We start from the raw sequence: 142,582 nt of genomic DNA, 5'->3' as shown, positions 1-142,582 counted from the left end.
GGGGCGTTTCCAGGGGTTCGTAGTTCTCCGCTCTTTCCCCAGGGCTGATTGACTCATTCAATATTAATTTGCATATCGTACTGGCTTTGGGTTCCGTTCACAGTCACAGGATTCTGCCCCCCAACAGGCACAGGAGAGACCCCCACACTGGGCACTCTGGATTTCTACATGGCTAAGCTGCACAGTGCCATCGAGAGCAACCCAGTCCAACACGAGAGGCTGGTGGTCCGAGTGAAAGAGATCCTGTCCCATATTGCCAGGTGAGCCGAGGGACTTATCCCCGAACGGGGAGATGGGCTTTTGCAAGATAGGCCTCGTGCTGAGTGGGTGGGTTGACATTTGCAGCATTTCTTGCAAGGGACGCTAAAGGAGAAAAAGATTCCCCCTGAAGAAGCTTACGCAAAACACGTTGGGGCTACAGAACTTATTAAAATATTATTTCCCTTGCACCAATTGTTTCTTCACTTTTGTTTGTTTTGGTGCGGCCCCCTCTTTTTCTTCCTTTTGCAAGATAGGCCTCGTACTAGGTGGGCTAGTTGTCCCCATTGTGGGGGGGACGACACACGGTTATGGCTTCGGTGAGGTTATATGATGCACCCCAGTCTCTGGAAGTCCAGCAACATCTTCTGCCCCGGTGGTTCCACCTGGGGATGATAGCAGTTTAACAAAGCTGCTGGGTTGTTGAACTCTGTGGTCACCATGGGGCCGGATTAGGCCAGGGAGTGCTCTTGCACGCATGTGGAGCTCCTTAGGAGGAAGAGAGCCAGTGTGGCCTAGTGGTTAAGAGCGGTGGTTTGGAGCGGTGGGCTCTTGATCTAGAAACTGGGTTGGATTCCCCACTCCTCCACATGAGCGGCGGAGGCTAATCTGGTGAACTGGATTTTTTCCCCCACTCCTACACATGAAGCCACCTGGGTGACCTTGGGCAAGTCACAGCTCGCTCAGCCCCACCTACCTCACAGGGTTTCTGTTGTGGGGAGGGGAAGGGAAGGTGATTGTAAGCCGGTTTGATTCTTCCTTAAGCGGTACAGAAAGTCGGCATATAGAAACCAACTCTTCTTCTTCTGATAACGGAACTGTGGGATGAAAATTAATTTCCTCCAGCCCACCCAAAACCACACCGAAATCACCTTCAGATCTACGAGCAACCCTGCCCTGAGAACTGGTTCTTCAAGGGGAGCGACTCCCTGACCAGAATGGGCTGGATCCCTGATCTGGTAAAAAAATTGACCAGCAGTCTTGTTTGGAACCTCTGGGCACCTCCTCTGGAACATCCCGCGCCTTGCCTGGTGTTGATGAAAGAGAGAACTTGATAGGCTGATGCATCTTGAGCCTGGGGCGTTAGCAGTCCTAGCATGCGAACAAGCAAATGGTTGCGAAAGGGTTTAACTTCTATGTAGTGGTTAAGAGCGATGGTTTGGAGTGGTGGACTCTGATCTGGAGAAGCGGATTCGATTCCCCACTCCTTCTCAACGTGAGCGGTGGAGGCTAATCTGGTGAACTGGGTTGGTTTCCCCACTCCTACACACCAAGCCAGCTGGGTGACCTTGGGCTAGTCACAGCTCTCTCAGCCCCACCTACCTCACAGGGTGTCTGTTGTGGGGAGGGGAAGGGAAGGTGACTGTAAGCCGGTTTGATTCTGCCTTAAGTGGTACACATGAGCACATGAAGCTGCCTTATACTGAATCAGACCCTTGGTCCATCAAAGTCAGTATTGTCTACTCAGTCCGGCAGAGGCTCTCCAGGGTCTCAGGCTGGGGTCTTTCACGTCATCTACCTGCCTAGTCCCTTTAACTGGAGATGCTGGGGATTGAACCTGGGACCTTCTGCATGCCAAGCAGATGCTCTACCACTGAGCCACGGTAGAGAAAGTTGGCATATAAAAACCAGCTCTTCTTCTTCTGTCTCTTTCCTACCCAGCGAGCACTTGTGAGTGGCTACAAATCCTTCGGCACAGCTCGACAGCTTTCGGACTGACCCCCTGTTGCGTTGCTGAACGCCTCTTCACAGCACGGCCGGCTTCAGCCTTTGGAACGTCTCTCTGTGCCTCTTCTCTTCAAGGAGCCTTACAGTCCCACTTCCTGTAACTCCCTTTCCCCTCTCAACCCTCCATCCTCCCCAAACATGCCTGGCAGGCCAGTAGATTTTAGAACAATAGAGCCCAGCATAATGAACTTCCTTGCCTGGGTAAGGTGCTGGATTTGGCATTCAACGGAGTTCTGATTGTTCAAAGCACAATTTGTTGCCGTCGGAGGAAGTGGGGGAGTTTGCAACGGGGAGCTGACACTGCAAACCCGGATTGGTTGTTGGTTGCTCTCAGCCACAGTGGCCCAAATACAGCCTCATTGCGGAGAAGCACTTGGTCATCTTGCTGCCAGAAGAGGGGATCGTGATCTCTGGGGATGTGGCTGGCCTCTGTGGGAATCCTAGGCCCCCATGTTTGAATCCACTAGATCGTATAAGGAGGGTCATGATGCAGAACCTTTTCCTCTAGCCAGCATGGTGTAGTGATTAAGAGTGGTGCTTTGGAGCGGTGGAGTCTGATCTGGAGAACCTGGTTTGATTCCCCACTCCTCCACAGGAGCAGCGGAGGCTAATCTGGTGAACTGGATTTGTTTCCCCACTCCTACACAAGAAGCCAGCTGGGTGACCTTGGGCTAGTCACAGCTCTCTTAGGGCTCTCTCGGGCTGACAGCTCTAAGAGAGCTGGGACTAAGCCAAGGTAACACTTTCCTTACAGGGTGTCTGTTGTGGGGAGAGGAAGGGAAAGGTGATTGTAAGCCGGTTTGATTCTTCCTTAACTGGTAGAGAAAGTTGGCATATAAAAAACAACTCTTCTTCTTCTCCTTCTTCCTCGTCCTCCTTCTTTTTCTCCTTCCTCTTCCTCCTCCTCCTGCCACTCAACTTTGAGTCTCTGCTTCTCTGAGTCTCTGCCTCTTTATCACATCTCTTTCCCCACCCCCCAATGGTTCTCCTATTTGAACTTCTTAGGAGATCTGAGAAACTGCCTTGTAGCGAGTTGGACTCTTGGCTGACTCTAGCTGTAGTGCCTCCTCCGACGGGTGGTTTCTCTCCAAGGTCTTGTGCAGAGAAAGGCCTTATCAAAGAGCCTTACCCGGGATGCCAAGGATTGAACCTGGGCCTTCTTGCATGCTAGCCTTGTGTTCTAGCATGCCAGCATGGTGTAGTGGTTAAGAGTGGTGGTTTGGAGAGGTGGAGTCTGATCTGGAGAATTGGGTTTGATTCCCCATTCCTCCACATGAACGGCGGAGGCTAATCTGGTGAACTGGATTTGTTTCCTCATTCCTATACATGAAGCCAGCTGGGTGACCTTGGGCTAATCACACTCTCTCAGCCCCACCTAGCTCACAGGGTGTCTGTTGTGGGGAGGGGAAGGGAAGGAGATTGTAAGCTGTTTTGATTCTTCCTGAAGTGGTAGAGAAAGTCGGCATATAAAAACCAACTCTTCTTCTCCTTCTTCCTCGTCCTGCTTTTTCTCCTTCTTCCTCCTCCTCCTTCTTCTGCCACTCAACTTTGAGCCCCTTGGCTAAAAGCAGAAGAGCCAAAGTGTAGATTTTGGTTCACCAAGCTGCCTTGTGCATAATCAGAGCGTTAGTCCCTCTGGTTAAGAATTGCCTTTTCTGGCTGGCTGTGTCTCTCTGGCAGAGAAAGGTTCCTCCCAAAACCTTCTACATGAACTCTTAAAAAAAAAAAAAAAAAGCTGGAGATGTCAGGGATTGAACCAGGTACCTTCTGCATGCAAAGAACGGTGCTTGGAGCTAGGTGTACCCCCCTGGCGCTTTTGAGGGTTAATTGAAGCCTGCCCGCCCTTTACTATCTTGTCAGAAGTCATTCTGCATGTGCTTGGGGTCCTACCTTCCATGTCTCCCCAACAGCGGTGTGTGATTGACTGGTCTTGACAGTTGATGTCACAAGAAGCGCGCCTCTCTTCTTCAAAAATAAAAGTTTCCGGGCCACACGGCTGCAACTGAATGCCCAGGCAGCGGTTAGAATTCAGAGACAGAAGGACGAGTGGGACTTCTCGCGAGGAGAGAAGAGGGCCATGGGGGGCTTCACGGAGTGACCCCGTTTCTCATCCCTCCTCAGGTCTAGGAAGGGCAATAAAAATGCATATATTTGAGCAATACTTTGCATAGTTATATCTAGTTGCAGGGACCGGTTTGCCAGCAGAGACTTATTTTGGCATAAAATTGGGATGTAAATATTTATTTTTAGCAACAAAAAAAAACACCCTTTCTTCTGTAGCTTATGGAGAAAAAAACCAGTCTCTTCTTTCCTTCTTGTCTCTTGGCGAATTAATTCCAGTGCTATATATACATATTCTTAGAATCTCTTATTTTCTTAGTTTTGTGTACTGAACCAAAAAAAAAGTAGGCTATTTTACTGATTATGGAAGTTGTTATAGACACAGGAACTGTTTGTGAACATAAAATAAAATATTTTTTAAAAACCCACAAATAAGTTTGTAGAAATTGACTACCTTCACACACACGCACTGCTTCAAGAATATTACCTGTTGTGGGAAGGCAACTGGGGAAACAGTGCTGGGTTGAAGGATAAAATGATTTTGTTTGGGTAGGAAAACATACACTTGGTATTTTAAAAATACTAATTCTGTAGCACATTTCAATCACTGAAAAGTCTTCAGAATAATGATCAGACGAGGCAATTCTAAAGCTGTTAAGCTTTAAACATTTCTAGTTTTGCATGGTATTTCTGGAATTCCAGATGTGCCCCACAGTCTCAAAAAGGTTGGGGACCCCTGGATTACTGGGATAGGCTGGCTTTAAAGCTGGATTTGGCAGTTCATGGTTCATCAATGTCTATTAGCCACGATGGCTAAATGGAACCTCCATGCTCAGAGGCAGTGTACCTCTGAATGCTAATTGCTGGGGGGGGAGCAGAAGGGGAAAACTTTGCCCTTTGTAACCCTTGAAATATCTGGATTAGCTTCCTTAATCTAATCAGATTTGAGCCTGGATAAACCGTTTTAAATTGTATGATGGAAGAAATTCAAGATTCAAATATAACCAAAAAATTAAAAACAGTGAGGCTGGAGATTTAATTTTATGATATTCCCAAAGTTTTCCCTTTTGATTTGATAAATAGAGCTAGGGAAAGGAATCATTCTCTATCAGGGTTGGGTGCCAGGCCAGGAAGACTTCCTAAGAGTTTAAAAAGAGAAATGCTGCATTTAATAAACTGCACGCAACTATAAAACACCATTCTGGAAGGTGCTGAGTATTTTTTTTAAAGTAACAGAATAATATATAGCACCTTCAAGAGTTCAAAGAACTACTTTGCAATGGTTACAACAGCCTTGTAAAGTAGGCCAGTATTGTTGCAAAAGGAGGGACAGAACTGAAGACAGAAGGGCTTACTTAATGACAAGTACATGGCAGAGGTGAGATTGAAACGGAAGGTTTCCCAATCCATAGTTCGGTCTCTTTGTAACAACAGTGTGTTGCTGTTTTTAACGGTCCTTTTTCGTTTTATAAAAAGGTGCCAGTATTCATATACAAGGGTGCACCGATTTCTACCAGTTTTCCCTGAGAGAAGGCGGATGGAGAGAGGACACGTAGCAACATGTTTGCGCTCTCTTCATCTTTACTCTTAAGTGGTCCTAACCGACTTCAATGGGGCTTTATTCCCTACTAAGGCAAGCCATCCTTAGGAAAAGGATCCTTAGGAAAAGCCATGCTAGGAAAAGTTGAGGGCAGCAGGAAAAGAGGAAGACCCAACAAGAGATGGATTGACTCAATAAAGGAAGCCACAGCCTTCAATTTGCAAGATCTGAGCAAGGCTGTCAAAGGCAGGACATTTTGGAGGACTTTCATTCATAGGGTCGCCATGAGTCGGAAGTGACTTGATGACACTTAACACACAACACAAAGCAAGCCATCCTACACTTGCTTGCTTTAGTGCCATAGTGTGATTTTCTTCTGTATAAAAGATGTTGAGGTTTGTGCTGGAAATGTGTTTAGAATTGCAGCAATCCTGTGACTATATGCATAGGAGGCAGTAATCACCATTCAGTTCAGTGGGATTTACGCCTGGAATAGTTTATGTGTAGGGTTGCCAAACTCCAGGTACTGCTGGAAAAATAGACACCACTGTGCATATATCACAGAGATTATCCTGTGCTGATTTCCAAACCTCCAGGTACTAGCTGGAGATCTCCCGCTATTACAACTGATCTCCAGCCGATAGAGATCGGTTCCTGGAGAAAAGGGAATTGGACTCTGGCCTTGAAGTCCCTCCCCTCCCCAAACCCCGCCTTCCTCAGGCTCCACCCCAAAAACCTCCCGCCAATGGCGAAGAGGGACCTGGCAACCCTATTTATGTGTTGGCTTAGGGTTGCCAGCCTCAGGTTGGGAATAGGGTTTCCAGGTCCCTCTTCGCCACCGGCGGGAGGTTTTCGGGGTGGAGCCTGAGGAGGGGCGGGGTTTGGGGAGGGGAGGGACTTCAATGCCATAGAGTCCAATTGCCAAAGCGGCAATTTTTCTCCAGGTGAACCGATCTCAATCGCTTGGAGATCAGTTGTAATAGTGGGAGATCTCCAGCTACCACCTGGAGGTTGGCAAGCCTAGTTGGGAAATACCTGGCGATTTGGGGGAGCGGAGCCTGAGGAGGGCAGGATTTGGGGAGGGACTTCAATGCCATAGAGTCCAATGGCCAAAGCGGCCCTTTTCTCCAGGGGAACCGATCTCTATCGGCTGGAGATCCGTTGTAATAGCGGGAGATCTCCAGCTACCACCTGGAGGTTGGCCATTCTAGTTGTGTTCCCTAGGTTTCTTGCTGGTTCCTCTCCCATCCTTGTTTCCTGTTAGAATATAGTATATATATTTTTAAAAACTCCTTTCCAAAATGTTGCATAGGTATTCATTTAAAAATGCAACATGCAAATCAGAAAAATCATCCTTATCCACGGATTTATTAATTCATTACCATCTTTTTTGGGGCTTGCCCGGCCCTGCATTTCAACAAGCAATAGGCAAATAAGCAACACATCCCATTTTTTTTAAAAGACAATTCTTTCTGCGTTCTCTCTCCCCCCCCCCCATTTATTTTTCCTTCCTTCCTTTCTTTTACATTTATTTGTTTCGTTCTCTTTAGGTTTGAAATGGGGGGGGGGCAAGAGAGTCAGGTTCCACCGAGCGCAGTTAGGCCTCGGGCGTTGCCAGGGCAACGGCCACGCTCGCCTCCTTGTATTGATTCGAACGGGGCGAATCAGAGGGCGCGGGGGGCGGGGCCGGCCGCCCTTCTTCCCGTGGTGCCCCGCGCGGCGGCCCGGTCGGAGTGGGCGGGGCCGCGGCCGGGTAGGGGAGGGCAGAGAGCAAGAGCGACGCCATATTGGACGGCCCTGAGGAAGGAGGGTTTCCTGGGCAGGTGAGAGGGCGGCGTTGGTCGACCCCCCCCGGGAGGGGGGGTCATTGCTCCTTCCCCTGTGAAGATTTGGGGCGGGGCTTCCTTGGGGTGGGGGTTGGAAGGAGCCCCCCCTTACAAATATTGGGGGGAAGCTGGGAGGCTTTTGTTATGGGGGGGGTTGCATATGTAAAGGGAGCTTTGCAGGAATGCAGTAGGAGGAATTATTGCGGTGGTGCTGCGCGGGGAGGGGGGATATGCACGGCATATTTGGAAGAAGGGTGTTGCTTTCTTTAAAAAATGGGGTTATATTGAATCTGGTAGCTGATCAATGGGTGTGTGTGGATGAATTATTGGTTCTTGGGTGGGGTGGTGGAATATGGAGTGAGTGGTTGCACAGGGCGGGGCGGGCTGCCAGCATTGCAAGAGATGTATTGGGGGGGTCGGTGTTAAATGAGGGGGGTTTAAAACCTGGTTTTGGGGGTTGGGGGTATCAATGCAGGGGGGTGCATTTAAATAGAGCTGCCGTATGGCCTGTGGGATGAGCCTAAGCTACAGGGCTGGCCAGTTTTGGCTGGGTGGGGGGAAGGTTTAATTGGGGCAGGTGGATTTGGGGGGAGGGGAGAGATAATGGGCGCCAGATGTGTCACAATGTTCCTGTTTAGTTGGGGGGCGGATGGGGGAGAGAAGAAGCCATTTATGGGGCAAGGTGGGTTTTTTTAAAGGGTGGTTTTATGCAGGATGGTTTGTTGGTTCCATGGGGACGGTGGTGGGGAATTGTGCATTATAATGAGAAAGTGCTGTTGCCAAATAAAAGGGGTTTGGGTTTTTTTTGTGGGTGGCAGCTACAAGTAAATATCTAGGAGACAGGTAAGTACTGGGGGACAGATTGTGTTAGGGGACTTTGTGCCTATCTCTTCTAAGAAGTTCAGGTAATTCACAGTGGGTAGCCGTGTTAGTCTGTTTGCAGTAGTCAAAAAGGGCAAGAGTCCAGTAGCACCTTAAAGACTAACAAAAATATTTTCTGTTCAGGGTATGGTACATCCCAACCTCCCTCTGTTTTATCTTCACAACAGCCCTGCAAAGTAGACTAGGTTGAGAATGACTGATCTAAGGTTATCCAGTGAGGTTCATGGAACAGTGTGGATATGAACATGGGTTTCCGCCTTTATTGTCTGTTTCAAGGATGTCAGTTTGCGGGGAGGGAGGTGTCTTCATTTTTAGAGGTGTATCCGTTAGATCATCTTTGGGCCCTTACAGGGGCTTTTGAGAGCTGCTCAAGCATCATATTTGGAGCGCAGAGCTATGGGTTCAAATCACATTACTCACTCAGCACCCTTAGGCTGCTGGTTGCCTTCTGGCCTAACATGCCACTGAGGGTTGTTGTGAAAGTAAAATGAAGGTGCGTGCAAACCATCTTGAAAGAAGGGTTGATATAAAAATGTGATTATGAGGGTGCCTGTGTGTTATTGTGTGGCTGGCTATTGGGGGCGTTGTTAAAGGTTTTAGGTGGGAGGAATTACCAATTAGGGGACATGCATAGAGATGTGAGAGGTGGAGGTCATGGGGGTTCTGGTGCTGTAGCAGAGTGCTTGCATTACTAGCCGCAGTGGGCCTGGTTAGGGGGTTCGGTGGAGTTTCTATGCACTTGATGAATCTTTGTCGATGAGGCTTCTGGGAACACTGAGGCATTGTGGGAAGCTTTTGTGTGAATATGTTTGTCCTGCTATGCTAGGTGATATGAATTTTAACTGGATAGCTGCAAAATGGGTGTAGGGGTTTTTTTTTGGGAGGGGGGAGGCATTGCTGCAACCGGAAAGGGGGGTTCTCAGAAGAGGTAAATGGGTGTAAGGGGGTGTAGCACGTTGAAAGCATGACTTGCTGCAGGTAGTGATGTGGGTTTTCCAGGGGAACAAATCTGGATGCCCTGAACAGAACATGCTCCAATTCAGCATGTTTCCCCCCACTTATATTCCGTACACAGAATTTAAAAAGTACTCTGTTAATTTTATGTCCCAATAGCAGGTGGGGGTTTAAATGTTCATACAAATTCAAATTTACATGAACATCATTTTTATTGGAGTGTGTGTTGTGTGTGTGTGTAAACTGCTGTCAAGTCGTTTCCAACCCTATGAATCAACTTACTCCAAAACGTCCTATCATTAACAGCCTTGCTCAGGTCTTGCAAACTGAGGGCCCTGGCTTCCTGTATAGAGTCCATCAATCTCATCTTGTGTCTTCCTCTTTTCCTGCTGCCTTTGGCTTTTCCTAGCATGATTGTCTTTTCCAGTGACTCTTGTCTTCTCCTAATCTGACCAAAGTACAATAGTCTCAGTTTAGTCATTTTAGCTTCTAGAGATAGTTCAGCCTTGATTTGATCTAGAATAGCTATTGGAATAGTACTTACAAAAATTTCAAGATGGTATGACAAGTACTTCACTCGCATCGTTTATAGAAAAAAATCAAAGGAACTGAAAACTGTCAGCACTGATTTTACTACCCTCAAGAAACTGTGCATGGTATGCCCTGGACGTGGCTGTTGGTTTATCTGGTTCAACAGAACCGTGTTCTCATAATACCAGGACGCAGGGTCATCTGCTGAAGCTGGAGGGTGAGAGATTCAAAACAGATAAAAGGAAGTATTTCTTCACACAACACATAGTTAAATAGTGGAACTCCCTGCCCCAGGAAGTGGTGATGGCTGCCAACTTGGAAGCCTTTAAGAGGGGAGTGGACATGTTCATGGCTATTAGTCAAAATGAATACTAGTCATGATGCATACCTATTCTCTCCAATGTCAGTTGAGCACGCCTATTGTATTAGGTGCTGTGGAACACAGGCAGGATAATGCTGCTGCAGTTGTCTTGCTTGTGGCCTTCCTAAAGGCACCTGGTTGGCCGCTGTGTGAACAGACTGCTGGACATGATGGGCCTTGGTCTGATCCAGCATGGTTTTCCTTATGTTCTTACGAGGTCACTGGAGCACCTCATCACTGGTATAACTTGTTGGTTCCATATCAGATTGGTGATGTCTCCTCCTATGTGGTGGAAGGAATATAGGAGTCATCTGAATAAGAATGTGATTAAGACATACTTTTGAAATGCTACTGCCAGAGGACAGTCTGCACTTTTGGCAGGTGTAGTAGAGAAGTGGCAGAATGCAAGTTAACGTAATAATGCTCACATGCTCCATATTTTGATTATATGGTTTTGAAAATGTTTATCGGTCGATGGTTGTTAACATTAAAACAGAATAAAATGAATTTGTAAGAGATAGCATTATTTTATGGAGAAGCTGACTGTTTCTGGCAACTTTTTTCTGTTCAAACAAACTGCAATTGGTTCCTCTTGATTTGAAGATGGGAATATTTTGACAGGTCAGGAAATTGTGCGTTACTACTTCTAGCCAGCTGTAAAATCCAATCATGTCACAATACTGCTTTCAACAATACATTTGAGATTGGTTTAGAAATCAGACCTTATTATGTGGAACTATGTCAACAAAAGGGAAAACTATTTTGAAAAGTTATTTTTTTTACCAACCAAGAAATCAGAAAGATTGAGACTGGGAAGGGCAACCATGAAGGAGCTAGAAAAGATTCTTATGTGTAAGGATGCTGGCAATCAGGATTGAGATAATTCATAGTATTCCCCATTACTATATATGGGTTGGACAATGAAGAAAGCTGACAGGAAGAAAGTTGATCCATTTGAAATGTTGTGTTGGAGGAGAGTTTTATTGATGCCATGGACCACCAAAAAGACAAAGGGGTTGGTTCTAAATCAAATCAAGCCTGAACTCCCCCTAGACCCGTGTTGGCGAACCTACGGCACGCGTGCCGGACTTGGCACGCCGAGCCCTCTCTGTGGGCACGCGCGGGTAAGTTGAGCAGGCGTCACCAAAGCCCCCCCATCCCTGGACTGCCCGCCGCCCAGCTGGGCGGCGGGGGCTTTGAACTGCTCAGTGCAGCGCGGAGCAGTTCAAAGCCCCCCCTTCCCTGGACTACCTGCCTCCCAGCTGGGTGGCGGGGGCTTTGAACTGATCCGCGCAGCGCCCGGCGGGCCAGGATGCTGAAGGAGAAAGGGACAATGCGGTGCCGCAGCTGGCCGTCGAGGGGCCGCTGAAGGCATGCTGGGGTGGAGGCAGGGGGTGGGCCGGGCCGCTGGGCGGGCTCGCTGGGACCTTGCCGGGGACGGGATGGGGGTCTTCCTCGGGAAGAACCTGCCTTCCCTGCTGGCGCTCTTTAAGAAGAAAAGTGAGTGAGGGGGCGGGAAAGGGCGCGTGGCCCAGCCCACCTGACCTTTGCTGTCCGCGCCGACCCGGGACGGGGGGGGGGGGTACTCGGGTTGCAGCTGGGCTCCGTGCACGTTTAGCCGGGAGTTGCTGGGGACCTGACTCCTGGTGCCACTTGCTCTTCTAGCTCCGGCTTTGGGTTCTGGGCTGGGCTGGGGGGCAGCGCCTCGGTGCGGGTCTGGCCCGGAACAGTGCGTGCCTGGGGGGGGGGGGTCTTTGGATCCGGCTCTGTCCCCCCTCCTGGTTCGGTGCGGGCGGCGCTGTGCCTGGGAGCGTCTCCCGCTTTTCCCGGGCTCAGCAGAGGCAGGATTCCGCCTATTGTTGTCCCGCGCCCTCCGCCCTCCCCGGTCTTGCTGAAGCCAGCACGAAAGCTGCCCCCCCGCCCGCCTTTCGGTCTGGGGCACGGGGGGGGGGGAGAGAGATGGGTGGCCGGGGCGGTTCTCGAGATCAGGGGTTCCTCCCTGGGCTCCCTTCTGCAGCGCTTCTGCAGCCTCGCTCGGCCTCCTGGTCCCCTCTCCCAAGACCCCCTTCCCTGGACTGCCCGCCGCCCAGCTGTTGGCACTTTGCGATAAATAAGTGGGTTTTGGGTTGCAGTTTGGACACTCGGTCTCTAAAAGGTTCGCCATCACTGCCCTAGAAGCTATGATGACTAAAGTGACGCTATCATACTTTGGCCACAATATGAGAAGACAAGAGTCGCTGGAAAAGACAATAATGCTAGGAAAAGCTGAAGGCAGCAGGAAAAGAGGAAAACCCAATATGAGATGGATCGACTCAATCAAGGAAGCCACGGCTTTTGAGTTTGCAAGGCATCACTATCAATCATTCCTTTATTGGCATAAAACCTGAGCAAGGCAGTTAACAACAGGATGTTTTGGGGCTCATTAATTCATATTCTTGCCATAAGTTGGCACTTAACACACACACAACTTAGACACGTTATAATATACTATATAATATAGAATATATTGTCCTAACCTGAACGGCCCAGGCTAGCCTGATCTCATCAGATCTCAGAAACTAAGCAGGGTCAACCCTGGTTAGTACTTGGATGGGGGACCACGAAGGAATATCAGGGTCGTTGTGCAGAGGAAGGCAATGGCAAACCACCCCTGTTAGTCTCACACCTTGAAAACCCTACTGGATTGCCATAAGCTGCGATTTGGCAGCATTTTACACATGCATAACGTACTGTTTAGTGTAGGGACCTCTCTTCTCTTATTTCTACACAAAGGAAACTGCAGCATCTCTGTCATGAAATAAGTATTGAATGCTCACTTTACATGAAGACAGCAAAAATAGTCAACTGAAGAAAATGATCAAGCCACGATGTTCAAGAAAGCAACAATAAGCAATTCACTGAACATTGTAGGCCACTTGAGGGCCTTAACCTGAAGCCAATTGATGTATTCTATGTCTATGTAAAACAGAATTCAGACTTTGCACTGACATATCAGTGGTCTAAGTCTGTACCTTAACAGCTGGCACAAACTCATTGGTAAAATGTGTGTGTTTATAATGGCGCTGAACAAAAAGAATGGGCAAAAATAGGACCATGGGAAGCTGTTTGGGGTCCAAAGAAATAGATTCAGGGTGGCGCTCAGAGTCAACCTGACTCAGTCTGAGACTGATTTAAGAGCACCCAGTAGCTGCAGTACAAGACAGTTACACAATTGCATGTAACCCTGCAAATTATCCACTGGAATAGAACGTTCCTGCAAGTACTACATTTACCTTCTATACAAGGTTAAGCATACAGTTGAGTATCCCTTATCAGGACTGCTTGGGACTAGAAGTGGTCCATATTTCGGATCATTCCGTGTTTTGGAATATTTTGGAATTTTTGCATATACATAATGAGATATCTTGGGGATGGGACCCAAGTTTAAACACAAAATTCATTTATGTTTTATATGTTGTTTATATATACGTCATACACATGGCCTGAATGTGTATGAAGTGTGTGTGTGTGAATATATATATATATATATATATATATATATCCTTTATACAGATAGCCTGAATGTAATCAAGATTAGTATTCATCCTTTGTCTGTTGCTGTCACTATATCGTGTCTTATCCTTGTTGCCATAAAACAAAATTTTGTAGCAAGTTGAGTGACTTTCGCATCTTTATCTTGGAGAAGATACCTAACATAAAATTCCTCTGCTGACCAGGTAGCTTTCTTTATAGCAGTTGGATCAGCTGTCTTCGGATGTTGCAATAAAACAAGCAGAAAAACAGAACGTGACCAATTGTTTCAATCTGCTAATTACACATTCTGGGACCCAGAAAGTTCCAGCCCCATTTCCCCCCCTTTTTTCTATGCAGACAGGCAGGTGAGTGCTTCTGTGGAAAGCTGCCTGGGGAACTACCTTTTGAAGAAGGCTTTTCAGAGGACGATTTTTAATATGCTATGGCTGGATGTCAAGCTTCATGCTGAGTTCCTTCCATGGCTATCGTCAGTTGCAGGAGAAAAATATGAAGGTTATTGAAAAGTGTGTTTCACAATGGGAATTAGAGCTGTGCATTCTCACGCACAAGGACCCTCACACCAGAAGAACCTGAAAATTAAATTGAGTCAACAGTGTGCTTTGGTTCGCAACCAAGTACAAGTTCGGATAGTGAAAGCGCAAGAGGAGGGAGCACAAACCAGTATGGCTGCCGATGTAATCGAAGACTGGTAGGACAGCACAGTGCCTATGGACTTTACAATTAGCGATGAGGATGTCACTTTTGCAACCCCATCAACGAGTTATGCAAGCACATCTTCTCTGCCAGGGAGCCCAACAGTTTCATCCTGGAAAAACAAAAAGCAGTATATGTTGTAGTTCTTGGCTTGACACCATACTTCTCTGACCTTCTACCGAAACAACAAACAGTGCCGGACATTTGTTATCTGTTTTGATGAAGCTTTGAGTAAGGTGATTCTAAAAGGTAAGATGGATTTAGTGGTTCGTTTTTGGCATGAATGCCGCCACAAAATTTCCGCACAGTACCTGACCAGTGTTTTTCTTCAAACTATTCTTGCTGAAGACCTTCTTTAGAAGTTTCAAGAAGGTATGTCTTCTCCGACCTCTGAAACATCCTATTGTTAACAGCCTTGCTGAGGTTTTGCAAACTCAAAAGCCATGGCTTCCTTGATTGAGTCGATCTATCTCTTGTTGTGTTTTCCCCTTTTCCTAGCATTGTCTTTTCCAGTGATTCAGTAACCAGTTTACTACAGGTATCTATGAATGGGCCAAATGTAAGCCACCTTTTCCTGAAATTATTACAGGTATCTATGGATGGTAAATGAAAGCCAACCATGACTGGAAAGGAGAAGAAAACAAATCAAGAGCGTGTAGTATTCACGTTGTTCATGGGTTTTTAAAAACAGGATTGAAATGGGACCTTGATTCAGTCTTTCGCAACATGTGTTATCCATTCAAAGATTTTCTAGCTAGGCGGGCATCGTACACTGCTGTAACAGGAAGCACACAATTTCCCCAGAAGGTTTCTCCAGTAGGTGGTTGAAGATTGTTACGGGTCCAGTGTCTTGATAGGGCAATTACTGCTTTTTTTTACAATGTCAAGAAGTATGTGGAAGAATCAAAGCTTCCTAACAGTAAACCTGCAAGCTGCTTAAAATCTGCAAATCAGGTTCCACTCATTAAGTACAAAATGGCATTAATGAAGACAATGCTGGAGATTGTGAGCAATTTCTACAAAGGTTTCAAAAGCCAACAATCTTTGGCACCTTTTTTGTGTGAAGAGCTTCACAAGCTAATCGGGAAGCAAATGTCTCGTTCTTAAAGACGGAAAATCTGCAAAAAATGTAACCTGGTTCACAATTGTCATCTGCTAACAATCGACATGAAATTGTCTGAGAATTTGCTTGGCAGAAGCAAAAGTCAAAATTGGCTTTGCAGCAAAGGTGCTCTTAAAAGAAACTAGAAGGAGAAGAGCTGGTTTTTATATGCCGACTTTCTCTACCTTTTTAGGAGATTCAAAGCGGCTTCCAGGCTCTTTCCCTTCCTCTCCCCACAGCAGACACCTTGAGGGATAGGTGGGGCTGAAAGAGTTCAGAGAGAACTGTGACTAGCCCAAGGTCACCCAGCTGGCTTCATGTGTAGGAGTGGCGAAACCAACCCAGTTCACCAGATTAGCGTCCACCACTCATGTGGAGGAGTGGGGGAATCAAACCCGGTTCTCCAGATTAGAGTACACCACTCTTAACCACTACACCACGCTGGCTGTGAATATCAAGTGGCCAGGTTTTACCTACAATGACAAAACTTGGTAGTAGCAGATTGAAAAGTTGATTAAGAGAGTCCTTTGAAGTTAAAGATGGTTCCTGGCTTATCAGCATTAGATTCTACAATCATTGTATACAGACAAAAGTTTGGAATCACCAGAGTAGCGGCTGAACTTTAACGCAGCAAATTGAATCAGTGACGCAGCTGAAAAATCAAAGCAACAATACGTGACTTTAACCGGTGCTCTCCACAATGAATTCAAGGTTCAGTTTCAAGTATACATAGTAAAATGAGGACGACGTTGGACTTGGGTACATTGTACAGCGGTATTTTGATGGCCAAAAAGAATTTCTCAGACCTGTGGAATGTTGTCAAGATGTGCCTTCACCTGTCTTAGGGGAATGCTTCAGTTGAAAGTGGAGTTTCAGTTAATAAGTCAGCGTGGTTAGAGAACTTACCCAAAGAAACTGTTGTCTGTCAACGGCAGGTTAAATGATGCTGTCCTGAGTGAGTTCTGGAGCACTTGAATCTATTGTAATTGATAGGAGTATGTTGCAGTTGGTCAGGCACGGAAGAGAGGGCTATCCATGGCTACTGGTAAAAATGGATACTGGTCATGATGCATACCTATTCTCTTCAGGATCAGAGGAGCAGGCCAAATATATTAGGTACTTTGGAATGCAGGCAAGATAATCCTTCTGCAGTCTCCTTGTTTGTGGGCTTCCTGGAGGCATCTGGTTGGCCACTGTGTGGACGGAGTACTGGACTTGATGGACCTTGGTTTGATCCAGCATGGCCTTTCTTATGTTCATGCTCGCATACAACACACAGAGTACTTAGAGCAGTGGTGGCGAACCTATGGCACGCGTGCCAGAGGGGGCACTCAGAGCCCTCTCTGTGGGCACGTGCGCTGTCGCCCCAGCACAGAGTTTGCCTGAGTTCATTACTAGAAAGCCAGAGGGACCTGGGGCCGGGCTGCTCCCCTCCTCCTCTCCACGCGCGCCTGAGGGCATTTCTCACATCACCCGCCCCTCTGCCCAGCAGCCCAATGGGAGCGTTTCCTCCCTCCCCTGTCACATGCGGCGTGAGGGTGCGGCACGGACGGCAGCCTGTTGAGTCTGTGGTGGTGATTCCCGTGGTGGGGTTGGAGGGGAGCATAGCTCACAGTGTGGCATAGCTGGAGGGGAGCAGAGTGCTCGGGCCACAGCATGGGCTGTGCGGCGCCTCCCACCTTTCAGTTAAATCCCCTACTAGAAGAGGAACACCCACATACCCAGCATGTAACTAACCTGTGGAACTCCTTGCCACAGGATGTGGTGATGGCATCTAGCCTAGATGCCTTTAAGAGGGGATTGGACAAATTAATGTCATTAATTAATTAATGTATGAGTTGTTTTTTCTAAACTAAAACCTCAGTATTCAGGTTAAATTGCTGTGTTAGCACTTTGCGATAAATAAGTGGGTTTTGGGTTGCAGTTTGGGCACTCGGTCTATAAAAGGTTCGCCATCACTGACTTAGAGGCTAAACACCATAAGCAGCAGGAAGAAAGAAACTCTGAAGAAAAAAGGAAGGAACTTGAGGGAGAAATTAAACACCTTGAAAATGCTTTAAAAAAAAAAAGCCAAAATGAAAAAAAAAAAGTGATCAGAATCAAAGGGAGCCAAAAAGCAAAAAGAGAAAACTGAAGAAACGATAGCTGTATATTGTTATTTAATCTTTTTAAGAAGAATATTTGTACTCTGAATTTCTAAGTTGATTTTTTAATTGCAATTTCACAACTAGTTTCCTATTGTGGCTTCCGTTAAGCTGCTTTTACAAAGAATGTTCATTGAAATTTATTTTATATAATTTTTAGCGTAGCTTCAAAAATGTTCTGTAATTTGTTAATGCTTATGCATTTTGTGTATTGGAGTTCCATCTTTGTGTAATTTGTAGTTCATTTTCAAAACAGGTGTGTTCAGTTAACAATCAGTGTTTAGTGAAGATTGTACTGAGGCTCTTCTTTTAGCAAATGTTTTTGCATTTCAGTATTTGTGTAGTTTTAAACTGTTTATTTAGTGTAGTAACCTAGGCATTTTTTAAACTTGGGGCTGTTTTTTGAATGGTGGGTTTGGGAAATGGCAAATAAAATTTTAGGGACAACCCTGATGTGGCAATGGTCATAGAATTCAGCCTCCGTAGTGCCTCGGTCTTGCATTGCAATAAGAGAAAGTCAAGCTGTTAGACCTTTGGCTTCCTGAAGAAGACTGCTGGTGGTTGGTGTGGGGGGAACATACCCCTCCTCCCTGTGACCGATGGAAGCAGACTAACAGCGCAATCCTATGTCGAGTTACTCCAGTCTATGGCCATTGAAATAAGCGGGCTTAGACTGAAGTAACTCACATTACGATCACCATTCTAGTTTGGGTAATTTTACATCGGGCTGTAGGATCCTGCTCTTCTTGGTGCAGAATGTTCATAATCCGTTGGCCTCCATTTTGTATTTTGCAGGCGGGGGCAGGATGCAGGGTCCTGTATTCTTAGACATTTGGGCTTCTGAGTTCTTCACGGCACTGATCTGGTAGAAAATTGCCTTTTGGCCTTTGCCTAAATCTGCTTCCTTCACCTCATGGTTAAGAGCTGGAAACGTTTGGCTGCCCGGTTTGCCTAACCCTTGCTCAAACTGTTATTTTTTGGTAGCAGCTGGTTACATCCGGAGCTCCATGTACACAAGGTGGTGAGGCTGTGGTAAGGTGTCTCGGCTCTCCCCTCCGTCCTTCTCCACCATGGACCAAGACTACGAAAGACGCCTCCTTCGCCAGATCAACATCCAGAATGAGAACATGATGCCTTGCGTGAGTCATAAATTATCGCTCAGTGCGCACATGGGGTTGTGTATGGACAACATGGTTCCTTCTTACAGTGGTTTGAAGTGTTAACAGGCACAGTGGCACACAAGGAAGGAAGGATGCGGAAGAAGAAAATGGGGAAACTCAGAAAACAGGATAACTTCCATAAGCGACCAGGTGGAATGGCTACTGCGGGGAGGGCGGGGGAATAGTGGCTGTGATGATAATTCCTAATAATAAAGTGGTCACTGTACAGATAATGAAAGCAGCGCCCGAGGGTGGGCGGAGGCAGCCACAAATGAGCTTGAGGTCTCTGCTCTCCAGATGTGGAGAAAAGATGTCTGTGTAGATTATCCAAAGAGGGGGTAGAGCAGCCTAATGATGACTGAGCGTGCCACAGAAGGCATGGATTGTTCACACAGGTTCACTGGTTCAAATTTATTGCGTATGGCCAAAGGCCATTACAAAATTAATCTAAAAACATAATAAGTCTGAGTAACAAGCATTAATAATAACTGAAAGAAGCATGCTTCTCAGAACCACCAAAATTTGTAAAATACTATGCAAAGAACACTTAAAGGTTATTCAGAATGATCTAGAATCTGACAAACTAACTAGAATTTGACTAACACTCTTTATAATAATCAGCAAAACTAAAGAGAAACTGAAATTAAGATTTTGTGGTATGAACCTCCTGTCCGTGGGATTTGCAGTTCAATGTTTACTACATTGGGCCAACTTGGCCCAAATTTTCTTTGCTACTAGAGCAAGAAAGGGTGACTTTGTAAGAGACAGCTGGCTCCATGTCTGCAAGGAGAAATAGCACTTTCTTGATCACAGTACTTTGATCTAAGTTGGCCAGAATTGTCCCTAAAGATCTTTGCATTGGAACTAGATATAATAAATGGTTTTGTGGAGAGCGACTGAGAGTCAGACAAGGAAAAAGGGAAATTAGTCTGTTCAAATTTCTGAAAGGTTATAGGATCCTGGGAAGAAGAGAGTTGGGTGGAAGATACATGGATTTTCCAAATTGTTTCCCCTCTCATTCTTGGTCACAAACTATGCTTCACTTACTTCTTTTGGATAAAGCATTCATGTCTGTGGACCGGGCTATAATTTTTCTCTCCCTTCTTGTCAAAATTAAGATTGTTATCTCCTCAGGGAAAGATCAGCCTTGTGTTACTTTTTTAATTGCCATGTTGGTCGATGACACAAAATAATACAACAATTTTATGCAGATGTACTGAATTTCCGTAATTTATACTGGACATGGAAAGAGCTTTCCTTGTCTAGCTGTGAAATGTACACAAGGTTCTCTTTATCCCATATTAATCTGTCTAATTAATCTATACAATTTTTATTCTTTTTCACACAATGTTGGATGTAGGTTTGAGGGGAAAAAATACAGTAACGTGGAAATAACCCTAATGTTTTTCTCCCTGGTATTTCACTGTACACGTGTGGTTTTTCCTTCACTTTTCAGGTAGCAGACATGAGGAGGACCCTGACCCCTTCCAATTCTCCCGTCTCCTCCCCTAGTAAGCACGGCGACCGGTTCATTCCCTCCAGAGCTGGGGCCAACTGGAGCATCAGCTTCCACAGGATAAATGTGAGCACCGTTGAACGGCTGCGGGGAGAAGGAGTGTGCCCGGGAAGCAAGAAGGAGCGGCTGGAGAGTTTGGGGGAAAGACGTTGCCTTCGCAGGAAGCTTGGCGGCGTTGCTGTAGTCGAAGAAAAAAAGGAGGGGAATAAAACCCAACCTAAAAACAGAAGCTGGGTACCCAAGGTTGGGTGAAAAGAAAATATATATAAGTCTATGTATAAATACTGAAAGTATAATTTATTAGAAGCGCTATGTAAAAGTTAAAATTATTTAAAAGCATTAAAATAGCACAATGGCATTTCCTGAGTTTGATAACTGTAACCAAATGCGTTTTGGCCTATGGGGCCTTCATCAGTGGTTAATTAAAACCCTTTGTTAAGCCTGCACGCATTTACAGAAATACATTAATGAATACAAATACAAACAGTTCAAACCCAACCAGGCATGTGTATATGTTGTAAATTCTATTCCCAGTTACTCAAACATCTGGTATAATAGGTTCTTGTTGTAATACTGGTTAGTATAAGTCTCCTAAATACTATGTGTGCAGGTATCAACCTAGTAATGTTTGAGTAATTGGGAATAGAATTTACAACATATACACATGCCTGGTTGGGTATTTCAGTATTTATACAAAGACTTATATATATTTTCTTTTCACTCGGCATTGCTGTAGTCTCCAGTTCTTGGCCACCTCTTGTCCTGCGTCTCTTCTCCTTGCTTTTGGTTCCCTTTGCCATCACTTAATGCAGTGTAGCCCGTGAGACCCCTTGCTCTTAGGAGAGTGGGTTAATTTTACCCATAGCTGAAGTGGTTGGTCAGCGAAGTAGCTTCCAGAGTACAGTCCAGAGCCAGCACATTGTATTGGTGAGGAGCGGTGGACTCCAATCTGGAGAACCAGGTTTGATTTCCCCACTCCCCATGAGCGGCAGACTCTCATCTGGTGAAACGGGTTGGTTTCCCCACTCCAACACATGAAACCAGCTGGGTGACCTTGGGTTAGTCACAGTGTTTCTTTTGTGGGGAGGGGAAGGGAAGATGATAGAAAGCCGGTTTGATTCTTCCTTAAGTGGTAGAGAAAGTCGGCATATAAAAAAAACCTCTTCCTCCTCTTCTTCCTCCTTAAGCTTTTTGGAAGTTTAATGGTGGCTTCTCAGTGAGAAGATGAGAAACAGAAGGTTAGTTTTATTCTCTAAAAGAGCCTGCTCCTTAACACTGATATTTTTTTCCACCTGCAAAGCTCACCCATTTGCAGCAAATGGGTGTGCTCTCCGTTGCAGTCTTGGTTCCAGAACAGGCATGGACAGTGTGGCATGGGTATGCATTCCAGGAAGTGCCCCACATCTTCAGCAGGGTGCTGGGTTTCTGTGGCAGGCGCGTAGGTGTTCATCAGTGGACAAACGAGGTGCGATCAGGATTCCCTGCAGGCTGAAGGTTTTTTGGAAACTACTGGGTTACTGTTAATCTCTCTGCTCCTCCAGGAAAATGAGAAGTCTCCGAGTCAGAACAGGAAAGCAAAAGATGCCACGTCAGACAATGGCAAAGGTAGCTGTCTTTTGCTCATGCATGTCTGTAAGCGTCGAGAGGTGGAGTTGACCCAGGGGATTAGTCCATGGCAAGTTGGGTTTGGGGAAGATGCCACCTCGGACCTGCATCTTTGCCGCTCGAGACCCCATTCAGATACTTAATGCCAAACAATGAAACATTTTCCAAGAAGCTTTCAAGATTTTGTTTCCCCCCTCTCCTGTCTTTGCAGATGGCCTTGCCTATTCCGCGTTGCTGAAGAACGAGCTCCTTGGAGCTGGCATTGAGAAAGTGCAGGACCCCCAGACAGAGGACCGGCGGCTGCAGCCCTCCACGCCCGAGAAAAAGAGTCTTTTCACGGTAGGGAGGATGAATAAGGAGGTGTCTACAGGGGAAATGGGCCTTGGGCTGAGGAATCTGCTTGCTTGGTCTGGCGCAGCTATGGGGTCTCCTTTTCTGGCCCGTTCTGTGGGGTGAGTGGAGACCATGATGTGCTAAGAAGAGGGAGGGGGGCAGGTTGTACGTGCAGGTGTCCATTCTCTCCTGGGAAGTGATGGGAAGTTGCCGAGGGGGCGCTCGGTCTTATCGATACGCTCGGATGTGGCTCTCCTTGCCTGCTCTTTTATAAGGGGCGTAGGCAATAGAAAGCCGCTCCCTGGGCTTGGCGGCCTCGCCTGCCCCTTGTGACCCGTGACACTCTCGGTCATCTGCTTGTTCCAGAAGATTCCATGCAAACCTTTTTTCACACACATGCCCTCCCTTCTTGTCCTCTAGTACTCTCTGACCACAAAGCGCTCAAGCCCAGACGACGGAAACGAGGTCTCGCCATACTCGCTCTCCCCCGTCAGCAACAAAAGGTTAGGCTACCAACCCGGGGCGGGGGGGATTAATACAGTGTGAGGCTGGGGGGGGGGCTATTTCCTCAAGGACCTTGTATCCAAGTTTCCCTCCCCAGCTAGGTCACTTCTATATGGTGATTGATTATGGGTGGGGTGGGGGTGCTGGTCCCAAATCTGGCGCCGTAAGGGATGCTATCCTGCCCCATCTTCCATTTAGTCGGTGCTACGATAACCAAAACACTGACTACCATTGGTTGCCCTGAGAAAAGCCATTAATCTCTTTCTGTAAGAAGCATCAGTACATGTTGACCCACAGATATTAAAATAAACCAGTTTTCTTTGTATTAGTGGAAAGTGGAAGCATACTGTCATACTCTGGAGTTTTGTAGGGATAACCGTGGGGGGACTGAATATTATGTGTCTGCATGAGTTTCTGTTTCAGAGACTCATCCAGAGGCATGCACAAAGAACAGTGCCTCATGGGTAAAAACGGGGGGGGGGCTTTTTTAAAGGAGAGTGATACTGACACTCATCCCCCTTGGCATCTCTTCCTCATCCCTAGCCAAAAGTTGCTAAGGTCCCCTCGAAAGCCTACCCGGAAGATCTCAAAGATTCCATTCAAGGTCCTGGATGCTCCAGAGCTGCAGGATGACTTCTACTTAAACCTGGTGGACTGGTCGTCCCTCAATGTCCTCAGCGTTGGCCTCGGGACATGTGTCTACCTCTGGAGTGCCTGTACCAGCCAGGTGAGACTCCTCCTCCCTCTCCTCCAAGCAGTTTGCAAGACCCAGTAGCTTTCCTCCTCTGAGATCTATCCTCTGGCTCTGTTATGCTGTTTTTTAAAATTCACTATTTTTTTTCACCCCTTTGTGAACTTGTGGCAGTGTGTATACCTCTCGTCTGACGACAACCCTGTGAAATAGATTGGGTCAGCTGTGGGGCTCTGAGGTTAGCCACGCAGCATGTGGAGTGCAGTTGTATGAATTTTCTCCACCATAGTGTGTTTTATTTACTTACTTATTTTATAAAAATGTACCCAGCCTTTCTGCCCTTATTAAGGGCCACTGAGGTGGCTAACCGATTAAAACGCATAATAGCGTCACGTGGTAAAAACCATTAAAACCGGCCTAAAATCGCACATCATTAAGACCAGATTAAAAAAAAAACAGTTAAAACATTAAGCAGGAAGGGGTTCAGTGAGGGAATGCCAGACAGAAGGAAAAAGTCTTCACCCACCGGTGGAAGATGGCAACCGACGGAGACAAGCGAATATCTCTGGGGAGAGAGTTCCAGAATTTTGGTGGCACTTCTGAGAAGACCCTCTCTTGGGTTGCCACCAGCAGGTCCTCCAGAGATGACTGTAGTGGCCACGTACGTTCATCAGAGGTGGTCCTTTAGATGCCAACGTGGTGTAGTGGTTAAAGAGTGCCAGACTCTTATTCTGGAGAACTGGGTTTGATTCTCCACTCTTCCACATGAGTGGCGGACTCTGATCTGGAGAACCGGGTTTGATTCCCCGCTGCTCCACATGAAGCCTGCTGGGTGACCTTGGGTTAGTCACAGTTCTCTCCGAACACACTCAGCCCCACCTACCTCACGAGGTGTCTTGTGGGGAGGGAAGGTGATTGTAAGCCGCTTTGAGACTCCTTAAATGTAGAGGAACAGCGGGATATAAAAGCCAACTCTTCTTCTTCAACTCTTCTCATTATGAAAGTTGGCAGCAGGTACCTGCCAGTGCATTCGAGAGGAATGCTCAGAGCACTCGAGTCTGAATTCAAAAGCCCTCTGAGAGCCTTCATGTACGGCAGAGCAGCAGTCAGCAAATGACTTTCCCAAAGCATCTAACGGATAAAGATGCCCCTTTCGTGGCGAATTCATGTTGGAGGAATGGTCCTTGCTCGCGCCTTGCATTTTTGAATAACGAATATAAATGTAGGCCACCTTGAGCAGGATTCTGAAGAGGTGGCCTAAAAATGTCCCAAATAAAAAATACCGTATATACTCGGGTATAAGCTGACCCGAGTATAAGCCGAGGTGCCTAATTTCACCCCAAAAATGGGGAAAAATTAGGCACCCATGTATAAGCCAAGGGGGAAAAACACCCCCCCCCCCGCAGGCGTACCTGACCGGGCTCCAGGCGCGCAGGTGGCGGTGGCGCGCAGGAGGCCCCGCAGGGTCAGCTGGCAAGCGGGAGGACCGGCCCGGGTGAGGTGGGGGGGGGGGAAGAAACCGCTGCCGCCCAGCAGAAGGCGAGGTGGGGTGGGGTGCGGAGTGAAGAAACCGCCGCGCAGAAGGCGCAATCGTGCAAATCGCGCAAAAGGTGGGGTGGGGTGGGGGGAGAAGGCGGGACAGCCCGCCCATCAGCTGGCTGGCGGGAGCGCGCTGGGAGAGGGCCCGGCAGGCGAATTACCGTATTGACCCGAGTATAAGCCGAGGTGAGTTTTTTAAGCCAAAAATCATGGCTAAAAACTCGGCTTATACTCGAGTATATACGGTACATACCCAGTTCCTCCCTCTGGTGTTTTGTCCTCACACCGATGTTATGGATGAGAGAACAACTGGCCAAAGGTCACTGGACTTCCAAGGGCTTCCTTTTTTACATACAGTCTTCAGTACAGCATTCCTCGCACGCTGCCCTGGGAAAAGCTCGGAATGTGTTAACACATGTAATAATTTATCATAAAAAAACGATTGAGACCATAGTTGTCCTTCCAATACATCTTCCTGCATTTATTGGGGAGAGTTATTATTGAGTCAATAAACAGATACTGCAAACAAAGATTGCAATATTTCTTTAATACATCTTAGAACATAAGAAAGGCTATGCTGGATCAGAGCAAGGCCCATCAAGTCCAGCAGTCTGTTCACGCAGTGGCCGACCAGGTGCCTCTAGGAACCCCACAAACAAGATGACGACAACAGCATTATCCTGCCTGTGTTCCTCAGCACCTAGTATAACGGATGCTCCCCTAATACTGGAGAGAATAGGGATGCATCATGGCTATTATCCAATTTGACTAGTAGCCATGGATAGCCCCATCCTCCATGAACATGTCCACTCCTCTCTTCAAGCCTTCCAAGACTCATATTGAATCTGAGCTTCTGTATTTACTGTGCCGTTTGAATGGATTCAGATGCCTTTCTGCACTGACGAGCCTTCCAAAGTGAAAAATTTAGGGTGGAGTTTGAAATGCGCGAGCACTGTTTTTAATATAAAGTCTTTGCAATTTAATTTTAATTGCCTCCTAACTGGGGTAGTTATTCGTAATAGGAAAATGGTATATTGAGTTTTTTGGAAATAAAAGTCTGCCTCTTCGTTCTCTTCCTCTTGAGGTGACCCGGCTGTGTGACCTGTCCGTGGAAGGAGATTCTGTGACCTCCGTTGGGTGGTCGGAGCGGGTCAGTATGCTGCTTTTAGGGGGCATAGAGCTAAGAGCTAGAGGCCCAGAGCCTGCTGGGTAATTAGCCTTTGGGGAGTCTCTCTGCTGATTTCTATAAAACGGGTCCCTGACCTTTTTGGGTCTCTGGCATCTTTGGGATTTTGAGAGGGGTTGCTGAGCACCGCTCTAGCATGGCTACCATGGAAGGCGGAGCCAATTGCACCTCCCTCCTCTCTTCGCTAAAGGATTGCAAATCGTGAGATGGAAGGAGTGCCTGAGGAGAAGGACTGGGCGATGGGCAATTGCCCTAGAGGCTCATGGGACAGAGGAGTGGGCCTGTGAAGCAGTCTGCCATAGTGTGATGGGAGGGGTGCTGGGGGAAGAAGTGGAGCCCCAGCTCCTTCAAATGCCTTTCAGACCCATCATCAATGGTGCTAAAAGGAGCAGGAGAGAGTCATGCTCCATTATGCTGTTGTGTGGGGCGGGTACACTGCCCAAGGACCCAAGGCTTATGGCCAACCCCATATGCCCAAACTTGGGAAAACTAGATAAAGGTATGCGTAGAAGTTTTCTTAAATGCCTTAAAAGGGAGCGGAAGGCTGCACTTGGAGCCAAGATGGTTTTCACATCTTCTCAAGTGCCCTTGAGGCTCAGCAGATCATACCTGTGAATTTCTCACTTCCTTCCTAGGGCAACTTGGTGGCTGTCGGGACTCACAAGGGCTTTGTACAGATCTGGGACGCTGCAGCAGGGAAGAAGCTCTCCATGTTGGAAGGACACACAGCTCGAGTGGGTAAGGAAGGTGGGCGGAGCAACCCGTTGGCTGTCCCTGAGGCACCCCCAAAAGGAGAAGCAAACACTGGCAGAAGGAAGTAGAACCCCCAAGAAACTCAGTTGCTTGTACAATTGATGAAAGTCTGAAAAAAATTACTTTCAATTGCTGAGTGAATTATGTGGGGCTGAAAGAATTCTCTGTGTGGTTGCATTAAGTGGGTCAGTGGAGTTTTTATGTTGAATGCAACCCTATTTGGAATTATTTTAGGCTATTCAGTTTTGATTCCCCCTTCATATTTCCATGGTTATCCCATGAGATCTGAGAAGTGCAGAATCCAGGCCATCCTTGTGGGTCCTGAAGAAAGTGGATTCCACCAGGAGGCTGATCTAATAATCACTTTTGGTTCCACACGTGAACACACATGAAGCTGCCTCATACTGAATTTGGTCCATCAAAGTTAGTATTGTCTACTCAGACCAGCAGCGGCTCTCCAGGGTCTCAGGCAGAGGTCTTTCACATCACCTACTTGCCTGGTCCCTTTAACTGAAGATGTTGGGGATCAAACCTGGGACCTTCAGCATGTCATGCAGATGCTCTACCACTGAGCCACGGCCCCTTCCCATAAGACACAGAAACAAAAATCAGTTATCCCAATGCAGTTCATCTGCTAATCTCCTGGGGCTTAATTTTATTAACGAATAGGTAAATCCTGCTGTAATGGTAGGGAGTCCTTCTAGATTTCCCAAAAAACGGGGCAGGGGAGAAACCAATTTTGTCCTAACAGAACACTCTCTGAAGCTCTGTCTGAATTCTGTTGTATGGTATCAATTCCCCTCCACACACCCAAATCTTGCCCAGTCAAAGTGACACCCCTTTGTGTGATTTCTCAGCAGTTTGCAACATTCTGCAGCCGGCAGTTTGCCTTTCCATTGTTTTGACGTTTGTGAGCACCTCTCTGACCTCACAGCAACTCAACCAATGGCGTCGGGCTGAGGGGAGAGGTTGTACCAATGGCTGGCTAGCCCTTCCTGCTCATCGGTTTATATTTCTGTTGGCGCCCGCCCGCTAACACAGAAGTGGGAAGTTCACTTTGGCTCTCTTGCCGTTCCCAGGAGCCTTGGCTTGGAACGCGGACCAGCTTTCCTCAGGCAGCCGGGACAGGATGATCCTCCAGCGAGACATCAGAACGCCCCCCTTGCAATCCGAGCGGCGCCTCCAGGGTCACAGGCAGGAAGTGTGCGGCCTGAAGTGGTCCACAGACCATCAGTTGCTGGCATCTGGCGGCAACGACAATAAGGTGCGGCGACGAAAGCAGAACGCGGTTCCAAGTGTGCTGGGGGGGGTGTAGGCCTTGTGTTTCACCCCTTCCCCAATTTCTCATGTATTTGTTCATGTAGAATCGGGAAAGAGGGGCCAAGTGAGGACTGACCCTCATGACAGTGAGAGGGGGGAACCTCCTTGAAAAGGGTGTTTGTGTCCCTGGCAATTTGGGAGGGGTGCCGCTCCTGGAATGGCTTTGGGCAGGGGCAGTACTTCGATGAGTGGTGAGCAGGCCAGTTAAGGAGAAGAGAAGATGAACAGAGATCCTGTTCCAGTCCTGGTCTCCCACTTAATTATTGTTTTGGGGGTGCCGCTGAGAGGCCTCGGTTGTGCTTTTATTGACTTTCCAGGTTGGTTGAAGTTTAAAAAAAAAAAAGTATTTCCTCCAGGATCTGATCTGGGATGAGAAAGCTAAGGTTACTGGATGAGAGAGCCATTGCCCTATAGCAGCCAGGATGTCAGCCTAGGATCTGGGAGACCCAGGTTCGAATCCCCGCTCTGCCATGGAAGCTCATTGAAGAAGAAGAGTTGGTTTTTGTATGCCGACTTTCTCTACCACTTGAGGAAGACTCAAAACCAGCTTACAATCACCTTCCCTTCCCCTCCCCACAACAGACACCCTGTGAGGTAGGTGGAGCTGAGAGAGCTCTAAGAGAGCTGTGACTAGCCCAAGGTCACCCAGCTGGCTTCATTTGGAGGAGTGGGGAAACCAAGCCAGTCCGCCAGATTAGCGTCCGCCACTCAAGTGGAGGAGTGGGGGAATCAAACCTGGTTTTCCAGATCAGAGTCCACCGCTCTTAACCACTACACCATGTTGGTTCCCACAATTGGGCGATTGTGGGCCAGTCACATGCTCTCACCTTAACCTTTTCTTTAATAAAAAATTATTTTTAAAAAGCCACTGCTGCCTCCCAAGTGGCTCCAGTCCAGGGCTCCTTTTCTTCTTTGGTGAGGAGGCATCTCTCATCGTTAGGACAGCGGAGGCTGTGTTGCTCCCCCCAAGCCCCAGGGCTCCAAGCCCGAGAGGTGTTCACCGGGCCGCACGTTTCTTTTCCCACCCCCCCAGCTCCTCGTCTGGAACCACTCCAGCCTGAGCCCCGTCCAGCAGTACACGGAGCACCTGGCGGCCGTCAAAGCCATCGCCTGGTCCCCCCACCAGCACGGGCTGCTGGCCTCGGGGGGCGGGACGGCCGACCGCTGCATACGCTTCTGGAACACGCTGACGGGGCAGCCGCTGCAGTGCATAGACACCGGGTCGCAAGTCTGCAACCTCGCCTGGTCCAAGCATGCCAACGAGCTGGTACGGGGGGGGGGGGGTACTAACCCGGGGGCGGGGGGGCGGGTGCTGCCAGTTAGATTGTCCTGGAAGAGGGAGGGGAGCCTCCAGCCTGCCTCCTCTTGAGCAAGGGAGGCCATGTGGCACAACCCAGGGGGTTTAGACCGGGGTCCAAACTTTGGCTCCCTGTGAGTGCGGTGGAGGAAAACTGTAATTAATGTAAAGGGAAGAGCCAGTCTGATACAGTGCCAAACCAGTGGTCAGCTTATTTGGCTGGCAGTGGCTCTCCGGGATCTTGAGCGCAGAGTTGGGGAGGGGAGGGGGGGTCTCTGCTTTGCACTAGGGGTCCCCAGCCTTATTGAGCCTGCAGGCACCTTTGGGATTCTGCCATAGGGTGGTGGGCTCAGCTAAAAAATGGCTGCCGTAGCTTTAACCTCAGTCCCACAGCCAGGATCCTTGTGCTGGGGCAGCCGCTGCCGCCAAAGCTACATTTTTAAAAATCTACACAGCCAGTCAGAATCTCTGCTGGGCAAAAGCCCCACCTGACCCTGCCCACTTTCTAAAAAACACTTGGCAGGCGCCAGGAAAGGTGTTGGCCAGCGGCCTGGCCCTCACAGGTAGCATGGTGGAGACTCCTGCTCTACGCTCAGAGAATGAAGGCGAAGATAGAATTGGTGCAAGGGAAATGCTACTTTAATACGTTTTGTAACTCCCAAAGCATTTCGCGTTGAGCTTCTTCAGGGGGAATCTTTCTGATTCTGCTTCTTCGTCCTTGGCACTGTGGTATTGTTACATTTAGGGGGGGATCCTGACTTAGAGGCGTTCAGTCATAATCCCGCAGATGGTAGCTTCGCCCCTTTGGCTCCTCAGCCAAGCACATGCACCAAATGCCTGAACCCACAGTTCCTCTTGTATTGAGCGGGATTACTGAGGCAACTACACATCACCACTAGGGTAGAACTCACCTGTCTCACGATGTTCGCATCCATTTTCCTTGGCAGGTGAGCACCCATGGCTACTCACAGAACCAAATCCTCGTCTGGAAATACCCGTCCTTGACTCAGGTGGCAAAGCTGACCGGGCACTCGTACAGAGTCCTCTACCTGGTAAGAATCTTACCTCCTCTCCCACTCCAGTTCTGTGTCTCAAGAGCTCCCTCCTTCCCCAGCAGGGACATCCCGAGAGAAGAGATGGAGTCCTCCTTTCAGAGGGGAGATGCCCTATGGGGGAACCCTTTGGGGACTAAGTAGCTCTCCACATATTTTACTAAAGAGACAAAACCTTTTACGTTAAGGTTATTAAACCATCTTGCATTAGCTGAGTGCGTTGAATTCGGCTCTACTTCGGGAGCCAGATTGGGGCTGCAAAGCAAGGTGTGTGTGTATTAAGTGCCGTCAAGTCATTTCCGACTCATGGCGACCCTATGAATCAATGTCCTCCAAAATGTCCAATCCTTAACAGCCTTTCTCAGATCCTGCAAATTGAGGGCCGTTGCTTCCTTTATAGAGTCCATCCATCTCTTGTTGAGCCTTCCTCTTTTCCTGCTGCCTTCAACTTTTCCTAGCATGACTGTCTTTTCCAGTGACTCTTGTCTTCTCATAATGTGACCAAGTACAACAGCCTCAGTTTAGTCATTTTAGCTTCTAGGGTCAGTTCAGGCTTGATTTTTTTTTGGCAGTCCATGGTATCTGTAACACACTTCTCCAACACCACATTTCAAAGGAATCTACTTTCTTCCTATCAGCTTTCTCCATTGTCCAGCTTTCACACCCGTACATAGTAATAGGGAATACGATGGCATGAATTAACTTGATCTTGGTTGCCAGTGACACATTCTTACACTTAAGAATCTTTTCTAGCTCCTTCATGGCCACCCTTCTCAGTCTCCTCTGATTTCCTGGCTGCAGTCTCCCTTTGGGTTGATTATGGAGCCAAGGAATAGAAAGTCTTAAACAATTTCAATTTCCTCATTGTCAACCTTAAAGTTGAGTCATTCCCCTTTAGTCATTATTTTTGTCTTCTTGAAGTTCAGATGTAATCCTGCTTTGGCACTTTCTCCTTTAACTTTCAACAGTAAAAAAACAAGGTAAAATTTAGTAAGTGCTCCCTTCACCTCTCTCCCCACCTCGGCTTCTGTTCATGTCTTTCCTCTCCGGCCTCTTCTTCTCTTCTAGGCGATGTCACCCGACGGAGAGGCCATTGTAACAGGCGCTGGGGATGAGACGCTGAGGTTTTGGAACGTCTTCAGCAAAACCCGCTCAACCAAGGTAAAACGCGCCTGTCAAGTATCGTGCTACATGCACAAACTCTTAAAAATTCCAGTACCTTCTAGAGTCAAGTAAATTTTGCGTTGTCTCTGCGCTGATGTGGCTGATCCAGTCGCACCCAGTGCAGAAAACCTGTTGGAGGAGGTCATTTGCCGTGTCTCTGTATGAGTTGCTGTAAGACAGTGGTTCCCAAAGTGGGTAGTACCACCCCCTGGGATTACCTAAGGGTGCACTCAGAGGCAAGGGGGCAGCAGGGGGGGGGTGCTAGAGGTGGGCCCCTTCAACTGTGTTGTTGGATAGGGTAGGGGGTGCTGGTGATGAGTTTGTGGAACCAAGGGGGTGGTGGCCTGAAAAGTTTGGGACCACACCTATAGTACAAACAATGGACGTAGAAGAAGAGTTGGTTTTTATATGCTGACTTTCTCTACTACTTAAGGGAGACTCAAACCGGCTTACAATCACCTTCCCCTCCCCACATCAGACACCCTGTGAGGTAGGTGGGGCTGAGAGAGCTCTAAGAGAGCTGTGACTAGCCCAAGTTCACCCAGCTGGCTTCATGTGTAGGAGTGGGGAAACCAATCCAGTTCACCAGATTAGCCTCCGCCGCTCACGTGGAGGAGTGGGGAATCCAACCTGGTTCTCCAGTATCAGAGTCCACCGCTCCAAACCACCGCTCTTAACCACTACACCACTCTGGCTGTCCAGCGAGTGGGTGACCTTGGAGAATGAATGAATGAATGATCCTCCTTTTACAGTCTACAACTAAACAAACACTTCTGCTTGAAACTTAGCCTGGCATTATAACACAGTGTGCCATAGAAGCTGTGCCCAAATGCCTTCCTACTCAGAGCGAGAGGAAATGTGCCTCGGCTTTTAATTCAGAAGGCCCGGAAGGCTGAGAGAGAAGGGTGCCGGTCTGGAGACAGGTGGGCACAGAACGCGCCCTAGACGAGTCGCTTGGCAGGGGGTGAAAGGGCTTCGGGTTGTCTTCTCCGGATGCTGCTTAGCTGCCTGTCCAGGAAGGCCAGTCTGCCCTGAACTCCAGATGCGGCCTGTCCAATGCAGTGCACACCTGGAGTATTGTGTGCAGATCTGGAGGCCTCGCTCCAAAAAGGGTGTGGACAGAATGGAGCGGGTGCAGAGGAGAGCGGCGAGGACGGTCAGGGGCCTGAAGACCAAGCCCTACAAGGAAAGGCTGAGGGACTTGGGAATGTTCAGTCTGGAGAAGAGGAGGTTGAGAGGGGACATGATTGCTCTCTTTAAGTATTTGAAGGGCTGTCGCTTAGAGAAGGGCAGGGAGCTGTTGGCAGCAGAGGATAGGATTCACAATAAGGGGTTTAAATTGAGGGTGGAAAGGTACCGGCTGGATATTAGGAAAATATACAGTCACCTTCCCTTCCCCTCTCCACAACAGACACCTGGTGAGGTAGGTGAGGCTGAGAGCTCTAAGAGAACTGTGACTAGCCCAAGGTCCCCCAGCTGGCTTCATGTGGAGGGGTGGGGAAACCAACCCGGTTCACCAGATCAGCCTCCGCCGCCCATGTGGAGGAGTGGGGAATCAAACCGGGTTCTCCAGATCAGAGTCCACTGCTCCAAACCACTGCTCTTAACTACTACACCACGCTGGCTAGGGTGGTCGATCTCATGAAGGTTGAAGAGTGTAGTGTGAAGCTGCCAAGGGTCGAACTTCCTTTTCTGCCCTCCCTCTGCTTCTGGCTTCTTGATTCAAGGGCTAATCGCATGGAGGCTGCAGGCCTGGTGGGCGGAAACAGGTGTCTCACAGCTTTCTTCTCTTTTTCTCCCGATCCTAGGAGTCTGTTTCAGTCCTTAACCTCTTCACCCGGATACGGTAAAGCCCACCGAGAGACTCTGTTGGGGGGGGCGGGGGGGGAGAAAACCACTAACTCAATGTGCATGGAGCCTGAGGTCGTCGTCTGGGGGAGGGTTGGGGGGGGGGAACGCTATGTCAGTCTGTTCAGAAGACCTTGGAGATGCTTATTAAAACACCTGAATGTGAACGTTAGCGGACGTTATTTGGGGGAGGCGGGACAGGAAAACTGCCAAACATTTTTTTTTTAAAGTCTCGTTCCAGTGAGGGGGTTGTAAAGTGGTAAACCTCGTCCAGTTCTCCCGTCTACACAAGCAGCGGGAGCCCCTGGCTTCAAACAGAGAACAGTGTTAACATTACATATTCATGTGTGTGTGTACACACACTGGGCTGTTGTTGTGTTGTTGTTTTTTAAGAAACCAAGATTCAGCATGTTTGCTCGTCCTGATTGAGGAGCATGAAAAATTATCTTCGCTTTTGTGGGGTGCCAAGAGAGAAAAAGCCAGGTTTTACCTTTAAAAAAAAATTAGGAAAGCAATGAGTGTTTGAGAGAGAGTGAAGACAGACGGAAGACGCCAGGGACATCTCTTTGGTACTGCACCAGTGAGCGACAGCTGAGGAAGATCCGGTTCACTGGTGATCAGCAGGGGCACTGCATCTCTGCCTGTGTTGGTAGCACTGAAAGGGGAAAACTCCTCTTCCAGCCCTCTGGGCACAAGGGAGGTAACATTACTGGGGTTGCTTGTCCGGAAAGGACCGGCTCTCGGCCTTTTGAGCCTTGGCATGTTTCTGGAGAGAAAATTCCTGTGGACTTTTTAACGTTGCTTGTCTCCAAGTAATCATGCATAGGCTCCTAGCCCACAAAGAGAAAAATGCTGTCAGGTGTTCAGTCTTGCTTGAAGATTGGAGGGGAAGAAGGGGAAGTTAGATTTTGGTGGGGGAGTGGAGGACGCCCCTTAAGATGAGCGTAAATACATATGGTTTTGTTTGTTTCTCAAAGCAGAGGAACCAAACATCTATTGTTTCAGACACTAACAACAGTGTAATTTGGGTGTTCACGATCTCTTTAATGCTGGTCCAAAGTTTGTTTTTCATTTGTTTTTCTTGGAAGTGAGCAAACTCTCTGTTGAATGGAGTGCATGCTTGAGCGAGAGAAAAACACTTTTGTGTTCTTGTACGTTGCTTTGAATCCAAAGCTCTTTCAGCAACCCACCGGTCCGGTCTGCATGCCAATTAGATCCCAAGCTGTATTTTTTTTTGGAGGGGGGGGCGCTCTCTTCTTGCCGCTTGTGGTGTGCTTGGGGCAGCAAACGCTGCTTTTGTGTGCAGGGTATGTGTGCGTGCAGAAAATAGAGCTTGGTACTGTTTGATGTAATGTGCAGCAGCACGACTTCCTGGTGTCTGTGCGAGGGACGCAATGAAGTGTGTGTGTGCTTGCGCGCAGTGGCAGAAGAAGCCGAACCTCATCCGGTTCTCCCACCTACGCAAACGGGAGCGCCGTCCCAGAACTTTCCCCCCAGCTCAGAACTGGGTTTGCTCACCGTTTGTCGGGGAGGAGAGGGAGAGAGGGGGTGCCATCAGATGAGCCACCAAAATGCACACCTCTGGACCGCCCACATCCTGACAAAAGAGGCCACGCAGCACTTAAGGGGCGCATCGATGAGCCGTTTATAAAACCAACATCCTTTCGAAATGGCTTCTCTCCTGTCGACGCTCACAAGACCTGGAAGGTGAAGAACACATCTCTGGACTACTGCGTCCCTGCAAATGAAACAAGTTTTGGGTGTCCCCTTCCTGCCATCTGCTGGGCAGTTGATGCGGGGGGGGGGGATCTGAGGAAAGAGAAAGCTGCCACCGCTCCTGTTTGTGTCAGAATTCTCCTGGGGGTGGCAGGAAAAGAAGAAATATCTGTGTTTAAAAAAAAGTATGGGGGGTGGATTGGAGGGGCAAATTGTAAACTTGTATTATAGTATGTGTTTTTCTTTCTGGCCAGAATTCATGGGGTGGGGGGATTCCGATGGCATTTCTTCCCCTCTGGTATTTGTTACATATACGATCTGTCAAAAAGGAGATGGAAAACCCTCTTGTCACTCAAAATATCAAGTTTAATCTACCTGGCATTAAAGGGAATTTCGGATGTCCTTTGCATAAAGTGCGGTGTTTGTCGAGGCTTGGTGCAAAGATTTAGGAGCCAGCACTGATTTATTCTCTTTCCCCACCCCCAGTATGTCTCACATCAATGACCACAGCTGCTGGAACGACCCCGTCCTCTGGGTGCCCTTGGAGAAAGTTTGCCCTTTGGGCAGAACAAATAGCAAAATTATACCCAGGGCAACACAGGAATTGAACAGGAATTATATACCCAGAATGACACATTAGCCCTGACATGGATGGCCCGGGCTAGCCTAATCTCATTAGAAATCTATGGCGAGACCACCTTTGGAATACTGTGTACAGTTCTGGTCACCACACATAGAATGGGCATTAAAATGGCAAATGAGATTCAGTGTGAGCAAGTTTAAAGTGATGCATATTGGGGCAAAAAATCCCAACTTCACATATACACTGATGGGATCTCTGCTGGCAGCGACAGACCAAGAAAAGGGATCTTGGGATGGTAGTGGATCGCTCGAGGAAGAGGTCAACCCAATGTGCGGCTGCTGTGAAAAAGGCAAAATCCTTGCTGGCCACAATTAGATGAGGAATAGAGAATAAAACTGCTGTTATCATACTGCCCTTGTACAAATCTATGGTGAAACCATACTTGGAATAATGTGTACAGTTCTGGTCAACCACACCTCAAAAAGGATATTGCAGAGCTTGAGAAGGTGCAGAAAAGAACAACCAAAACGATCGGGACCAGAGCAACGGCCCTATGGGGAGCAGTTAAAACCCTTAGGGCTGTTTAGCTTGGAAAGATGGCGGTTAAGGAGAGACATGATAGAGGTCTATAAGATAACACATGGTGTGGAGAGAGTGGGCAGGGAGATGCTTTTCTCCCTCTCGTAATACCAGAATGTGGGATCATCTGCTGAAGCTGGAGGGCAAGAGATTCAGAACAGTATTTCTTCACACAACACGACAAATTGTGGAACTCCCTGCCCCAGGATGTGGTGATGGCTGCCAACATGAAAGGCTTTAAGAGGGGGGTGGCCTTATTCATGGAAGAGAGGGCTATTCATGGAGACTAGTCATGATGCATACCTATCCTCTCCAGGATCAGAGGAGCAGGCCTATTGTGTTAGGTGCTGTGGAACACAGGCAGGATGCTGCTGCTGCAGTCGTCTTGTTTGTGGGCTTCCTAGAGGCACCTGGTGGGCCGCTGTATGAACAGACTGCTGGACTTGGTGAGCCTTGGTCTGATCCAGCAGGGTCTTTCTTAGGTGGTTCTGCTAGATCTCAGAGGTTAAGCAGGGTCGTCCTGGGTTAGCGCTTGGGTGGGGGAGCACCCGTGAGGCCCAGCATTGCTACCCACAGCCAGGCAAGGACAACCCACCTCTCTTCATCTCTTGCCTTGAAAAACCCAAAGTCACCATGTGCCGGCTGCGGCCTGAGGGCGCTTTCACTGTGCCCATCTGGTAATGCCACATGAGCCCCTGGTTCAGGAGTTGCCTTCCTATACATCTCTTGGGGTTGCATCCTGCAGTTTTCTATCTCTGTGTCTTATAAAAGGGACGGCAAAGAAATGAGCGTGGCAGGCGAGGTGAGGAAGGGGGTAGCTTAACATGGGGGAATGAGCATCTGCTTTGTTCCGTTTTTTGGCACCTCCAGTTCAACGGTCAAGGGTAAAAAAAAAACTTTCTCTGCCAGAGAGACTGGAGAGCTATCAATTGTTGGAGAAGACTGTGCAGAGGTTAGAGGAGGGGTCCAGGCCTACCTTGCTATAAGGCTGCTTTGGCTACTTATGAGCCAAAACCTGCATTCTTATGTTCTATGCTAGAGGGCTCAGGAGCAGAGCATATATGTTGCATGCAAGAAGGTTCAATACGTGGCAATTCCAGTTAAAAGGATTTCTGGTATCTGCTCTGGGAGAGTGTTTCTCTCCCTGGGATCCACTGAAGAGGAGGAGTTCATTTTTATATGCAGACTTTCTCTGCCTTTTTTTAAATAATTTATTATTTTCCAAAATTATTAATCAAAAAAGGTTAACAATAACATATATAGAATAAAAAATTTGACTTCCCCTGCTTCTCCCTCCATCCTACAATAGACTTGTAATCTCTTGCATAAATTTCTAATCCTAATATTAATATTCATTAATCACTTAACTATTATATTTTCTATAACAGAACTAAAGAAAAAGAAAAAAAGGATTTAATTAATAACATCACATAAAAAGGGAAAAAAATAAGAGATAAAAAAGGAAAGAAATATTAAATCTCCCTACTAAAAGATGGATTAGTATAGTAAAAAGCATATAATTATTTCTATTGAAAATTAATTAATTTGTAAATCCTCCATTTCTCCCTAACACTCATTTAATGGAAAACATTTCTAATAGATTAATATTTTATGTAATTCCATCTCCATTATAGCCAATCCTTTTAATCAGTTACTTGTCAATCTTAACCAGCAGAAAAACCAGACTCTCTTAAATTAGTCCCTTTATCCTGAATTTCCAGCATTTCTGTCTTTTCCACATTTGGAGTAATTGACGGAGGGCATCCTTTGAGATTGTTGGTGAATTCTTTTCTGCAGATGGAGCGTAGTAAAACCATGTTGCATTATCTTCCATCCCAAATTCAAAAAAGGAGATCCTGACTGACCCAGTTTTTCTATTCCTCAAATCCTCCAAACAGCTGTTGTAAAATCCATCAGACATTTCCAGGTAGCACAAGTCAAAATCAGTCACTTTGAAAAGATCATCTGACAAATCCAGAAGGTAAAAATCAAAATCAGTCCCTTTCCAGTCCATTATTATCCAATGAATTGCTGCAGGTTGCTTTGTAAGATTCCCCATGTCTTTTGCAAGATCCCTTTGTTTGTCTCTCTTATCAGCCAGAAAGCCTTTTGGTGCCTCTTCTGATCTCATTGAGGTGAATAAGGCTTTTATTTCTTTAGTTTCTTCTAAGACAATGTCCAGTTTCTGAATAAGACCTTGAAATGAAGTGCTCATCAAATCCATAAATTGTTCCATCTGTTTAATCATATTTGCCATGAATGCCATGATTACACCTCCAAAGTTTCCTGTTAACGCTCAGTTAGTGAAATCCAGGCAGATTCGAGATGAGTAACAAGGAGGTAGGGCAGGAGACTTACTCTGCCTTTTAAGGAGAACCACACCGGCTTACAATCTCCTTCCCTTCCTCTCCCCGCAGCCAACACCTTGTGAGGTAGGTGGGGCTGAGAGAGCTCAGAGAAGAGTTTATTTTTGTATGCCGACTTTCGCTGCCTTTTAAGGGGAATCACATCGGCTTACAATCACCTTCCCTTCCTCTCCCCATAAAAGACACCCTGTGAGGTAGGTGGGGCTGAGAAAGTTCGGAGCTAAGAGAGCTGTGACTAGCCCAAGGTTCCCCAGCTGGCTTCATGTGGAGGAGTGGCGAATTAAACCCGGTTCTCCAGATTAGAGTCCACCGCTGCAAACCACAGCTCTTAACCACTACACCATACTGTGACTGGCCCAAGGTCACCCAGCCGGCTTCATGTAAAGGAGGGGAATCGAACTCAGTTCTCCATGTTAGAGTCCACCTCTCTTAACCACTACACCATGCTAGCTTGCCACTGCCCCAGATTAGAGTCCACCGCTCTACTACCACTTGTAGTTCGAGTAGGCAAGCCTGGAACGTGCGCCATCTCAGATGTTTTTTAGAGCCGTTCCTATGAAGGTTGCCAACACCGGCTTGGGAAATTCCTGGAGATTTGGGAACCATGCCTGGGGAGGGACCTCCATGAAGATATGGTTCCATAGAGTCCACCTTGTCAAGTTGCTTTTCCTCAAAGGAAATGTTCCTGTCGTCAGGAGATCAAGTGTGGTTCTGGGAGATTCTAGGGCCCCCGCTTGAGGTTGGCAACCATAGATGTCTTAAGAGTCAGACCTGACCTGTGTTCGCTATCTGATATTTTAAGTAATTACTTGTCCAGTGTTGGGAGATATTTATTTAATTTTTTTAAAAAAAATAATTTAATCAACCTGTTTTTTTCTAATGCTAATGCACCTTTAAAAAAAAAAACCTGTAAAACACCCAAATGGGAAAAAAAAAACCTGAAGAAGAAGAAGAGTTGGTTTTTATATGCCAACTTTCTCTACCACTTAAGGGAGAATCAAACCAGCTTACAATCACTTTCCCTTACCCTCCCCTTGACAGACACCCTGTGAGGTAGGTGGGGCTGAGAGAGAGAGACTAGCCCAAGGACACCCAGCTGGCTTGATGTGTGGAGGAGGGGAAACAAATCCAGTTCACCAGATTAGCCCAGATGTGTCACTGGCCACTAAGACTAGATTAATTCATGCCATCGAATTCCCTGTACTATGTATGGGTGTGAAAGCTGGACAGTGAAGAAAGCTGATAGGAAGAAAATAGATTCCTTTGAAATGTGGTGTTGGAGGAGAGTATTACGGATTCTGTGGACTGCCAAAAAAAATCAGTGGGTTCTAGATCAAATCAAGCCTGAACGGACCCTAGGAGCTAAAATGACTAAACTGAGGCTGTCGTATTTTGGTCACGTCATGAGACAAGAGTCACTGGAAAAGACAGTCAGGCTAGGAAAAGTTGAAGGCAGCAGGAAAAGAGGAAGACCCAACAAGAGATGGATTGACTCAATAAAGAAAGCCACAGCCTTCAATTTGCAAGATCTGAGCAAGGCTATAAAAGATAGGGCATTTTGGAGGACTTTCATTCATAGGGTCGCCATGAGTCGGAAGCGACTTGACGGCACTTAACACACACAGATTAGCCCTCCGCTTACATAGAGGAGTGGGGGAATCAAACCTGGTTCTCCACATCAGAGTCCACCGCTACGAACCACTGCTCTTAACCACTACACTACGCTGGCTGTCTTTAAAAAGGATTTCAAACCAATTCATTTGCTGATAAAGTACTAGTGGAAGCATTGTGCAGAACAATCTCCCTCTCCCCCCCCCCTCTTTGGCTTGTAGTTTCAGAGATGAAGGATCTTTTCTTTGCTGCAGTCCTCCCATTCTCCCAATTTGTGGGGAGGGTCCCTGAAATCACCCCTAAGTTGCCTGCTGTTTCCCTTAGGCTGGTTGCCCCTGTTGCTAAGGGGATGGTTGCCATGAGGTGTATACAGCAAACAATGATCTTTCTTTTCTCACCTGCTTGCAAAAGGGAAGCTCTCTTGGGTTGAGCTGGGCGGGGTGGGGTATTGCAGTCTGACCATGGATTTCCGTGGCTTGGCTTACAGAGATCTGGTGTTAGATCGGCCGTATGTCCCCCAGAGCACTCTGGAGTCTGATTTCCCCACTCCGCTGTACAGGTGAGTATCTTCAGTTCCCTCACCCATGCACTGGGTTGGCTTCCATCTCAAAGACCACTTCCCATGATCTGGGGGGGAGTGTAGAAGAAGAAGAGTTGGTTTTTATATGCCGACTTTCTCTACCACTTAAGGGAGAATCAAACTGGCTTACAATCACCTTCCCTTCCCCACAACAGGCACCCTGTGAGGTAGATGAAGCTGAGAGAGCTGGGACTAGCTCAAGGTCACCCGGCAGGCTTCATGTGGAGGAGTGGGGAAACAAATCCAGTTCACCAGATTAGCCTGCGCTGCTCATGTGGAAGAGTGGGGAATCAAACCTGGTTCTCTAGATCAGATTCCACTGCTCCAAACCATCGCTCTTAACCACTGTGCCATGTTGGCATGGCATATGGTTAGGGTTAAAACAACAAAAGAGGTGGGGGGAATCCTGATGGAACTCAACCAAAATACTGATTGCAAACCAAAGGGGTTGAGCTGAAAAATGCTAAAATTATAAATATATAAATTTTAATAAGGTGCACATGTAGATTAAAAGCATAAAACTCCTAGTAAAGGCAAAAACGTACACATGCAGTATATACAAACAAACAATTGCAATGTACAATCTTTCTTTGACCAATATAACGTTTTGGATCTCATTATTGGTCAAAGAAAGATTGTACATCGCAGTTGTTTATGTTTGTATATACTGAATGTGTACGTTTTTTGCCTCTACTAGGAGTTTTATGCTTTTAATCTACATGTGCACCTTATTAAAATTTATATATTTTTAATTTTAGCATTTTTCAGCTCAACCAATATGGTTAGGGTTGTCAACCTCCAGGTACTAGCTGGAGATCTCCTGCTATTACAACTGATATCCAGCCGAAAGAGATCAGTTCACCTGAAGAACATGGCCTCTTTGGCAATTGAACTCTACGGCATTGAAGTCCCTCCCCTTCCCAAATCCCACCCTCCTCAGGCTCTGCCCCAAAAATCTCCTGCCGGTGGCAAAGAGGGACCTGCCAACCCTACATAGGGTATCCCATCTCCTGCCCCCTGAACTAATGGTATCTGAAATGAGGCTCGCATTCATGTTTTGCTAACAGCTGTGTAATTGCAACCAACTCTGTTTGCAAAGAGCAGCCTAAAAATTTTTTTCCCCCAGGGTTGTGGGTCTTTGTGCAGGAAGTCATGGTTCCTAGTGGGGCCCCCTAGTCAAGGGGCACCAGGCCGCATCTGCCATTCCTGTGTCTTTTAGGGTGACCAGCTCTGGGTTGGGAAAGACCTGGATATTTTAGGGGTGGAGCCTGAGGAGGGGGGGTTTGGAGAAGGGAGGGACTTCAGAGGGGTAAAATGCCATACAGCCCGCCTTCCAAAATAGCCATTTTCTCCAGGTGAGCTGACCTCTGTCACCTGGAGATTAGTTTTAATAGCAGATCTCCAGCCACCACCTGGAGGTTGGCAACCCTGTGTGTCTTGGGATTATATATATTTGTTTACATGCAGGATACTTAACCTTCCATTTTAAATTTTATTAAAAGCAATTTAAGTAATTCATACAAATAATAATTTTAAATGAAATTTTGTAATTTCTTTCATTTTGCCAAACCAACCCACTGCTTCAGTTTGCAAAATGAATGTGAGTTTCTCAAGAACAGAAGCTAGGACAGAATATTGGATGGGAAATGGGGAGGGGCTGTGGCTCAGTGGTAGGTCCTCTGCTTGGCTTGCAGAAGGTCCCAGGTTCGATCTCCAGCATGCAAGTAGGTGATGGGAAAGACCTCAGGCTGAGACCCTGTGGAATCACCTAGGGAGGTGGTGACCCCCCCCCAGGCAGTCTTTAAGCAGAGGCTGGACAAGCCCTTGTCAGGGATGCTCTAGGCTGATCCTGCATTGAGCAGGGGTTGGACTAGATGTCCTCTATGGCCCCTTCCAACTCTATGATTCACTCATTCAACAGCTGCTTTGCGTGAAGAAGGGGCCTGGTTGAAGTTCCAGCAGCAGTTCTTGGGGGCGATAATTTATCTCCCAGTCATATTGGAACTGATGCCAGTCAGGTAGTGGTGCTCAGCTATGCCTGCCTACTTTTAGGAAAACAATATCCATTTAAGCTGGGCCTAGTTGTGTCAAGCCTTGTCTCTTGTTCTGCTCACAACAACCTTGCAAGGTAGGGTAAGAGTTTGAGCTGACTGGGAATTGGAACTAGGGTTGCCAGCTCCGGGTTGGGAAATACCAGATTTTGGGGGCGGAGCCTGAGGAAGGTGGGGTTTGGAGAGGGGAGGGACTTCAGTGCCACAGAGTCCAATTGCCAAAGCGGCCATTTTCTCCAGGTGAGCTGATCTCTATCGGCTGGAGATCAGTTGTAATAGCAGGAGATCTCCAGCTACAACCTGGAGGTTGGCAACCCTAGCTCCATCTCTCCCCCCGCCCCAAACTCTCCAGGAATTTCCCAGTCTGCAACTGGCAACCCTAATGGATAATGGGTAGGGTTGCCAGGTCCCTCTTTGCCACCGGTGGGGGGTTTTGGGGGCGGAAAATTGCCAAAGCAGCCATTTTTCTCCGGGTGAACTGATCTCTATCGGCTGGAGATCAGTTGTAATAGCAGGAGATCTCCAGCTAGTACCTGGAGGTTGGCAACTTTATGCGACACCCTACTGCCTCTTATAGAGTCCGGCACTTCCCCCCCCTATCCGCAGCGATGAGTACCTATCCTTGAGGGGCCCCCGCAATGCGCCCATCATCAAGGAGGCCGTGCGCTGGAAGTACACCCCCATGGGGTGGGATGCTATCCCTCAGACCTGGTACACGGGCCTCACCAACTGCCCCAACCGCGAGGCCTGGTATACCCTCACCGACGGCATTGGCAGGGAGGCCTACCACCGCTGGCACAAGTCCCACGCCAAACGGGAGAAGACTCTGCCGGCTGGTAAGGAAGCACCTGATTTTGTTTGAATCCTTTCCTTGGAAGAAAAAGAAAAATCCACCAACACCTGCGTTCCCTGCCAGTCTCTTTAAGTCTGGTGTAACAAGGAGTTTTGTCAATTCTGGCATTGGCACAGTCCGCATTGGAAACAGCTGCTTTTTCCTTTGGTCTGTTTGCATCGTTCGTACACAAACACACCATTACCAGCTAGAGCGGTTCCTCAGTGGAACAGGCTTCCTCGGGAGGTGGTGAGCTCTCCTTCCCTGGAGGTTTTTAAGCAGAGGCTACATGGCCATCTGTCAGCAATGCTGATTCTATGACCTTACACAGATGATGAGAGGGAGGGCATCTTGGCCATCTTGAGGGCATGAAGTATGGGTCACTGGGGCTGGGGTGGGGGAGGTAGTTGTCAATTTCCTGCATTGTTCAGGGGGCTGGACTAGATGACCCTGGTGGTCCCTTCCAACTCTATGATTCTATTATTCTACTACTATGCATGCACACGTTGCTTAGGGACAATATTTTTCAAAGCACATCAATGTACTGGTACCTTGGTCAAAAACATTTTGTTGGACCCCATCAGCTGAAGCAAGGGTGTTTTGGTGGGGGGGGGGTTTCAAGAAGAAGAAGTGTTGGTTTATCGATGCCAACTTTCTCTACCACTTAAGGAAGAATTCAAACCAACTTACAATCTCCTTCACTTCCTCTCCCCACAACAGACACCCTGTGAGGTAGGTGGGGTTGAGAGCTGTGACTAGCCCAAGGTCACCCAGCTGGCTTCATGTGGAGGAGTGGGGAAACAAACCCGGTTCTCCAGATTAGAGTCCACCGCTCTTAACCACTACACCACGCTGGCTCTCCAAAGCTGTACGATTGTATCGGTAGTACATAAGAGGTAACGGGCCAAGAAATGACCAAATGTGCCAGAGGGGCAACTCATACATGCGCGCCCGCGCAACGCGCCCACATCACTTCCGAATTTACCCGGAAGCGACACGGACACTCTAGCAACTTCTGCGGAAACTCTATGGAAATTCTATGGAATTTCTGCAGAGATTGATAGAGCATCCGTGTCGCTTCCGAGCTTGCGCACCATGCAGTACAGAAAGGCTCCCGCCGGTGGAGCCATGGCACCTGGTAAGCCTAAGTGGGTCCCCTTAAACATTAGACAATATATTTAAAATAAATATTAATAAAAATTAAAATGATAGCCTTATAGTTGTCTCCTGGCAACCAATATTTTTAGACCCAGTTCACCCCTGGGAATGATGCCCAAAGATGGCGTTGGCCTTACACCACCAGGGATGGGTGAATAACTTGTCTTCTTGTCACGCTGGGTTTCTTTGCAGCTTATGACCAGCATTTGCGGGACAGCAGCTGGTACGACCCGATGGTCCCTGCTCAGTATTTGAATCCTTCTACCCGTTGGGGTGCCTTTCTCTGGCAAGACAAGCCGGTTCCTGGAAAGGAATATGGTAAGGGTATGGGGTGGATCTTTTGAATGTTGCCTGAAGTGCTGGTGGAAAACCACCCCCCACCTTGCCACTAGGGTTGCCGGCTCCAGGTTGGGAAATACCTGGGGATTTTGGGGGTGGAGTCTGAGGAGGGCGGGGTTTAGAGAGGGGAGGGACTTCAATGCCATAGAGTCCAGTTGCTGGAGGATGACGGTGGTGGCAATGACATCAGTGCATGTTTCCTCTCCCCCACCCCATCTTTTCCAACAAAATAGGGATGCCAGGTCCCTCTTGGCAACTGGCAGGAGGTTTCTGGGGCGGAGCCAGAGGAGGGTGGGGTTTGGAGAAGGGAGGGACTTCAATGCCATGGAGTCCAATTGCCAAAGTGGCCATCAAGTTAATTGATCCCTATTTCCTAGAGATCAGTTGTAACCCCAGGAGATATCCAGACACCACCTGGAGCTTGGCAACCCTCTTCCACACTCTGGGCCCAACCCTGCCTTTCAGGGTTGGTGTGCAGACAAAATGGAAAGAGGGAGAGATGCTGTACGCTAACCTGAGTTCCTTCGAGGAAAGGTGGGATTGAAAGAGATGAGAGGTGAGCTCCCTTATTGGGGCCTTGGCCAGGAGATGGAACGCCCTCTGTCCCCCAAAAGCCACGGGGCTCCTTGGCCTGCAGTCTACTCTCCCCCCGCCCAATTCTGCCTTCCTTTTCTCCAGTTGTCAACCGCAATCGCTGTGCCAAAGACCTGCCAGGGAAGCCTGGCTATGTCCCGTATCTGTCTCTGCACACGCCTGTCTTCACGGCCAAGGACTATCGCACCTGGAGGATGTTCAGCCACCAACCCTCCACCAACAACCAATAAAACCTTTGCTGGAAATGCCTCGACAGCAGCGCTAAATATGGTTGCCAAGTTTGGCTTGGAATATTCCTGGAGATTTGGGGGGGGCGGAGGCGGGAGTGGGGAACAGCTCATTAGGGCTATGATGTCACATCCAAATCGCAAGATGTCCTAGTTCTGCTGTACGCTGCATTGGTCGCGCTGCACCTGGAGTCTTGCGTGCAGTTCTGGAGGCCTCACTTCAAAAAGGATGTGGACAGAATCGAGTGGGGTGCAGAGGAGAGCGACAAGGATGACCAGTCGTACATTTGACACCGCTGTGACCAGTGTCTGAGGATTACTGCCCACTATACAATTCAGTATGAGTCTCTATGGCTGCTCTCACATATCTGTCTCCACTTCCCCACTCATACCAAAGAAACCAGCAATTACAGTTTTGTCGTCACAAAGTTAGGAGGATCACCCTCCTCCGTGGAGTCGAAATCCCCCCCATCCTGCCTTTTCTAAATCCATGGAGATCCAGTTGCCCTTACCAGACTCTTTCAGTTAGGATCCAGCTTCTTCCCCCTCAAGCTATCAGCCGCCTTTTTCTGTTTATAGCAAGGAAAATTTGCCTCTGTTCCAGGTGGCGTAACAAAGCAGATGTTCTGTTTTGCAACATAAAGGGCTAGATTTTAATCTTCCCAGACAGGGCTGGGCAGCTGGATTTAACACTGCCGAACACTTTCAATCCACTCCCCAACCTCTGGCTGCCAAGGAGAGCAAACCCCGTCCTCCCATGCTTCAAAACATTGTTCCTCTTCAATAGAGTTTGGCACGGCAAAAATAGGCCTGGTTGCTGCGTCACAAAAGGCCAAAGAGGCAACCACCGCAATCTCCACAAGGACAGGGCACCAGCATGGTCTGAAGGTGCCAGCCTCCCCCTGCTTGTTCCCAGTGGTAGACTGCCTCTGAACACAGAGGCTCCACTCTTAGCTCGTATGGGTATCTTAATAAAACTGATCCTATTGCCACATTTGGGAGGACTGAATGTGCCAGCTTCCCTCTGCTTGTTCCCAGTGTAGGCTGCCTCTGAACATAGAGGATCTGCTCTTAGCCCTTATGGGTATCTTAATTAAACTGATCCTATTGCCACATTTGGGAGGCCTGAAGGTGCCAGCCTCCCCCTCCTTGTTCCCAGTCGTAGACTGCCTCTGAACACAGAGGCTCCACTCTTAGCTCGTATGGGTATCTTAATAAAACTGATCCTATTGCCACATTTGGGAGGACTGAATGTGCCAGCTTCCCTCTGCTTGTTCCCAGTGTAGGCTGCCTCTGAACATAGAGGCTCCACTCTTAGCCCTTACGGGTATCTTAATAAAACTGATCCTATTGCAACCTTGGCAGAGTGTGTGATCGCTTTGGGAACAATTCCTTCCAAACTATTGGGGCTCAGGAAAAATTTCAGATGCTTAATAATAATAAAAAGATTTCCTTCACAAAAAGGAGGAACCTTCGTACTAGCCAGAAAAGTGACGTTGCAGCCAATTTCAAAATCTGTTAAGTTTTTCCAGATGGGCAAATAGCTGTTTAAGGTCAGTAAACACCATGGGGTTCGGAAAAGTGAACATCTGCCTTCTTCGATCCTAATCCTCCACCAGTCTGCTGATTAACCAAAAAATTTCATTTGAGACCTCCTTGCTCCTTCCTTGGTAGGTGAGGAGGTAGCCCAAATTCAGCCCTGCTAGCCATACAAAAAAGACTTTGGAGAGCCAGTGAGTTTTGAAGGTGTCCCTTGAGTGCGTCTCAAAAGAAAACATTGGCCTTGTTTCACTGGGATGTTAAAATTCGGCTTCTAACAAAAACCTGTGGAGTTTCTGGCACGAGCTGAGATTTTTGGGGATGGAGCACACGAACTCTTCTGTTAAAGATCTGACCAGCAGGAAAGCCATGGAAAGTTCATGCAGGGCCCCCGGTAGGGGCCGGATCCAGCCTGCCTCAGCTTGCTTTGTACCTGTCAATAAAGAAAAGATACAAGGCTTAGCAAAGTCAAGTGACCAATTGCATTTTTACCCTGTCCTTTTATAAGGGGCTCAGCAGGACATGTGTGATTCTCCCTTCTGTTATATACTCACAACCACCCTGTCAGGTAGGCTACGCGAAGAGCGACTGGCCCAAAGTCACCCAGCAGTCCTCAGCAGGACATGTGTGAGTCTCCCTTCCATTATATACCCACAACCACCCTGTGAGATAGGCGAGGCCAAGAGTGACCGGCCCCAAACAATCCAACGAGCTCTCTAACCACTATACCAGACAGCCTCTCAAGGGCCAAGGGAAACCTGGCCAGTGAAAGGTAAAGCCTGGATGAGTCACCAAGACAGTGATCAAATAGTTTAAAAAATAAATAAATAAATAACCAAAGCAGCAGGGGGGGAAGTCCTTGGGGAGTTCTGACTTGCATTGACTTTGACAGGATAGTTGCACAGTGAAAAGAGAAGGTCTGTTATGGCAGAAGAGACTTGGAGGCTCAATTATATCAGCATTGGTAATGGGGCGAGGTCTGCCAGCGGCCCCATGCATGGGTGGGGGCTGGAAAGGAAGCGGCTGGAAACGAGATCAGAGATCTGAGCCGGAGCTTTGGAGCCGCCAGGCATGAAGGGTGGGGCAATCATGGACATGGCACAGCCAGGACGGAATTTGGAGAAGGGAGTCAGTTTCCTGTCCCAGCAGGGAGCCATGAATCATTTTAATTTTTTTTTAAGCTGTTTTAAAAATGGTTCAAGTGTAAAAGCCCTGCTCCAACATTTGCGAGCTGATTTAAAGAAAGGCAATGCACTGGAGAATTCTCCCCCTACCTTCCCTCTATTTATTTATTGAGCTCCTCATAGCCCAGTGAGCATTTGGAGCGACCTTATATCGAATGAGACCCTTGGTCCACCAAGGTCAGTACTGTGTACTCAGACCGGCAGCGGCTCCCCAGATTCTCAGGCAGAGGTCTTTCACATCACCTACTGCCTGGTCCTTTTAACTGAGGGTGCCGGGGAATTGAACCTGGGACCTTCTGCATGCCAAAAGGATGCTCTTCCACTGGGCCGCCGCCGCTCCAAAGGCAAGCTTGATTTACTATTTATGAACATACAAAGCTGCCTTAAATGACAGCAGCAAACACAACAAAGCGATTTGCAAAGGCTGTTTCCACACCATTCTCTGTGGCTCAGAGGTAGAGCATCTGCTTGGTATGCAGAAGGTCCCAGGTTCAATCCCCAGCGTCTTCAGTTAAAGGGACTAGGCAAGTAGTTGATGTGAGAGACCTCTGCCCGAGACCCTGGAGAGCCGCTGCCGGTTTGAGTAGACAATACTGACTTTGATGGACCGATGGTCTGATTCAGTATAAGGCAGCATCGTGTGTTCAGGTGTTCAATTGGTAGTTGCCAGTTTCGGCAGGGGTGGTGTCTGATCTGGGCCCTCCTTGGCAAGAGCGTGCCCCTGGATCTCTTTCGTGGATCCACGGAGAAGTGTTTTCTCTCCTCGCCTTTTCCCCAAGCTAGCTTAAGTGTGCAGCATCGGAGTAGCTGGAATGAGCCCAAATGTAGAGAATGCACAAAAGTTACTGCAGTTTAACATACAAAGGCCTATGCAAAACAAGAACAGAAGGAAGCTAAGGGTTACAGCATCCACCCCCGGCATTCTTGTGCTGTGATGCTCCCTTGAATAAGCTGAGAGTCAGCCTTGAAGCTATGAGAGGAGAGAAGAAGAAGAAAAAGAAAAAGAAGAGTTTGTTTTATATGCCGACTTTCTCTACCACTTAAGGAAGAATCAAACCAGCTTACAATCTTCTTCCCTTCCCCTCCCCACAACAGATACCCTGTAAGGTAGGTGGGGCTGAGAGAGCTCGGAGAGAACTGTAACTAGCCCAAGGTCACCCAGCTGGCTTCATGTGGAGGAGTGGGGAAACCAACCCAGTTCTCCAGATTAGAGTCCACCGCTCCAAACCACCGCTCTTCACCACTACACCACGCTGGAGAGTTATGCCTATGGAGAACTTCTTACAATCAAATAATGGGTGTGTGTTTGCAGAACGGGGTTCCTTGGTGAATCGATACTTCGAAAAACATTCCCAGCCTGGGATAATGGAATTTCTCTGTGGGGCGTGGCGTTCTTTGCCTTTTGGCTGTGATCTCCTCCTCTCTGGCAGCCTTCAAGCAGCAGCTGGATGGACACATGTTAGGGAGGCACTAGGCTGATCTTGCCTTGAGCAGGGGTTTGGACTAGATGGCCTCGATGGCCCCTTCCAATTTTCTGGTTTTATGATTCTGCGCTCTAGGTTATGGGCAGAATCCAGACCATCCTTGTGGGTCTGATTCAGTATAAGGCAGCTTCATGTGTTCATGTGGTTCTGAAGAAAGTGGATTCCACTGGGAGGCTGATCTAATAATCACTTTTGGTTTCACACATGAAGCTGCCTTATACTGAATCAGACCCTTGGTCCATCAAAGTCAGTATTGTCTACTCAGGCCGGCAGCAGCTCTCCAGGGTCTCAGGCAGAGAAAGGTCTTTCACATCACCTACCTGCCTAGTCCCTTTAACTGGAGATGCTGGGGATTGAACCTGGGACCTTCTGCATGCCAAGCAGATGCTCTACCACTGAGCCACAGCCCCTCCCCAAGAGAGAACTACAAGGTTGGGGGTGCTGGGGAACATTTCCTTAATTCCTTGCAATGAGGGTCAGTAGTAGAGCATCTGCTTGGCATGCCGAAGGGCCAAGGTTCAATCCCTGGAAACTCCAGTTGAAAAGACCAGATAGAAGGTGATGGGAAAGACCTCTGCCTGGGACTCTGGAGAGCGGCTGCCAGCCTGAGTAGATAATTATGATTTTGATGGACTGAGGGTCTGATTCAGTATAAGGCAACTTCACATGTTCATGGGAAAATATCAGCTTGTAACAAAATTCTGGGTGTAGTCTTCGTTTCTTGCAAGTTCCTCTCTCTCTCCCTCTCGTGGAGATATTTTTAACATACGTCAGCTTTTAGTTGCATTCCAGATTCCGGTGCTCTCTTTGCTAAAAAAAAAAGCTGCAACTTGAAACGGGGGGGGGGGGGAGAAGAGTCTGTAACCAGATTGTGGGGAGACTCACTGTTGCTGCAGGTCCACTTCCGGCCAGGCCCCCATCAAGGTCAGCTGCTGTTCCAGTTGGACAATACGCAGACCAATGTATCCCGAGGAGAGAAGCAGGACCACCACTCTGAGCAAAAGAGGAGGCAGTTATTTACTTATTTATTACATTTCTATCCCGCTCTCCCCAGCCAAAGGCCGGGCTCAGGGCGGCTCACAAGAATACCACATACGATAAAAACATTAAAACTATGTTTAGAATAGCCCAATACAATCTAATAAATAAGGGCAAAGATGCCCAATGGTGCCAAAGAACGAATATCTGGCTGCAGCTGGCCAAGCAGATGGACAAATCCCAAGATGGTCTAAAACAAGAGGGGGAGATCAGCAGTGGTGGGAGGTTAGGGAGACCAGTATTTATATGGAGAACTGTAGCTGGCCTCAACCATAAGCCCAGCGGAATAGTTCCGTCTCGCACAAAACCAACTTCGGGAAGGTACTAAGTCTTGCAAACTGCTCTAGGAGCCTCTGAGCATGTACAGAGTTCCGTGCCAAGCAGTCTTGTGGGTCCTCACAGGGGCTCCTCCCTACTACAGCCACCATGCAGAGAGCAGATGTCAAGTGAATGTCTGAGCAGTTGTTTCTGGCTCCTCTGCCCTTTCTTTCTCTCTGGCTGGCGGCTGTTTCCAGTGATCATCAGTGCCCACTTGGGCAAGGGACATCATAGTGGCATGTGGCAGGTGCTCCTCACTAACTGGCAGAGGAGGAGGGGAGGGAGATAAGCCAGCCCTGCCCTTGTGACGCCAGGATGCATGCCAAGAAAGAGAAGGGGATCTGCAGGCCCAATCCCACCGCTGCCACCAAGTAGAGTCTATGATCATGGCCACTGCACAGTGGCAGATTCTCCAAAGGCCACAGGTCCTAGCAGCTGCTGACCCTCAACTTCCACCCTACTTGACCCCATAACTAGTGCATTGAGAACTGTGCTTCTCATTTCTACAAACCACTCACAACTTAGCCTGCTTGAGAAGCAATCACAGTTTCCCCAATGAAGCACTTTAAAAAATATTTATTTATTTACTTACTTCATTTATATCCCACCTTTGCTTATTAGAAAAAGAGCTGGGTTTTTATACCCCACTTTTCTCTACCTTTAAAGAATCTCAAAGCGGCTTACAATCACCTTCCCTTCACCTCCCCACAGCAGACACCTTGTGAGGTAGGTGAGGCTGAGAGAGTTTGGAGATAACTGTGACTAGCCCAAGGTCACCCAGCAGGCTTCATGTGGCGGAGTGGGGAAACAAACCCAGTTCCCCAGATTAGAGTCTGCCACTCTTAACCACTATGCCACACTAAGCATCATTTTAATCTGTACCTTTCTCCAAATAGCACAAGGTGCTGTTTTATCTTCAAACCAACACTGTGAGGTTGGCTGGACTGAGAGAACACTAACTGGGCCAAAGTTTCCTTCCCCTCCAGAGAACTTCATGGAAGGATTTGAATCCGGGTCTTCCTGCGTTGGGTCCAGGTAAAGCTCAAGCTCCCCCTCCCACCCCTCCACAAGACATACACCCAACTCACAAGAAGAGGTAGATAAGGATGACCATGTTGAGGAAGCTCAGGTGAGTCCACCAGGTCTTCAACGAGTTTTTCGGCTGTCCCCTTCCTGCAAAGAGAGAGGGGGGGAGTATTGAGGCTGTGAAAGATGGGCTCAAATTCATCAGCTGAAAAATCCACATGCCCTCTTGTAGAATTCATCCATATACAGCCCGCCTTTCTCACTGGGACTCAACGCGGATTAAACACAGTAAGGAAATACAATCTTTAAATGTGTTTTTTAAAAAAAAAAAAAAACAATCAAGTACTCTTTTTGCTAGTGGACCATGCTTTGTAAAGCTATTTGCTTACTAATGGTCAGAAATGGTTGGCTAACGGTTGGGAGGAGGCGGCCCTTCAAGTACCAGAACCAACGGGTTGAAATTAAATCAAAAGAGTTTCCGTCTAGACATTAGGAAGAATTTTCTAACAGAGCGGTTCCTCAGTGGAACAGGCTTCCTCGGGAGGTGGTGAGCTCTCCTTCCCTGGAGGTTTTTAAGAAGAGGTTAGATGGCCATCTGTCAGCAATGCTGATTCTGTGACCTTAGGCAGATGATGAGAGGGAGGGCATCTTGGCTATCTTCTGGTCACTAGGGGTGTGGAGGGGGGAGGTAGTTGTGAATGTCCTGCATTGTTCAGGGGGTTGGACTTGATGGCCCTCGTGGTCCCTTCCAACTCTATGATTCTATGATTCTACCCTGGCCCCAGGTACACATGAAGCTGCCTCATACTGAATCAGACCATCGGTCCATCAAGGTCAGTATTGTCTACTCAGACCAGCAGCAGCTCTCCAGGGTCTCAGGCAGGGGTCTTTCACATCACCCACTACCTGGTCCTTTTAACTGGATATGCTGGGGATTGAACCTGGGACCTTCTGCTCTAGCACTGAGCCACCAACCCTCCCCATCACCAGGAGCCAGCAAAGATTCCTCCAATAGCCGTGAATCTCCCTTGAATTGTTGCTAACGGCAGCAAACCATCTGCTGATAGCTGGGAATCTTCCTACACCTTTTGGAACGTGAAAAGCAGCAGACCAGGTGGGGGAAAGGAAAAGGATTAAAAAAAACCAGGCAGGAGGTAGCTCAACCAGAATGCAGAGGTAGACTGCCTCTGAAAATGGAGGTTCCACTCAACCATCCCGTTGCAATTCCAAAGCTATGGGGGAAGCGTCCGCTGGAGCTATCCCACTGTTTAGGATGCTGATCAAGCAGTGGCCGCAGGGGAGGCCCTGGAACTGTCTCCTAGTGGGTGGAGCAGTAAAGAATGGGTTCATCCGATTCAGCCAACTTGGGAAGGCCAGACCTGACTCACCTCTGCTTGTGACTGCCAGCATCTGCTCGTCAGGTGTTCCCGAGGGCTTCTGTGGTTCACTCAGTCCATCTACAAAGAAGATCTTCCAGTCACTATGGCAGGCAGGCATAGAAGAGGTTGAAAAAAATGTGGTTCGAAGGGTGTTCAGGTAATCTACATGTTCCCCCATAACAAGCAGAGGAAAATACTATTCTTTTCTAGAGTGACCAGCATTATAGGGAGAGGTAACATCTCCCATCCTTCTATGGGATACCAGCATGGTGTAGTGGTTAAGAGTGGTGGACTCTAATTTGGAGAAACGGGTTTGATTCCCCGCTCCTCCATATGAGCGACAGACTCTAATCTGGAGAACTGCAATCTGCCACTATTAACCACTACACCACTCTGGTGGAAGGACGCCTGGACAGGCCCCAAGGTGTTAGTGTGGGAGGTGAGGAAGGCAGATATCAAAGGAGACTTCTCTTAAAATAATCTTCACAGTGGAAAACTGTCCATTAAAACCACCACTGTGATCTGGGCTGAGAAGCACATCAGTGCTTCCAGTCCATTCCCCAAATGTGCTATTGCACGTTGGGCTAACTGTAGCCTCTCCATATTCTTCAGGGGAAGCCCTGCATAGACCGCATGACAAGAAACCAGTCTGGGTTGTTACTAGGGCTTTGTCGGTGACAGGCTGTTTACGATCCTTTAAGAAAGAGCGCCGCTGGTGTGCTAGTTGGCACTCTTGGATATTGGCATGTGTGTGTGTGTGCAGGGGGAGGGATGCTCAATGTGGAAAATGTGCAGTCAAACGACATGTGCAGCACAAGCATCTCTCACCATCCTCCTCCAGAAACATTTCATCCTCCACCGGGTTGTGGTCCAGCTGTCCTGAGGTCTATAAGGATAGAAGAGCGAGGGTGAAAACAAAGGCGAGCAGAAGAATCTGAAACTCTTCAGGACTTCCTCATCAGGAAGATGTTCCAATCTCATTTAGGTTCCCCCTTTCTGCACCATGTCCAGCTGGGTAACATCCTTTTTAAGAGGGGAATAACCAGAATCATACAGGATCCCAAAGGTGGTGGCCCCATAGATGAAGAAGGAGGAGGAGAAGAGTTGGAGAATCAAACCGGCTTACAATCACCTTCCCTTCCCCTCCCCACAACAGACACCCTGTGAGGTAGGTGGGGCTGAGAGAGCTCTAAGAGAGCTGTGACCAGCCCAAGGTCACCCAGCTGGCCTTATGTGTAGGAGAGGGGAAACCAACTCGGTTTGCCAGATTAGCGTCCACCGCTCATGTGGAGGAATGGGGAATCAAACCCGGTTCTCCAGATGAGTGTCCACCACTCCAAACCACCACTTGTGAGGGGGGAGGCATTCTTGTGAGGGGGTTAAGGAACACATACATGCAGCTGCCTTATACTGAATCAGACCTGCCAGCCTGAGCTTGGTGAAGAAGAAGAGGAAGAGGAAGGAGGAGGAATTGGATTTTATATGCCGACTTTCTCTAGTACTTAAGGGAGAATCAAACCGGCTTACAGTCACCTTCCCTCCCCCCCCCCACAACAGACACCCTGTGAGGTAGGTGGGGCTGAGAGTGAGACTAGCCCAAGGTCACCCAGCTGGCTTCATGTGGAGGAGCAGGGAAACAAATCCAGTTCACCAGATTAGCCTCCGCCGCTCATGTGGAGGAGTGGGGAATCCAACCCGGTTCTCCAGATCCGAATCCGCTGCTCCAAACCACCGCTCTTAACCACCACCCCACGCTGGCTCTCATAGAAACTGTGGCTCAACGGCAGACCACCCTGCTTTGCGTGCAAACGGTGGGAGTTCCAGTCCCCCGCATCACTATCAGCAGGTGTTGGGAAAGAGGCCCCAAAACTTGCCCCTCAGAAGAGGCACTTCGGACTGGCCGCACCAACCATCTATCTTATCACCAGTCACTTTCGTACAAAACGTGGGATTTAGGGTTGCTTCATATTCCAGATCCGGCCACTTTGTTTGCCAGCCCTTTCCGAATTAATTCCCAAATATAACATTCATGGCCACGGGGGCTCTTTTGCTGCCACCCCCAGCGCATGCATGCTGCCTCTTACCAGAGATATCTTAAGGAGATGCTCTGGGCTGTTGTGAGATGCTGTTGGACTGGGGTTCCGGCTGCCGTCCTTGGAGAAGGGGAAGGAGAAGAGGCGTTAGTTCCCCCGAGACACCCAGAGAACTCTGCGGGACAGTGTTGCCGACTTATGGCCCCAAACTGTACATTACCCTGGAGTCCAGGGGAAGAGGATGGGGCAAAGGGATTAGCCAAAGTACGGGCCGAACCAGGACAGTTACCTGCAGATGTTTACAAACAGAACGCAGCAGCTGGTAAGTGGTTTCTCGTGAACGCAATGATCCGAACACAAACTATGGACCGGAAAGAAAAAGAGGAAGAAAAAATGCATCACCGTATTCCCCAGAACAGAGATGAATGAATCTTCCCCATTTCATTCCTTTTTTATGTGCACTTCTATCTGGCGGAACAAATTTAGTGTCACTTTATGTTTTCCTCAGCAGTTTCAGTTCTCTGCTTTTGGGGGCTGATTCTGAAGACTGGTTTTTGTGATCTACAAACGCTGTATTGTTTTTAGGTGCCATTCAGACCATTTTAAATACATAGGGCATTCAAACTACAACAATTCTGGCCTAGGTAGCCCAAAGTGCCCGTCAAGACCAGCTTAGTTCTGAGACTGCAAATTTCAATACCTTTGTTCCTTCCCAGGACAAAAAGAAAAAATGATGAAAAAGAAACGAAGAAGAAGAAGAGCTGGTTTTTATATGATGACTTTCTCTACCACTTAAGAAAGAATCAAACTGGCTTAACAATCACCTTCCCTCCCCCTCCCCACAAGACCCTGAGAGGTAGGTGGGGCTGAGCGAGCTGTAAGAAAACTGTGACTAGCCCAAGGTCACCCAGCAGGCTTCATGTGCAGAGGTGGGGAAACCAACCTGGTTCACCAGATTAGTGTTTGCCACTCATGTGTAGGAGTTGGGAAACCAACCTGGTTCTCCAGATTAGCGTCCGCCACTCATGTGGAGGAGTGGGGAATCAAACCTGGTTTTGCAGATTAGAGTTCACCACTCCAAACCACCGCTCTTAACCACTACACCACGCTGGTTATTAAAAGATGAGTCTGAAGCCAGCAGCTACTGGAAATCTTGGCCAACTCTTTCCCCCACTTCTATTCCTATTCCCCATGGCATTCAGTGGTTTATACACTTTCAAACATAACCTTGGCAGCCTTAAGGACTAGCAGCTTAGAGACCTTTTTTTAAAAGCACAAGAGATTCTCAGATTGCTAGAGATTTCCAAGGAGAGACGCCTCTCCTCCTCCTCTCTCATTTCAAAGCTGCTTACCTTCTCCCCCTCTTCTGTTCGGATGCTGATGGCGTTGGGTACCAACAGAGCCGTGTTGGCTTTCTTGAGGACGCTGACGGTTGCCACTGGAATGATGACCTGGTCCAGGGAAAGGAAGGGAGAACGTCAGAAGGACTGCGGCCCCCTAGTATTCCCAGGCCTTGACCATAATGGCTCAAGCTAGAGCAATCTGGTCAGATCTTGGGAGGCTAAGCAGGGTTGGCCCTGGTTAGTGCTTGGACGGGGGACTACCAAGGAAGCCTAGGCAATGGTAAACCACCTCTGAACCTCTCTAGCCTTGAAGACCCTATAGGGTCACCACCAGTCATCTGCAACTTGATGGCATTTCCCCCCACTGCCCATAGGGTTGCCAACCTCCAGGTGGCGCCTGGGGATCTCCTGCTATTACAATTCATCTCCATCTGACCCAGATCAGTTCCCCTGGAGAAAATGGCTGCTTTGGAAGGTGGAGTCGATGGCATTATACCCTGCTGAGGTCCTCCCCCTCCCTAAACCCCACCCTCCCAAGGCTCCACCCCCAAAATCTCCATGTATTTCCCAACCCAGAGCTGGCAACCCTAACTACCCAGTTATTCCTAGAAGGTTGCTGTGGCCATTCCCAACTCTAGACTTGGGGCTCTCCAGCTCAGGATTCTCAGTTGGTGATCGGAGGCAGCATGAAGGAGGCCAAATGTCCATTATGAGGGTTGACCCTCCTTGACCTGACCCTCCCCACTAGGGTTGCCAACCTCCAGGTACTAGCTGGAGATCTCCTGCTATTGCAACTGATCTCCAGCTGATAGAGGTCAGTTAACCTGGAGAAAATGGCCGCCTTGGCCATTGGACTCTATGGCATTGAAGTCCCTCCCCCTCCCCAAACCCCTCCCTCCTCAGGCTCCGCCCTCAAAACCTCCAGGTATTTCCCAACCCAAAGATGGCAACCCTACTCCAACCCCTTCTGGCTTCTGCAGACTCTAAACGCCTACCTTGACTTCACGCCGCAGCATGCTGCAGTAGAAACAGACGTGGTTGTGGGAAATGTACAGGCGGCCATGGTAGGGCACCTCCCGCAGCCAGGCACATGAGAAGGCTGTGGGAGAAGACCAAGGAAGGAGAGAGTTAGTGGGGAGATCTGGAGAAGGAACGCGCAAGATAGGATCAGGGACCGGGTGGGGGGTGGGGTGCCACATACTGTCTAAGAGCTCCTCCTCTTCAGGAAGATCTTTAAAGGCCCGGTGGAAGTTTGTAGAATGCTTCATCAGCTGGCGACAGGGGGAAAAGGGGGAGATGCGTTAGCGATGGATAGGGTTGCCAACCTCCAGGTTTTATACCCCACTTGAAGTCCCTCCCCTCCCCAAGCCCCTTTAGGGATGACGCCAAACATTCTGTTCCCCTGCCCATGTTGCAAATGGCAGCCAGAGGTTGAGCATGGCTGGCCTACACCATAGAATCATAGAGTTGGAAGGGACCACCAGGGTCATCTAGTCCAACCCCCTGCACAATGCAGGAAATTCACAACTACCTCTCCCCCCACACCCCCAGTGACCCCTACTCCATGCCCAGAAGATGGCCAAGATGACCTCCCTCTCATGAACTGCCTAAGGTCATAGAATCAGCATTGCACCCACCTAAGTAAGTTAATAGCAGATATAAGATTTGAACTGGGGACCTCTCGATGCAAAGCTCAGTCTTAGCTGCTAGGCAACACTCCCTCTCTGGCTCCTAGCACCCAAGGGGGCTTTCTATAAGATCCTTCATTTCACAGAAAACATGACACCTCGCGTCAATGCATTTGTACCCTAAGCTAGATCCAAGATTTATCATGCTGGGGAATCCTGTTAATTTTAATCAAAGGTGGTAGATTATATACAGCCGATTACGGGAATGCAGATGCCCAGGGGATATTGGGCTCAGTCTGTTCAAGGATTGCATATAGGAGGAACACTGTGACCTGATTGGAAATCTCCTGCCAATGGCAGGGATCCAGCCCAATTAGAGTAGTTAATTAAAAAGCCATGGGATATCATGCACATGAGTAAACTGGCATGTGATATCCAAACAAGCCGGGGAAAATTGCAGGAGGAGGTTTGACAAGTGAGATAGGAACAAGTTTCTGGAGCAATTTGAGGCAGGTCAAATAGCCATGAGAGGGAAAACTGCATACACTGGAAGAAGGAGAAAGAGAAGGGAAGGAGAAGGAGAAGAAGAAGAAGAGTTGGTTTTTATATGCCAATTTTCTCTACCTTTTAAGGAGTCTCAAACTGGTTTACGATTGCTTTCCCTTCCTCTTCCCACAACAGGCACCTTGTGATGTAGGTGGGGCTGAGAGAGTTCAGAGAGAACTGTGACTAGCCCAAGGTCACACCCAGCAGGCTTTGTGTGGAAGAGTGGGGAAAACAACCCGAATCTTCGGATTAGAGTCCGCCACTCTTACCCACAACAACAACATGCTGGCTCTCTAGAGGACTGGGATCGTGCCCCACCCCAAATCTCCAGGGATTTTCCAAGCTGGAGTTGGCAACCATGCCTCAAACTAATCTCTAGCTTTCTTAAGATAAAGAGGGACACATTTTTCTGCACAATAAGGAACCTGCATGCTCCCCATCATTGCTGGGGAAGGGGTCCAGCTAATCTTTGGCTTTGATACCCAGGGTAACAAAAGAGGCTTGCTCTAACCTGGATGGCCCAGGCTAGACTCATCTTATCAGATTCTGGAAGCTAAGCAGGGTCGGCCCTCATTAGTACTTCGATGGGAGACCACCCAGGGAGATCAGGGTTGTTATGCTGAGGCAGGCAATGGCAAACCACCCCTGGATGTCTCTTGCCTTGAAAACCCTATGGCAGGAGTGTCAGACATAAGGCCCACGGGCCGGATCCGTCCGCATGAGAGTTCTTATCCAGCCCGTGAGCCAGCCGAGGCAGCCACACACACCCCTCTCTCGATCTGGACTGGGGAGGTATGGCCCGGCCCAACCAAGTGACATTTATAAGAACATAAGAAAGGCCCTGCTGGATCAGACCCAGGCCCATCAAGTCCAGCAGTCAGTTCACACAGTGGCCAACCAGGGGCCTCTAGGAAGCCCACAAGCAAGACAACTGCAGCAGCATTTTCCTGCCTATGTTCCACAGCACCTAATATAACAGGCATGCTCCTCTGATCTTGGAGAGAATAGGTGTGCATCATGACTAATATCCATTTTGACTAGTAGCCATGAACAGCCCTCTCCTCCATGAACATGTCCACTCCCCTCTTAAAGCCTTCCAAGTTGGATGCCATCACCACATCCTGGAGCAGGGAGTTCCACCATTTAACTATGCGTTGTGCGAAGAAATACTTTATCTGTTTTGAATCTCTCACCCTCCAGCTTCAGCAGATGACCCCGCGTTTGGGTATTGTGAGAGAGGGAGAAAAGCTTCTCCCGGTCCACTCTCTCCAAATCATGCATAATTTTATAGACCTCTATGACTCTCCTCAGCCACCTTCTTTCTAAGCTAAACAACCCTAAGCATTTCAGCTGCTCCCCATAAGGCAGTTGCTCTAGTCCCCTGATCATTTTGGTTGCTCTTATCTGCACCTTCTCAAGGTCATAACTGGCCCTTGTAACAATTGAGTTTGACTCCCCTGCACTACGGGCTTGCCATAAATCAGCTGGGAATTGACAGCAAAGAAAGGAGGGGAAATTAGGAGCCCAATTGTTTCCTTTTCTTCTCCAAGTAACTTTCAGTGCATCTAGAAACCTGTTCTGCACTGGTAACCTCCTAATTCAATGAAATCGGCAGCACCTTCTTATCTTCCATTTTAGGATCTGACAGACTGCAGACTAGGAGAATCTCCTTCGTATCCTGAAAAGTCTCTGTTCCCTTCCTTTCTCTTTCCTGCTTCCGACAACCCCTCCAGACAAAGAGCTTGCTGAACTTGTAGTATTTTGGTCAGTTGAAACAAAAAGAAATTACACAACAGTTTGGGGAATTTTGTAGGGTGCTTCTTCCTGCTGATTAGGAAGAATTTGGATTAAACTCATTAAAAAAATATAAGCCATTTATGTTTGGTAATTACTAGCGCGTTCCAGGCTGAAGTGCCCCGCATATTTTTTTTTAGTTTTTCACACTGAACCGTCATTCAGGAAGAGACTGCAAAGCTGGTATGCTCCGGCTTCGCAGTTTCTTCCAGAATGACGGTTCAGCGTGAAAAACTCAAAAAAAAAAAAAATGAGGGGCACTTCTTACGAGCCCCTTTAACGCGACCTTTTGTGTTTGCTCCGCCCCGCCTCGAAGAATCCCCTCAAGGAAGCATGCAAAATCACAGCTTCAGGCGTTAGCTATGCAAACGGCGGTTGCTAATGGCTATGCAAACAAAGGAGTGAAGGAGCAGGCGAGTGGGGGTGGAATTTCTCTTTTTGCATTGGGTCCGTGAATAGGAATTTTAAAGGTCGCATTAAAAAAAAAAGCTTTGAGCATAAAAATTGACCCTGCATAAACGGCCATATTGAAAGTATTTTAGAAGACCTAATGCCCCTCCGCCATTCAATGCCCCCCCCAACCATGTTAACTTACATTGGAGATGGAATTTCTGCGCTGGGAAGAACCAGTTTCCTTTTCTACCTCTTTGGAGAAAGACAGATCGCAGGTTTTGGATCTAGCGTGAGAAAGAGAAACGAACAATGTTTCTGCACCATATTTCAAAATGGGGTCACCCTGTGAAAAAACATTACAGATCTTGCTTTTAAATCCAACATTGAGGTAAATCTTCCTTCATTAGACACCTTCAGGCGGTTCACTCCATCCGATTTCAATCCCACGCTTGGGGTGACGTACACAACAAACCTGTGAGGTAGGCTATGATGAATGAGCTTCACGGCAGAAGGGGGATTTGAACCCAAATCTGCCATGTCCTAGTCTGACTTACGGTTGCCAACCTCCAGGTGGTGGCTGGAGATCTCCGGCTATTACAACTGACTTCCAGGCGACAGAGATCAGTTCCCTGGAGGAAATGGCCGCTTTGGCCATTGGACTCTATGGCATTGAAGTCCCTCCCCTCTGTAAACCCCGCCCTCCTCAGGCCCCACCCCCAACATCTCCAGGTATTTCCCAACCTACACATGAACTAGGGTTGCCAAGTCCCACTTCGCCACCAGAGGGAGGTTTTTGGGTTGGAGTCTGAGGAGGGCAGGGTTTGGGGAGGAGGGGCTTGAACGCCATAGAGTCCCATTGCCAAAGCGGCCATTTTCTCCAGGTGAACTGATCTCTATTGGCTGGAGATCAGTTGTAATAGCGGGAGATCTCCAGCTAGTACCTGGAGGTTCACCACAAGAAAAGAAGGCTCAGTGCTGTAAGGATAATTGGAGCAACCCAAAACAGCACTATAACACTATAAAGCAAATAAGTGAATTTTATAAAGTGCAAAGTGAATAAATATATACAGCATATACAAAGGGAGTACAAACAGATACAAAATTTACACTAACAATCCAATAAATATGACTTATCAAGAGGATGCCAAAGATCCTAATTCAACAGGTAAGTTCAAGTATTCAACCAATTAAGGTATCATTTGATATTAGAATTTTTTTTTTTTTAGTCGTTCAAATTCTTTTTAGGTTGCAGTTATTGGAACAAAGCCACAGGAAAAAGATGTCAGACGTGTCGTCTAGATCGGGACCATGTTTCGCATATGGCTTCTTCGGTGACCTGTATCTGTGTATCACAAATGCATGTATTCAACTAATAAATCAACATTTATAATATACATTAAAACATTATTTAATAATAAAAAGACTATGCAAGCATAAATATTCTTACCAATAATAAATATATGTATAAGTGCCTTAGTAGGTGTTGTCTCATAGGGACCACAAAGATTTGTATCCAGGTCTCCAAAAGGACAGAGTAGTCAAGGAAAGATAAGGATGGAATTTAAAAGTAAAAGGATTTGGCTCTTAAATGATCGCATCTGTAGCAGACAGACTCAGAAAAAAGGGCTCTTAAAGTGATACTATCCTAAAAAACAGGAATAATCTAGTTCATTGTTTAGACCATTGGGAGACAATGTTCCCATAAGGAAAATAAGTTTGGTCTCCATTTGGTGCAGTGTTTTTTGGATATTTTGCGAGTCATAGGGTCGACCACGGAATTGCCATAACACACAAAAGGAGAAATCCCTGTCTCCATGTCCTTTTTCTAAAAAATGGGCCGTAAGCGGGGCTTCAAAATTTCTGGAGCGAATTCTAGAGGAATGTTCAGAGATCCTAGTCCTCACGGGGCGAATGGTGCTGCCAATGTATTTTAAACCACATTTACATTCCACGCAATAAACGACATTTTTTGAAGCACAATTAAAGAAATTTTTTAGAAAGAAATGGCATCCTCTTGATAAGTCATATTTATTGGATTGTTAGTGTAAATTTTGTATCTGTTTGTACTCCCTTTGTATATGCTGTATATATTTATTCACTTTGCACTTTATAAAATTCACTTATTTGCTTTATAGTGTTATAGTGCTGTTTTGGGTTGCTCCAGTACCTGGAGGTTGGCAACCCTAACATGAACACATGAAGCTGCCTTATACTGAATCAGACCCTCGGTCCATCAAAGTCAGTATTGTCTACTCAGGCCGGCAGCGGCTCTCCAGGGTCTCAGGCAGAAAAGGGTCTTTCACATCACCTACTTGCCTGGTCCCTTTAACTGGAGATGCCAGCCCGGGGAATGAACCTGGGACCTTCAGCATGCCAAGCAGAGGCTCTACCACTGAGCCACAGCCCCTCCCCTAACCTGGACCTGGCAACCCTAGTCTGACCTGAAGCTGAGACTCACCTTGACAAGGAGGGATGGGTCCCATTTTGAGGTCCCTCAGCAATTGGTTCCTCCAAGCTCTGGGACTTCTTTTGTTCCCACATCTTCTTTTTCCCCTTCTTGTGCTTCCCGGAGGGGTCAGGCATATAGCTGGGGAGGAGAGAGGCTTGCTGAGTGACATCATATAGCCCGCCCTCACCTTAAGCCACAGGGCAGATGCCAGGGTTTCCTCCAAGACAGTCACCTTTGCAGTAATCACCCATCATTATAATAATGAGGCAACACATTTTCCTAAATCCTATGGTATCAAAGGGCAAATGGCAGCACAAGGAAGAAAGGATATCAGTGGAGCTGGCAAGAAGGAGTTGAGAGGAAGAAGAAGAAGAGGTTTTTCTATGCCGATTTTCTCTGCCACTTAAGGCAGACTCAAACCAGCTCACAATCACCTTCCCTTCCCCTCCCACAACAGACACCCTGTGGGGTAGGTGGGGCTGAGAGAGCTTTAATAGAACTGCGACTAGCCCAAGGTCACTCAGCTGGCTTCTTGTAGAGGAGTGGGGAAACCAATCCAGTTCACCAGATTAGCCTCCGCCGCTCATGTGGAGGAGTGGGGAATCGAACCTGGTTCTCCAGATCAGAGTCCACTGCTCCAAACCACCGCTCTTAACCACTAGACCATGCTGGCTGGTGTTGATTTTTGATGCATCCAAATTTAATTTAAACTGCTGTTTAAAATGAGCATCACATTTTTTTTTAATACCGCCTTTCCTTTATTGAAGTCACGAAGGTTCTCCACACCTCCATTTTATCCTCACAACAACTGTGTGAGGTAGGGACGGCCGAGCCAGCGTGGTGAAGCGGTAAAGAGCGGTGGACACTAATCTGGAGAACTGGGTTTGATTCCCCACTCCTCCACGTGAAGCCTGCTGGGTGACCTTGGGCTAGTCACAGTTCTCTCTGAACTCTCTCAGCCCCACCTACCTCACAGGGTGTCTGTGGTGGGGAGGGGAAGGGAAGGCGATTGTAAGCTGGTTTGAGACTCCTTAAAGGTAGAGAAAACCAGGGTATAAAAACCAACCCTTCTTCTTCTAACAGGTCCAATTAATTTTGTGACCGAACGGAGAATGGATCTCCCTGGTTGTCATTCCCAGGGCCTCTCATTGAGAGCCAGCGTGGTGTAGTGGTTAAGAGCGGTGGTTTGGAGTGGCGGACTCTGATCTGGAGAACCGGGTTTGATTCCCCACTCCTCCGCATGAGTGGTGGAGGCTAATCTGGTGAACCGGGTTGGGTTCCCCACTCCTACACACAAAGCCAGCTGGGTGACCTTGGGCTAGTCACAGCTCTCTCAGCCCCACCTACCTCACAGGGTGTCTGTTGTGGGGAGGGGAAGGGAAGGCGATTGTAAGCCGGTTTGAATCTCCCTTAAGTGGTGGAGAAAGTCGGCATATAAAAACCAACTCTTCTTGTTTTTCTTCTCCTCCTCCGAGGTCAAGAGAGGCCCAGGCCACTTCCATTCTTTTGGACGCCGCCCGTATATTAAAAAATAAAGAAATGTCACTGCCAACAGAGGAAGATATTAACTGACAGCACACGCTATAGGCAGTGTGGCCCAGGAACGGGACACAAGTGTAAATCTGTACGAGGAATGCCTTCTTCTTCCAATCCTGTCAGGGTATCTCTGGCGGCTGTACTTATAACCTCATTTGGAAATAATGTCAAAAGTCGACATTTGAGGCCCTCCGTGAACGTTAGGTCCAGGCTCAACGGCCCTCCCGGCCTCCCCGTGACAGGCACTGCAGGTTTGGGCGGTTACACTACAATTGGTCTTCATCAAGAGTGTAGGCTGGACATCACTGTCTGCTTAATCTTGACGGTTATGGTACACTAACCTTTTGTTACACTGATGTACCACTATGTTGATTAAACATTGAAACTCAGATTCAATCTGCAACTTCTGCCAGCAGAAGAGTCTACGCCAAGTCCTGGAAATTCAATGCAATTCCTGATTTCACAGAATGGATCGTCAAACGTTCCGATTTTGCTTTGATGGCTAAATTAACCCAACCGGTTAATATGAAACCAATAAACAAGTTTGGGTTGAAATGGCAGCCTTTTTATGATCATTTCTTGGGTGGCAAACAAAATGTTTTATCAAACAATGAAACGAATGATTTATTTGATGATAATTTAAAACAACAGACAAGGTGTTTAAATGTTTCCTCTTTCTCTTAGTGAATTTTAGATGTTGTAATATTTAGGTTAAATGTTAGAATTTATGGCAATATTTTTCCTTTGTCCTCTTAAACTTAATATTATGCAAAGGCTCAGAAGACAAAATTTGTACTATTTAATCTCCCCCATCCCCTTTTTTTCCTCCTTTCTGTATCCCTTGTATATAAAATAATAATAATTAAAAAAGAAACTCTGTCAGATTCGTCAGTCCTCTTTTGTCGCCGTCTTCCGCCAGCGGGTGAAGACATTTTTGGTGCCGTTCGTCATTCCCCCAGCAATCCCTCCTTCCTAGCCAAAATTTTTGAACCCAGGAGTATGTTTGTTGGGGGGTGGGTAGGCAATTGTGAACTATGCTTTCTTTCCACCTTCCTCCAGCTCTTGATAATTCCCAGCTCCCGCAGCCTTTCATTAGCAGGGAATTAATGAGGCATTCCATCAATTAGCACCGCTATTAATAAGAAGCCTCTCACCAATATAAGAGTTATTGCTTTATATAACCGCTCAGGCGGAGAGAGGAAAACAGCGCTTGGTGTGACCTTTAGCCCTCAATAAAACAAGCACGGACCCAAAAAGGCGAAATTCTCAGGATGCTAAATTTGCAATGAATACTATTTCTGCAAGTTTCTTTTTTTTCTTTTTTACACTCTTGCACAGAACAGGCACGACAACCCTTCTTATTTGAGGTTCTTGGGCCATTTACGCTGGGCTGTTTCCGTCGCGGTCACCCCGCTGACTGCTCCGGTGCTTTGTGTTGATTATGCACGCCTTTCCCGGCCGTCAGAGGTCGCCTCGCTCTCCCCATGCGTTTCCACGCGTTTTGCCCGTGTTTTCTGGATGCTGTTTTAGTGAGAATCCAGAAAATGTGGGCAAAACGTGCGGAAATGCGTGGGGAGACCAAGGCGACCTCTGAAGGTCGGGAAAGGCGTGCGTAATCAAAACAAAGTGCCGGAAGAATTGGCACTGGAGACGGCGGGGAAACAGCCTTGCATAAATGGCCATATAGATGAACTTGCTGTGCTCTGGAAGTCACTGTCGCCAGATATATCGATTCAATTCCGCTGCAAAGGCCTTTTATGCATGGGTTGTTTCTGTTGCCCTCAACAGAAACATGTTGCATGTATTCTGTTGCATGTATTTTCCGACCTTTAGAAGTCCCCTTGCGATTTCCCTGCGTTTTGTGGATGCTGTTTTACCCCGAGTTTAATGTCTGCCTTGATACCAAATTGAAAGCTGGTCCTGTGCATATCTGTCAATTCAGGGGTTTCTCCCCATGCCCATTCTTGCTTCTCCCTCCCACTTGTCTTTCCCCTTCCTCCAACCCTTCCCCTTGAAGCTGGAACACTAGGAGGCTGCTTATTGGTCAGTTTCACAACTAGTGTGGTCAGTTTCAGATCTCATCCTGATTTAACTGATTTTTTTTGTTTGCGACTAGCGAGTACGCTGAAATAATCACAAGCTACCTATGTGGCTGCTCATTTGGTCAGTTTGACAGCGAGTATTGGTCAGTTTCAGACTTTAGCCTGATCGCACATGTTTTTTTTGGTTTGCAACTAGCCAGAATGCTAAAATAATCACAAAGGACCTATGCGGCTGCATATTTGGTCAGTTTCACAGCGAGGTTTGGTCAGTTTCAGACCCTTGTGCAGAGTGATTTGATAATTCGACTGCAAATACTGCACATCGAGAGAGCGGCATATCCAACAGAAACAAGCCGGGCATAAAAAGCCAAATTAAAGAGGAAATCTGGTTGCGCGGGTTAGATCCAGAAACTGGCTGTCCTGAGTGCTGATTGGCTGGCTGCCTATGAACTCTATCTGCCTGGAGCTGTTTAGCAGATTTAAGAACCGCCCCCAATTTAAGATTTAAGCACCCAATGGATTTTTAAATTTGCAGAAACAGAAAAGCAGTACTGCCGATTGTTATCTGATATCCAGCTCAGGTCCTCTAAACACTGGGTTATTTTTGACAGCAAAATTTGCAACAAAATTTGCAAACGGGAATAGATATTCTCAAGGAAACACAGCCGTTAAAACCGCCACACCACAAAGCCTCCGTCTATGATGCTAAGTAAGTTGGATATCCAGGAAGGAAAGAGTAACGCTTTACTTTAGCTTGGCCCTCCTCCTTGTTGGAAGTTTCGGAGTCGGAAAATCAGCCTCTCCGAACAGGATACAGGCAATGAGTAGATCCAGTCATGCGGCTTCTACATTCCTGGGATTATCCTGGAAGAGGACTCCTGCCCACACAAGAACAGCAGCAACCTCAATGCTTAACAGTATTGCAAAACTGACTCACATATGATCTCCAGCCAAGAAACCTTCCTCTTCCATCAGAGATAGAAAGCCCTTATTGGACTCTCACAAATCGGTTTCTTGCAAATTTCAGTCAACAGATAACCAACCAAGTCCCACTAGCGAACAGCTTCACTGGAAACCAGTATGGATATCTGGAAAAGCCATGGTGATTCCCTGGACCACCAAATTCCTTCAAGTTTCACCTCTACCTACCAGGTTCTGCTCTGCCTCCATAGAAAAGAAGGAAGAAGGAGAAGAAGAAGAAGAAGAAGAAGAAAGAAGAAGAAGAAAGAAGAAGAAGAAAGAAGAAGAAGAAAGAAGAAGAGGAGTAGTAGTTAGTTTTTATATGCCGACTTTCTCTGCCACTTAAGGGAGAATCAAACCCGCTTACAATCACCTTCCCTTCCGCTCCCCACAACAGACACCCTGTGAGGTAGGTGGGGCTGAGAGAGTGTGACTAGCCCAAGATCACCCAGCTGGCTTCATGTGTAGGAGTGGGGCAACAAATCCAGTTCACCGAATTAGCCTCTGCCGCTCATGGGGAGGAGTGGGGAATCGAACCCGATTCTCCAGATCAGAACCCACCACTCCCAACCACCGCTCTTTTTTTTAATTATTATTTTTGCGTTACGACCTGGGTTAGCTTTATTCTGTTCTTCAAGTTTACATCGCGGCACCGGAGAGACCACAGTTACTAAAGTTTTCAAAATGAGTCCTAAAAATTACTACAGCGACTTGATTTTTCTTGCCTGCAAATTCTGGGGAACGCTGTCATGGAAACGGCCTTTGGCTTAAGCAATAAATATCAACCAAGGAGGGGTTGATATCAACCGCTCTCTATGGCAGATGGACGCCCATATAGGCGCTGCTGGGGCTCTCCTTCACCTGTATAGCCTCCCCTTTCCCCTTAGAATATAAGAAAGGCCCTGCTGGATCAGACCCAGGCCCATCAAGTCCTGCAGTCTGTTCACACAGTGGCCAACCAGGTGCCTCCAGGAAGCCCCACAAACAAGACGGCTGCAGCAGCATTATCCTGCCTGTGTTCCTGTGTGACATTGAGCGTCTGGCCACGCATCTGCCTCACCTGGAGGTGGCGGAGGCCGTAGAAATGGGCTTTCTGGATTAGTTGCCGGACTAGGGGATTGACCCTCCCCCCCCCCCCCGCAATCAGCCGCTTTGGACAGGGCCCAAGCGGAGGGCCGAATGGGAGTGATCCCTCTGGACTGCTTTTAAAGGGGAGGGGGGCTTTAGAGCATTTGTAACCCCCTCCCCATCCATTAAAGGTGGCGATGGGTGAGCCTGGGCTGCCCGGTCTGTGGTGTTCGGATGAAATGGGGGTCACGTTGCAGTTTGGGGAGGGGAGGATCGCTTGCCCGGTGCTGAGAGATCCAGCCACCTCAGTCGTCTGAGGCTAGTTGTATTTCCACATGGATTTTCTCTCCATCACCGAAGTCCAGCTGCCCCTCCAAACCACCGCTCTTAACCACAAGAAGAAGAAGGAAGGAGGAAGAAGAAGAATTGGGTCTCATACCCCACTTTTCTCTACCTAAAGGAGTCTCAAAGCGGCTTACAATCACCTTCCCTTCCTCTCCCCACAACAGACACCAGTTAAATCCCCCATGCCTGTATACTCTCCTAAACACATAAACTGGCCCAATGCCAAGTCAGATCCTGGGGCCATCAAGGTCAGTATAGCCTCCTCTGCCAAAGTGGTGTAGTAGTTAAGAGAAGCAGACTCTAATCTGGAGAACAGGGTTGGTTTCCCCACTCCTCCACATGAAGCCAGCTGGGTGACCTTGGGCTAGTCACAGTTCTCTCTGAACTCTCTTGGCCCCACCTACCTCACAAGGTGTCTGTTGTGGGGAGAGGAAGGGATTGTGATTGTAAGCTACCTTGAGAGTCTTTAAGGTAGAGAAAAGCAGGGTATAAAAACCAACCCTTCTTCTTCTCCAGGGCCTCAGGTAGAGGTCTTTCACATCACCTTTTTACCTGTTCCTGTTACCTTTGGATGCCGGGATTTGAACCCGAGACCTTCTGCATGCCAGTCAGATGCTCTGCCCATGGAAATACAGCCTTACTTCCCCTCCCCCCCCATTGGAAGCAGCTCTCTGGGGCCTCAGATGGGGAATGTTCTCTACCTATGCTCGCTATGTAAGATATTTAATTGGAGATTCCTGGGATTAAACCTGGGACCGTCTCCATGCAAGGCAGGTGTTCTGCCCCTGAGCCACAGCCCCACCCACCCGTAACATCTCCTCTCATTCTTTTCCAGAGATTCCCCCCCCCCCTTAAAACCAACGTGTTTTCACTTGCGGATGAACTAGAAAGCACAGCAGTTTTTTTGCTGGTTCCGCCACTCGTAAGTCTGACGGCTCTGATTTCTTGGACATGTATCAGAGGCATCTCATCAGCTCACAGAAGCTAAGAGAGCCAGCGCGGTGTAGTGGTGCAGTGGTTAAGAGCAGTGATTTGGAGCGGTGGACTCTGATCTGGAGCACCAGGTTTGATTCCCCACTCCTCCACGTGAGCGGTGGACGCTAATCTGGCGAACTGGATTTGTTTCCCCACTCCTCCACACGAAGCCAGCTGGGTGACCTTGGCCTAGTCACAGCTTTCTCAGCCCCACCTACCTCACAGGGTGTCTGTTGTGGGGAAGGGAAGGCAATTGTAAGCCAGTTTGAGTCTCCCTTAAGTGGTAGAGAAAGTTGGCATATAAAAACCAACTCTTCTTCTTCTTCTAAGCAGGGTCGGCCCTGGTTGGTACTTGGATGGGAGACCACCAATGACGTTCAGGGTTGCTCCCCAGGGGCGGGCAACAGCAAAACCAACTCTGTTCCTCTTGAGCCTTGAAAACCCTTCAGGGTTGCCATGAGTTGGCTGTGTATTTGACGGCAATTTCAACCACCACCATCCCTGACCTGGATGGCCAGGTTAGCCTGATCTTGTCAGATCACGGAAGCTAAGCAGGGTCAGCCCTGGTTAGTATTTGGATGGGAGACCACCAAGGAATACCAGGGTTGCTGTGCTGAGACAGGCAATGGCAAAACCACCTCTGTTCATCTCTTGCCTTGAAAACCCTAGGGGGGTCTCTGTACATCAGCTGCGACTTGAGGGTCCTTTCCACGACCACAGCTGTATACGTCTGTTGACACAAAAATGGGACAAGGGGCCACTGGGACCTTAAGGACTAACTGGATTTTGTTCTTATGCTGGGATAAAATAATCCTAAAGTGCTTCCAAGGAATACCCGGGTGGTGACACAGAGGCAGGCAACGGCAAACCACCTCTGTTCATCTCTTGCCTTGAAAACCCTGTGGGTACCGGTAAATTGGCAGCCACTTGAAAGCACTTTCCCCTCCATCCGAGGCAACCTCCCCGCTCCAAAAGGACGCAATTCCCAAGTTTATATTCCAGATCTAAAATATATAACAGACCAGACAGGGGTTTCTTTCACCCACGTGAACCAGTGTGGTGTAGTGGTTAAGAGTGATGGACTCTGATCTGGAGAACTGGGTTTGATTCCCCACTCCTCCACATGAGCAGCATACTCTAACCTGGAGAACCGGGTTTGATTCCCCACTCCTCCACATGAAGCCTGCTGGGTGACACTGGGCTAGTCACAGTTCTCTCTGAACTCTCTCAGCCTCACCTACCTCACAAGGTGCCTGTTGTGGGGAGGGAAGTTGAAGGTGATTGCAAGCTGATTTGAGACTCCTTAAAGGTAGAGAAAAAGCAGGGTATAAAAACCAACTCCTTCTTCACAAGGAACAGAAGGACCACAGAAAACTGGATCCAACTCATTCCCAAAAGTATAAGACTTATAAGTCAGGATGATAGTGCTGCGGATTGTGTACCGAGTATGTTTGCCACACCGGTAGCGAGCACATCCCAGGGAAACAGGGTACCAGAGAGCAGAATAAAAATTGGGGGAGAAGGGATGAGGAAGGTTGATTGGGGGGGGGGGGCAGGCTGGGAGCCAGGACATCTGGGTCCCTCCCCGATTCCGAATCTCGAAATGAGCTTCGAATTGGAACGAGAAAGGTGGCTGAAAGCCCCAGAATGTGACCGGAGGGGTGTGTGTGGGGTGTGTGTGTGTGTGTGTGTGTTAAAATGGAAGAGAGTCTGGCTGTGGGTCAGGATCCCCCCCCCCCATGCTTTTGGTTGTGTGTGTGTGTTAAGTGCCCTCAAGTCGCTCCCGACTCAGGGCGACCCTATGAATGAAAGTCCTCCAAAATGCCCTGTCTTTGACAGCCTTGCTCAGATCTTGCAAAGTGAAAGCCGTGGCTTCCTTGATTGAGTCCACCCATCTCTGGTTGGGTCTTCCCTCTTTTCCAATTCTTTCCCATTCAAATTCTTTTGGATAAAGAATTGAAAACTGGAAGGGGAGGTTCTGGCTCGAACCCGGGACGCCTGGGTGCTCTGCTCTGCTTGCGGGAGGGGCTCAAACTGTAGATGGGGGGGGGGGATGCGGACGCGCGGCTTCTCGGGGCTGGGTGGGAGAGGCGGTACCTGCGATTGGCCAGAGCCAGGCCGTCGGGTCCCGCGGCGATGCCCAGGTTCGCCATCCCGGAGGAACGGCGGCAGGTGCGATGTCCGGGTGATGGGCGGGGAGGGAGGGAGGGAAGGAGGGAGGGAGGGAGCCCCGAGGCGCCGCCCTGCCCTCCCCCCCGTCCGGTCTCCTCCCCTTTCCCATCTCCAGCTGGGGATCTCGAACCCCGAACCTCGAAGGCGAAAGTGGATCTCTTGGACCTGGGCTCGAACCTCCGACAAAGGGCGTTCAGAAGGGGTGGGCAGCGGGAGCAGGGTTCGATTCGGAGCCATTGGGAACGAAACCGGCGTGACTCCGGATCAACCGCGGGAGGGAGAAGCCACCTTTGTGCGCAGCGCCCCCTGCCGAATGCTTCGCATGATTGTCAACGTAGCTCTTGAGTCTGACAAGGGTCTTGGGACCGTCCCTTTCTGTTAGGGTTGCCAACCTCCAGGTACTAGCTGGAGCTCTCCTGCTATGACAACTGATCTCCAGCCGTTAGAGATCGGCTCCCCTGGAGAAGAGGGCCGCTTTGGAGAACCACCGGGAGGACCAGGTTTGAGTCACACGTCTGGAGAAGCGGGTTTGGTTCCCCACGCCTCCCCATGAGCGGCGGAGGCTAATCTGGTGAACTGGATCGGGAGGGGAAAGGTGTGTAAGCCGGTTTGAGTCTCCCTTAAGTGGTAGAGAAAAAAAGGGCAAGAGTCCAGTAGCACCTTAAAGACTAACAAAAATATTTTCTGGTAGGGTATGAGCTTTCGTGAGCCACAGCTCACTTCTTCAGATCACTTCTCTTTGATCTGAAGAAGTGAGCTGTGGCTCACGAAAGCTCATACCCTACCAGAAAATATTTTTGTTAGTCTTTAAGGTGCTACTGGACTCTTGCCCTTTTTGACTACTGCAAACAGACTAACACGGCTACCCACTGTGAATTATCTTCGTGGTAGAGAAAGTCGGCCTATTTATTTATTTATTTATTTAAATTTATAACCCGCCCTCATCCCCAGCGAGCCAGGCTTGGGGCGGATAACAATGATTAAAAACAGATTACATCCAGAACACATCTAAAAACATCCTTAAACCATAATCATTGAAACCATTCAAAACCCTACTCAGATGGCCGTAACGACCCTAGGTGCCACAGCGACAAATATTAGCTGGTCGGCCCCCAGATTTCAAAAAGGGGGCGGGATGGGGAGGCCAGTAAAGATGGATCTTCTTCTAGCGGCTGTCCTCAATTATAGGCCCGGCGGAATAGCTCCGTTTTACAGGCCCTGCAGAATTCCCTAAGGTCCCACAGGCCCTGATGTCATCAGGAAGACTATTCCACCAACTCTTCTTCTTTGGCCATTGGACTCTATAGCATTGAAGTCCCTCCCCTCACCAAACCCCACCCTCCTCAGGCTCCACCCCAAAAATCTCCAGGTATTTCCCAACCCGGAGCTGGCAACCCCACTTTCTATGTTTAAAGTGGAGCCGCAGGAAACAGGTGCGTCCCCAGGTTGTAGGCCTCCCAGGCCCCAGGGGCATCTGTTTGGCCATGTTGTGAAACACGATGGTTGACTAGATGGAACATTGGTCTGAGGCAAGCACTGCTAGGACAGTGTTGCAGAGTTAAATGCATTTAAAATGCTTCTGTAATCCTGGCCCTCAAACAGAAACATGTTTTTTTAATGGCAGAAAAGTTTGAGAGAAAAGCAGAATTCAACTTTTACCTTGTTTTTTGTTTGTTTTTCATTCACCAAACCAGCTACTTTGGGGATGGGGAATTGGATGAAAAGGAGGTGGGGAGGAGGAAGAGGAAGAAGAAGAAGAGTTAGTTTTTGTACCCAGCTTTTCTCTACCGAAATGAGTCTCAACCTGTCTTACAATCACCTTCCTCTTCCCACAACAGACACCTTGTGAGGTAGGTGGGGCTGAGAGAGCTCTAAGAGAATTGTGACTGGCCCAAGGTCACCCAGCAGGTTTCATATGGAGGAGTGGGGAATTGAACCCGTTTCTCCAGGTTCGAGTTCGCTGCTCTTAACCGCTACACCACGCTGCAAGCTGAGAGGTGCCTTCCTCTTTGAAAACATAAAAAGCCAACTTTTCCAAATCCACACCAGGAAAGAAAGCGAGAATTGATATCTTTATAGTGAACGTGGTATGGGGAGTTGAAAGCATTTCTTCCGCTTCTTATAAAATACTGCATCACACATGATCACATGAACACATGAAGCTGCCTTCTACTGAATCAGACCCTTGGTCCATCGAAGTCAGCATTGTCTACTCAGACTGGCAGCGGCTCTCCAGGGTCTCAGGCACAGGTCCTTCACATCACCTACATGCCTGGTCCCTTTAACTGGAGATGCCAGGGATTGAACCTGGGACCTTCTGCATCTCCCTCTGCTCTTTCACCTACAGAGAAGAGCCGGCACTTATGGCTTTCCATTAATTCCTCGTTTTCAGCTTCCTGTTTTCTTTTTCTCCTTGGCATCGTTCCGCGTTGCTTTGCGTGCCTTGATCTCCGGGCCACATGATGGAAAGGCTCGCTGCCAACAACCATAAAATGGCATTTTATGGCACAGGAAGGCTGCTCTCAAGGCTAACAAGCAATTTCGTGGCTGAGCCAGGATGGGGACAAAGGGCACTCCCCTCTGTTCAACCTGTCACCTAATCAAAGGAATGTGCAGTTGGATAATTGTATGACTTTTATCTACTTGATTAAACCTGCATCATAGACCCATAGAGCTGGAAGGGACCACCAGGGTCATCTAGTCCAATCCCATGCACAATGCAGGAAATTCATGACTACATCCCCCCCACCCCACACACTCACCCAGTGACCCCTACTCCATGCTCAGAAGATGTCCAAAAAACCCCAAAACCTCCAGGATCCCTGGCCAATCTGGCCCAGAGGAAAATTGCTTCTTGACCCCAAAGTGGCGACCGGCACTACCCTGGGCATGTGAGAAAGGGCCAGGAGAGCCAAGCTCTGATGCAACCCTTCTTGCCTTCCCTCTCATGATTGGCCTAAGTTCACAGAATCAGCACTGCTCAATCAGGTTTGCCTGTGTTTTCAAATTTGAGATAAAACAGGTCTCTGAAAAAGCGGGGAAACGCCAGGAGGGAGAGGGAGGTGACCTCTGACGATCGGAAACGGCATGCATAATCAACACAAAGACCTGAAGTCGTCAAGAGGGGTGAAACACCCATGCATAAAAAACCATAGATTACAACTCCTCCATCCTCGTGGCCGTCTGAAACAAAGCCCATATGTAACTGCAGTATACAAAAAAAAAACACCCTCTATGTACATAAATCCAAGAGCCCCGTGGCGCAGAGTGGTCTGCTGCAGTACTGCAGTCAAAAGCTCTGCTCACGACCTGAGTTCGATCCTGACAGAAGTCGGTTTCAGGTAGCTGGCTCAAGGTTGACTCAGCCTTCCATCCTCCTCCTCCTCCTGTGCAAGCACCAGGTCATTCCTGACCCATGGGGTGACATCACATCCCGACGTTTCCTAGGAAGACTTTGTTTTACGGGGTGGTTTGCCAGTGCCTTCCCCAGTCATCTTCCCTTTACCCCCAGCAAGCTGGGGACTCATTTTACCGACCTCGGAAGGATGGAAGGCTAAGTCAACCTTGAGCCGGCGACCTGAAACTGACTCCCGTCGGGATCGAATTCAGGTCGTGAGCAGAGCTTGGACTGCAGTACTGCAGCTTACCACTCTACGCCATGGAGCTCCTTTATTTATACTTAGGCTTTTAAATATATATATATATATAATTAAAGAGGGGACGCACACACGTACATGAAGCTGCCTTATACAGAATCAGACCCTGAGTCCATCAAAGTCAGTATTGTCTACTCAGACCAGCAGCAGCTCTCCAGGGTCTCAGGCAGAGGTCTTTCCCATCACGTACTTGCCTGGTCCCTTTAACTGGAGATGCTGGGGATTGAACCTGGGACCTTCAGCATGCCAAGCAGATGCTCTACCACTGAGTCACGGCCCCTCCCCAAAATAACTTTGATCGGGCTCACTGCCTTCTTCAGCACAGTTTGATATCTATCTCTGTTCCAAAATTCTCTTCATACAGTTTACTCCCCAGCTTTTGGAGGAGGAGGAGGAGGAAGAGGAAGAGGAAGAAGAGTTGTTTTTTATATGCCGACTTTCTCTACCACTTAAGGGAGAATCAAACCGGCTTACAATCACCTTCCCTTCCCCTCCCCACAACAGACACCCTGTGAGGTAGGTGAGGCTGAGAGAGTGTGACTAGCCCAAGGTCACCCAGCTGGCTTCATGTATAGGAGTGAGGAAATAAATCCAGTTCACCAGATTAGTGTCCGCCGCTCTTGTGGAGGAGTGGGGAATCAAACCAGGTTCTCCAGATCAGAGTCCACCACTCCAAACCACCGCTCTTAACCACTACACCACGCTGGCTCGGTGTGACTTTGGGTCAGTCATGCACTCTCACAAGTGGAAAGCAAGGAGTTTGTGCACTTTTGGTACATCGAGGGGGGGGGAGTTAATAGAATTGTAATTATAAACTAGGCTGTAAATTAAGTTATGGAAGAAGAAATATACTTAGGTGGAAATTCACTCACGGTGCACTCAGCTGTCCCACGGAGGCATCGTTGTGATCCATGGCTGGCGTCTGCTGGCCGCTTTTTGTCTGTTCTTGCAAGTAGCTGGTTTTTTTTATCAATGATCAAGGTCAGAAAAGTCCAAAGTGCACGGCCCGACGGAACTTCTCCTCCTGCAGGGATGCGGCGACTTGAATGAAAGGCCTCTAAGAAAGTAACTGACAGGTACCTCCTTTCCAGCCTCAGTTGCCTGGTGACTCACAGCCCCTTCCCATCGTTTCCACGGCGACTGCAGGTTTACTCCTCTACTCTCAAGGAGGCCGAGTGCAGGCCGCCGATGCCTCCTCCGCGTTACCAACAGAGATGCAGAGCTGCTTAAAATAGCACCTTCCCGCCTCCGCACCACGCAAAAGGTGAATGCAGGTTTGTGCACCCGGCAATGCGCAAGGAGTGGAGGAGGGAAGGAGAAAGTGGGGCCCACGCAGAATCTGTCCTTGCTACTTGCGGGGTCATCTGCTGAAGCTGGAGGGTGAGAGATTCAAAACTGATAAAGCTGATAAAAGGAAGTATTTCTTTCGCACGACGCACGGTTAAACTGTGGAACTCCCTGCCCCAGGATGTGGTGACGGCTGCCAACTTGGAAGGCTTTAAGAGGGGAGTGGATATATTCATGGAGAAAAGGGGTATTCATGGCTATTAGTTAGAATGGATAGTAGTCATGCTGCATACCTATTCTCTCTAGTATCAGAGGAGCATGCCTATTATTTTGGGTGCGGTGGAACACAGGCAGGATAATGCTGCTGCAGTCGTCTTGTTTGTGGCTTCCTAGAGGCACCTGGTTGGCCTCTGTGTGAACAGACTGCTGGACTTCATGGGCCTTGGTCTGATCCAGATGGCCTTTCTTATGTCTTTACGTTCTGTGTCAAAGTTGCCATTCAAGATTTCCCTGCAACTCAGTCGAATGCAAATATCCCCTCTCTCTAGGGAGCTTCACATAAGGCACCATGTTGTGTCAACCTATGCATTCAGCTTGACTACCCCCCCTCAGATCTGTGGGGAGGGCTGGCGGGGAGCGAGCGCATGGTTGCTGCCCGTGTTGTGGTTCGAGGGGGCAGCGAAAACTTTAAGCATGACACCACTGTAAGGCGCGCCTCTGGCCATGCGCGTATCGCCAGCGTGCGTAGAGCAGTGTGATTAAATGTGTTAAAGTGTACTGTTGCAAAAGATTAACAGTGTTCATGGTTTTCAGATTTCATGTAACAATTTGCTGTTATGGGAAACGGCTTTGAGCCTTGACCTGGATGACTCGGGCACGCCTGATCTTGTCAGATCTCGGAAGCTGAGCAGAGTCAGCCCTAGGATTGCCAGGACTGGGTTGGGAAACACTTGGAGATTGGGGGGGGGGGTGGAGCCTGAAGCGGGTGGGGTTTGGGGAGGGGAGGGACTTCAGTGGGGTATCATGCCATAGAGTCCACCTTCCAAAGCAGCCATTTTCTCCAGGGGAACTGATCTCTGTCACCAGGAGATCAGTTGTAATTCCAGGAGATCTCCAGCCACCACCTGGAGGTTCATATATACAGAAAAAATACCACTGTACAACTGAATGTGATAAATGATATAATTTCAAAAAGGTGATTTATAATTCCAAATGTACACTTATAATATTCAAAATACTTATGTCCAAACAATGCAAACTATCCAGACAAGGCTTTGCGATTTCATTCTTAGCGAAAGAGAGACTAATGCCCAAACAGCATGGTCTGCCAATTCAAACAGAATAATCTGCTTGGTAATAGGATTAGAATCAGAGAGACTAAATGAAGCGGTCAAGATTCTCCGGTAAATAGCAAGTTATAAAGCAGGGGTGGGGAACGTCAGGCCAGGGGGCCATTTAAGGCCCGCGAAATCATTTGGTCTGGCCCTTTGTGGGTCCTGTGAGAAGGAAAAGGCAGCACATGGGCTCATAACAAATAAGTCAATGACAATAAACTTTCAAATCTTTACTATTCTATCACTATAATATAGCTAATATATACAATGTTACAATATTCAATTTATATTGAATATAAATTATATTACACTTACAAATTTATAAATCTAAACTTATATTGAATATAAATTATATTACACTTACAAATGTTACAAATCTAAACTAACATCTTGGAAAATTGAAGCAAAAGAGACCGACGACTCACAGAAACCCCGTGTGGGTGAAACATGTAAAGCCGTGGCTGGGTGCAAAGATCCTCAGTAGAGTCACGGTGTGATCCTAAGGAAGCGTCCAAAATCACGGCAAACGCCCGGTGGGCTGTGTGAATCTTCGCCCCATAGGGCGGAGAAGCCGAGGGGCTCCGGTATGATGGGGAAAGGCAGATGGAAAAGGGAACGCTTTTCCTGGAATAAGTTCCTGTGTTTTTGCTATACAGCTTTCGCTATACAGCTTTCGCTATACATGACCCCGACCATGCGGAGCAGGAGCAACTCTGGTGTGTGGCTGGACGGCTACGCCTGGCTGGTGCAACAGACCATCCTGTGCCACCAGGTGGGCGAGTGCGCCACTGGTTGGATGCCTGCCTGCTTGCCCGCGCCGGGGGTGGGGGGTGTCATCTGGGGCAGCTGCCTGCTTGGGGCTCGTGGTTGGCTCATGGCTCGCCCTAGAAGCGCCCACTGCGTGGGAACCGGCGGCAAGCGCCCGGGCGGGCTAGCGGAGAAGCCGGCGCCATTGCTTCTTCAGAGATTGGGAAGGCGGCGCTGAGGCACGGAACACGCTCAAGGTTTACCTTTAACATTTTGAATATATCAAACTAGAGAGTCACGGGGGTGTCTGGTAGTGAATGAAAGAAGGAGAAGCAAACTGGTTTTCTTTTTCTATATCCACTAACGTTTTCAAAACGAAACTTGGCTTTTTGCCAAGCTGTGGCGCAGTTTGAACTTTCTTGCCTAGTTGACTTTGACAGTTTTTTGAAAGATACTGAGCAGATTTGTGGTTGCTGAGCTGGCAATGAATATTGATGGATAATATCTTTCATGCGTCAGTTGCTCTCCAGGATTGATTTTCCTATCTAAATAGCTCCAATGATGAGATTCTCTGAACTGATGGTGTAAGATTGCCATTCCCCCCCCCCCCACTCTCCTCTCTCTCTTGGATTACAAATACAGCTATTGTGAGTGTCTTAATGGGAGACAAAGAAGAAAAAAATAAAAAAGACTCAGAAAAGCACCCCAAAGTACTTATCAAAGATCCTAAGCATCTTCAGACTCAATTATCCATACAATCAAAAAGAAGACCTTCTGTCACTAGCCCAGCTATTTCACCAGATACTTCCCCAGTAACAGGATCAACTCTACTGGCAAAATGACCAAAAAACCTGATGCCACTTTGAACTCTCTGAAAGAACTTTTAACCAAAACATTGCATGAAGTGACATCAGTTAAAACTGAACTGGCTGAAGTTAAAAAAGATGTGGCAGAAGTAAAATCTGAAGTGGTATCAATGAAGCAAGACATGGATTTTGTTAAACAAGGCCTTAACCAGAACACTGCTGCCATTTCAACACTGCAGTTCTCTATCTCAGCCTTAACATTAAAGCAGGATAAGCTGGAGGTGAAACAACAAAAGCAATCAAAGGAAAGTAAAGAAACCAGGCAAAAGGTTGATACTTTGGAACTGTCACTGGAAGCAAGCCAAGAGCGAGAAGAACGACGCGACGACCACGCGGCAATGTTAGAATTGAAAATAAAGGAAAGCTGGATTCGTATACGTAGTCTTAAAGAACGGCTGGAGGGCTCTGATCTGAAAGAATACCTGAAAGTTCTCTTGGCTGATTTTTTACAGGAAGAAGAAACAATAGTGGAAGGCATAATAATCACAGCTTATAGAGTTAACTCTGCTTTTGCAGCCAGAAATAAAGTTCCACGGGACTGTTTGGTACAGTTTTTTTCAAGATCTCACCGGGACCTGATACTGAACAAACACTACAATAACCCTCTAACAATAGAAGGTCTACCAGTGAGACTAATGAAGGAGATCCCAGGGAGACTACTGAGAAAAAGAAAAGATTTTGCAGAGTTTGTGGCAAGGCTGAGACATAATGGAATACAGCATAGATGGGAATATCCTCAAGGAGTTTCATTTATATTCAAAGCGAAGAGGTTCAAATTTACAGATGTGGCTAAAGCTGATCAGTTCTTGCGAAGATATGAAGGAGATCTAAGCAAACCACCACAGCAACCAACCAAAGAACTGGCTGAAAAGAAACCTACAGAGGAAGAAAAGGCAGCAGAAGCTTCAGGAGGAAAATCACTGACGGAAGAAGAGGACACTGACTGATTCAGAATGCTGGGCGAAATATGAGAGGGAGAAGGGGGAACTAGATGGGGGGAGGAGGGGGGGAAGCACCAAAAATTTTTGAGGGGAAATTCTTTTTTTATTAAAATGGTTTATATTAGTTAAAAATTATGAAAATTTTATCATGGAATGTTAACGGTTTGAATTCTCCAAATAAGAGGAGGAAATTTTTTTACCATCTACAGAAATCTAAAGCTAACATTTTTTGTTTACAGGAGACACATATGTTAACAAAGGAAGCTACAAGGTTAGAACAAAATAAACAAAATAAATGAAGTAAACTATTTACTTCATGTAATGAAAAGAAAAAAATCAATAGAATAGCTATGTATGTTCCTTTAATATTTGAACCGAAGATGTTGTATAAAGATACAGAAGGAAGGATTTTGATGGTAGAGGTTCTGTGTGGTTACCAAAAAATAATATTAGTTGCTATATATGCACCTAATAATAATCAGAAATTATTTTATACGGAACACCAATATTGGCTGAACATGCTACTGAAAATATGATATGGATGGGTGATTTTAATGGAGTAATAGAACCTCATTTAGATAGATCAGCGAAGAAAAAACAGGGAAAATCTGAAGGTAAAATACCTGGTATTTTTAATTACTTAACAGATCAATGGGAAATGTTTGATGCATGGAGATTGAAAAATGGTAATAAAAGGGGATACACCTTCTATTCTTCAAGACATAGCTCTCATTCAAGAATAAATATGCTATGGCTATCTAAAGATATTACAGGTAAACTAGATGACCTTGAAATTTTACCTAAAGTATTATCAGATCACAATGCACTGCTGCTGCAAATGAATATGGGAATTAAGAGAAACAATTCTTGGAGCATTAATGAATATTTATTAAAGAATAAGAAGATAGCAAATAAAATAAAATCAGAAATACATTATTATTTTCAGGAAAATACAGATAAAGGAACTCCAGAAGATGTTGTTTGGGATGCGGGGAAGGCAGTAATCAGAGGTATTTTAATACAACAAAATTCGAGGTGGTATAGAGAGAGAGAGTGGAAAAAGAAGAAAATATTGGAGGAAATTAAACAGGCAGAAATACAATTAAGAAAAGTACAAACTAAATTACTTAAACAAGAACAGATTGATAAAATAAAAAATTTGCAACAACAATATGAGATTTTATTAACTGTGGATATAGAAAAAAAATTGTATAACAGGCAAAGATTTTTTGAACATTCAAACAAACCAGGTAAAATGTTAGCATGGCAGCTTAAACGCAAAGAGAGGAGAACACCAATATTGACAATAAGGAAGAATGGTAAAGTTCTAACAGATAAACAAAAAATTATAGAAACTTTTATAGATTATTATTCCAATCTTTATACACAAGGAACAGTTTCAGAAAAAGAAATAGAAAGATATTTAATACAATTTGAATGGGACAAAATATCACAGGAATATAAGGAATTGTTAGATGCTGAAATAACAATAGAGGAATTAAAATCAGAAATAAATAAAAGTAAATTAAATAAAGCACCAGGAGAAGATGGATTTACAGCTTTTTACTACAAAGTTTTTGTAGATCAACTTTCACCATACTTATTGAGAGTGATGAATAATTGTATACAGGGAGGATCGGTAATCAAATACCTGGAAAAAAGCAAATATAGTTTTAATTCCTAAATTAAACTCTGATTCAATGGAAGTAAAAAATTATAGACCAATATCATTATTAAATAATGACTATAAACTGTTTGTAACGATTTTAGCAAATAGATTGAAGAAAGTATTAAGTACTATTATACATGAAGATCAAGCAGGATTCCTTCCAGGGAGGTTGATTAGTCAAAATGTTAGAGTAGTGTTAGATCTTTTAGAATATGCAGAATTTGATACCACACCTTTTGCAATGATATTTTTAGATGCAGAAACAATATAAATTGGAAATTTATGAGAAAAGTGTTAGAATTTATGGGTTTTGGTGAAAAATTTGGTGAAAAATTTCAAAGGGTTATTGGAAATATCTATACTTGTCAAACTGCTAGGTTATTAATTAATGGGGAATTATCCTCACAATTTGAAATACAAAAGGGCACCAGGCAAGGTTGCCCTCTTTCACCTTTGTTGTTTATTATTATATTAGAAGTTTTGATGAGAAAAATTAGAAACAATGTAGAGATTGTAGGTTATAACATAGGGAGAAATCATTATAAAGTAAAGGCATATGCGGATGATTTAGTTTGTTTTTTAACTGACCCTATTACTCAGATTGTTGTTTTTTTTTTAAATAGATTTTATTGGATTTTATACTAAAAATTTTCCATTGCATTAAACAACATCTATGACAATATAAAGTTTCAATTCTAACCTAAAGTTGTTATAATTCCATAACATATAATAAAGAAAAAAAAAGAAAAAAGAAATGGAAAATTTTTGACTTCCCCTTCACCTCTATCTTCCTCTTAATAAAAAGTTCATCTCGTCGTAGTTAATCTAATCTTAATAAACTATCAATATCCTGTATAAAAAAAAAAACCATAATCTGTTAGTAAATATAATTATGCTTATTCATTATAAAAAAACCAAAAATAATCCTCTGGATCAGATTAGAAAATATTCTTCCATTCTTCCCAATTTTAACTCATATTCACAATAATGCATCCACGCCCCCCATTCCCCCAGAAACCGAACGTCATTTTCTTCATTTAGAATAGCTGTGAGTTTTGCCATTTCTGCCACTTCAAACATTTTAACAATCCAGTCTTTTTTCTCAGGAATTTCTAGCCCTTTCCATTTCGCTGCATAAAGCAGTCTCGCAGCTGTTGTGGCATAAATCAAAAAGGTTCTTTGTGTTGATAAGTCGTCTGGAATCATACTCAATAACATCATTTCTGGTGTTTTGGGTATATTCTTTTGTAGTATTAGTCTCAATTCATTATAAATCATGTCCCAAAAGTCTTTAGCTTTGTCACAGGTCCACCACATATGATAAAAGGAACCAATTTCTTTCTCAGATTGTTGAATGGAGTAAAATGATTGAGGTTTATGGAAAGCTAGCAGGTTTTAAAATAAATAAAAATAAAACCAAAATATTGGTTAAAAATATCACATTCTTGCAGCAGCAAGAATTAGCGGGAATCACGGGTTTTGCTATAGAGCATAAAGTAAAATATTTGGGAATATGGATAACTTCCAATAATTTTAACTTATTTAAAAATAACTATGATAAAATATGGCAGCAAATAAATACAGATTTGAAAAATTGGGAAAGAATACCTTTATCGTTATGGGGCAGAATATCGGTAATCAAAATGATGGTATTACCTAAGATGCTTTTTTTATTTCAAAATTTACTGATTATTAAGGGATTTAAAATTTTTAAATCTTGGAAAAAGGATATTTTAAAATTTTTGTGGGGAAAAGGAAAACATAGAATAGCGTATAATAATTTGATTCAATTAAAAGAAACAGGAGGATTAGGATTACCAGATCTGCAACAATACTATGAAGCTTCCTGTTTTCTCTGGTTAAAATCTTGGATTAAGTTAGAAAATTTTGGAGTTTACATTGTTTGGACATAAGTATTTTGAATATGATAAGTGAACATTTGGAATTATAAATCACCCTTTTGAAATTAGATAATTTATCACATTCAGTTGTATAGTGGCACTTTTTCTGTATATATATGTGCTTTGGGTACCACTCCCCTATTGGTATATTTTACCACCTGGAGGTTGGCAACCCTAGCTGGCCCTGACTAGCATTTGAATAGGAGGCTGTTACCACTCTTCCACAAACACATGAACATACATTCAGATTGACAAGGGTAAGGTATAAATTAAACAAACAAACGAGGAATTCACTTGAGTGTTTGTGCCACCGGGATCTTTAACATAAAGAGGTGGATGTGAGTAGCAAGTCTTCAGTAGGAAATAGACAGACCTGATTTTAAATGAATTTCGAGTTTATTGAGGGATTTGGGCTATAGGTTGATCCTGCATTGAGCAGGGGGTGGGACTAGATGGCCTCTATGGTCCCTTCCAACACTATGATTCTAATAATGGGTTGGGGGACTTAATCCCAATGAGACTGCAAGCAAACACACGTGGTACTAAATCAAAGCACACATACATCCCTTATCCCAATTAATATAGCAAACATTCAGCAGAGCCACTCCAGTTTGGAGCAGGAGTTAATCTTTGAGCTAAAGGTGTACACATGGGAAAATGAGGAATAGAAGAAGAGTTTGTTTTATATGCCGACTTTCTCTGCCACTTAAAGAAGAATCAAACCGGTTTACAATCACCTTCCCTTCCTCTCCCCGCAACAGACACCCTGTGAGGTAGGTGGGGCTGAGAGAGCTGTGACTAGCCCAAGGCCACCCAACTGGCTTCATGTGTAGGAGCGGGGAAACAAATCCATTTCATCAGATTAGCCTCCGCCGCTCATGTGGAGGAGTGGGGAATCAAACCTGGTTCTCCAGATCAGAGTCCACCGCTCCAAACCACCGCTCTTAACTACTATACCATGCTGGAGAGAGGAAAAGTGAAAACAGTGGGAGCAGAGGTGTCCAGAGCAGAGAGTACCAAAATGCAGGTTTGGAAAATAAGGAGGGGGGGGTAGATCAAGAGGGAGAGCAAAGATTACCTGTCCTATTCCAGGAAGAAATCAGATGAAAGAAGGAGGGATCCAGTGTGTGTTAGGAGTCTCTTTGTTCGTTGGTATCCAGGATCAGATTCTAATCACTGGCTCTAAAGCCAGGCTGGTAATATTGGTTTTGGCACAAAGCATAAAACAGGGAACAAAAGATGACGGCAGAGGACAAATGAAAACGTAAGAATTGGGCAACTAATCAAGACAAAGCTATAGAACTGACTAAACGCCACCGGGAAACAGGAAGGGAAGTTGTTGATTGAATTGTAATTCAGGATTACAAAACTGGAGACATTACGCTGAGCCATTATTCAGTGGGAGCTTTGGGGACAATGGGAAGATTCGAATCGGAGGTTCCAAACCCTCACAGAAGAAGAAGAAGAGTTGTTTTGTATATGCCGACTTTTTCTACCACTTAAGGGAGAATCAAACCAGCTTACAATCGCCTTCCCCTCCCCACAACAGACGCCCTGTGAGGTAGGTGAGGCTGAGAGAGCGTGACTAGCCCAAGGTCACCCAGCTGGCTTCATGTGTAGGAGTGGGGAAACCAACCCAGTTCACCAGATTAAAACTCCAAACCACTGCTCTTAACCACTATACCAAGCTGGCCCGTAACGTCCCAATTGCGTTAATGGTCAGTGATGACCTATCAGGTAAAAGTCAATACAGGAAGAGGCATCTTGTCTTCTAGCCTTGCATGGCTTTAGGGTTGCCAGGTTGCCTCTGGCCACAGGTGGGGGGATGGGGGGGATGGTTGCCAGATCCAGGTTGGGAAACTCCTGGAGATCTGGGGATGGAGCCTGGGGAGGACAGGGACCTCAGTGGGGTACGATACAATATAGTCCACCCTCCAAAGCATCCATTTTTCTCCAGGGGAACTGATCTCTGTAGTCTAGCCAGCGTGGTGTAGTGGTTAAGAGCGGTGGTTTGGAGTGGTGGACTCTGATCTGGAGAACCGGGTTTGATTCCCCTCTCCTCCACATGAGCGACGGAGGCTAATCTGGTGAACTGGATTTCTTTCCCCGCTCCTACATATGAAGCCTGCTGGGTGACCTTGGGCTAGTCTCAGATCTCTCTGAGCTCTCTCAGATCCTGGAAGGGTAATCTTCTAGGGTTGCCAACCTCCAGGTACAAGCTGGAGATCTCCTGCTATTACAACTGATTTCCAGCCGATAGAGATCAGTTCACCTAGAGAAAATGGCTGCTTTGGCAATTGGACTCTATGGCATTGAAGTCCCTCTCCTCCCTAAACCCCGCCCTCCTCAGGCTCCACCCCAATAACCTCCCGCTGGTGGCAAAGAGGGACCTGGCAGCCCTATCATCTTCCCATCATCTGGGCATGAAATAGGGGTCACTGGGGGGGTGGGGGGGAGGTAGTTGTGAATTTCCTACATTGTGCAGGGGGTTGGACTAGATGACCTTGGTGGTCCCTTCCAACTCTGATTCTAAGGGAAGCAGAGCCACGGGGTATTTGCAACCGCAACTTCTGTGTTGCTCAAAGGTGCCATGTAGTTAGGGTTGCCAGGTCCCTCTTCGCCACCGGCAGGAGATTTTTGGGGTGGAGCCTGAGGAGGGCGGAGTTTGGGGAGGGGAGGGACTTCAATGCCATAGAGTCCAATTGCCAAAGCAGCCATTTTCTCCAGGTGATCTGATCTCTATCGGCTGGAGATCAGTTGTAATAGCAGAAGCTCTCCAGCCAATACCTGGAGGTTGGCAACCCTACATGTAGTTGCTACCTACTTATCACGCTACAAGCAGCTTAATCATTCTCCAGGGCCCCAGTCTTAATGACAGGCCGCCCTTCGCCTCTAAAAACCCGAGTTTTGCTCAGATGGCAAACCTGATTGTTAAAGGCAGGGGCTGCCCTTGAGGTGAACTCTGTTAAAAAATAACCTGCGCACAGCCCGGGTGGAAGTGCTCCTAACTGGTAAAACCTCCTGAACTAGGGTTGCCAACCTCCAGGTACTAGCTGGAGAGCTCCTGATATTACAACTGATCTCCAGCCGATAGAGGTCAGTTCCCCTGGAGAAAACGGCCGCTTTGGCAACTGGACTCTATGGCACTGAAGTCCCTCCCCTCCTCAAACCCCGCCCTCCTCAAGATCCACCCCAAAAACGTCCCGCCAGTGGCGAAGAGGGACCTGGCAACCCTAGTGGCTGGAAATCTTCTGCTATTACAACTGATCTCCAGGTACAGTGCCAACTACCAGCGGGCTAGCTAAGTGACACCTTTGCCCAGGGACCGTATACCAAAACAAGTCCAGATGCCAACTCTGTCCCCAGATTAACTCACGACCCAACACAGGGTTGCCAGCTCTGGGTTGGGAAATACCTGGAGATTTTGGGGACATGGATGCCTTAAGTCAGATGAGACTTGATGGCAAAAAAAATGTTTTTTTAACTGACACCAGAGGGACACATTCTCTCCTTTCTTTGAGCAGTGATATGTTTCAGAGCAAGATGGGTCCATCAAAGCCACCATGGTGAAGCAGAACTTCCATGTTCAGAAGCAGTGTACCTCTGACTACCGACAACCCATTTTCCCTGCTCCGATTATCTTTTGCTGGGGACTTGGCCCAACCCACGCCTCCCCAGCCTTTTGCCAACCATCATCTCTGCCCTGTCGGCTCCTGAAGTGGAAATTTAATCCTGCTCAGGCAGGTCAGGACTGGCTCGAGGCTTCCCGGTAGGACTCAGGATCCCTAGAAAACCACCAAGACTGCCTTTTCACCCGCTGGGGTTTACCTGGCAGGTATGCAACTGCAGGTGAGGCCAGCTGTCTGCGTGACGGAAATGAAACCGCAAAGCCAAGGATTGTAGGAGGCCGACGTTCTTTGTCGCCCGTTTAACAGCTATTGCGTGTTGTTTCCTTCAAGGAGTGACTCACGCCGGAGGGGAAACCCCAGGATAGAGCTTCTGCATCATTTAGACAGCTGGTGTTCAACGCACATACATTCCTTCCTTCCTTCCTTTTCCCCTTCCTTCCTTTCTTTCCCCGTTCTTAGACCCACGTCTTGAACAATAAAACCATAAAACTTAAATACCGTACATACTCGGGTATAAGCCGACCCGAGTATAAGCTGACCCCCCGAAACTTGAGGCCAGAAAAGGGAATTTCTTATTGACCCGCGTATAAGCCGAGGATCAATAAGAAATTCCCTTTACCGGTAATGCTGCGCTGTAAAATGGCGGCCGCCCTTTTAGAGCGCAGGGATGATCTCGCCCCTGCCCCAGGTCGCCCTCCCGCCGGCCTCCCGGGCTCTCCTGACCCACCCCGACCCCAGTGCCATCCAAGGGGGGAGGGGGAAGAGCCCTTGAACCCCCTACTCACCGGGAGAGGCGGCGAATCGGCGGCGCGGCCTTCCCGGGCTTGCAGGAGGCCCCTGCAGGCTGCTGCCGGCTGGCGGAAGCGGTGCGGGACCGCCGGTGACGGCGGTAAGTTCCCCCCTCCCTCCTCTAACGTATTGACCCGCGTATAAACCGAGTTCGGCTTTCTCAGCCCTTTTTTTGGGCTGAAAAACTCAGCTTATACGCGAGTATATACGGTGAGTGACCCCTACTCCTTGCCCAGAAGATGGCCAAGGTGCCCTCCCTCTCATGATCTGCCAAAGGTCATAGAATCAGCATGGCTGACAGATGGCCATCTAGCCTCTGCTTAAAAACCTCTGGGGAAGGAGAGCTCACCACCTCCCAAGGAAGCCCGTTCCACTGAGGAACCGCTCTAACTATTAGAAAATCCTTCCTAATGTCTAGACGGAAACTCTGGATTTAATTTCAACCCGTTGGTTGTGGTCCAACCTTCTGGAGCAACAGAAAACAACTTGGCACCCTCCTCTCAATATGAGGATGTTATTGGACCTCCAGAGGAACTGGTTGGCCACCGTGTGAAACAGGATGCTGGACTAAATGGACCACTGGTCTGATCCAGCAGGCCTCTTCTGATGTTCTTATGTAGGCCTCGGCCTCTATGCCCTCTTGTTGGCTCTCCGGAGGAACAGGTTGGCCACTGTGTGAGACAGGATGCTGGAGTAGATGGACCACTGGTCCGATCCAGCAGGGCTCTTCTTATGTTCTTAAGATGGCTGACCCCCGTCTACACCCCCCCCAAAAAACACCACATATCAAACGCTCTCTTAAAGATCACTGAAGTTATTATTTTTTTAAAAAAAAACTTTATATATATAATTTTTACACAGACAAAAAAGTTTTTTAGGGAAACCCAAAACAAAGTGACCTGTTTATTGTAGGGGAGAAAAGGCAGGAAGGAGACCGAGGGATTTATTCTGGCATAAGGCAAAGTAAACAACTAGTGTTAGGTGTGCAAACCGTGCTCACCTGTGAGCAAGGAGACATTATTGTGCAAAACATGCCGGGGGGGGGGGGGGAGTTGACGGAAAGAACAATCCATGGAAGGAGCAAAGTGGGGGGGGGGTGGAGGAATCCAGATAAAAATCAAGGGTCTTCTGGGCTTCTTGTCTTCCCCGCAGCAGCTCCCTCCTTCAGAGGAAATAGCAGCTCAGTTGACCACACTGGAATCGTCTCCTCCTTCCCAGGGCTCTGGCTCTCTCGGCCTCGATCCGACCAGCCCTGTGATAGAAGCATCATCTGCAGGGAAAAAGGAAAATTAAACAAGCTAAAGGCAAAAGGGCCCCATTAGCTCCAGCAAAGGGTTTTTTTTGCACCTGTGCCAATTCCCAACATTGGAGCCAGTTATTTTTTAAAAGGTCTTCTAAGCAGCGTTTCAAAATTCCTCCACTGCTTCTCATGGATGCTTACTTTTTTCATAGAATCATAGAATTGGAAGGGACCACCAGGGTCATCGAGTCCAACCCCCTGCACAATGCAGGGAATTCACAACTACCTCCCCCCCATACCCCCAGTGACCCCTACTCCATGCCCAGAGGATGGCCAAGGTGCCCTCCCTCTCATGATCTGCTTAAGGTCATAGAATCAGCATTGCTGACAGATGGCCATCTAGCCTCTTCTTAAAAACCTCCAGGCAAGGAGAGCTCCCCACCTCCCGAGGAAGCCTGTTCCATTGAGGAACTGCTCTGTTAGAAAATTCTTCCTAATGTCTAGACGGAAACTCTTTTGATTTAATTTCAACCTGTTGGTTCTGGTCCGACCTTCTGGGGCAACAGAAAACAACTCGGCACCCTCCTCTCTATGACAACCCTTCAAGTACTTGAAGATGGTTATCATATCCCCTCTCAATCTTCTCCTCTTCATCCTAAATAAGTGCTCTCTTTTAAAACTGTCTAGCTCTCATGAGACGCTTCACTAGGGTAAACAACCTCTGGTTTGCAGGAGTCCAGTAACACCTTAAAGACTAATAAAATTTCTGGTAGGGTATGTGCTTTCGTGAGTCATAGCTCACTCCTTCAGATAGCTGTGACTCACGAAAGCTCATACCCTGCCAGAAATTTTGTTACATCTTTAAGGTGCTACTGGACTCTTGTTCTTTTCTACTGCTACAGAATCACACAGCTACCCATTGTGATCAGCCTCCAGGTGGTGCCTGGAGATCTCCTGGGATTATAACTCATCTCCAGACTACAGAGATCAGCTGCCCTGGAGAAAATGGCTGCTTTGAAATCCCTGTGTAAATGACCAGCACACACATAACATTTATTGACCCAAGGACATGAACCAGGATGCTTCTTGTTGATGACTTATTCATATTTCGAATCTGCTGAAAATATTTGGCTTCAGTAGCTATGGGCCTTGTGGACTGATGAAGAAATCCAAACAGGAATGATCAGCAGGCATATTCCTGTCTTTGTATTGAAGAATTATTTGTTTGCATTGAATAATTCTTTGTAATTTGGCTGTGTGACTGTGCTTATATTTGCTAAGGATCATCACTTACTGTTAATTCATTTTTTGATGTATGACTTTGTAAACAGCTGTTGTATTTTTCACACATTAGGTACTGGTGTACTGAGGTATTGTCTGTCATTGGGGGTTACCACACTTGTATTCCCAGCGATGTATTAAGAGTTTGAAAACATTATAAAAAATACTGTTCGCACTTTGTTTGGCCCCTTTAGCTGTGAAGACGTCTTCCAACCATTTATAAGCCGTTGTATCCAAAAACCCTTTTAAAGCGATGTTTTTTATAACATTTTCAAACTCTTAATACATCACTGGGAATACAAAGTGCGGTAACCCCCATATTGTGACAGAAATATATTTATTTTTGTAACATTTATTTTTGCAACATTCTTTTTTCTTGAATTTGTGTTGTTGACCTCTGGTGCTGGGCGCCTTCACTTTTCTGACATTCTGAGGTCTTCCCTTACCCATTTTCTATTTAGTTTGTAGCTCAACCTTTGAAGGTCTCTCTAGCCCCCAAGCTCTCCACCCTACTTACGGAATCGGATCCGGATGGGCCATATCATGATGCAGGCAAGGAAAAGACTGGCCACCACAGCGATGCCGCCGGTGACGGCAACCATCACCCAGTGGTAGAAGGCCACGCAGCCCGGGCAGCACAGTAGAGTCCTGCAGGGTGAACAGACACAAGGAATGAGGAAAGAGCAGAGCAGAATTCCGTTCGCTTATCCAGCCAGAGAGATATGTGTTCATCCCTTGCCCATGTCAAAGGGACTGAAAGGTGCAAGAATTTATTGATTTAATTAATTCATTTGTATCCTGCCTTGATCCCCATTGAGAACCCAAAGCGGCTTATATCCGTTCTCCACACAACAACCCTGCGAGGTAGGTTAGTCTGAGTGTGTCTGACTGGCCCAAGAAAAGGCCTGTTGGAGCAGATAAAGATGGAGCCTATCTAGCCTAGCATTTGGTTTCCAACAGAGGATAGCCAAAATAAGGGATTCCTTCACACATACATAAGTTACTTGTGGAACTCACCACCACAGGATATAGTGATAGCCACTAATTTAAGAGGTTTAAAAAGGGGATTAGACATATTAATGAAGGAGGATAGGTTCATTGTTTGGGTATTAACCAAGATGGTTAAATGGAGCCTCTATGTTCAGAGGCAGTGTACCTCTGAATGAAAGTTGCTGGGGAAGGCTTTGGCTTCTGTGTTCTTGCTTATGGGCCTTGTGGGGTCATCTGGTTGGCCGCTTTGGGGATGTTGAACTAATAGGAGGGGGTGAAGACAAAAGCCCTCCCCTAGCAGCCATATTCAGAGGTAGACCGCCACTGAACATGGAGGTTCCATTCAGTTTTGCCCCTAACAGCAGTTAGGAGTCCCATCTTTTGTGATTGTATCCAGTTCTTTTAAGCAGCCCCATGTGATCGACATCAGTAAATGGCAGGCAGCACTTTCAAAGAAAGCCCACGCAGGCCTTGAAAAGCCCAAAGGCAACCAAGATAAACAGCCAAGTAAGAATAACTTACAGGTGACCATATTTTTTGAAAAGTGGGGTCCCTCCCTCAAACACACACTTCTGGTTAAAGCCAGGGGTAGGGTGCCAAGCAGGCAAGTCAAAATGATTTGTGAACTACTCATTTTCTTGGAATCTTTTGCAAGGCAGGAACCGAGAACTCTCCCATGAGCTAGGCTCGAACTTACGGGCAAGGATGCAGGTTCTGGATAAGCATGACTGCCAGCCCATTGGCGACTTTGTCCGTGAAGCTCATGGCCCCATAAACGAATGCGCCGCTGTGCTGTCAGAGGAGAAACAAGATACCATTTGGCTTCTGAGCAGCGCCAAGCACAAACCAAAGCTTCCTGGCCACATCTGCACAGGTCACAGGTTTTCATTGCCAGTTGTTTCCAATCAGCGTAACCCAGTGGTGGCAGATTACCCATCCCCCAGACCTAGGGCTGCCAGCTCTGGGTTGGGAAATACCTGGAGATTTTGGAGGTGGAGCCTGAGGAAGGCAGGATTTGGGAAGGGGAGGGACTTCAATGGGATGTAATGCCATAGAGCAAGGGTGTCAGACTCATTTGTTATCAGGGCTGGATATGACATAAATGTTACTTGGTTGGGCTGGGCCATGCCTTGCCAGCCCAAATCAGGACTGGGGGGTGGGGGAATGGCTGCCTCGCAGGCCAGATAAGAGTTCTCAAGTGGCCGGGTCCAGCTCGCGGGCCTTATGTTTGACACCTCTGCCATAGAGTACACCTTCCAAAGAGGCCATTTTTCTCCAGAGGAACGAATCTCTGTCACCCGAAGATCAGATATAATAGTGGGAGATCTCCAGCCACAACCTGGAGGTTGGCAAACCTACCCAGGCCCCTGCCCTCCCTATCCATTCTTCCTCCTCCATCATCTTGCGTCTTTTTTTAAAAAAATTCAGTTTATCAAACAATGTACAATAGGAGCAATATTCAACAAAGCACATGTAACAAAAACAACATGGATAAAATGCAATAAGAACTGGCTTTCCAAAAGTAAAGAATGCACTGGAAAAACTGAACCAGAATCACAAAGCTGAAAAGCCATGCAATGAAACAGTACAATCTACAGAATGAGCAGGATAGTTAAACCTGCCTATAGAAGAAGAAAAAGAAGAAGATGCAGAAGAAGTTGGTTTTTATATGCCGACTTTCTCTGCCACTTAAGGGAGACTCAAACCGGCTTACAATCACCTTCCCTTCCCCTCCCCACAACAGACACCTTGTGAGGTGGGTGAGGCAGAGAGAGCATGACTTGCCCAAGGTCACCCAGCTGGCTTCGTGTGTAGGAGTGGGAAACCAACCCAGTTCACCAGATCAGCGTCCTCCGCTCATGTGGAGGAGTGGGGGAATCAAACCCGGTTCTCCAGATCAGACTCCACCGCTCCAAACCACAGCTCTTAATCATTACACCACGCTGGCTGTCTTCTGAACTAACTTGCTTCTTAAATGTCACCAGATACTACCCGTTCTCAGAAGGGCTAGAAACTTGATTTAAAAGATTTGTTTTTTTAAAAAAATCCAGGAGTTTCCGACTGCTGCCCATTGCATCAAGACAACAATTGTGTGAGTGGTAGGACAACACCCCTCCCCGCCTGTACACAGCACTTACCGTATTGGAGCCGATGAGGTCAGCTGTCATGGAGAGGGACGTCACTAGGATGGTGGCTGAGCCGGCCCCGAGTAAGACCGCTGCCCCGTAAACCTCTACGCCCATGTTTCCCGTGAGGGCCACCCAGGAAGCAAATGCCAGGATGATCAGCAAACCCAGGAAGTAGGTGAGCTGGAGCAGGAAGAGAGGAAAACGCATTACGAAACTAGGGGGGTTACCGCACTTTGTATTCCCAGCGATGTATTAAGAGTTTGAAAACGTTATAAAAAACATCGCTTTAAAAGGGTTTTTGGATACCACGGCTTATAAATGGTTGGAAGATGTCTTCACAGCTAAAAGGGTCAAACAAAGTGCGAGCAGTATTTTTTATAACGTTTTCAAACTCTTAATACATCGCTGGGAATACAAGTGCGGTAACCCCCTAAGATCCAGGCTGGATTAATCAGCAGGCTACAATACGACAGAAGGTCGCTAATGTGGTACACGTGGGTTCTGCGGCACCCGCTGACACCTTTCCCAGAACCTGCCATGTGTTTTTAGAAAGTGGGCCGGGCCACGTGGGGTAGGGTTGCCAGGTCCCTCTTCGCCACCAGTGGGAGGTTTCTGGGGGCGGAGCCTGAGGAGGGCGGGGTTTGGGGAGGGGAGGGACTTCAATGCCGTAGAGTCCAATTGCCAAAGCGGCCGTTTTCTCCAGGTGAACTGATCTCTATCGGCTGGAGATCCGTTGTAATAGCAGGAGATCTCCAGCTAGAATGTGTTGGCAATCCTAACGTGGGGCTTTTGCCCAGCAAGGCTTCTACTTGGCCACTGGAGATCTGGATTGGCTGTGCACATGTTTTGACAGCAACTGTTTTGACACATGTTTTGACAGCAACTGCCCCCGCAGCATGGGGATCACCACTGAGTGACTGAAAGGAAACTGCCACGGCTTCCTGTGGAAGCCGTTTTGTGGCTGTGCCCACCACAATGTGTCAGAATTCCAAGGTGCCCACAGGGTCAAAAAGGTTGGGAAGCCCCCGGACCGCAGAGCGACTAAACCGATATGTGCATTCTCCAAAAATAAAAATAAAAAAAGATCTCCCTTAAATGATCTTTTTAAGGATCTTCTAATGAGCCAGAGAGCATTTGTCTACCAAACTCAGTCTTTGTCATTTCTGATTGAGCGCTGCTCTTAAAAGGTAACGATACTCCCCCTGTGCAAGCACCGGGTCATTACTAACCCATGGGGTGACGTCACATCCCAACGTTTACTAGGCAGACTTAGTTTACGGGGTGGTTTGCCAGTGCCTTCCCCAGTCATCTTCCCTTTACCCCCAGCAAGCTGGGGACTCATTTTACCAACCTCGGAAGGATGGAAGGCTGAGTCGACCTTGAGCCTGGGGATCTCATGGCGTTACAACTGATCTCCAGAGATCAGTTTCCCTGGAGAAAATGGCTGCTTTGGAGGGTGGACTCTATGGTGCTATACCCCACAGAGGTGCCTCTCCTCCACAAATCCGGCCCTCCCCATGTCCCACCCCCAAATCTCCAGGAATCTTCCAACCCAGACTTGGCAACCCCAGCAAGATAGCAGGAAAAATATTGGTGGGCCCAGCCAGTACCAGCATCAAAATTTCTGAGACACACAGTGCAACTAGATCATTCTGGAACAAACCAAACCCAGAGTCTCCATATTTCCCAAGGGAGGTGCCCCCACCCGATTCCAAACCCTTCTGAGCCACTCACGTTCCTGCCAACCCGCTTGTTCACAGTTTTCATCAGGAAGGAGGAGAGGAAGCCGCTGATGTACATCACCAAAGGAATGGTAGCGATGAATTTCTGGGAGAAGAGAACAGAGCTGATTTATACCACTTGTTCGGAGAGGGGGTAAGAGATGAGGGCAGCATCACGGTTGCAGGATACGAGCAGAACATTTTTTAAAAAAATGAAGATTAAGCACCCGGGGGGGGGGGGGGGGAGAAGCGAGAAGAAATGTATTACAATTTCTCCTCTTTTGCACATGTTGCAATGTTTTATCATTTTGCAGTATTTGCTTGGGCTGTGCTAGTCCAGGGATTGTATCGACGCTCTACCGCCGGCCCTTTGTGGCAACAGGCTGGCCACTGGGGGAAACAGGCTGCTGGACTCGACGGCCAACTGGTCTGATCCAACAGGACTACCCTTATGCTCTTTTTCTCCTTATGCACCAAATCCTCTCCTCCCCAATGACCAGAAATATTATGCAACCTCTTATCTGGCTTATCTGCCATTATCCTCATAAACACAAGCATCTCTCTGCTTCCATGAGGGCCAGAAGCTTGGTTTAAAAAGCAGTGCCTCAACAGAGTTTTCTGTCGATTAAAGGAAAAGAAGGAGGAGAAGGAGGAGAAAAAGGGGGAGGAGAAGGAGAATTGATTTTTGTATGCCGACTTTCTCTACCACTTAAGGAAGAATCAAACCAGCTTACAATCTCCTTCCCTTCCTCTCCCCCCAACAGACACCTTGTGAGGTAGGTGGGGCTGAGTTAAGAGAGAACTGTGACTAGCCCAAGGTCACCCAGCTGGCTTCATGTGGAGGACTGGGGAATCGAACCCAGTTCTCCAGATTAGAGTCCACCGCCCTTAACCACTACACCACGCTGACGTTCAGAGGCGGGTTGCCATTGCTTGCCTTAGGCCCCTGGTATTCCTTAGTGGTCTCCCATCCAAGTACTCACCAAGGCCAACCTTGCTTAGATTCCAAGATCTGATGAGATCAGGCTAGCCTGGGCCATCCAGGTCAAGGCAAGCGATGAACAGAGGTGGTTTGACATTTGCCTGCTTCTGCATACTGACCCTGGACTTCCTTGGTGGTTTCCCATCCAAGTACTAACCAGGGCTGACCCTGCTTAGCTTCTGACATCTGATGAGATCAGGCCGTAACTGGTTACAAACAGGTCAAGAATGTTCCGAAGTCTACAACCTCCTGCCCCCCACACCCATCGATCCAGATCCAAGAATCCCACTTCCTTGACCCAGAGAACTCTTCTGGAAAGCTCACCTGGGGAGAGGAACCTTCCAGAGCAGACTCACCTTTGGGAGCATCAGGGAGTTGGTGAGGTACATGGCGATGTAGGTTTGAGACAGGTTGACCATTAGCCGGGTGGCCATGTAAAGCATCGCCACCTGTTGGGGGGGGAGGAATGAGAGAAGAGGGTAATATGTGCAGAGGTTTACAGACTGTCTTCCTGAACACTAGCCAGGACTGAGAAGTTCGGAAGAAATCCCTCACTCGGCAGGCCGGCGCTCCAAGGACAGGACAGACTTCAAAGAATAGCACCTTTGGCCAAGTAATGGAAGACATTTTTTTTGAAAAAAACATTTCAACTGATAATTGAACATCAGGAAGGAGAACTGGTTGTAATTGGATATGAATGGCGTTATTAACCCGAAAACCGACAGATCAAAAAATCATAAAGGTGGTCGTTTACCAAAAATAATTATGAAGTACATGGAAATGCTACAACTTCAAGATGCCTGGAGAAGCAAAAATGGACTAAAAAGAGGCTATACATTTTATTCTGACAGACATGACTCATATTCAAGAACAGATATGTGTTGGGTCTCAAAGACACTGCTTAATACCCTGGAGAACGCTGAGGTCCTACCAAGACTACTGTCAGATCACAACCCATTGGAATTAAGTTGGATTTATTTTAGATCTGGAATAAGAAGATGGAGATTGGATGACAACCTTTTACTCAAAGAAGAAGTAAAACTCCAATGCAAAAAAGAGTTGAAAGAGTTCTTTGAGAGTTAAATATCTCTCCAGAAGTACTGTTATCTATGGTATGGGACGCAAGCAAAGCATTCATAAGAGGAAGACTGATTGCAATTAATGCCAAACTTAAAAAACAAAAAAGAGAGCACAGAGACAAATTAACCGAAGAGATTAAAAGGCTAGAGGAAAAATATATAAAATCAAATAAAAAACGCATACTCAGAGATAAAGAATAGCACCTTTGGCGAGTTGCAGAGGTACCCACTGCCACTGGACAAAAAAAAAAGGGGGGGTCCCTTCCGTCTGCCCTGCTTTATGGAAGATTTAATAAGGTCTCATATACGGATTGGGCATGTCCATGCGGGAAGGGCAAAATAGAATCAGTTCCTCGCGTCCTACTTAACTGTTAGTTTTATGCTAGGGGTCATTCTCAATTTATAGACCCGTTTTTTTGTGGTCAGGGAATGGTTACCTGCCCAAATTAAGGTGTCTCTTCTTACGACCGCTCAGGACCCAATAAGAGTTGAATTGGTGGTAAGGTTTCTACAATATGCAGTCAAAGAACATGAGTGCTTGTGTATCAAATAGGGCTGGTTTAGGACTGCGAAATGAAGTAATCCACTTAAATTGATTTTACGGTTAAAATGATGGAGGTCTGATGTGCCTGGTAAATTATGGTCTTAAGTATTTGCTTTTGTGTGCTTTACCTTTTATGCCAATAAAGGCTTCAGATATCCTATCCAAAAGGGGGGAACTCAACTGAGAAAGTACAGGGAGCCTCAAAGATTGAGCTGAAAACTATAAAGCATATAAAGCAAAATAATGATAAAATCATCACTTACAAAAATCTCATACACAGTTGATATACGTTCGTTATAAATGAGCAATAGAGGACCATACATTTCGGCCTGAAAAGCCTTTCCTCAGTGGTCATAAATATACGTTTCGGCCTGAATAGGCTTTCCTCAGTGGTCATAAATATACAGCACGATTATTAAAAACACATCCGAAAGTGAACCTTGTGAGGTATTTTTACATTATATCTTATGTGGCTTGATGCAAGCTCTTAACCCAAACCTCGCGTCTTGCCACATGGAAAATTGCTCACTCACCAATCTGGGATAGAACTATCAATGTTTCTGGATGTGTGTACATCAACCAGCGCAATGCAATTTATCACGGTTGATGTACATAAATCTGGAAACATTGGGTAAATTTCCATGTGGCAAGATAAAAATGGCTTATGGTGACCCCTGGGTTTTCAAGGCAAGAGACATTCGGAGGTGGTTGCCGTTGCCTGCCTCCGCATCACGTTACTTCATTTACACCCCACCTTTCTCCCCAATGGGGGAGACCCAGTGTGGTGTAGTGGTTAAGAGTGGTGGACTCTAATCTGGAGACCCGGGTTTGATTCCCCACTTCTCCACATGAGTGGTGGACTCTAATCTGGTGAACCGGGTTGGTTTCCCCACTCCTCCACATGAAGCCAGACGGGTGACCTCGGGCTAGTCACAGCTCTCTCAGAACTCTCTCAGCCCCACCTACCTCACAAGGTGTCTGTTGTGGAAAGAGGAAGGGAAGGTGATTGTAAGCCGGTTTGATTCTCCTTAAAAGGTGGAGAAAGTCAGCATATAAAAACCAACTCTTCTTCTTCTTCTAAAGTGACTAACATAATTCTCCTCTCAGCCATTTTTCCCTCCCAACAACACTGTGAGTTAGGGTAGGCTAAGAGCAAGTTACTGACCTAAATTCACCCAGCAAGCTTCCATGGCAAAGTGGGGGGATTTGAACCTGGGTCTTCCAGATCCTAGTCTGACACTCGAACCACTACACCACACTGGCTCTTTATGAAGAAATGAGGATCAGAAGAAGAGTTGGTTTTTATATGCTGATTTTCTCTACCACTTAAGGAAGAATCAAACTGGCTTACAATCACCTTCCCTTCCCCTCCACACAACAGACACCCTGTGAGGTAGGTGGGGCTGAGAGAGCTGTGACTAGTCCAAGGTCACCCAGCTGGCTTCATGGGGAGGGGTGGGGAAACCAACCCAGTTCACTAGATTAGCGTCTGCTGCTCATGTGGAGGAGTGGGGAATCAAACCCGGCTCTCCAGATTAAAGTCCAACTGCTCCAAACCATTGCTCTTAACCACTACACCACGCTGGCTCTCAGGTCCGCTCAATGAAGTTACAGTCCCAAAACATGGGAATCAAGCAATGGAGAAGAAGTTTAATAGTTTCAATTAGCTTTGAGAGCCCCCCCCCCCGACGACTCCAGGACAGTATCTTTTGCTCGCTTTGGGATCAGGAGGAAAGGAATGAGTTAGGGACACACCTGGTAGAAGGAAGGTTCCAGAAGCCAGTGTTTCCAGAGAAGGTAGGGTCGAACGGGTCTTTTCTGGCTATCAGAAAGCAGCGGGGTGTGCTCTTCGGGTTCGGGCACCCAGCTGGGCGGGCGAGTCTTCTCCGGGGTGCCGAGATGAAAGAGCAGCGAGAAAACGGCCCCCACAGCCACAACAATCAGGGACAAGTTCTGGAAAGAGGAGGAAGATGGAAAAAAGGCTTGTGGGAAGGTGGGGAAAAAAATAAAGAGGATGTACCAGGAATCTCTAGACAGCCCCCTCTTTTAAAGGACCAGGGTGTGTGAGAGAGGGAAGGTCGCTATTTGACAATCTCTAGCATGGTGGGCAGTTATGACAGGGGTCAGCAGCTTGCGTGGGGGAAAGGGCCCTCAAGGCGCAGCCAACTTAAGATGATCCCGTAGAGTTTTCAAGGCAAGAAACGTTCAGAGGTGGTTTGCCACTGCCTGCCTCTGCGCAGCGACCCTGGACTTCCTTGGTGGTCTCCCACTGCCCCTGCTTAGCTTCCAAGATCTGACGAGATCAAGCTAGCCAGGGCCGTCCCAGGTCACAGCAGCTGATAACAGCTTCCAGCTCCCGTCAACGGGACCTTTTGACAGAGGGGAGAGAGCAGCTAGCTGAGAATTCCCTCCTCGAGACTGTACTGGGCTTCACCTGCCGCTTCACTAATTATAAGATGTGGATTAGCCGGAAAGGGATGAAAGAGGACGCTGTTAATTCACAATAAAGGAACTAGAGTATGTGAATATGCACTAATGGAAGAAGTAGAAGAAGAGTTGGTTTTTATACGCCGAATTTCTCTACTGCTCAAATCGGGTTACAATCTCCTTCTCAGCCCCTCCCCACAACAGTCACCTTGTGATGTAGGTGGGGCTGAGAGAGTTCAGAGAGAGCTGTGACTAGCCCAACGTCACCCAGCAGGCTTCGTGTGGAGGAGTGGGGAAAGCAACCCGGTTCACCAGATCAGCGTGCACAGCTCACATGGAGGAGCGGGGAATCAAACCCGGTTCTCCAGATCAGAGTCCGCAGCTCATGGGGAAGGAGTGGGGAACCAAACCCGGTTCTCCAGATCAGAGACCACTGCTCTTAACCACTACACCATGCTGACTCTCTAAAGCATCGTGATATCTCTTATGTTAATATGATGCTAAACAAGCTTAAAGCATTAAGTTTTAATCAGGCTTTGGTGCGAATTTATTAAGAATTCTCACAAGTAGCATTAACCCCAGTCCTTTTGTATCCGTTTTATTGTACTTTTTTCCTTTTCCCGCATTAATATGTAAAATAAATAAATATAACTATCAAGAAGAAACCAGCGTATGAAATGTCCGTAAATCCATAAACGTCCTAAGCACCCGCCCCGCCCCAACCCCCTCCCCCATTTGCTCACCCGAAAGACAGGGATATCTTGTCGGCCAAGGTTTGGGGCCCCTCTACGGCCCACCTCGAAGTGCAAAAGAAGCCACGCCAGCCCGTACACGGTGATGTTCGCTACGACAGTAAAGGCATACCTAACAAGAACAAGAAAACGGCCAGACATTACCAAGGGCCGCAAGTTTTTCCAAATGAGCATGAAAGATGGCGAGATCTTTCGTACATGCTTCTGGGGTTGGCGCGGTTCTTCAAAACTATTTTCCGAAAAAGGAGGGGGGGAATTACAGAGTGTCCGTTTTATTCACTTCTGTGTGGACTTTTCTTAAATATAAAATGCAAAATGAAATATATATAAGTCCTGGATGAAACATTTCTCCATTTTTCTAAAGGGCTCTTTAGGACCAAATCTGACCCCAAGGTAGCCCAAATTCCAGCCTGAGACGTGCAAAATTTTGCAGCCTGCAAAAAGTACACAAATTAGACACATTTGCTCGGTTATGGTGAAGAAGAAAATTCAGCTTCTGGCAGAGATTTCAGCAAGGATCTCATAAATACAATACAAGTGCTCAAAAACCCTGCAAGGGAGGATGGCATGTGAAAAAGGGTGCGTGCTTGTGATGTTTGGGGGTGGGGAACACAAAGGGAATATCCTCACGGAGGATCTGGATTTGAGTAGGTACCAGTTCACTGGACCTTTCTGGATGGGATTACACTCGACCCCAAACCTTCCAGGAGTAGCCCTAGAAGCTGTCTTCGATCTCACACTATTGTGCTGGAATCAGAAGAGAAACTCCAATCAAAGGTTTGGGGGGAGGAGACAAAGGGTGCTTTCACACATCCCGCATAAATCACTTTCAATGCACTTTAACGATAATTTGCTAGTAGATTTTGCTGTTTCGCACAGTAAAACCCAGCTGCAAAGTGCATTGAACGTGGATTGAAAGTACATTATTTGGCATGTGTAAAAGCACCCAAAGAGCAGCAAATGTGAATGTTGACCAAAGAAAGGCTGCCCTCTCCTGGCCAAAGGTGGATTTGCTCCAAAATGCGGCGTTGCCAAAAATTACCCTTCCTCACCAAAACCTGAAACAAAAAAGGAGCATGTTAGCAAGGTCATCATACAAGACTGCAAGCTGTTCTGTAAAGGAAGATGCAAGACCTAAATATTAAAAAACCCACTCAAATTGGATAAATCTCATGCATTTCTGTAGAATCATCTCATCCACAGCCACAGATTTTGGCCAAATTTTTCAGTGTTTTTTTTCCTTTTAGGGAGAGGGGCTGCATTTGTCATTTACTGATGCCTTTCTTCCTCCCCCCACATCTGTACACCTAGGACACAGACGGGGGGGGGGTGCATTCGTGTGATGTGGGGGTGAGAAGACGAAAGGAATACCCTCACTGAGGGTCTGAGCTTCCGCTGGTTTTTTAAACAAGATAGAGATATCACGTTACCTTAAAGACTCTGTTTTTATTCTCACACTTGTGGACAAAAACAGGGATTGAACCTGGGACCTTGTGGGGCTTGAGGGCTACAGGAAGGGTTGCCAACCTCCAGGTTGTACCTGAAGACCTCCCAGAATTACAACTAGTTCCCAGACGCCAGAGATCACCTGGAGAAAATGGCCGCTTTGGAAGGTATACTCTATGGCAGGGTTTTTTTCCGCCAAGGGCCATTTGGATATTTATAACATCATTTGTGGGCCACACAAAATTATCATCTTAAAAATTAGGCGACCAAGCCCCAAGCAGGCAGCTGCCCCAGATGACCCCCTCTCGCATGCGGGCAAGCAGTGGCGCACATGTCCACCTGGTGGCACAGGGTGGTCTGTTGCACCAGCCGGGCGTAGCTGTCTAGCTGCATGCCAGAGTTGCTCCTGCTCCGCATGGTCAGGGCCGGATTCTACAGCCGGCTCCTGCTACCTCCACCTGCAGGGATGAAATGAGGACACGCTGGCTAAGAACTTGCCCCCCCCCGTGCATTCTGGCCCTGCCCCCTTTAACCCCTCCATTGTCACCACTTCCGCCCCCAGCCCTCTTGTAGTACAGAGGGAATACTTTTCTCCATGGCCCGGGTGGGAAAGGGTTAACACAGTTTCTTCGGCGGTCTTAGCAGCTCCATAGCTAATGACTTTTCTGCAAGGGGGGGGAAAGGTTCTTTTTCTCGGCAAAACAAATTCACATCTGCCTTGAATAGAGGCTATTCCTGTCCGCGGGAGGGGGCGGATCACCAGTCTTAGACACTTCTGAGCTAGAGATCTGCCAGGACCCACAAAGGGCCAGACCAAATGATTTTGCGGGCCTTAAATGGCCCCAGGCCTGACGTTCCCCACCCCTGCTCTATGGCATTATACCCCATTGAAATTTCTCTGCTCTCCAAACCCCACCCTCCTTAGTTTCCACCCACCCCAAATCTCCAGGAATTTCCCAACCCAGAGTCGGCAGCCCTAACCCCAACGGATGACCTCTGCTTGCACTAAGGGGCTTGGGACGGCCACACCTGTGCCCTTCACCTGAAGGCCGTGAGTTCCACTTTCTCGTGGTCGCTGGTGACCAGTTCTGGGATGAGCGAGAGGTGAGAGATCTGGGTAGCCGCCCAGCCAAACTGGAAAATGACCACGAAGGGGATGAAGTAGACGAGGACAGCCCATTCAGGGGTGTTCTCCGAGCAGCCCAGGCAGGGGTTGAAGATGAACGGGAAAGACAGGAGGACGCTGACAGTTCCTGCAAAGACAAACACGGCATATGCTGAGATCATTCCCGAAGAGAGATCTTCTTTGAATCTTGCCTTTCTCAATAAGGGAGAGGGCTGTGGCTCAGTGGTAGAGCACCTGCTCGGCATGCAGAAGGTCCCAGGTTCAGTCCCTGTTATCTCCAGTTAAAGGGACTAGGCAAGTAGGTGATGTGAAAGACCTCTACCCAAGACCCTGGAGAGCAGCTGCCAGTCTGAGTAGATAATACTGACTTTGATGGACCAAGGGTTTGATTCAGTAGAAGGCTGCTTCATGTGTTCATGTGTTCAAAGCCAATTAGATGGTGTATAACAATGCAAATTCACATGATCACGTGTGAAGCTGCCCTTATACTGAATCAGACCCCTGGTCCATCAAGGTCTGTATTGTCCACTCAGACTGGCAGCAGCTTTCAAGGGTCTCAGGTAAAGGGTATTTCACATCACCTCCTACCTGATCCTTTTAACTGGAGATGCCGGGGATTGAACCTGGGACCTTCTGCATTTCAAGCAGTTGCTCTCCCACTGACCAGGCCCCCTCCACAAGGATCAGATAAGAATGGATTACAAAAATTAGAAACTAGGCAAAAAATTTTTTATCAGATGCAACCAGTCAAGCGATACAGAAAATGGAATTATAAAAGTAGAAAACAAAGCAGTAAGAGCAGGATACCCTGACCTGGACAGCCCAGGCTAGCCTGATCTCATCAGATCTTGGAAGCTAAGCAGGGTCAGCCCTGGTTAGTACTTGGATGGGAGACCACCAGGGAAATTTAGGGTGGCTACGCAGAGGCAGGCAATGGCAAACCACCTATGTTAGTGTCTTGCCTTGAAAACCCTGCTGGGTTGCTGTAAGTCGGCTATGACTTGACTGCACTTTTCACCACCAAGAGCAGGTTCATACATACAACAAACAGATACTACACACCATAGAAGAAGAAGTTGGCTTTTATATGCCGACTTTCTCTACCACTTAAGGAAGAATCGAACCGGCTTACACTCACCTTCCTTCCCCTCCCCACAACAAACACCCTGTGAGGTAGGTGGGGCTGAGAGAGCTCTAAGAGAGCTGGGACTAGCCCAAGGTCACCCAGCTGGCTTCGTGGGTAGGAGTGGGGAAACAAATCCAGTTCACCAGATTAGCCTCCACCATTCATGTGGAGGAGTGGGGAATCGAACCCGGATCTCCAGATCAGAGCCCACCACTCCAAACCACCGCTCTTAACCACTACTATACACAGTGGCAGAAGACTACAATCCTATTCTCTATACAAGCGCCTTCTTGAGCCATTCCATTCTCCCAAAGCCTTATTCCTTTTAAAGAACTGCCCTCCTAGACCATTCTGTTTTACATAGTTTGCCGGGTGACAGAAGTGGTATTGTATCATCTTTCAGTTCTCTGTTATCTGCTGGGGAAATTAAAAACCGAAGGAAGCTGGTACCATTTAGAGAAGCCAAAAAGTGCAGATAAGAGTTTTACTCAACACCCTTGGTGCTTTTCAAGACATCCCTGAGAAAAGCTACCAATACATTGAATCATAGAGTTCGAAGAGGTCATACAGGCCATCTAGTCCAACAGGATCAGCCTAGAGCATCTCTGACATGTGCTTGTCCAGCCTCTGCTTAAAGACTGCCAGGGAGGGGGAGATCACCACTTCCCTAGGGAGCTGATTCCACTGTCGAACAACTCTTACAGTAAAAATTATTTTCCGATAAAATAGGCGGTACCTTTCCGCCCGCAATTTAAACCCATTATTGCAAGTCCTGTCCTCTGCTGCCAAGAGGAACAGCTCCCTGCCCTCCTCTAAGCGACAGCCCTTCAAATACTTGGAGAGAGCAATCCTGTCCCCCCTCAACCTCCTCTTCCCCAGACGAAACACTCGTAGGGCCAGGTCTCCAGGCCCCTGACCATCCTCGTCGCTCTCCTCTGCATCATCTTGTCAATAATCTAACCAGAAGAAATGCCAGCCCCGTAGTCGACCCCTCCTGTTGAAACGCGAATGATGTTCTTCATTAAACCCTCGCACCGAAAAAGAAAGCTAACGCCCATTTAAAAAACCAGGAGGGTTTTCTAGACAAGGTGGGCGGCAGTGAGGAGCTGCAGGGCAGGATAAAATCTGGCAATCATCCTCTCCCTGCAAATCTCCCCCCCTCTTGGGTTTCCCAATCTCTCAGAGGGGGGATGATCTAGCCAATGCCCCCTTCCCTCACTCTCGTGGAGCATGCTCAGATCTTACGGGATCATTTCTTGAAGCTGTTTCTTCTTCATCAGAGAAGTAATTTTCCAAAACTGCAATTACCGCCATCAGAACTGTAAGGTTGCCAAGGGCAGGGGCGGGGAACGGGGGGGGGGGGAGGAACAGCTACTTTTAAATGAGATTCTTGGGCTACATGCCTCCTCCTTATTCTTATTATTTTCTTTCCCTAGATTTAACAGTCATTGTCTATTTATCAACCATTCCACACTTTAAAAAGGGGAAATGAAATTCAATTTTTCCTTGATACTAAAAAGAGAAAAGTTGCCACATCTCGCACGCAATTGACTGATCTACTTGACAGCAGATGATGCAGTATCCACTTCTCAGAAAGTGTCTTTAGCTGTTTTATCCAGGGAGTGATATTTATTTTATGCAGTATTATTTTGCGGACATACTAGATTAGATTTTTATCCCACCCTTTCCCTGCCCAAACGGAGCTCGGGGTGGCTTACAACGTAACAAATCGTATAACAATTTAACAAAATATAATACTACAAAATATAAACTTTACTTAAAATATCAAACACAGGAGAATTGCAGGCCGGAACTGTAAGCTGCCGAGAAGCAAGGTGTAACTCTGTGGGGGAAGGATGGGAGAAAAACCCAACAGAAAGAATAGGCGAGCGAGTGAAACTGAATCGCTGTGTAGCCTGTTTACCAACCACTTTGTGAACTTGTAAGCGGCATCTGACCATCAAAAGACCGACTATCTGGGTCGACACAGTAATGCCGGTCCCATGTCCTCGCCCCACACGGTTTCCAGAGATAAGTGCTGCCTTTCGCCTAATCTAACCCCATCCTCAAGATCTTTTTCTCAGTCCTGTGTTGACACAAGACGGCAACATGATCTCTTAATTCAAGGTGGACTTTAGCAAAAACTTCCCCACTGGAGATCAGTTATAATTCCAGATCTCCAGCCACTACCTGGAGGTTCAACCAATTAACAGCAGTACAGAAGTGTTAACACATAGTGCAGATATCAAATTAGAACATTAGAAAACAGGACATACATATCACATTTCATTAAGATGTATCATACACCATTCATACACAATCACAAGGTAAGTCCAAAGTTCAAATACTCCTGAGTTTTGGAGTGCAAAGTATAGATTTCCTCGGAGCACAAGTAGAGAGTCTTTCGTAAGTTGGAATGACTGTGCTGTAGAAACATAATTCCCATATGTCTTCGAGAGATTAGAGAACTCTTGCGTTCCTATCAACATATGAACAAGCTACGTAGCAGTCTACGTTGAATCCTGACGAAGACTCGGTCGAAACAGGGCTATATCCGGATCACTGTCTGGTTGAAGGGTTCAGGGACCACAGGTCCATTATTCGAAGACATATGGGAATTATGTTTCTACAGTACAATCATTGCAACTTATGAAAGACTCACTCTACTTGTGCTCCGAGGAAAGCTATACTTGACACTCCAAAACTCAGAAGTATTTGAACTTTGGACTTACCTTGTGATTGTGTATGAATGGTGCATGATATGTCTTAATGAAATGTATTATGTATGTCCTGTTTTCTAATGTTCTAATTATATTTGATATCTGCACTATGTGTTAGCACTTCTGTACTGCTGTTAATTGGTTGAACATACGTTACAGCAGGCTAACCTCTTTGTTTGGCTTAAATTACCTGGTGGTTGGCAACCTTACTTGCAAGGCCTTTTCCAAGGCCATTTATGCAGAGCTGTTTCCCCACGGTCACTTCCATCAACTGCTCCGGCGCTTCATTTTGATTAGGCATACCTTTCCCGACAGTCGCCTCGCTCTCCCCGCCTCGCTCTCCCCGCGCGCTTTGCCCATGTTTTCCGGATGCGGCTTTAGTGAGACTTTGGAAAATGGGGGCAGAACAGCGTAGAAACATGCAAGGAGAGTGAGGTGACCCCTGACACATTGCTGCAGTGCAACACCGAAGGTGCTCCACTCCCTAAGGAAAATCCCACTCTGCCAAAGGTCTCTCTCTAAGCAAACAAAGAGGCCTGCGTATCTCAGAAGCTGCCACACTTTATAAAAACATGCTCCTTACTTCCGGTGCCAATAACCATCCTGGGACAATTTCTGTGACTTTGCAAGAGCATTCTTCATTGCAACTTTTCCTAGCACATATAAAATACCTACAGACAAAACACACACCTTCGATCTAAAACAGGGGTCCCCAACATGGTGTGCTGGTGCCCTCCAACACCGTTCTTGGTGCCCGCCAATTGATTTTAGAAAGTGGGTGGTGCCAGGCGGGGGCTTTTGCCCAGCAAGGCTTCTGATTGGCCATTGGCGATTCAATGGGCGGTGCAGATTTTTAAAAAAGTTTGGTCTGCCACCGCAGCACACCGATCTTCACTGGGTGATGGAAGCTAAGCGGAGGCAGCCGTTTTGTTGCTGTGCCCACCATGCTTTGTCAGAATTCCAAATGTGCCCGCAGGTTCAAATAAGTTGGGGACCCCTGTCCTAAATGGTGACGAGAAGGAGGTGAATATTAAACAGTAGGGTGGGGAGAATGAGGGGGGAAAGGAAAGAAATGAGAAACTTTCAGAAATTACAATTAATTCCTTTTATTTATATATATGTGTGTGTGTGTGTGTGTATCTATAAACGGGATACAGAAGGGGGAAAAGGGAGGGGGGGAAATAAAATGAAAGATATGTCATCCTCCGAGCTTCCACTTAGTTTGTGTGTATATATATATATATTTATATATATATATATATATATATATATATATATATATATATATATATATATATATATATAAAAACAATCTTAAATCTAGCTGATGCAGAGGCTTAGAGGGATGTGTATATATCTCCCTCTAAGCCTCCGCATCAGCTAGATTTAAGAAAAAATCTAATACCATACTTTCTGTCGGGTCTCTTGAACATATAAATATCTTATATATCCCTATAAATTCTCTTATAGACTTTTACTTTATTAGATTATTTATTTACTGCCTAAGTGATAATCATAAAAAGGCTGCCATTTCAACTCGTCTTCATCTGTTGGTTTCATGTTAACCAGCTGCGTTAATTTAGGCAGCGGTGCAAAGCCAGAGAGTTTGTCGTTCCACTCTTCCATGTCGGGAATTGAATTAGATTTCCAGTATTTAGCATACAGAATTCTAGCGGCTGAAATTGCATATTGGCGTAGCTCTTTGTGGATAGAGTTCAGTGGGGGGGGGGGATCATGCTCAACAGCATAAATTACAATTAATTCCTAATGCTCCAATATTACTCTCCCCCCCTTCTTGGGAGAGCCAGGGTGGTGTAATGGTTAGAGTATCAGACCAGGATCTGAAAGACCCGAGTTTGAATCCCCACTCTGCATTGAAAGCCTGAGCCAGTAACACACGCTTGTCCGTGAGGATAAAACGGAGAAGAGGGAAACAATGTCAAGCCCGTGCACAAAAGAAAGGCAAGGTATAAATGAAGTAAACCAAACCAATTAAGAAATGTACGGTTTGTGGGAGAACAGTGGGCAGACACGGGAACCTGAGCACGCCCACATTTTGCGAGCGTCGTAGCAAACACTGGAAAGCACCTGAATATATTCGAGCTTTAAGAAACGCTCGCCAATCCGCAAACAGGTTTGTGTCGAGTACATGGGGGAGGGGGCTGCTTGCCTATTATTATCTGTCAGCCTCGTGTCTGGTTTCCCCAGCTTGCCATGAGCAATGCTCACGTGCAAACCACAGATTCTGACCGGCAGCTGGAGCTGGTCACCGTCGCACTGAACGCCAGCCAGCCAGTTCCTTTTCTGCATTCCCAGTTTCAACTTCCTCAACAGAAAAGCCTGCCGGGCAGAGGTTGGAGCTGCTGAACCAAAACCAGATGGCCACAGGAACCTCCCCCAGGTCAGGGGCACTGGAGCATCCCGTCCTTGCCAGCAATGTTCGACCTGTGGAGGGCCCTGTTGAGAGGAGAAAGGCTAAGTAATGAACCCCGTGGTTAAGAAGAAGAGGTGGTTTCATACGCTGACTTTCTCTGCCACTTAAGGGAGACTCAGACCGGCTTACAATCACCTTCCCTTCCCCTCCCCGCAACAGGCACCCTGTTCGGAGAGAGCTGTGACTAGCTCAAGGTCACCCAGCTGACTTCATGTGTAGGGGTGGGGAAACCAACCCGGTTCACCAAGATTAGCTTCCGCCGCTCATGCGGAGGAGCGGGGAATCAAACCCGGTTCTCCAGATCAGAGTCCACCGCTCCAAACCACCGCTCTTAACCACTACGCCACGCTGGCTCTCTTCGTGACACCCCAACCTCCTTTCCCCTGGGCGACACTCTGGCCTTTTGCGCAGGGGCGTTTCCCCGCAGTCACCTGCGACGACTGCTTCGGGGCTTCCTTGAAATTATGCACGCCTGCCCCCCGCCCCGGTCAGAGGTCGCCTCGCTCTCCCCACGCTTCGCCCGTGTTTTCCGTGGGCTGTTTTAGCCAGAATTTGGAAAACGCAGGCACACCATGCAGGGAGAACAAGGTGATCTCTGACGGGCGGAAAAGGCACGCATAATCAAAAGGAAGCCCTGCAGGGGACTTGTATTAGACTTATTGATCCCCTGATCAGGGGATTCCCAGATAAGTCGGCTGAGTTCCCGTCTAAGAAGCTTCTGATGAGGGAGATTCCTCATCTTTCGCTCCCCACCGCCAAATTCTGCGCCATCACAATTAAAATACGCAAAAAATAGGGTGGGGAAAAACTGTTAAACTCTTTTATACTTTTAGTAATCTTAAATCGGCAAGCCACTTTTGTGTCATGCACTAATTTTGTATATCTTATTAATACTAGATTTTTTAAAATCAATTTTTGTAATTTGTAACTGTTTTTTTACAGTTTGATCAAGTTGGACAATATGATAAAGTAACTTCTGGCTGGTCAAATAGACCGTATTAATAAACTTGACAAGGAAGCCCCGAAGCAGTTGGCGGGGGGGGGGGGGGAGACCGTGAGGAAACCTCCCTGCATAAAAGGCCTCTGATTTTTTTATTCCCCCCGTGGGGAGGGAATCCCAGGAGCCTGAGTGGTTAGCCGGCTCTCACAGCATCATTGCTCCTGAGCCAGCCCGGCCAACGTCCCAGAAACGACCATGATCCACACAGAAAGTTTCCACGAAGGACCTCTCTGCCGTGCTGACCGCCTCCAACCTGCAGCCCGATTTTGTGATGACCGAGCAGGATGTGAGCCGCCCGGCAGGCTAAAACAGGAAGGACATCTGCCATCGGCAACAGAAGTCTGCGCTCATTTTGCAGGAAAAGAGGAACCTCGAGAGACGCCTACGTTTGTATAGGGAAAAGAGGCCTTTCGGGTTTTTCTGAAAATGCCATTTCTTTGTGCAATCTCACCTCCCCTCGCCTACCACCCACTCTGGGAGTTCCTCTATCAAAAATTGACAATTTGCTTATTCCTCCCCCACCCCTTGGTTGGAAGACTTCCAGGTAGGGGGAGCATCTCCATCACATTTAGTACAGGGCCTAGCACACACCCATTGGTTATGGTTAAGCTGCATAGACTCAATCTAGCTCTCAACTCTCCCTCTTCTCCCCACCAAGAAGAAGAAGAGTTGGTCTTTATATGCCGACTTTCTCTACCACTTAAGGAAGAATCAAACCAGCTTACAATTGCCTTCTCTTCCCCTCCCCACAACAGACACCCCGTGAGGTGGGTGGGGCTGAGAGAGCTGTGACTAGCCCAAGGTCACCCAGCTGGCTTCCTGTGGAGGAGTGGGGAAACCAACTCGGTTCACCAGATTAGCCTCCGCCGCTCATGTGGAGGAGTGGGGGAATCAAAGCCGGCTCTCCAGATCAGACTCCACCACTCCAAACCACTACACCACGCTGGCTCACCAAAAATGTACAGCCCCCCACCCCAGGGTGCAGAGCTGCATTGTCTGGCTTCAAACCTCCAGGATGGGACAATGGTTTGAATCACTCCTTCCCGGGGGGAGGTATCCGAATTCAAGTACTCCTAGACTAACTGTTGAAATTTGCAAATTTCCCATTGTTAGGAACTGCCCATCAACAAGACTGGGGTTTCTTCCGACTCCATGGTTCTAAGTTCACAAAGAAGTCTACGAACAGAAGCGTAGTTAGTGGCTAGCGCGTCAGACAAAACCGAGTTCAAATCAACACTCGGCCCGGAAGCTCACTGGGTGTCCTTTCGGCAGCCACGACTACCTCACAAGGTTGTGGCGAGGATAAACGAGAGGAGGGAGAGCCACGTGTTTCCCTCTGAACTCTGTGGGGGAAGGATGGGATAAAAACCCAGCAGAGAGATTAGGTTAGCCAGCTAAACTGAATCTCCATGTGGCCCGATAACCAACCGCTTTATGAACTTGGAAGCTGTATCTGACCATCAAAAGACTGACATCTGGGCTGACACAGCAATGCCGGTCCCAAGCCCTCGCCCCACACGGTTTCCAGAGATAAGAGCTGCATTCCGCCTAATCCAACCCCATCCTCGAGACCTTTTTCCCAATCCTGTGTTGACACAAGACGGCAATGTGATCTCCTACTTCAAGGTGGACTTTAGCACAAACCTCCTTACCGGCCTGCATTCAAAACCGCTCACCCCAAAGTCAAACGCCCCATTGGACAGGGTAATGCAAATTCACAAAAGACAAAACGGGCCAATTCTGTCTCTTGGCTTGGAGCAGACTGAATACTTGCCTCCCAGCTAGGGTTGTGTCAGGTTTCAGCAAACTCACGGCGTTGCAGGCAATAGAACTTGAACCCAGACAGAGCAGTGATTCAGAGATTTATTCTGGAAGTCAGTGGTTTCAGTAAGACGAAGAAGGTTAGAATGCAGATCATTGGGAATTACTACATTTATAGAACGGATACAATGGATGGGGTTGAGTTACAGCAATACAAAGGAAACAATAAGATTTCTTTCTCCCGGTAATGACTTCAGTAGATCAAGTACCGGGTACTTAAGGGCAATCAGAGGTGGGGCTGGTGGAGTTCCTGGCATTGTGAGTGAGACCCGGTATCAGATGAAAGATTTACACGGGCGGGTCTCCATACAATTGTAGATCTCTGACCAGAGCTAGTGGGTCGTGTGCAAAACAGGAGGGAGGGGGGGACTGCACAGAAGGATCATATTGTTTAGCCAGTGTTGTCAGGAACCCTATCTGACAGGTTGCCAGCTCCTATTTGAGAAATACCTGGAGGTTTTGGGGGTGCAGCCTGAGGAGGGCGGGGTTTGAGTAGGGGAGGGACTTCGATGCCATAGAGTCCAATTGCCAAAGCGGCCATTCTCCCCAGGGGAACTGATCTCTGTTGCCTGGAGATCAGTTGTATTAGTGGGAGATTTCCAGCCACCACCTGGAGGTTGGCAACCCTACTCTGAACAGACCCAAAGAGAAAACCGAAAATGAAAACTGTGTGAGTGTTAAGGGCCGTCAAGTCGCTTCCGACTCATGGCGACCCTATGAATGAAAGTCCTCCAAAATGTCCTATCTTTGACAGCCTTGCTCAGGTCTTGCAAACTGAGGGCTGTGGCTTCCTTTATTGAGTCCATCCATCTCTTGTTTGGTCTTCCTCTTTTCCTGTTGCCCAAAACTTTTCCTAGCATGACTCTTTTCCAGTGACTCTTGTCGTCTCATGATGTGACCAAAATACGATAGCCTTAGTTTAGTCATTTTAGCTTCTAGGGTCAGTTCAGGCTTGATTTGATCTAAAACCCACTGATTTTTTTTTATTTTTTTTTGGTGATCCAGGGTATCCGTAACACTCTCCTCCAACACCACATTTCAAAGGAATCTATTCTCTTCCTATCAGTTTTCTTCAATGTCCAGCTTTCACACCCATACATAGTAATAGGGAATAATGAAAATTAGATCCTTTAAAAAAAACCTAGAAAATGGAACACGATTTTTATATGCCAAGGGTCGAGCTTTGGTCGTTGGGCCCAGAGCAAGAAAGCGGACTCTTAAAAAAAAGTTGAGGGGAACAACGTGTGCCCTTTACCCGTGAGGATTTGCCAGTGCAAACACAACACACAGGGCAGAAACGTTTTTCTACAAGCATAATTGACCCAAAAAATCCATTTGCTACTGTCTCGAACTCTGGCGAAGGGCCAAGAAAGCCGATTCGGAGGAAAATACTACTGAAGCGAAGGAGTTTGAGGGTGTGAGGAAGCAATGCTTATCCCCGCCACGCTTCGCTGCAAGACACCTGAGCGTGCCCCCGGCTGGGTTTCTCCGGTACAAACAACCAGTGTGAAGTTCAGAAGTTATTTTGGGGGCAGCTACAAGAACCAGGGGCCTCGAGACACGTGCCACAAAGATGATGGTTAAGGGGAGATATGACAGAAGTCTGTAAAATTATGCATGGTGCGGAGAGAGTGGACAGCGAGAAGCTTTTCTGACTAGCCCAAGGTCACCCAGCTGGCTTCATGAGTTGGAGAGGGGAAACAAATCCAGTTCCCCAGATTAGCCTCCGCCGCTCATGGGGAGGAGTGGGGAATCAAACCCAGTTCTCCAGACCGGAGTCCACTGCTCCAAACCACCGCTCTTAACCACTACACCACGCTGGAACAGTGCCTGCAATGAAATCCTGGGCCAAACTCTATTCCCACACCCTCCCAAAACATTTGTCAATCTTCACAGTAGCAAAAGGTTCTTGCTTGTTTCAGGGGCAGGTTAACCCCTCCCCCAAAGATGGGATCTGCAATCCCCAAACCCAGGCAGCCGGTCTCTGCATTTGTTTTCTGCTCAGAGTCCTAGGAGGGCCTGGATTCAAGTCTCCTCGCAAACATACTCTGTGGACTATCAGCAATGCTGATTCTATGACCTTAGGCAGATGATGAGAGGGAGGGCATCTTGGCCATCTTCTGGGCATGGAGTAGGGGTCACTGGGTGTGTGTGGAGGGGCGGAGTTGTGAATTTCCTGCATTGTGCAGGGGGTTGGACTAGATGACTCAGAATCACGATTCTATGACTTAAGCAAGCTGCCCTGCTTTTAGTCTCAAACTTCCCTGCTTGTCTGGGATAAGGGATGACGACGCTGGCCTACCCTACAGGCCTGTTGGAAAGAGCAAAAATCATCTCAATAGGGTTCCCAACTCCACCTCAGGAAATTTGTGGAGATTTGGGCGTGGTGTCAGCTCAGAGGGGGTGAGATGCCCTAAAATCTGTGCTCCGGGGGAACTGCTCTCCAATCTGAAGATCGGTTGTCATTTTGGAAGAACTCCAGGATCCGCCTGGAGGTTGGTAACCCTATTAACCTGTGTCAAGTGCAGGAATAAAACCGCAGGCCAGTTTTCCTGCATAGCCACCCGTTGGCTCCAAAACCTGATACAAGCACATTTAACAGCTTGCCACTCCAGGCTGAAACACCCATCCCACAGCAACAAAATCACTTATGGGTAGGGTTGCCAACCTCCAGGTGGTTTGGAAATCAAACTGGGGAGCTAGTGTCCTAAAGTAGTTGATAAACAGTGGACACTTACGGCAAAAAGCATGAAACTGCAATGCTTAACACTGAAAATATGATATAAGCGCATAAGCATAGACATGGAGAGGAACGATATTCACAACAAAATACAAGCGCACACTCCCGGATTTACAAGGTAAGTGGCAAGACAACCATGTGGTCAAAAAAAAAGTCCAAGAATGCCAAGACAAGATAGGTTTCCGGTAAAGGGTCCTATTTCGCATAAGCTTTTTCGATTCTGGCAAGCCCGCGATGATAAGTCGTTGTTCCACAGAACATATGTTCTACAAAATACACATGTATACATGCTTTGGCAATGGAACTCTATGGCACTGAAGCCCCTTCCCTCTCCAAACCCCGCCCTCCTCAGGCTCCACCCCCAAAATCTCCAACCTGGCGCTGGCAACCCTATTCACGGGGCAGTTCTAGGCAGGTCTAACCCAGAAGCAAGGCCCATTTCAGTCCACAGGGCTAGCTCCCCAGATAAAAATGCCCAGACTGCAATCTTCGCCTGCTAAAGATTCATTGTTTAACCAAGTTAGGTTATTAATTAACAATGTTCAGTCATCCTTACAGGAAAACAAAGCCACAAACTAAATAAGGTCGCGTACGCACCAGGCAAGGGCCTGCTTAGAAAGTTTTAAACTTCCCATTTTTATTGGCACTCTTCCTCCAGGGAGCTCAAAGCAGTATATGTGGGTCTTCACGTGGAGAGCCAGCCTGGTGTAGTGGTTAAGAGCAGTGGTTTGGAGCGGTGGACTGATCTGGAGAACCGGGTTTGATTCCCCACTCCTCCACGTGAGCGGCGGAGGCTAATCTGGTGAACCGAGTTGGTTTACCCAGTCACCTGAACGCATGAAGCTGCCTTCTACTAAATCCGACCCTCGGTCCATCGAAGTCAGCATTGTCTACTCAGACTGGCAGCGGCTCTCCAGGGTCTCAGGCAGAGGTCTTTCCCTTCACATACTTGCCTAGTCCCTTTAACTGGAGATGCCAGGGATAGAACCTGAAGTCCTCCCCGTGAAGCCAGCTGGGTGACCTTGGCTTAGTCACAGCTCTCTTTGAGCTCTCTCAGCCCCACCTACCTCACAGGGTGTCTGTTGTGGGGAGGGGAAGGAGATTGTAAGCCGGTTTGATTCTTCCTGAAGTGGTAGAGAAAGTCAGCATATACAAACCAACTCTTCTTTATCTTCCTCTTTCCTCTGCTTCCTATTTTATCCTCACAACAATCCTGTAAGGTAGGTTAAGCCAAGAGCGAGGTCACCCAGGAAGTTTCATGGTGAAGGAAGGAGTTTAACCTGAGGTCCTGCCCAGTTCACTCTATGCCAGGGGTCTCCAATCTTTTGGAGCCTGTGGGCACCTTCGAAATTCTTGCACAGGGTGGTGGGCTCAGCCACAAAATGGCTGCCATTGGAGGCGGAGCCAAACACACAGAGGAAACCCAAGTGTAGGGGAGAAGGGGGTAATTTAAAAAAATACACTGAGGACGAGCAGTGAGTGAATCAATCAACACTGGTGGCAGCATCCACTGAAACCATATTACTTTAATCTGCACAGCCAATCCCCAGCAGCCAATCAGAAGCCCTGCTGGGCAAAAGCCCCCCACGGTCCCACTCATTTGTAAAAACACTTGGTGGGTGCCTGGAAAGGGGATGGCGGGCACCATGGCATTCCTGGGTACCACGTAGGAGAGCCCCCTGCCCAAACCGCTACACACCCAGCTTCATAAGCACTTTTGATGTACAGTTTACCGACCAACCACGACGCAAGCCTTCAGCTCCCCTGCAGCCGCAGCCAACCCCGCAGCCCCGAACGCAATCTATTTCTCGTGGTTTGCTAGAAGGCCAATTATTTTAACTCAGACCAGGAGAATTGGCCAAGCCGCTCAACAACGGAGCACTTCATTTCCTCCCGGCTGCAAATTCCAGAGGCTCGTTGGGATAGACTGCGGCAGCCCAAAGAGTAAAAAGAGCCTTAAAGATTAACAAAATTTATTGTGGAATCTGCTTTGGGCAAGCCGCCGCCTTCTTTGTCAATTGCACAGAGAGTTGCATCATCCCCGATTACGGAATCTCTTCTTTGTCCGCCTAGATTCAGTGTAAAACAGCGCAGGACAAGAGATCACACAAGGCCATATTCTCAGTCACCAGAGAGGACCTTGGCGCTTTGGGATCAGAGCCTAAGCAGTGGCGGATCTACTATGAAACTAATGAAGCTTAAAGCTTCAGGGCCCCAAGCAACTTTTTAAAAAATGAGTGAATTTTTCAACAAAATCGATGGAGTATTTTTTAAATGTTTGTTATTAACATAAGGCTATTTTAGTGATAGAATAATAAGCCAATGGGTTGAAGCCAATGGCTTAACCTACAGCGTGGTGTAGTGGTTAAGAGCTGTGGACTCTGATCTGGAGAACCGGGTTTGATTCCCCACTCCTCCAAATGAGTGGCAGAGGCTAATCTGGTGAACCGGGTTTATTTCCCCACTCCTACACACGAAGCCAGCTGGGTGACCTTGGGCTAGTCACAGCTCTCTCAGCCCCACCTACCTCACAGGGTGTGTGTTGTGGGGAGGGGAAGGTGATTGCAAGCTGGTTTGAGTCTCCCTTGAGTGGTGGAGAAAGTCACCATAAAAAACCAAATCTTCTTCTTCTTAATAGTGACCTTAGAATATGCTCTAATACCCATTGGCCTCAAAATGTCCCTGTCATTGGTCAAATTTCAAAATTTTCTCGGGGGCTTGCAGCACCCGAACCCCCAGCTGTATGGGCTTGCTGAGCTTGCCAGAATCTATTCAGAGCCTACATTTGGGCAGCTGGATCCTCGAATCCTTCGTTGGTGCACGGCTTAATAACTCTATCGCTCAGCCCTTAGGCTAGAGCCAATCGGAACCATAAAAAGACAGCTGAGTTCTCAATTCAGGCTGCGCTCGTCTCGCTTGTGCATTGTAACACCAAAAATCAGATTTTCACCTCTTTCTCCTAACAAGCCCCCTCTGATGACTTTCTACCTATTAGTGAACGAACTGATACATCTGTCATAGGACAACTCCACTGAAGAAGATAACAGCGGTGGGAAGGGGCTCACGGTATGGCCCATTTTCAAGGACTCCACCCCACCACCTTGTTCTCCATCATTTGGGCCTCAAGGACCTTGCAAGGGCAGCAAGACCCTTGGGACCATTTTGGGCGTTGCCCCATTGTTGCTGGTTGAGAAGGCCTGCCTACATAACATTTCAAGCTTCAGGGTTTACAGTTCAAGCTTCAGGATTTCCATCTAGACCAGTGGTTCCCAAACCTTTTGGGCCACTGCCCCCTTGGTTCCACAAACTCAACCCCAGCACCCCCTACCCTATCCAAAACACAGTTGAAGGGTCCCATCTCTAGCACCCCCTGCTGCCCCCCTGCCTCTTAGTGCCCCCCTAGGTAATCCCCCTAGGGGGTGGTACTGCCCACTTTGGGAACCACTGATCTAGACATTAGGAAGAATTTTCTAACAGAGTTCGAGCAGTTCCTCAGTGGAACAGGTTTCCTCGGGAGGTGGTGAGCTCTCCTTCCTTGGAGGTTTTTCAGAAAAGGCTAGATGGCCATCTGTCAGCAATGCTGATTCTATGACCTTAGGCAGATGATGAGAGGGAGGTCATCTTGGCCATCTTCTGGGCATGAAGTATGTGGTCAGTGGGGGGGTAGTTCGGAATTTCCTACATTGTGCAGGGGGTTGGACTAGATGACCCTGGTGGTCCCTTCCAACTCTATGATTCTATGAAAAACGTAGGTCCACCACTGAGTCTTAGGAAACCTTATACTCTCTGAACCCGACCTGCAAGAATTATTCTGGTCTACGGTACAGATTACTAAGAATGTTAAACGCTTAATACTTGAAAGCACTTTTATAAACACACTGACTCTTTTGTTACTTATACCGTCTTGCAGAACCAGAGGCCGTTTTCTGGCCAGGGGCATCAATGCCGCCGTTAATCTGACGGCACTGACAGGTAGCTGGCACGGAGCAGCCTCTGAGCCAGCCAAGAGGAAACTTTCACTTCCGAAAAGAAAGGGCTCCGGGAAAGAGAATCAGCAAAACTCCGGCGAAGGCAGATAAAAGCCTTGGAGCAAATTCTGAAACAACCCAGAATGCTACATTACGGTTCCCAAAATCACCTCTGGCCATCTGCCAATTTCCTTCTCACAGATCCCTCCAGGGAGCAAGCGTTGTTTTTTTAAGTGCTTCTGAACATGTGCAGAGAGCCTTTGTGATAAGGAATGCTTTCTCACCCTCCAATTCGGGCAGCACTAAGGTGTTGAGGTTGAAGCTGGCATGTGAAAATGCCGGTCACGTCCCAGAACTAGCGGCCCAGAAATTGGACAAACAATGATCGAGAAAGGTAAAAGCATTTGGGACTTCTTAGTTAGGGGGGGGAATGATCAAAAGGGGGGGCTGAGATTGTTCATACAGTTATGAGAGGGACACAGTTTAACTCTTTCAGTTGCTCTGTGAGGCAGATCGAAGGCAGACTGTGATTCATTTCGGAAACCCCCAACTGCAAACATTGGCAAAAGACTTTGAAAAGAACTGAAAACAAGGCAGGCAAGAGAAGGGCTAGAAACAAGCAGCAGAACCTCCACATTCTGATGCAGTATACCTTCGCCCAGCAAAAGCTGGGAGCCAAGGAACTGAACGGGCCGCTTCTGAGCACCCCAGAGCCAGCTGGAAAGAGAAGGCAGGCCTAGATCCTTTATCTTTCTTCTGCAGATCTCTCTCAGCCTTTACACCTGTACGGCTTCCCTCGCTGTTTTACTTCGCAAGCACCACCCTATGAGTCAAGGCTCTGCCGAGAGCCCGCAGCGATCCCGGGGAAGCCAAGTCAGTGTCGTGGCTGGACCAGGATTTCCTTTATTCCATTCTTTATGCTTGTGGGCCCAACACATCATAAGCAAAACAAATTCAACGCATTCCATAATACATAAATAACCAAACACACCAAAATAGAATATCTAAACAGTCCCGTTAAAACACTGGTTCCCAACCGGGGGTCCATGTACCCCCAGGGGTCCGCCAGAACTAAATTAAGGTCCGCGAAACATAAACCCATAATAAATTAATATTTTCAATTAAAAGTTCTCTATTATAAAAATAGATATTCAAATATTATTCTAAGTTTACTGTTTAACTGTTATGATTAAAGTTTATTTTCAAATTCTCGGACTTTTTATTTTGAACCTTGGGGTCCCTGCACCGAACAAAAAAGTCCTAGTGGTCCCTGGTCAAAAAAAGGTTGGGAAGCACTGCGTTAAAAGGAGGCATCATTAAAACCACAGATAAACATTCTGCCACAGCGAGGGTTACATTTGGGTCAGTATCAGCCAATAACTTTGCAACTGTATCTTGCTTTAGGGCAGGTCCCCACCTCCAAATGTATATTGGGATCCATTTGTCTCCGGAGAGAGCATGCTTTTTACAATCTACAGGCTGGAGCAGGATTTGAACCCGGCTCTCGCCAGTCTCCCGACCGCCAGGCTGGCTCCAAACGCCCCCTGCCCTGGACAGGCACCCCCCACCCCCGATTTCCCCCCCCCCTCCCGGCGGGTCCTTACCGATCAGGTGCCAGGATTTCCTCCGGCCGTAGCGCCCGCAGCCGCCGGCCTGGTCGGCCTCGTAGCCCACCAGGGGGGTGCAGATGCCGTCGGCCACCTGCCCCGCCAGCAAGAGCGCCCCCGCGTGGCGGCTGCTGTAGCCCAGCACGGAGTGGAAGTAGACCAGCAGGTAGGTGAACCACATCGAGGCGCACAGGTCGTTCAGGAAGTGGCCCACCGCGTAGCTCAGGCGGGTGCGGAGGGCCAGCGGCGGCGGCGGCGGCGGCGGCGGGGGGTCGTCCATGGCGGCCGGGAGCCGAAGGGGGAGGCGGGACCCCCCCCCCCGGCCCCAGGGCCGTCCGCTCCCCTCCCCGCGGCTCACAGCCTATGGCACCCGAAGGCACCGGCCGCGCGTAAAAACGCACCGGCCGCACCGACCGCGCGTAAAAACCCGGCCGCGCGTAAAAGCGCACCAGCGGAGCGCATCGGCGCGGGCGGGCGGACCCCGCCGGGGGGCGGAGGAGAGCCGGCGCGGGCGGGGGAGCTCTGCCCGGCCATGCGACCGCCGAGCGGCTTTTATGGCCTCGGGGCAACCCCCGCCGCGGCGGCCGGCCGGAGCTGGGCTCGGCGGCGCCCCCCGCCGGCCGCTCTGCAGGCGCGACCCCTCCCCGGCATCCTCCGGCGAGCCTCCCCCCCCTCCTTTCCCAGCTCCGGCGGGCAACGTAGGCGAAAGACAACGGGAGCCAATGGACGGGCTCGAGGGAGGGAGGGCGGGGAGGGGAGGGGAGGGGAGGGCAGGCGGGGTTCCTCCCGGAGGCCGCTGGGCCGCGGCTCCGCCTTCAAGAGCGGCCGGCCGCGCGGAGCAGGGTTGCCGCCTCCGGGTCGGGAAGTGCCGGGAGGTCTGGGGGGCGGAGCCTGAGGAGGGCGGGTTTTTTTTGGGGGGGGGGGCTCGTTGCCACCGAGTCCAGGGGAGGGGATCTCTATCGGCCGGAGATCAGTGGTACGTCAGAACATAAGAAAAGGCCCTGCTGCATCAGACCCAGGCCCATCAAGTCCAGCAGGCTGTTCACCCAGCGGCCAACCAGGCGCCTCTGGGAAGCCCCCAAGCAAGACGACTGCAGCAGCACCATCCTGCCGGTGTCCCACAGCACCTAATATAATAGGCATGCTCTTCTGATCCTGGAGAGAATAGGGATGCATCATGAGCATAAGTACATAAGAAAGGCCATGCTGGATCAGACCCAGGCCCATCAAGTCCAGCAGTCTGGTCACACAGTGGCCAACCAGGGGCCTCTAGGAAGCCCCCAAACAAGACGGCTGCAGCACCATTATCCTGCCTGTGTTCCACCGCACCCAATATAAAAGGCCTGCTCCTCTGATCCTGGAGAGAATAGGCGTGCATCATTAGTATTCCTTTTGATTGGTGGCCGTGGATGGCCCTCTCCTCCATGGACACGTCCACTCCCCTCTTAAAGAAGAAGAGTTGGTTTTTATATGCCAACTTTCTCTACCAGCTTACAACCACCCCTACACAGAGGCCCACCTTCTTGTAAAGCCTTCCAAGTTGGCAGCCATCACCACGTCCTGGGGCAGGGCGAAAAGCCCTGCTGGATCAGACCCAGGCCCACCAAGTCCAGCTGTCTGTTCACACAGCGGCCAACCAGGTGCCTCTCGGAAGCCCCCAAACAAGATGACTGCAGCAGCATTTACCTTGCCTGTGTTTCACAGCACCTAATATAATAGGCCTGCTCCTCTGATCCTGGAGAGGATAGGGATGCATCATGACTAGTATTCCTTTTGACTAGTAGCCATGGATGGCCCTCTCCTCCATGAACATGTCCACTCCCCTCTTCAAGCCTTCCTAGTTGGCGGCCATCACCCCATCCTGGGGACAGGGAGTTCCACCATTTAACTATGTCTTGTGCAAAGAAATACTTCCTTGTATCTGTTTTGAATCTCTCCCCCTCCAGCTTCAGCAGATGACCCCCATGTTCTGGTCTTACGAGAGAGGGAGAAAAGCTTGGCTACGCTTCTGTCAAACAGGGCCGGCCTCGCCCTTCATCAGTTGGCGTCTCAGCCAAGGAGTGCCTTCGACACCCTCTCCAAGTCTTCACTTCGAATTCCTTATTGAACGTTGCCTGTTGCCCTCAATTTTGACACAGGGTGTAGACCCCTCATCAGAAACAAATCAGTTTGCACTGCAGGATCCGGGCACCCTTATTTATTCCCGCTGCATCCCAGCCCATCAACGCATTGGGGTGGGATGCTTGCTTATCGGGGGATGTTTGCTTTTTTCTTTTTCTTTCTGGCATGCAGGGTATCTCAAGCATTCGCACGCAGCACCCAGGTTGTTCAAAGCCGGATTTGCCCACGAGCTAAGTAAGCTACAGCTTACCGCCTCAGATCAGGAGGGGCCTCTGAATATTAAAAGAAATTATTAACAATGAGTAAATTACCCCTTGGGGGAGGGGCAATGCTACAGGGCCTCTTAAATTTGACATAGTTTAGAGTCTCTGCAAGTCTTAATCGGGCGCAGGGTCACAGAATGGGCACTGGCGGTGGTGTGGGCTTTCCAGGGAAAAATGCCACCCCACCCCCAAACAAACCTTAATACCAGACAGGGCGGGGTCAGCAGCTTTACAAGTGAAGACCAATGGTTTTGCCATTTGTTTCCTCGGCCAGGTGGGTGGTTGAATGGACAAGATCAGGTCGGGCATTCCCTGCCCTGATCTCGGCACCCAGAAGATCTCGAGAATATGCCTTGGTCTGTATAGTCATCCTGTTTCTCACAGTGGCTAATCAGATGCCGTGAAGGCCCGCTGCAGGGGCACAGAGACTTCCCCCTCTTGCTGCCCCCACTGCAGGGGTATGGAGGCTTCTCCTGGTTCTGCCCCCACTGCAAGGGCACGGAGGTTTCCCCCTGTTGCTGCCTCCAGCAATTGGCATTCAGGGATACACTGCCTCTGAACAAGGAGGTCCCATTTAGTCATTCTGCCTAATACCCATTCACAGCCTTCTTTCCTCTGAATTTGCCGAATCCCCTTTTCAAATCATAGAATCAGAGAGTTAGAAGGGACCACCAGGGTCATCTAGTCCAACCCCCTGCACAATGCAAGGAATTCACAACTACCCCCCACACACACACCAGTGACCCCTACTCCATGGCCAGAAGATGGCCAAGATGCCCTCCCTCTCATGATCGGCCTACTGTCATAAAATCAGTATTGCTGACAGATGGCCATCTAGCCTCTGCTTTAAAACTTCCAGGGAAGGATAGCCCACCACCTCGCGAGGAAGCCTGTTCCACTGAGGAACTGCTCTAACTGTTAGAAAGTTCTTCCTAATGTCTAGATGGAAACTCTTTTGATCTAATTTCAATCCGTTGGTTCTGGTCCAACCTTCTGGGGCAACAGAAAACAACTCGGCGCCATCCTCTATATGACTGCCCTTCAAGTACTTGAAGATGGTTATCGTATCCCCTCTCAGTCTTCTCCTCTTCAGGCTAAACATCCCCAGCTCCTTCAACCTTTCCTCATAGGACTTGATCTCCAGACCCCACACCATCTTCGTTGCCCTTCTCTGGACACGTTCCAGCTGGTCTACTTTCTTCTTCAATTGTGATGCCCAAAACTGAACACAGTACTCTAGGTGATGTCTAACCAGAGCGGAGTAAAGCGATACCATCACTTCTTGTGATCTGGATACTAGCCTTCTGTTGATACAGCCCAAGATCGCATTTGCCTTTTTAGCTGCCGCATCACACTGCTGACTCATGTTCAGTGTTTGGTCTACTAAGACCCCAAGGTCCTTTTCTCACACACTACTGCTAAGACAAGTCTCCCCCAACCCCCATCCTATAATTATGTATTTTATTTTTCCTGCCTAAATGCAAAACTTTACATTTATCTCTGTCGAAGTGCATTTTTAATAAACAAGATCAGGTTGGGCATCGCTTGCTCTGAACTCGGCACCCAGAAGATCTCAAGAATATGCCTCGGTCTGTGTAGTCATCCTGTTTCTCACAATGACTATAGTCAGATGCCGTGAAGGCCCACTCCAGGGGCACGGAGGTTTCCCCCTGTTTCTGCCCCCACTGCAGGGGTGCAGATGCTTCCCCCCGTTGCTGCCTCCAGCAACTGGCATTCAAAGATACACTGCCTCTGAACAAGGAGGTCCCATTTAGTCATTCTGCCTAAAACCCATTCGCAGCCCTTCTTTCCTCTGAATTTGCCAAGTCCCCTTTTCAAGCCGTCGTAAGGCATTGCCACATCCAGTGGCGGCGAGTCCCACGTGTTAACGATGCATTGCACGATGCAAATTTATGCCTGTCCTGAATCTGCCATCCAGTATTTCCAGAGAGGGACAAAAAGTTCTCCTCGGCATTCACCATACCTTACATAATTTTATATTTATGATGACCTCCCTGTTCCCTTTGTTGCTAATCTGGGGAGATAGCCTGGCTTGTAAGAAGAAAGGTTGAAGGAGCTGGGTATGTTTATGAAGAGGAGAAGACTGAGAGGGGATATGATAACCATCTTCAAGGACTTGAAGGGCTGTCATATATAGAGGATGGCGCTGAGTTGTTTTCTGTTGCCCCAAAAGTTCGGCCCAGAACCAACAGGTTGAAATTAAATCAAAAGAGTTTGCGTCTAGACATCAGTAAGAACTTTCCAAGAGTTCGAGCAGTTCCTCAGTGGAACAGGCTTCCTCAGGAGGTGGTGGGCTCTCCTTCCCTGGAGGTTTTTAAGCAGAGGCTAGATGGCCATCTGTCAGCAATGCTGAGTCTATGACCTTAGGCAGATGATGAGAGGGAGGGCACCTTGTCCATCTTCTGGGCGTGGAGTAGGGGTCACTGGGTGTGTGGGGGGAGGTAGTTGTGAATTTCCTGCATTGTGCAGGGGGTTGGACTAGATGACCCTGGTGGTCCCTTCCAACTCTATGATTCTATGAACTAGTTCGCCAGCACATTGCCCAGGGAAGGGCGGAAAACCCGGTACTGAGGCTGCAGCTAAGCAAGTTTGGTCATGAATCCTTCTCTGGATGGGAGAATGCCTGACAGCCGCAGACATGGAGCCGTTTGGAATTTTGGGGAGGAAGGACAGTAATGTAACATTCCCATTACAGCGCCAGTGCAGGTCTCAGGCAGGGGTCTGCCCGTTCCCCTGCTATGTGATCCTTTAAACGGGGGATCATCAAATCATAGAGTGGGAAGGGGCCATACAGGCCATCTAATCCAACCCCCTGCTCAATGCAGGATCAGCCTAGAGCATCCCTGACAAGTGCTTGTCCAGCCTCTGCTTAAAGACCGCCACTGAGGGGTAGCTCACCACCTCCCTAGGCAGCCGATTTCACTGTCAAACGACTCTTACTGTAAAAAATTTTTTTCCCTAATATCCAGCCGGTACCTTTCCTCCCGCAATTTAAACCCATTATTGCGAGTCCTATCCTCTGCTGCCAACAGGAACAGCTCCCTGCCCTCCTCTAAGTGGCAGCCTTTCAAATACTTAAAGAGAGTGCTCATGTCCCCCCTCAACCTCCTCCAGATTAAACATTCCCAAGTCCCTCAGCCTTTCCTCGTAGGGCTTGGTCTCCAGGCCCCTGGTCATCCTCGTCGCTCTCCTCTGCACCCGCTCGATTCTGACCACATCTTTTTTGAACTGAGGCCTCCAAAACAGCACACAATACTCCAGGTGCGGCCTGACCAATGCAGTGGACAGCGGAACTATGACATCTTGTGATTTGGATGTTATATCTCTGTTGATGCACCCCAATATTGTTTAATTGCATATGGTTAACTAGCTCAGAGCACACACCGGTTAGCTATTTAGCAATGTTAGATTTTTGGGAATGAATTACTACACTATGGATCCTTACCCTTATGGAGACGTGTGATATAACCTACAACTTGTTGAAGAATATCTAGACCGCTGATTGTAAGTATTGCTATATGTTATTTGTAAAATATTTGTAAAATATTAACAACTTTAAGCTATTTGAAAATGTTGTAAGACATTAGCCCTTTTGTAATTATGAATGCATATTTTGCACTTAATTATAATATAGGAAGGACTGATGAAGAATTACTAATTAAGAATTTTAAACAGCCGTATCCTCATCAAGAAATTGGCTTCTACAAGACCAAGATATTTCATTTGAAGAAACTTATTGTACTCTCCCAAGAGACATTTCTGAACTTTAGTGTCTTCACTGCACAATTGTCACTTTATTGTTTGTCATATTGTAAGTCATGTCTATGTATGTTCACCTTCATGTGTATATGTATAATTAAGTAGCTTTTGTTAACTAGTTTCTTGCTCCTGTACTAACTACCTGGCAGATGGCAACCCTAGCAACTGCCCTATGAGGAGCGGTTGAAATGCTTAAGGTTGTTTGCCTTAGAAAGAAGGCGGCTAAGGGGAGATATGATAGAGGTCTATAAAATTACTCATGGTATGGAGAGAGTGGACAGGGAGAAACTGTTCTCCCTCTCATAAGACCAGAACGTGGGGTCATCTGCTGAAGCTGGAGGGTGAGAGATTCAAAACAGATAAATGGAAATATTCACTCAACGCATTGTTAAATGTGGAACTCCCTGCCCCAGAATGTGGTGATGGCTGCCAACTTGGAAGGCTTTAAGAGGGGAGTGGACATGTTCATGGAGGAGAGGGCTATCCATGGCTACTAGTCAAAATGGATACTAGTCATGATGCATCCCTATTCTCTCCAGGATCAGAGGAGCAGGCCTATTATATTAGGTGCTGTGGAATACAGGCAGGGGGATGCTGCTGCAGTCGTCTTGCTTGTGGGCTTCCTAGAGGCACCTGGTTGGCCGCTGTGTGAACAGACTGCTGGACTTGATGGGCCTTGGTCTGATCCAGCAGGGCCGTTCTTATGTTCTTGTGAAGAAGCAAGATGCATAAATCTCCAATGAGTTTCAGGGATCTTAGCCACTGAACTTAATAATGTAACTTCAAGGAGGTGAGGTTACTAAAGGGGACCTTAGAATAAAACATGCACCTACCTTAGTTTTGCCAGCTCTGGGTTGGGAAATACCTGGAGATTTTGGGGGGTGCAGACTGAGGAGGGTGGGGTTTGGGGAGGGGAGGGACTTCAATGGGGTATACTGGCATAGAGTCCCCCAAGTGGCCATTTTCTGCAGGGGAACTGATTTGTGTTGCCTGGAGATCAGTTGTAATAGCGGATCTCCAGCTGCCACCCAGAGGTTGGCAACCCTAATCTAGCTATTCTCCATTAATATTTCTGTCACTTTCCTTCGTTCCCTTGAACACATCTGAAACTGCCTTATATTGAATCAGGCCATCCGAGTCGGTACTATCTACTCTGACTGCCAGTGGCTCTTCAGGGTCTCAGGCGGAGGTCTTCCCCATCACCTACTATGTAGTGGTTAAGAGTGGTGGTTTGGAGTGGCGGACTCTGATCTGGAAAACCAGGTTTGATTCCCCCACTCCTCAACATGAGCGGCAGAGGCTAATCTGGCAAACTGGATTTGTTTCCCCTCTCCTACACATGAAGCCAGCTGGATGACCTTGGGCTAGTCACAGCTCTCTTAGAGCTCTCTCAGCCCCACCTACCTCACAGGGTGTCTGTTGTGTGGAGGGGAAGGGGAGGTGATTGTAAGCCAGCTTGATTCGCCCTTAAGTGGTAGAGAAAGTTGGCATATAAAAACCAACTCTTCTTCTTAACGGGGGATGACGGGGATTGAACCCTGGGACCTTTTGCATGCAAAGCAGAGGCTCCTCCGCTGAGCCACAGCCCCGCATGAAGAGGACAGGAAACCCAACCCAAGCAACTGTGCAAAAATGAATATCACCACCACCACCACCACCACCATGGGTCACCAGAGTTTTGTGGCAATAGAACCTAAGTTCCCTGGCACTCCCCTTGCTCCTATCATGGGGTCCCCTTCTGTTTCCCTCCCCCTCTACAAGTCATTCTGTCTTTGAAGCATCAGCTGACCATTCCTAGGGCGCCACTGATGGTGTTCAGATGGTGCTGTCCCTCTGGCATTCACCACTTCAGAGCTCCTGAGGTGGGGGTTGAGAAGGAGGATACTGGCACTGGCGTGCTTTAAAATAGGGCAACACAGACTATCTTGGGATGACTCTTCCAGCATGTGATACTTGGAAGACAACCTGCACAGAAATAGGCTGGAAGCAGCTCTTTTGAGCCATTCCCCCCAAGAAAGAATATTCAACGTTAAAAGCCCCCTGGGGTCCAATCTCTTTCTCCCATAAGGGGGGCTCCCTGCTAGATCTCTGCATGAGTCAATGCTCTCCGGGCTTGCCATCTTCTAACAGCCTGGCAGTGGGTGCAAGTCCTTCTGCCCCATCTCCACATTAGGTGTGATCGGCGCATTTGGTCACTCTCAATTAGGGTTGCCAACCTCCAGGTGGTTAACAAAGCAAAATAGCACTACAGCCACAAATCCAGTAGTTGCTGGTAAATATTTATACCACAATGAGTGTCCATTCAATACACAATATCTAGAAGGAATGACTAGCAGTTAACACAATAACAATTTCAGCTCGCAGTTGAAGCAGCAAATACTTTGAATATCATCAGTGTGTGTATTCTAAAATGTCCTCAGATTGCAAAAAACAATGATGGGTTTCCGGTAAAAATCCCATTTCGCTCCAGCTTCATCAAATTTAAAAATCCTGAGATGAGAAAGTTTGAAATGTGCTCATTTTCAAGCATAAGGTGTATACCTTCTACATAGAAGCAGATCAGCCAGCCAGTCCCAGGCACTTCTTGCTGAAAATTTTGATTACCAAACCTCCAGATGGTGGCAGAAAATCTCCTGCTATTACCACTGATCTCCAGCTGATAGAGATCAGTCCACCTGGAGAAAATAACCGCTTTGGCAATTGGACTCTATGGTGTTGAAGTCCCTCCCCTCCCCAAACCCCGCCCTCCTCAGGCTCCGCCCCAAAAACCTTCCGCCGGTGGCAAAGAAGAACCTGGCAACCCTACTCTTGATGCAGAGGCTTATGGGCTCTCAGAGGAGGTCTTTATCTTATGTCTCTGTATGAGTAACAGACTCTTGAACGTATGACTCTTCTAAGAAACCATTGGTGAGTCACTGCTTATCCTACACACCAACTTATATATAGAAATGTAAGGAGATAGATGGAACTTTTTTTCATACATGGTGGTAATGTAAGAAGATAAAACATTTTTGGAGTGAAGTACATAGCGAAATGGGAAACATTCTAAAAGTCAAATCTCTAATGGAACCCAAAATTATGTGGTTAGGAATCTTACCATCAGCAATAAAAAGGCAATGGAAGAACTGTTCCGATAGGCGATCATGGCCGCAAGAGTGACGATTGCTACAAAATGGAAGTCAGAGGAGTGCTCAGATACAGAAGATTGGAAAGACAATCTAGCAGAGTATGCTATGATGGCCAAAATGACCGATTATATGAATCAAAGATCTAGTGGAGAGTTCCAGAAAAACTGGAATTTATAATATGCATATTTTTACTGAACAGTGTAAGACTGGGAATGAAAATGATTAGTTTAAATGCTACGATAGGAAAATATTGTAAGGTCTGAGTTCACCTGTTGAATCCCAATCACCAAATGTCCAGACAGGGTATTCTAAGAGGCTGGTTTATTTGGGAAGCATAAGGTGAGTAGCAGGAACTTACAGGGGAAGGTACGAGGACTCTACGGGGGGAATGCAGGCAGGTTGGAACTTATACAGAAAACCAAAGGCACAGTTGGTTACCAGGCCGAGCCTGGTTCCCATGGTAGATTACAGTTATCACACAAACGGAGAGTAAGCAGTCATAACAAACTTCTGTGAAACAGAAACTTGAAGGCCAGCTGCCTGGAGCTCACAAATATATGATAGAATTTATTGAATACATATAAGTATCTCCAGGTTGCTAGAATGATTTAAGAAGGCTTAACTCTTTGATATAACTAAAAAGTTTCTTGTTTTTTTATTATCTCAGAAAAAGATTGATCAAAAAGCAGTAGATTTAATGTTATGTAGCAATAGATTAATTATTATAAAGTTATGGTTGTATGTACTGGGAAGATGGCTAGAAGTATACTAAGAAATGTTTTTTACGTCCACTCTGTTAAAGTGTATTTGATTAGATTTTGTGTGTTGTTTGTGTATGTAATGTATTGAGAATGTATTGCATGTGTGTATTTTGCCACATTTGTTTTATTTGTTTGTATGTTTGAAGATTTATGTTTATATAAAATAAAAATATTTTTAAAAAATTATCAGGGGACTACAGCAACTGCTTTATGGGGGGCGGTTAAAACGCTTAGGGCTGTTGTTTAGCTTAAAAAGATGGTGGTTAAGGGGAAACGTGATAGAGATCTATAAAATTACGAGAGAGTGGACAGGGAGAAGCTTGTCTCCCTCTTTCATAATGATAGAGTGTGGGGTCATCCACTGAAGCTGGAGGGTGAGAGATTCAAAACAGATTAAAAGAAAAATTTCTTCACATGACAAATTGTGGACCTCCCTGCCCCAGGATGTGGTGATGGCTGCCAAGTTGGAAGGCATTAAGAGGGGAGTGGACATGTTCGTGGAGGAGGGACTATCCATGGCTATTAGTCAAAATGGATACTAGTAGGGTTGCCAGCTCTGGGTTGGGAAATACCTGGACATTTGGAGGGCTGAGCCTGAAGAGGGCAGGGTTTGGAGAGGGAAGTGCCATAACGTCCAATTGCCAAAGCGGCCATTTTCTCCAGGTGAACTGATCTCTAATGCCTGGAGATCACTTGTAATAGCGGGAGGTCTCCAGCCACCGCCTGGAGGTTGGCAACCCTAGATTCTAGTCATGATGCATACCTATTCTCTCCAGGATCAGAGGAGCAGGCCTATTGTATTAGGTGCTGTGGAACACTGGCAAGATAAATGCTGCTGCAGCCGTGTTGTTTGTGGACTTCCTAGAGACACCTGGTTTGCTGCTGTGTGAACAGGTTCTATGAAAAAAGCCCACAAGAAAATTGCCCACCTGCACAAGCAGGTCGCCCAGAGGTGAAAAAGAGAAGATACGAGGCACTACATGACATGGTTGCCACTTCTGTGCAGGAGTATGAGCAGGTGGAAGATAAACGTACTTACTTAAGGAGATTGGCTAATTTGCAGTAAAGATTTATATCTGAATTATTATTTACTCGATTTATTATTGAATGTTGGTCCCTCATTTAATCCCGGGGGGTCCCCATTCATTCCGGGTTTGTTTTCAACAGCTGGCAGAGATATAAAAACAGTGAAATAGCTTCATTTTCATGTCAAATGAAAAACTGGCAGGGATATTAAAACAGTGAAATGGCTTTAATTTCATGTCAAATAATCACTGTAAAGGAATAAAGTATATAGTTCAATAACAAATAAGAGACTTTTACAGAAGTGTGAATAAAATTAATGTGAAATGTAAGAATAAAAAATGAATAATTATCAGGTATTATCATACCAGTACAAATAGTGGTTTTCATGATTTGGAAATAATAAAATACGGTTCTTTCTGATCTAGTTATTTTTTATTAAGTAATTGTTAATGTTAATAGTTGTGAAATTTATGTTATGGGTTGTAAAAATTATGTTATGGCTGTAATTTTTTAAAAACAAAACAAATAATATTAAGTATTCAAATGTGAGTATTTTTCTGTGTGGGCTTTTCCCCATGTGGGCTTTTTTCCGTGTGGGGTTTTTTCCACATGGGCTTTTTTCCGCGTGGGCTTTTTTCCGTGTGGGCTTATTTCCGTGTGGGTTTTTTTCTGTGTGGGCTTTTTTCCGTGTGGAGTTTTTTCTGTGTGGGCTTTTTCCCATGTGGGCTTTTTTCTTGTGTGCATTTATGACCATGGGGTTTTTTTTGTGGACAATTTTCTTGTGGGCTTTTTTTTTGTGGGCATTTTTTTTGGTTACCGTGTGAACAGACTGCTGGACTTGATGGGCCTGGGTCTGATCCAGCAGGGCTTTTTCATATGTTCTTAGGATAGGAAACCCAACCCAACCCAACCCGAGCTCTCTCAGCCCCACCTACCTCACAGGGTGTCTGTTGTGGGGAGGGGAAGGGAAGGTGATTGTAAGCCGGTATGATTCTCCCTTAAGTGGTAGAGAAAGTCGGCATACAAAAACCAACTCTTCTTCTTCTTCTTCCTAATGGGGGATGACGGGGATTGAACCCTGGGACTTTTTGCATGCAAAGCAGAGGCTCCTCTGCTGAGACACAGCCCCGCACGAAGAGGATAGGCAACCCAACCCAAACAACTGTACAAAAACAAATGTCCCATGGGTCACCAGAGCCCTGTGGCAATAGATCCTGAGTTCCCTGGCTCTCCCCCTGCTCCTATCATGGGGTCCCCTTCTGTTTCCCTCCCCTACTAGCCATTCCGTCTTTGAAGCATCAGCTGACCATTCCCTAGGGCTCCACTGCTGGTGTTCAGATCTTGGTGTCCCTCTGGCATTTACCACTTCAGAGCTCCAGGAGGGGGGTGGGTCGAGAAGGAGGATGTTGGAAGTGGCATGCTTTAAAAGAGGGCACCTCAATCTGTCCTGGGACAACTCTTCCAGCATGTGATACTTGGGAGGCAAGCTGCACAAAGTAGGCTGGAAGTAGTTCGTTGGGACCATCGCCCAAGAAAGAATATTCAACATTAAAAGCCACCATGAGTCCAATCTCTCCCATAAAGGGAGAGATTGCTATATCTCTGCATGAGACACTGCTCTTTGGGCTGGCCGTCTTCTAACTGGCCTGGCAGTGGGTGCAAGTCATTCTGCCCCATCTCCACATCAGGTGAGATTGGGTCACTCTTGATGCAGAGGCTTAGCAGAACTATAGTTCCTCAGAGGAGATCGTTATGTCTCTGTATGAATAACAGACTCTTGTATGTATGACTCTTCTAAGAAGCCATCGGTGAGTCACTGCTCGTCCTACACACCAGCTTATGATTTGATTAATCTTCTCTATATGGTGGAAGGCCTATTCCTCCAGGTACTAGCTGGAAATCTTCTCCTATTACAACTGATCTCCAGCTGATAAAGATCAGTTCCCCTGGAGAAAATGGCCACTTTGGCAATTGGACTCTATGGCATTGAACCCCTTCCCTCCCCAAACCCTGGCCTTCTCAGGCTCCGCCCCAAAAACCTCTTGTCGGTGGCAAAGAGGGACCTGGCAATCCTACCTAATCTGCATACAGCTCATTTATGCATGAATCTGATCATGTTAAAACTTATGCTTGGCTTTAGTTCTTAGACTTCTGGTTGTTTCTACAGCCCAAATCCGATTGCATTGTTGATAGAATATCCCATCCTGTCGATTGCATTCACTCACTTTGCGTAATCCGCCTTGAGTCCAAGTGAGAAAGGCAGACTATAATGTAAATAAATAAATATACTTATGTTTTTCCTCTGTATGGAGGAGGCCTTTTGTGCTTCTGTAGGAGTCGCCGCTCCTGGTTTATGTCTTTCCAGTCGGTCTTGGAGGAAGGGCAATTTTGCTCTGCCACTCTGTGTTTCTTGCTTTTCTGATTTTATCACCCAAGTGCACAGAATGTGGTATTTGGAACCAACAACATTTACCTTCCTGAATGGCTCAATTAAGCATGTTTCTAGACCTTGGGGCCAGAAAGAAATGCCACAGTAGCTTATATGGGGAGCTCAAGATCAAATCAAGCCTGAACTGAACCTAGAAGCTAAAATGACTAAACTCAGGCTATCGTATTTTGGTCACATTATGAGATGACAAGAGTCACTGGAAAGGACAGTCATGCTAGGAAAAGTTGAGGGCAGCAGGAAAAGAGGAAGACCCAACAAGAGATGGATGGACTCAATAAAGGAAGCCACGGCCCTCAGTTTGCGAGATCTGAGCAAGGCTGTCAAAGATAGGACATTTTGGAGGACTTTGATTCATAGGGTCGCCATGAGTCGGAAGCGACTTGACGGCACTTAACACACACACACACACACACACACACACACACACACAAGTTTTGACCAAGAAAGCCCTTAGTCTACATTAGATTCTTGTTGTACAGCTTCCGGTGTTACCTATTTACAAACAAAGGTACAAAGCGCTGAAAAACAGAACAAATTCAAGTGGCATTTGATTATGTGGCTTTATTTATTTAACAGCATGTTCCCCAATCTTCCAACAGACAAGCATCAAGCATCTAGTTCCCCTTCCCTCCAAAAAGTAATAGATTGGATATATATATATATATATATATATATATATATATATATATATATATATATATATATATATATATATATATATTTCTCACAATCAAGACAAAGTGTGAATTGACAACACATACAGAGCAAAGAATAGCAAGGAAATCGAGGCAGCCGCTCCAGGAATGGAAAGCCCATGGGGTTGCATTATTGTGACTAGATTTCCACCTGCCCTCAAGACTCCCACTGGACTTTTAGGGAGAATTTAAACAGGATCCACTTTTCACTTTAGGGAGCTGTAGAGCGAGGAGAAAATGCACCTTCTGAAATTCTCCCTTCCGCCCCCTGTGGGCAGGACGGGAAGACTCCCCTGACCAATCTGGCTCTGGAATTAGGAGGGGAAAGAGGGGAAAGCCAGGAAGCTCTAAAGCAGGGGTGTCAAACATGCGGCCCGTAGGCCAGATCCGGCCCCTTGAGAACTCTTATCCGGCCAGCGAGCCAGCCGAGGAAGCCACCCCCTCCAGTCCAGATCTGGGCTGGCGAGGCCTGGCCCGGCCTGACCAAGTTATATTTATGCCATAGCCGGCCCTCGTAACAAATGAGTTCGACACCCCTGCTCTAAAAAGTAAGAAGTGGGTTGGACAGGGTTGGCCAAAGCGGGGGGACGGGCACACAAAGGTGGTGATATTGCAGCCCGCCGTCGCCTCCCAGTTCCTCATTCTCCATACCCTACTGCCCTTCACATGTTAGTCTGTTTCTCATCTTCCACCTTCGGTTGAGCAGCTTTGGAACTCCCTTCTTCTGCTTCCATGGCTATGTTGTCGTAAACGTTTCGGCCCTTCCTGGGAAGAAAAAAGTAGACTAGGAGTGATTTGGAAGTGACCCTCTCTACTTTTTTTTACCCTAAATTCCCTTGCAAATGAAACCCACAACTAATTATTTCCATGTCCTTTCCTGTTTTTTCTGACCTGACCCCCCCCCAATAAAATGTACACGTTCTCCCATTGTATTTGTGCTCAAATATATCAATGTGGTATAACAGTTAAGGATGCTGGACTAGTATCTGGAAGCCCCAGGTTCAAATCCCCACTCATATCGTGGAAGATGATACCTTGGGCCAGTCACGCTCTCTCAGCCTAATCTCAAGGTTGTTGTGAGGATAAAATGGAGGAGAGGAGAAGGATGTAAGCCACTTTGGGTCCTCGTTGGGGAAAAGGCAGGATAGAAATCAAGTAAATAAATAAAATACCAGCACAGTATGAAATGTAAAAATACAAATACCAATTGTATACAAACCTCCCCCCCAGGTACGTGAAAATTAATCGACAAAATCAACAGCAAAAAAACAGAGTAGTGAAACAGCAGACAAAAGTATTAACGAATAATTTAAAAAAAGAAAGACTTTTCATCCATCCCTGCAGGACGCCTAGGGTTGCCAAGTCCCTCTTCACCATCGGCAAGAGGTTTTTGGGGCAGAGCCTGAGGAGGGCGGGGTTGGGGAGGGGAGGGACTTCAATGTAGGGTTGCCAACCTTCAGGTAGCAGCTGGAGATCTCCTGCTATTACAGCTGATCTCCAGCCGATAGAAATCAGTTACCCTGGAGAAAATGGCCACTTTGGCCATTGGACTCTATGGCATTGAAGCCCCTCCCCAAGCCCCACCTGCCTCAGGCTCCGCCCCCAAAACCTCCCGCCGGTGGCGAAGAGGGACCTGGCAACTCTACTTCATTGGCATAGAGTCCAATTGCCAAAGCAATTCTATGGTGAAGAGGGACCTGGCAATCCCAGGAAAGAGCCAGTGCTCCACTGAGAGAAACTAGCAGAATAATTAGGGTTGCCAGGTCCCTCTTCACCATCGGCAGGAGGGAGTTCAATGCCATAGAGTCCAATGGCCAAAGCGGCCATTTTCTCCAGGGGAACTGATCTCTAGGCTGGAGTTCAGTTGTAATAGCAGGAGAGCTCCCGCTAGTACCTGGAGGTTGGCAACCCTAAGCATAATGCTTTTGCCTTTTTAAAAAGTCACGACGCTTACCTCAGTTGACGTTCACTTTCTGGTGTCTCTTCAGTAACACTGCCAACGGAGCAAGATCAGTACAGAGTCAGAGGGAGAGAGGTGCTGAGAAGAACCAAAGTGCATGCCCACCCACACCCCATAGCTAGAATCCTACCTAGGCCCCATGGCCATTTCGGTCTCATGACACATGACACAATCCATGTGTTCCCCACCAACACATGCCTCTTTTGTGGACCCCTAAGATAGGGGGACCCGGACCTACATGTAGGGTTGCCAGCCTCCAGGTACTACCAAAAAAAATATAACACCCAGTGCTGTAGCAAGACTATGTAGGAAAACGACCAGCACACAGGCTCACTGCAAATGAAATAAACTACAATGTTTAAAGTTTAAATTCCTATTCTGATCACTATAATAGTTACAATATTTACAACCACATTCAAACATTACACTCATGGGTGTTTCAAAATTATTCAACAGAGTTTATGCTGTGTGTTCTGGACGCTTTCTTAGGATCACACCGTGACTTGTTGAAGAAACATCACACAGCTTTACTATTCTTCACCAGCGTATGGGGAATTGCAAGTACTTCGGTTCTTTTTCGCTTCGTTCTATGTTAATGATTGGCTCCAGTACAAGACATACAGGAGTAATGAAGTGAAATGCAAATTTCTTTTGAGTGACCATGATCCTAAAATTACGGCTACCGAGGCGGAATTTCTTACAGGAGTTCTTAAAGAACAAGAACAGTTTTATTAACCCGACTTGTAACTTATATGTATTGCCCTTTGGAGGTATATTGTTGTTTTTTTCTATCTCTGTCTTTTGGTATGCCAATAAAGGCTAATGAAATGAAATGAAAATGTTAATGATTGTTGAATAATTTTGAAACACCTGTGAGTGTAATGTTTGAACGTTGTTGTAAATATTGTAACTATTATAGTGATAAGAATAAGAATTTAAACTTTAAAAATTGTAGTTTATTTCATTTGTAGTGAGCCTGTGTGCTGTCAGCCTCCAGCCGGTAGAGATCAGTTCCCCTGGAGAAAACGGCCGCTTTGGCCATTGGACTCTATGGCATTGAAGTCCCTCCTCCCCCTCCCCAAACCGTGCCCTCCTCAGGCCCCGTCCCTCAAAATCTCCAGGTATTTCCCAACCTGGAGCTGGCAATGCTATCTCCAGACTACAGAGAACAATTTTGCCCTGAGTATGCTAACAAAATTCGACACAAATGTCCCCTTCAAAATTGTCATCTGTTTTCGCAACATTTGGGTTGCCAGGTCCCTCTTCACTACCAGTGGGAGGTTTGGGGGGTGGAACCTGAGGAAAGAGGGGTTTGGAGAGGGGAGGGACTTCTTTTTTTTAATTTTTAATTTTTTTTCTTGTTTTTCAAACTAATTCACATTCAATTGTATCATTCCATTCACATAGTGTATAGTATAAACAATTTCTATTTTATCACTAATATATATATATATATATATATATATATATATAATTGACTTTCCCTCTCCCCTCCTCTATCCATTTAATATCCTTTTTTCTCTCTTTGTATTTAAAGTCTAATTCATTATATTAACCCACATTTATCATTATCTTAAAGTCTAATCTTTAACTTTGATATCTTAATTACTTCAAACAATTTGAATTAGATCAAAACATATCCCTTAACATTTCCCAAATTAAATTCATTTACACAATATGTTGTCCATGCCTCCCATTCTCCCCCAAATTCCGTGTTGTCCTTTTGATTTATTAATGCAGTAAGTTTTGCCATTTCAGCCAGTTCCATCATTTTATCTATCCAGCAGTCTTATCTGGTATCTCAGATGTTTTCCATTTCATTGCATAGACCAATCTTGCGGCAGTGGTGGCATGTATCAAAAATGATCTCTGAGTCACTATAGAATCTGGTATTATACTTAACAACATCATTTCCGGTGTTTAGGGATATTATATTGTACTATCAACCTTAATTCGTTGTAAATCACATCCCAAATTTTTTTTGCCTTTTCACAAAGCCACCAGACGTGGTGAAAAGAACCAACTTCTTCTTGACATTTCCAACATTTTGGTGACCTTGCTCCATGAGAGGGGAGGGACTTCAATGCCATAGAGTCCAATTGCCAAAGCAGCCATTTCCTCCAGGTGAACTGATCTCTATCGGCTGGAGATCAGCTGTAATAGCAGGAGATCTCCAGCTAGTACCAGGAGGTTGGCATCCCTATGCATCAGGCACCTCAAAGAAGCAAGCCAATTGGAAAACGAGAGTGCCCAAAAGACAAGGGGGGAAAGAAACGTTTACAGACTGAAGTGGAAATAGGGTTGCCAACCCCCAGGTACTAGCTGGAGATCTCCTGCCATTACAACTGCTCTCCAGCCAATAGAGATCAGCTCATCTGGAGAAAATGGCCGCTTTGGCCATTGGACTCTATGGCATTGAAGTCCCTCCCCTCCCCAAACCCTGCCCTCATCAGGCTCCTTCCCCAAAACCTCCCACCAGTGGCAAAGAGGGACCTGGCAACCCTACGTGGAAAAGAGGCAGATTCCAACCTCCCCGGTGAGGACCAGAGAGAAAAGGACTTACTTTTTGGAGCAGAAGAACCGATTGACGAGAGTCGCCACGAAAATCACAAACAGGAAGCACATGACGGCTGTCAGCCCCACCAGCCAGGGCTCCAGAGGTTTCGAGTTGTCCGTGGTTCCAGTGATACCTCCTGCCGACATCAGACAGTGGGGTTACGGGTACGCTCTGGGGTGTCCCCCCCCCCACATTATCTCAAATCTTAATCTGAACCAAGGATCAGCACGGCACCGGCGATGCACTCATAATCAGTTGCCCCAAGCATGTGTGGAGTGCATTTCCATCCCCATGGTGGGAGTGCATGGAGACCCACTAGGGTTGATCACTGGGTCTCCTCTTAGGGTTGCCAACCTCCAGGTAGTAGCTGGAGATCTCCTGCTATTACAACTGATCCCCAGCGGATAGAGATCAGTTCAC

General features: G+C 47.4%; 4 protein-coding genes and 1 pseudogene across 4 annotated transcripts in view; 3 read left to right on the top strand and 2 right to left on the bottom strand.

Moving 5' to 3' along the window:
- HMG20B (high mobility group 20B) overlaps window positions 1-264 on the top strand; it is a 15,509-nt gene extending 15,245 nt beyond the window's left edge. The window contains exon 8 of the mRNA XM_056867718.1: window positions 128-264. Coding sequence (XP_056723696.1) covers window positions 128-264 — 137 coding nt within the window. The remainder of the gene's footprint in view (window positions 1-127) is intronic.
- Window positions 265-18,670: 18,406 nt separating this feature from the next.
- FZR1 (fizzy and cell division cycle 20 related 1) lies at window positions 18,671-33,648 on the top strand. Its single transcript, XM_056844243.1, has 13 exons — window positions 18,671-18,753; window positions 20,231-20,356; window positions 21,832-21,895; window positions 22,107-22,234; window positions 22,649-22,731; window positions 23,276-23,459; window positions 26,047-26,112; window positions 26,784-26,886; window positions 27,981-28,165; window positions 29,255-29,488; window positions 30,466-30,570; window positions 31,639-31,731; window positions 33,543-33,648. Exons 1-13 carry the CDS (start codon window positions 18,685-18,687, stop codon window positions 33,582-33,584), a joined length of 1,482 nt encoding a protein of 493 aa, XP_056700221.1. The 5' UTR covers window positions 18,671-18,684; the 3' UTR covers window positions 33,585-33,648.
- Window positions 33,649-40,898: 7,250 nt separating this feature from the next.
- TEKTIP1 (tektin bundle interacting protein 1) lies at window positions 40,899-46,221 on the top strand. The gene is made up of 4 exons (XM_056867716.1): window positions 40,899-40,996; window positions 43,675-43,904; window positions 45,251-45,376; window positions 46,076-46,221. The coding sequence occupies exons 1-4, from the start codon at window positions 40,899-40,901 to the stop codon at window positions 46,219-46,221; spliced, it is 600 nt and encodes a 199-aa protein (XP_056723694.1).
- A 1,923-nt stretch (window positions 46,222-48,144) lies between these two features.
- Window positions 48,145-73,707, bottom strand: LOC130473896 (GRAM domain-containing protein 2A-like; annotated as a pseudogene).
- Window positions 73,708-91,470: 17,763 nt separating this feature from the next.
- On the bottom strand, window positions 91,471-123,681 carry MFSD12 (major facilitator superfamily domain containing 12). The gene is made up of 10 exons (XM_056867715.1): window positions 123,420-123,681; window positions 105,923-106,133; window positions 103,426-103,546; window positions 102,011-102,208; window positions 98,989-99,081; window positions 97,664-97,756; window positions 95,939-96,109; window positions 94,498-94,592; window positions 93,328-93,458; window positions 91,471-91,559 (listed from the first exon to the last, which is right to left on the bottom strand). Exons 1-10 carry the CDS (start codon window positions 123,601-123,603, stop codon window positions 91,471-91,473), a joined length of 1,386 nt encoding a protein of 461 aa, XP_056723693.1. The 5' UTR covers window positions 123,604-123,681.
- Between the last annotated feature and the right edge of the window lie 18,901 nt (window positions 123,682-142,582).

This window comes from Euleptes europaea, chromosome 2, assembly GCF_029931775.1.
Source record: "Euleptes europaea isolate rEulEur1 chromosome 2, rEulEur1.hap1, whole genome shotgun sequence".
In the NCBI taxonomy this organism is placed as follows: Eukaryota; Metazoa; Chordata; class Lepidosauria; order Squamata; family Sphaerodactylidae; genus Euleptes; species Euleptes europaea.
Note: the sequence above shows the minus strand (reverse complement) of the source record. Positions and strands in the feature narration are given on the sequence as shown.

Excerpts from the sequence above, each read along its gene's own strand:
- FZR1 (XM_056844243.1), top strand. The coding sequence starts at position 18,685 with ATGGACCAAGACTACGAAAGACGCCTCCTTCGCCAGATCAACATCCAG. Across the intron at positions 22,732-23,275 it reads TCCCCCGTCAGCAACAAAAG|CCAAAAGTTGCTAAGGTCCC; the intron begins GTTAGGCTACCA and ends CCTCATCCCTAG. Across the intron at positions 30,571-31,638 it reads CGTACAGAGTCCTCTACCTG|GCGATGTCACCCGACGGAGA; the intron begins GTAAGAATCTTA and ends CTTCTCTTCTAG.
- MFSD12 (XM_056867715.1), bottom strand. The coding sequence starts at position 123,603 with ATGTGGTTCACCTACCTGCTGGTCTACTTCCACTCCGTGCTGGGCTAC. Across the intron at positions 106,134-123,419 it reads GAAATCCTGGCACCTGATCG|GAACTGTCAGCGTCCTCCTG; the intron begins GTAAGGACCCGC and ends TTGTCTTTGCAG. Across the intron at positions 93,459-94,497 it reads CAGAACCTGCATCCTTGCCC|GACTCTACTGTGCTGCCCGG; the intron begins GTAAGTTCGAGC and ends TTCACCCTGCAG.
- TEKTIP1 (XM_056867716.1), top strand. The coding sequence starts at position 40,899 with ATGGATTTCCGTGGCTTGGCTTACAGAGATCTGGTGTTAGATCGGCCG. Across the intron at positions 43,905-45,250 it reads GGAGAAGACTCTGCCGGCTG|CTTATGACCAGCATTTGCGG; the intron begins GTAAGGAAGCAC and ends GTTTCTTTGCAG. Across the intron at positions 45,377-46,075 it reads GGTTCCTGGAAAGGAATATG|TTGTCAACCGCAATCGCTGT; the intron begins GTAAGGGTATGG and ends CCTTTTCTCCAG.